Raw genomic sequence first — 125,961 nt, forward strand, 5'->3', positions numbered from 1 at the left:
TTGAAGATAAGGCAGGGATGGAGGCAGAAATGACGTGGGAAACCTTGGCCAAGAGGTTTCTGGGTTCGGACTTGGTAAGAGTTGATCTGGACACTCCCCGAAAAGTGGCTGAGGGCTTTAGTGTAGAGTTTGGAACCCTGAGAGGCCAGAAGTTGAGAAGGGGTTCCTACCTGGATGGCCTGGAACAGAAAGGGCCAGTGAGGTAAGTCAGAGGGCTTAGAGATAAGAGAGAGCCAGGAAAACCAAGACTGGGGTGGGTAGAAAGGACAGGTGTGGAGCCATACACAGTAGCCAATAATAAGGGAATGAGGAGTAGGAGCAAATGAATAATCTATCAAGAAGGGCCTCCGCCAGTTACTAAGAGTGGACTAAATTGGAGGTTCTCAATGTGTAATCCCTTGGCCAGCAGCATTGCATCTCCTGGGGATTTGGTCAAAGTAGGATTCCAACCAGTTTGGTCTGGCTCGATCCCCACCCCCCCCCGAGAATTTGCATTTCAATCTCAGCTACACTGAACCAGTATATACATTTTAACAAGAGCCCCACATTGTTATGTATATATAAGAATCATCTGTGGATATATAAGAATCAACTGGAGCTCTTCAGTTCGAAGCCCTGGGTCAAAGGAAAATAACTTGGAGGTCTGAAGATAGAGCCCAGGAACCTGTGTTTCAAAGCTCTCAAAGTGATTCTGACGCTCCTTGAAGTTTGAGAACCACCCCACTGAAGCACCCCCGACTTGCCTTTGATGGCTACTGAGCACAGAGTTGCTTGGTAGCAACCCAAAACCAAACCCGTTGCTGTACAACTCATAGGGACCCTACAGAACAGAGTGGAACTGGCTCATAGGGTTTCCAAGGAGTGGCTGGTAGGTTGGAACTGCCCACTTTTTTGGTTAGCTGGCATAGCTCTTAACCACTGTGCCACCAGGGCTTCAGGGATCCCTTAAAACCCAGGACATTCTGGACAGGTGGATAAAAAGATTCATCCAAGGGGAGCCATAAGAAGTCCAGTTCAGGTTTGACACAGGTGTTAGGCTGATGATGGCAGAGATTTTAAAGAAAATTACCCAGCTGAGAGAAGAGAGACAGGACTGGTTTAAACAAAAAGACTTTGGGAAGAATCACTGATACTCTCTCCCTATAGGAGAACTAAGCCTGGAAAACTACAGGCTTGGAATAGAGGAATTAATAAACCCAATCACAAAAAACAAGCACAGAAAGGACCCCATGATTTTCATATTGAGCAGGGCTCCATACAGATCAGAGGGCCCCAGGTAATCGGAAAGGAACACTTTCAGTTTGCAGAGATCGGGGAGTAAAGCAACAGGAAGATTCAGACATCAGGAACCAAAAAACATGCAGACAATCACTGAATGAGGTCAGGGCACTAATGGAGGGGACTGTAAATGACTGTAATTTTCAGAGCTGTGAAGCCATAAATTGAGCTGGGAGGGCTGCCTGCTATTAGTGTAGCACTCTCAGCTCTCAAGGTTAAGCAGATGGAGGCTGTGGAATTGGTTACGATGATTCCTGGAAAAAGAAAGAAAATTGTCCATGAAGGATAAGAGGTCTTCTGCCACCCATCCTAAGAGGTGGGGCCCACAGCCCTGGGTATCAGGGCCTGGACCATCTTCAGAGGTGGGACTTCCATGCTTCTACTTTCCAAGATGGAGTTTTGGCCACTAAAAACTCAAGAGCACTGAAAACAACCCTGCAACTGTTGCTACACTAAGCTTTTGGTTTTGCACAGAGGCAATAGAAGGACCCTGGCCTGTGGAGGTAGCAACCATACACAGGATGAAAGAGGGGACAAACACTGTGGCTCTGGAAACAGTCTTGCTTTGGAAATGACAGAAGGCAAACTAGGGAAATAGCAGGGGCTTAAATTTTTTTTTAAGGGAAGGCTGGAAAGACTCAATCCCCCCTTCAAGTCCTAACCCCATAAGCTGCTGATAGAGCAGTAGGAAATAAAAGCTAAGATAGGGAAGGAGCCCAAAGGAGGGCAGATGAAGGCACTAGGAAATCCAAGTATGAAGACTAGGTGAGTGGGCGAGCCAGAGATGGAGGACAGCCACAGGCCAAGTCCAGCTAAAGCCTGTTTTCAGTGCTTTCTCTCTCTCCCTCTTCCTTGGGGGTGTGGGGGGTGAAGAGAGAGAGGCTTGTTTTTAACAGCCTTATTGAAACAAAACTGATGTACAATAAACCACAAATATTTAAAGTACTGTATCATTTGATGAATGTTGATATATGTATATACCCCTGAAATCTTCATAATCAAGATAATGAACATATTCACCCACCCCTAAAAGTTTTCTCGTGCTCCTTTGGTAATCCATCTTTCTTCTCTTCCCCCTATCTTCTATGCTTCATCCCACTCCAAATCCTAGGCAATCACATGATCCAATTTCTGTCACTAGTTAGTTTGCCTTTTCTAGAATTTTATATAAATATACAGTAAAAAAAAAAAAAAAACCAGTATGTACTCTTTCATGATTGGCCTCTTTAACCCAACATAGCGATTTTGAGATTCAGTCATGCTGTTGTATGTATCGATAATTTGTTCCTTTTATTGCTGAGTAGCATTGCATCATGTGGAATCAACTATGTGGCATCAACTCTGTATGTATTCATTTATTCGTTTACCTATTTATGTGTTGATGGGCATTTGTATTGCTCCCAATCTCTGGCTACTATAAATAAAGCTGTCATGAAATTCGTGTGCAAAGCTTTGTGTGGACATATTTGTCTTAGGTAAATACTGATGATGTATTCGATTGGGGTTTGATTTGCTAAAACTTTGTTAAGACTTTTTGTGTCTACACTCATGAAAGATATTGGTGTCTGGTTTTCTTTTCTTTTAATGTCTTTGTCCGGTTCTGTTATCTAGGTAATGCTGGCTTAACAAGATGACTTGGGAGATATTTTTTCCTCTCCCATTTTCTGGAAATGTTTGCTTAGAATTGGTATTATTTCTCCCTTAAATGTTTGGTAGAATTTATCAGTAAAACTATCTTGGGTTAGAGAGATTATTTTTGGTTGTTTTGGCTGGGGTGGGGGGTGAATCTACAAAATTCAATTTCTTTAATAGATATAGAACTATTCAGGTTACCTATTTCTTCTTGAGTGAGATTTGGTAGTTTGTATCATTATCAAGTCTATTGGCGTTGGCATAAATGATAAATACCCTTTTAACGTCTGTAGGATCTATAGTGATATCCCCTCACTCATTTCTGATATTTCATGTCTTCTCTCTTCTCTCTCTGGTCAGTATAGGTAGAAGTTTTATCATTTGTATTGATGTTCACTAAGAACTAGCTCTTAAGCTTATTTCCAGGACCTTGAACCATTAATTAATCCTACAGGGTCAAACGAATGAATTTGCAGAGGTAACCACTGCAAATTTTCTGTTTTCAATTATACACTGGTTAAGGGTGCTCTCTGGTATATCTGTCTTCAAAGGGCCTCAATTACTGTCACAATTTAAGTCTGAAGTAGGGAGATACTAACAGTTCAAGATTGGTAGCCAGAAGTAGACATTTACAACTAGGATGATGCTCAGCAGAATATTTCCCTTATCACAAAAACATTCCAGACCATGTCTAATAGGACTCAGTGAGTCTCAGCCATTGATGCAACTAACGTAATTCAGGTTGGCAAGGAATTAACTTGAACATAAATTCCCCATCCATCTGGATACATGGGGCCCCAGTAGGATCAATAGGGCTGGCCTTCCTAATACCAAGAAACGAATTTTTCATTTAAAGTGAAAAAAAAAAAAAAAATCTTCAGTTGTTCTTCGACCAGTGTTTGAGCTCGCATACTACACAATTCTCTGGGAATGCCGGAACTCCCTAAAGGGCCCCCTCCCTGTTAAGAACCAAAGGTTACTAGCGCTAACCAAGACACAAATGCTGATATTACGAATAGAAGAAGAGATATCATTGCAATTCCACAGATACTAAAAGGATAATAAGGGAATGTTACAAAAAACTATACCCAAAAGTTCAAAAACTTGGATAAAATAGACTAATTCCTTGAAATATACAAATTACCAACCCTCACTACAGAAGGAATAGATAAGAATAGGCCTGATAGCCCTGTATCTATTACATAAATTGAATTTGTAGACACCACCACCCCCCCCCCCCACACACACACAATGATTGTGTATGTAGAAAATTCCACAGGATCTTAAGAAAGAAAGAAAGAAAAAAAAAACCTCCTGGAACTAATAAGTGAGTTTAGCAACTTTGTAAGACACGAAAGTCAGTTGTATTCTTTTATACCAGCAATGAACAATGAGGATATAAAATTAAATTAAAAAAAAATTGCTGTCAAGTTGATTCCGACTCATAGCAACCCTATAGGATGGAGCAGAACTTCCCCATAGGGTTTCCAAGGAGCAGCTGGCAGATTCAAACTGTCAACCTTTTGGTTAACAGCCCAGCTCTTAACCACTGTGCCACCAGGGCTCCCATTTACAATAGCATTACCAAAAACATACTTAGGTATATATCTAACAAAATATGTGCATGATCTCTATGTGGAAAACTAAAAAGCAGTGATGAAAGAAATAAAAGAACTAAATTAATGGAGAGATATACCAAGTTCATGGATTGAAGATTCAATATTGTTAAGATGTCAGTTCTACCAAATATGATGTATAGATTCAGAAAATCCCAGTCAAACTTTTTGTAGGTTTTGACAAGCTTGTTCTAAAATTCATATGGATAGGCAAAGGAATTAGAACAGCCAAATAATTCTGAAAAAGAACACATTACCTGACTTCAAAACTTACTGTTCTATAACCAGTAACCAGTTGTTGAGTCAACTCACTATTACTACAACACTACAGTAATCGTGACAGTGATTACAGATAGAGATCAACCAGGATGTTGCGGAGTTCCAGGATGGAATGTAAACCATGACAAACAAATTCAAAAACCAAAGCCATCGCCGTCAAGTCAATTTCAACTCATAGAGACCCTGTAGGACAAGGTGGAACTGCCCCATAGAGTTTTCAAGGCTACAATCTTTACAGAAGTAGACTGCCACATCTTTCTTCTGCAGAGCGGCTGGTAGGTTTGAACTGCCAACCTTTCGGTCATCAGATGGGTGTTTAACCACTGTGCTACTAGGGGAAAATTTGACTGTATTATGAATGTAGCTGCTGCAAAAAAAATAAATAAATAGAAGACCCCATTAAAATGTTAAACAAAGATGTCACTTTGAGGACTAAGGTGTGTCTGACCCAAGCTATGGTATTTTCATTTGCCTTATATGCATGCAAAAGCTGTACAATGAATAAGGAAGAGTGAAGAAGAATTGATGCCTTTGAATTAGGGTGTTGGCAAAAAATATTGACTATATCATGGACTGCCAGAACGACCTGTCTTGGAAGAACAGCCAGAATGCTCCTTAGAAGCAAGGATGGCAAAAAGCTGTCTTACATACTTTGAGCATGTTATCAGGAGGGACTAGTCTCTGGAGAAGGAAATCATGCTTGGTAAAGTAGAGGGTCAGCAAAAAAGAGGCAGACCCTCAACAAGATGGATTGACACAGTGGCTGCAACAATGGGCTCAAACATAGCAACAATTGTGAGGATGGTGCAGGACCAGGCAGTGTTCTGTTGTACATAGCATCACTATAAGTTGGATCCAACTTTATGGCACCTAACAGACAACATAAATATATGACATAGTCACACTTAAGGGGGTGAGGGAAAATAGAATTATGATTTGACTAAATGACTGGAATCTGTAAAACTAAAGACAAAAGAAGCTGTACATAAACACTGTATTTTAGTTGGTAAATTTGCTTCTCATGAGAGTACAAATTAACAGTTCTGAAATTGCTTTACATGTATTGAGGGGTTGAACAATTAAATCCATGGTTGGTAGACGGTGGGAGCCAAGGTTTCTCACTGTTGGAGAATGAAGTGACAGAGAAGCAAGAAAGGGAGGCTAGAATGAATCTGTTCCCATCTTAAGGTCAATAATGTCATATAATCCTGGGAGTAAAATCCGTCATATTCACACTTCTGGAGATCATGGTCTATAGGGCATGTACACCAAGAGTGCAGGAAATCTTGTGAACCATCTTAGGATTCTTCCCTCTACAGGGCACTTAATAATGATAAAATAAATTCATCTAGACATAACAAACCTAAATGTGTATGTACCTAATAGCAAAGCTCCAAAAACATGAAGCAAAAGCTAATGGAACAAATAGAATTAATGTCACTGAATTGTACATACGGAAAATGTTGAAATGGTAAATGTTTTGTTATAGACATATTTACAATTAGAAAAAAGAAAACCAATGGAACTAAAGAGAAATAGACAAATTCATAATTATAGTTAGATTTCGGCTTTACTTTCTCAGTAATTGATAGGTCAAATGGAAAAATTTAGTTACAATATAGAGGACGTGAACAACACTATTAACTAATTGACATTTGTAGAGCACTCTGAAAGGTTGGCCGTTCAAACCCACCCAGTGGCCCTGGGGGAGAAAGACCTGGTGATCTGCTTGCATAAAGATTATAGCCAAGAAAATGCTATGGAGCAGTTCTACTGTGTCACATGGGGTCGCTAAGAGTCAGAATCAGCTTAATGGCACCCAACAACAACTCCCAATGACTTCAGAATGCTCATTCTTTTCAAGCTCACATGGTACATTCACCACAATAAACCATCTGTTGAGCCATAAAACAAGTTTCAATAAATATTGAAGAAAGAATGGAAATCATAGTGTATTCTCTGACCAGAAAGTCCTTAAATTAGAACTCAATAAAACCCATTACAGCAACTCCACTGTGACATGCTGGAGACCCTCAAAGTTTATGTTCAAATGTCAACATGACAGTAATTCTTTGGTATGATCAAATAAAGTTGCACTGCTCACACAGGTGCAGAAATCCCATGGTGTGTGTGAGGCCATGGCTCTCTCTGGGAGAAAGTCCAGAACATGAGAAAAAGTCCAGAACAGAGAAAAAGTACATAGCAAATATGCAATGTTTTAAGAGAAAGTCCCGCCAGCACAAAATCTGAAGGATGTTCCATCCAACAGGAAATTTCAAAGAGGCAGCAAAATGACTCATGTGCTTGGGGGCTTGGAAGTGGGCAAGACTGAACTTTATCAGGATGCTGCAGGAGTTAACAAACACAGGTTTACGTATGTCAACGAGATTTAGTGGGCTTCACAACCCCAAACGCATGAAACAACAAACTTATAAATAACTCATGGATCAAAGAAAAAATCACAAGAGAAGTGAGAAAATGTTTTGAACTGGATGATAATGGAAATACAATATATTAAAATTTCCAGGATGCAGCTAAACCATTGCTTCTCGGGAAACTGATACCTCACAGAAAATGAGAAAGATCTGAAATCAATGATCTAAGCTTCTACCTTAAGAAACTAAAAAGAGAAGAGCATAATAAGCACAGGAGGAAGTCAGCACAACTGAACTAATCCAAAAGCTAAGAAGTTTCCTGAATACAGCCAAACACTTTGAGAGACAGAATAGCAGGGGCAGGGGCCTGGGGACCATGGTTTCAGGGGACATCTAAGTCAATTGGCATAACAAAGTGTATTAAGAAAACTGACTGCATTCCACTTTGGTGAGTGGCATCTGGGGTCTTAAAAGCTAGCAAACAGCCACCTAAAATACGTTAATTGGTCTTAACCCACGTGGAGCAAAGGAGAATGAAGAACACCAAAGACATAAGGAAAATGAGCCCAAGAAAAAGAAAGGGCCACATAAACCAGAAACTCCGTCAGCCTGAGACCAGAAGAGCTAGATGGTGCCTGACTACCATCAGATGACTGCTCTGACAGGGAACACAACAGAGAATACCTGATGGAGCAGGAGAAATGTGGGGTGCAGAACACAAATTCTATTAAAACTTAAGTCTCACTGAGACTGGAGGACCCCAGAAGTCATGGCCCCTGCGCTCTCAGTTAGCCCAAAACTATAACCATTCTCGAAGACAACTTTTCAGACAAAGATTAGGCTAGACTATAAGACATAAAATGATGCTGGCGAGGGGTGTGAGTCTTAGCTCAACTAGACACATGAGACGAAGTGGGGGCAGCTCCTGTCTGGAGGTGAGATGGGAAAGTGGAGGAGGACAGGAGCTGGTCGAATGGACACGGGAAATACAGGATGGAGAGGAGAAGTGTGCTGTTATACCACGGGGAGAGCAAATGGGGTCACATAACAATGTATGTATAAGTTTTTGTATGAGAAACTGACGTGAATTTTAAACTTTCACTTAAAGCACAATAAAAAAAAAAAAAGCCAGAATACATAAAAGGAAATGATAAAAATAAGAGCAGAAATTAACAAACTAGAAAACAGATACATAAAGGAGAAAATTAAAGCAAAAGGTGCTTCTTTGAAAGGATCAACAAAATTGACCAATCCCTGCCTAGACTGATCAAGAAAGAGAACACAGATCTGCTGTATCAAAAGTGAAAAGGGTAACTACCACAGATCCTACAGAGACTTAAAGGATAATAAAATAATATTAAGAAGAATTTTCACCCACAAATTTAACAACCTAGGTGAAATAAGTTTATTGAAAAATGCAACTTACAATAATTGATAGCAAAATAATAAAAATGCAAATACTCATAACACATAGATCAGAAAAAGAACTTGTATCCAGGATATATAAAGAAATCTTAAAACTCAGTAATAAGAAAACAACCTGTCAATTTAAAAATGGGCAAAGCATTTAAAGAGAGCTTCACAAGACACACAATTAGCCAATAAGCACATGAAAATATACACAACATTGTTAGTCATTAGGAAAATGCAAACTGAAACCACAATAATTTACTTCTATATACCCACTAGAATGACTACAATTTAAAAGACTGACAATGTTAAATGTTGGAGAAATGGGAAAAAATTGAACTCTTTTTCTTTTGGATGGGAATATAAAACGGTACAACCACTTTAGAAAACAGGCAATTCCTTATAAAGTTAAACATACGTTTATCATACCACTTGTCAGTTCTATTCCTGTTTACCCATGATAAATAAAAATAAATGTCTACACAAAGGTTTGTACAAGAATGTCCATAGCAGCTTAATTCGTAATAGCTGAAATCTAAAAACAGCTCAAATGTCAATTTAAAGGTGAATGGTACACAAATTGTGGCATACCCACACTCAGCAATAAAGAGGAACTACATACTGATACCTACAACAACATGGATAAATCTACATACATGATGAACAAGAAGAACCATAGCACATGAGTCCATATAAATGCAAATCTAACCTGTAGTAACGGAAAGCAGATCAGGGGTAGCCTGGGACCAGGGTAAATAGTATTGCCTGCAAAGGTGCCCAGGGGAACTTTCAAGGCTGGTGAAGTTGATTGCTAGTGTGGTTACACGGTTATATATATTTGTCAAAATTCATTGCACTGTATGCTTGAAATGGGTGAATTTTATTGTATGTAAATTATACCTTAATAAACTTGAGCATAAAAAAATCTACGCACAAAGAAAACTTCAGGACCAGATGATTTCACTGGTGATTTTTATCAAGGAAGAAATAATACCAATCTTACATAAACTCTTTCAGAATATAGGGGAGGAACACTTTCCAGTTCATTTTACAAGGTCAGTAACACCTGGATACCAAAACCAAACACATTACAATAAAACTACAGGCTAATATCCCTTGGGAACACAGGTACATAAACATAGACAAAATCTGAATAAATTCGATGCAGCAATATATAAAAATTATAATACATTATGACCGAGTGGGTTTATCTCAGAAACGGAAGATTGGCTTAACGTTAAAAAAAAAAAAAAAAAAAATCAGTTGACGTGATTCAATACATTTGCTGAAGAGAAAAATGACGCACAAGGCAGACACTTCTGCAGGCATTCTGAGAACACCTTTTAAATAAGTCTCCCTCCAGCTAAATCTAATTCAAGATGCGCTAATGTTACGTCAGGGGTTCGATCGCCAGCTCTTTTCTGAAACAGCTTTGTATCATCAGCATCTAAGCCCATACCTACTTCATTGCACCTGAGCACTGGAACAGGCTCTCAAGGGGCGGGCGGCATCATCCTTGCCTCCTGACTAGTTCATTCAAAAACTCCTGGTAGAAAAGTGTTTTCATTTCTGTGGTAACCACACCGGCTTCTGGGATTCAGTTGTTTTATTTTCTGTGAGCAACATCCCGGTGTTTGCCCCAGACAAGGAGAATTCCCCTCTGGGTGTTCCTCTCCTCCAAAATCTTAAGAAGCTACTTAACCCTTTCGTGACCCAATTATTTTCTGCTTTAAATTTTTTGTTGATACCCTGTGTTTTCATTAATGCAAGCATGCTGAATCATTGTGTCTGACTTTTTGGTAGGTAGTATGGATTATTTTTTGTTGCCCCCTCCTGTAAGCTTACCCTGAGTGTTCAGTGGTACGTATGAAGTACCATTAATTATATCCCAGGGTCCCCATCGGGGTCTATTGGTACATATGTGTACCAAATAAAATTTTTCAAACTTTCTGTTTTTCCTACCAAAAATTCAGACACCTCATACAATACCCTATAAAAACAGTCATTTGCAGCACACGCCCATTTGTTTGGTTTCAAACTGTCATAAAGGCCCCTGCCTTGTGGCAGTACCACCCTCAGCGTTACAGCAGCTTCCCTACAAACACCAAAGGCTGAAAAAGGTCATGGTTGCCATGTGTACAGCCAGGCATGAAGGGTTAAAAGTGCTGCTTCACCTCACACCAGAGAAGTCCAAAGACAGCTCTTCACCACAGCCAGATTCTGCATTGAACAGTCGCCCTGAATCCCGGAAGCCATTCTCACCAATCTCTAAGCAGCAGAACTCGGCTCCCCTGCCTCCAAACCTGTTCACTTACCTAGGTCCTCAAAGGCGAAGGGAATCTGTTTCCCTGCACATCCTAAGAAGCTTCAGCAGAGCTGCTAACGCCAGGAAGGCCACGATAGCAGGATTTCCTTCAACCAGAGAACTCAGCCCCACAACTCAAGCCATAACTTGGCCAAAGGAGGCCAGAGAGGGGCTTTTAAGAGGCTGCTCTCATGGTGATCAATGGGAAACGTTTGCAAGAGCTTGGAGGTGGGCCTGAATGCCCTGCTAGCCAAAGCAGGTGAGAAAAGGCTCCAGTGATTGCTTGTAACTAACTCAGGAGGAGTCAGCTTAAACCAAGAAGTCACCCAAGGTGGATGTCCAAGAGACTGTGGCTTTTCAACTGCTCATCCCAACTCTGTTTTTGGCAGCAGACTGGCTCCCATGTCTTCTGTTTTAGCAGCAGCCCCTGAGGCATATACTGACTTCCTCATCTCCTGCTGCTGCCAATTTGTTGTTGTTGTTTGCGGCCATCCAGCTAGCCCCTGACTTATGGCAGCCCCACACACAACAGAGCAAAACACTGCCCAGTCCTGTGCCATTCCCATGATTCGTTGCGGATAGGGATCATTGTGATCCATAGGGTTTCCACTGATTTTCGTAAGTAGATTGCCAGGCCTTTCTTCCTACTCTTTCTTAGTCTGGAAGCTCTGCTGAAACCTGTTCAGCATCATAACAACACACAAGCCTCCACTGATAAACGGGTACCAATAGTAGGGTGGCCACATAATTTATCTTCCAAACTCGGGCACTTCTGAGAGTGAAAAGTGGGTGCTATTGATTGTTATACTTCAACGACAGGTATAAACCAGGGTTGTCCCAGGAAAATCAGAACCTATGGTTCACGCTATCACTTAGCCCTTCATCCCAGAGAGTTCTGTCTCTCAAACCTAATTAGAGAGTCACAGACACTTCACCACTGCCTTTCCTTGCCATTTCCGCAAAAATGCAGACAGGCTTCTTATGTTAAAACTCCTATTTCTAGTCATTACAGGTAAATTGATAGCGATAACTGAAATAACCAGTAAGAGAAATTAAAAAAAATAGAATGTTCCTAGCATGTGGTCCCTGGTTCTGAGTAGGCAAAATCCAGTTAAGACGGCAACTAAAAGCCTCATGGGCTTTAGTTTAAGATTTTATTTCTCTTTCTTATATAAAAGGTCACATCGTTGTAGAGATCGTATGTGTATTGTAGAAACACGCTTATTGGGCATTTTATATATCTTTGGAGAAATTTGAATACGAATTTGAGAAAATTGAATATGGACTGAGAAATAGTTTGGATTTGTGAAATTTGAATCGAAATTTGAATATGCATTTGAAAAATTTGAATATGGATTGAGAAATAGTTAATTTAATACTCAATCCATATTCAAATCTACCCCCTTGTTTCAAAAATGTTCTTTACAGCTGGTTTGCCCAAATCAACATCCAATCTAGGACCATACATTATGTCTTGCTTTTACGTCCCTTAAGTCTCTTTGAAGCTAGCATAGTCCCTTTCCTATGACGCTACTTGGTGAAGAGGCCAGGCCAGTCATCCTGCCAAATATCCTATCCTCTGGATTAGTCTAGTTGCTTCCTCATAGTATTGTCCAGCTCGTTCCTCCGTGTTCTGTTTTCAGATAAAATAAAAGTTGTATCTCAATGGTACATTCTAGTTAAATGTATTTTGCTAAACCAGCCTGCTCCAACTCATGGCAATTCCATGTGTGTCAGAGCAGAACTCTGCTCCGCAGAATTTTCAATTGTTGATTTTTCAGAAGTAGATAGCCAGGACTTTCTCCCAAGGCATCTCTGGGTATACTCAAACTTCCAACCTTTTGGTTAGCAGCCGAGCTCATTAGCTGTTTGTACCACTCAGGGACCTCCATATTTGACTAGAACATAGGTTATATGGCACACTCCACATTGAATCACGTTGGAGGATACATATCTGGCTGACTGTCCATTAATAACAGGAAGAAGGACTCCTGCATCTGAAGTTCATGACAGCTTGACATCTTCATTGTACCATTTTGTTTTCCTCCTTGCCACTAGAAAGCTATCCAGCTTCCCGACAGCCATTCACCTAATGGTTTTTAAAAACCAGTTGAAACTCCTTGCCTGAATCAGTGATTTAATTAGGGTTTCCAAAATATTTTTTTTTCTTATTGTATAATTTCTTTTACATTTACTTTCTGGCATTCTTCTGTCAGAGCTTTTCTTTATCAACTTGGACAATTTGCTGACCCTGAATTACAAAATACAGTGCCTATTAGAAAAGGAGGATAGATGATTAATTCCATTCATTTAATTACAAATTTTCAGATATTTTTTCCCCCCTGAGAGTAGGTTTCACCAACTCCATCTTCCTTCCCGTTGCTTTCTGTGGATCTTGCTTGTAGCCTGAAATGTATTCAAAGCCTCCGTTCAGCCCAGCATTGATCCATTTTTGGCATCTCCTCATAGCTAACTTAGCTCCTAAACTTTTCCTAGAACTCATAGCAGCCCATTGGGACAAAGCTCTCCCCAGAACACCTGGGAGCCACTGGGGCTCCAGAACACCTATAAAACCAAACCCAGTGCTATCGAGTCAATTCCAACTCATAGAAATCCTACAGGACAGAGTAGAACCCCCCCCCACACACACACAGTTTCCAAGGAGCACCTGGCGGATTCGAACTGCCAACCCTTTGGTTAGCAGCCGTAAGCACTTAACCACTACGCCACTAGGGTTTCCAGAACACCTGTGAACACCTATACAACTACCTAAATCATTAGTTGAGGCCTTAGGCCCTACAGAAATTGTCCAAGCATCCACTCCAACAAGACTAACTCAACCAAATGGAGGCTGGTCTCCTTCTTCCATTCCAGCTGTGCCTAAGCCTTTGTCAGGATGAGTCTTCACCAGACTCGTCCAGTTCTAAACATGTTCTCTGTAAGTGTTTTCCTTAACCCCTAACCTTTGAAAATAATTACTAAGGGCATAAACATATAGGCAAAGAACCATGGTATGGGAAGATGAGAATTGTATCATGAGTGGAAGCCAGATATCTGAGAAAAGGAAAAGCCTAAGGAAAGACTTTGCATAGCAGTGCTAATTATGGGTTCACAGCCCTTTTCTTCCACAGGGAAGAGTTGGGACAGAAGCAAGGTGGGCTTGAGCCTGCAGTGGCTGTAGTAGACTCATGGTACTTTGTCCTCAGCCCATGCTAAATGGAGGGTGCAAACAAAGGGGAACATGACATTGCTGGAAGTCCTAGTGAGAGCTGGGAGAACAAGCACTTCTGCAGGCCCTGGTGTGTATAAACTGACTGATGTATAAACCAGAACCCGATGCATTCATATGCAAAGAGAACGCTGTTTGCCAAATAGACCAGATGTTCTTGTTGACTGGTCAGCGCATTCTCTCCTGGTGGAAAATCTACGTGGAAAGCCAAATTATAATCAAGAGATTGTTTGTGAGCATGAAATCAGAGCACAGGGAGTGAATTGGATGAGCTCGGTGACATCCATAGGGATATAGTGCGGACGGCATATTTGTGTCGAATGGTCAAAAAACAACTCTTTCCCTTGTCAGGGCTGGATGCAAAAATGACAAATGTTTGTTCTTTGGCTCCACTTTTCAGCACTCCCTGCAGACCACCCCCCTTCTGCTCACATAATCTTTCTTCAGCTGTTATGGCCATTGATTAGGTTACAGCTTTCTTTCACATTCCGTCACGCCTTGATTAGATTTCCAGGCGCAACTACATCCTGTTTCTCAGGATGACATTTGCAGACATTTATTCACGTCCATTGTGTGTGGATTTCACTAGTTTAACAATCAAAGGCTGATGTTAGATATCACTTTGAGAGAGAGTTCATCGTGCTCTATGTACTGACACACTGGACAGCTGAAAAAAATGATGAAAATGACCAGTTATAAAACTTCTCATGTTTTGGTCTCCCGAGTGCCTTCATTAGGACTGTCAGAGAATTTCATTCATTTGACAAATATTTATTAAGTTTCTGCCATATGCCAGGCAACATATCAGGCACTAGGAATTCAAAGAATGAGATATGGTGTCCCTGCCTTCAAGGAGCTGAGAGTCTCCACTTCCATTTCCTTCCTATCTTTTGCACTATTTTTTTTTAATTGTACTTTAGATGAAGGTTTACAGAACAAACTAGCTTCTCATTAAACAATTGGTACACATATTGTTTTGTGACATTGGTTACCAACTCCATGACATGTCAAAACTCTCCCCTTCTCGACCTTGGGTTCCCTATTAAACCAGCTTTTTTGTCCCCTCCTGCCTTCTAGTCCTTGCCCCTGGGCTGGTGTTCCCCTTTAGTCTTGTGTTGTTTTATGGGCCCATCTAATCTTTGGCTGAAGGGCGAACCTTGCTCCTTTGCTGTCACTCAATTTAATTGTATATATGTTATAAACCCCATGATACATGTTACTATTCGTTACCTTGTTGTTGTTGTTGTTGTTAGGTGCCTTCAGGCCAATTTTCGTCTCATGGAGACCTCATGTGACACAGGAGAACTGCCCCCAGTGGGGTCTTTCTCCAGCGGAGCTGCTGGGTGAGTTCTTAACTGTCGAACTTTTGGTTAACAGTCAAGCACTTAACCATTGTGCTACCAGGGCTCCTTAGGTAGTCGATTATCTTTTAAAGAGAATAAAAATAAAGGGAGAAATGTCTTTTACATTTACTCTCATTTTTACCATTTCTGGTGCTCTTCATTTCTTTGGCTAGTTCTACATTTCCCCTGGAGCTCGTTCTGCTTAAGGGCTTCCTTTAACATTTCTTGTAATACAGGTCTGTTGACAATGAATTCCTTTAGTTTTTGTTTGTCTGAAAAAGTCTATTTCGTCTATGTTTTTAGAGGACACTTAAACTGGATATAGAATTCTAGGCTGACTTTTTTTCTGTCTTTCAGCACTTGAAAAATATCCCTCCATTGTCTTCTGTCTTGTATAGCTATTATGAGGTTTGATATAATCTTATCTTCATTATTCTGTATGTAATGTTTCTTCTTTCCCTGGCTGCCTTTGAGATTTTATCTTTGGTATTCAGCAGTTTGACTGTGATGAGTCTAGGTATTTTTTATTTTTAATTTGCTTTGGTTTACTGTGGTTGTATTTACCCACTTTGGGCTTCTTGGATCCGCAGCTTGTTGTCTTTCATTAATTTTGTAAAATTCTTGACCACTATGTCTTTATATATTTCTTCTGCCCATTCTCTATCTTCTTCTTGATAGCATCACATAGTTTTTCAGTGCTCTGTTCTGTTCTCTGTGTTTTATTTTGGATAATTTCTATTGCACTAACATCAAATTTGTGGATTCTTTCATCAGCAGTGCCCAGTCAGCTCATGAATCTATTGCAGGAATTCTTCATCTCTAATATTGCTTTTTACTTCTCACATTGCCTTTTTAAAATAGTTTTATTTGCTGAAATTCCCCCATATATCCTTGCATGTGTTCTGCCTTTTCCACTAGATCTTTTAATATGTTAACCATAGTTATTTACAAGTCTCTACCTGATAAATCCCCATTGCTCAGATCTGGTTCTGTTGATTAGTTTATCCCTTGACAATAAGTTTCTTTCTTTCTTTCTTTTGTTGTTATAATTTTTATGGATATTATGTATAGATACTACTAGAGACTGAGATAAATCATATTTATACCTAGAAATGGGCACAGCTCTTATTCAGTTAGGCTGTTACTGTGGGAACTGAGTCAGTCTAGTTAGTAGTTGAGAGGGTTTGAGTTTTGTTGTTGCTATTAATATCCTCAGTGCATCAGAGTCTTCAAATTCTTCCCCCAATAGTATGCCTAGTGTGAGGAATGGATTGCCAGGGGAGTTTCTCAATATTCCTGCTCTACCATCAGGTTTCTGCAGTGCCTGCATACCTGCACCACTGAGCAAGGCTTTTCTCCAGTCTTACCCCCCCCCCAGCAACAGATTTTTGTGCTTGCTACTTGCTGCTAGGCTGTACTGGGCACAGGGTGTGGTTCTTGGTTCTCCTAGTCCAGCCTTAATCTTAGGCAGGGTTTGTGTACCTGGGCCTCGAGACGGAAACTTCTCAGCATTCCTACTCTCCTCGCCTCTTTCAGTGTTATCCACACTCTGCCTTGTGTGTTTGGTGGGCATTGGACAGGAGAGAGTTACCTGCCTCTCTCCTAGTGGTAGTGTACTTCTGTTTATAATGGTGTAGGTTCTTGGGCCCAAGAGGTTTTCATATCCTCCCTCCCCTAGGAGCAAACAACTTTTGCTTCTACTCTTTCCCTTGAAACAGTGGGTTTTTGCCAGGTCCCTGGGTGGAGGAAGGATATTTTTCTACCCTCCCCCAGATGCTGACAGATTTTGCTTCTACCCCTTCCCCAGTGACCCTGGGGGCAAGAGGTTTGCTGCTTCTCCCCTATCAATTTGCCAAAAATCCAAACCCGTTGCCGTTGAATCACCTTCGACTCATGGTGACCCCGTGTGTGACAGAGTAGGGCTGAGTTTCATAGGAATCTTAGTTATCTAGTACTGCTATAACAGAAATACCACAAGTATGGCTTTAACAAAGATAATTTTATTATTCTGTCACAGTCTAGGAGGCTAGAAGTCCAAATTCAGGGTGCCAGCTTTAGGGGAAGGCTTTCTGTCTCTGTCAGCTCTGGAGAAAGGCCCTTGTCATCAATCTTCCTCAGTCGAGGAGCTTCTCCATGCTGGGACCCTGGGCCCAGAGGTGACACTATTCTCCTGGCTCTTGTTTCTTGGTGGTATGAGGTCCCTGCATCTCTCTACTTGCTTCTCTCTTTTATATCTCAAAAGACATTGACTTAAAACATAACCTAATCTTGTAGATTAACATAACTGTCTTTAATCCTGCCTCATTAACATCATAGAGGTAGGATTTACAACACATAGGAAAATCACATCAGATGACAAAATGGTGGACAATTACACAATACTGGGAATCATGGCCTAGGCAAGTTGACACATATTTTGGGGGACACAATTCAGTCCACGACAATATGGTTTTCTTGGCTATAATCTTTACAGAAGCGGATCACTAGGCCTTTCTTCCAAGGTGCCACTGGGTGGGTTCAAACCACCAACCTTTACGTTCATTTGTACCACCCTGGGAGCATTTTGCTTTAATAAGGAAGGGTCAGAGAATGCAGGTGGTGTTTTGTGCATGTTCCCCAGCAGCAGCTGATCACCTCCTGCAAACCTACACTACGGGGGAGTCTCCATGGTTTCCTCTCCTATCCCCAATCTTACTTTTAAGCACCCAGTGGAGGTCCATGGAGGAGACCTCTCAAGTCAGTGCAAACTCCCCTTGTGTCTGGAGCTCCCAGTTATCCTAAACTGATACACTAGCCCACACTCAACCTTTAGGCATTACTAAAATTTTAGATGATTTCTTCTCACCCACTTCTATGGTAGCTCCCTTTTCATACAGTGCTCTGCCAAAAGTGACACTGTTTGTGTATCCTGTGTCACTTTCGAAATTCAGGTTGTTCTGTTGCCTTGTGACCTCAGCTCTCTGAAAAACTCAAGAAACCTTAGAGTTTTCTAAATCACTCTAACATTTCCTTTTTGGCAGGCCAGGAATGATGTTTCCTCTCAGCTTTCCACATCCTAAGCAGAAGGAGAAAGGTTGGTAATTTTTTAATTTTTAGCATGGGCATGATCTTGACTATTTAAAACCTACGAAGGGCAGAAGTTATACTTACAGAGTCTAGGGCAGGGGTCGTGAATTAGTGGCCCATAGAATTCACAGGTATACCTAGGTTTCTAGGTTATTTGGGGAAATGCGAACATCTGACATACTTGGCCCACATTTACCAGCCTTTTCATGGGGGCATTGAACTCTCCAGCTGTCCCCTGTGCCCAGAATTACCCAGGCACCTCCCAACACTGACTCCTTCTCCATATTCTTGGGGCAGACCATTCTGAGACCCAGAAGTGGCAAAGCATTGTTCAATGCAAATCCCAAGCCAGAAGCCACAATGTGGCCTGTGTGAGCTGATTGCTCCAGGCTCCATCACAGGTGATATAGGAAGCTTGGAATTCTGGTCCAGGGTGGAGGTGGGGGGTAGGGGGGTGGGGAGAGCACATCATACCTCCCTTGTACCACAGCTAGGAGTCCCATGTGGTTCTCAGAAGGGGCTGCAGAACTTTGCCCTCAGCTAAGTAACCAGGATGCCAATTTCTTAGGTTTACCAAAAAGCAGGGTAGCCTGTGGTGGTCCCAAAGAAACCCTGAAACCCGTTGCCGAGGATTTTAACTCATAGCGACCCTAGAGGACAGAGTAGAACTGCCCCATAGGGTTTCCAAGCAGTGGCTAGTGGGTTCAAACTGCTGGCCCTTTGGTTAGCAGCCATAGCTCTTAACCACTGTGCCACCAGGGCTCCAAAGAAACCCTGGGAGGCATGTATTTCTTCCCTGGGAGGGATTGCAGGGGTGGTTGAGCAATAACGGTTGGGTCCTCTGGCCTAAGCCAGAAGAGGGCAAGGGTCAGGTTTCCACTCAAAGGCTCCTCCCCCCAGCCTCATTCCACGAGGAGACAGAGGCTTAGGGAGGCGCCAGGGGAGGACACTTGCCCCTAGACGCAAGTCCAAGGGGGCACCAGACAAGGCCTGGAATGACATTCCAAGGCACCATAAATATGAAAGGCGACTGACTGAGACAGCCAGACAAGAGGGGGGAAGGCGTTTCTGCTGACATGTCACTGCTATCAACATCTATTCATCTTGAAATTGCTGGAGGGTTGCAATTTAGAGGCTGACCTTGGGCGCTGTTTCCTGGCTAGGCCCCTGCCAGGAGGTAGGATGACACCAAATTGTTACCTGAATGCAGGGACTCTACCACTAGGTGCAGCCTGCCCATCGGTGGGTTCACTGCTTCTGGGTGCTGTTCCATTTCTGGGGGCCAGAAGAAGGACCTCGGACTGGGCTGGATTGGGCTAAATTGTTTCCTTAAGCATCTGGAAGCATATGTACCTCAAGAAATGAGGGCAAATGCAGCCAAAGAAGGGAGCCAAGGCCCTTATCTGAGAGGCAACGTCGTGAGGCAGGTCTGAGGATAGGAAGTTGGGCTCTGACCGGGAAACTGGCTTGAGGCCTCAGGGTGAGAGGATTGAGACCTTATTGGAGGGTATAAGGCAGGACAAGAAAAGGGGTTCAGGATGTGGAGGGTTTGAAAAGTTTTAGGTCAAAGGAGGGCCACCCTTGTCTGACAAGGATTGACCATGAACATGAGTATCTAAAAAACAAGATTCCTTAAACCAAGCCACACTTACCTGTGCGGGGCTCCCACCCACGCTGCAGAAACTAAAAGCTTTTTTGAACACATACAGAGTTAAAAAGAAGACCTCAAACAAATGGAAGTTCATAAGAGCACTTCTAAGTTCACGAAAAATAAGATTAATCAGTGGAAGTAGGAACTTTTAAAGAGAAGAATCAGAACTTCTTCTTTTACAAACAAAGCTTAAAGCTCTTAGCAATCACGACCCTGATTGCAAAGATTTTACTCAAGTGCCTGGAGAGTCTTTTACTGCCAAGGAACGGGGGAGTAGCGGCACTTCAGATGGAGGAATTACAGGGAATTTAGCTCCGGTCTAAACCGGCCCAGACAAAGGCCACAGACAGTTTTCAGGCTGAATTTGGCATCAGGTCTTCTGTATCTGGAAGAAAAATTTTAATTTTCAAAGTATAAGTTTAATTCATATCCATTGAAGAAAATCCGCAAAATACACGAAAGTATAGAGAATAAAGCAAATACCCATCTCCCATTATTCAAAGACAGTTTAAATTAAAAAATTTTTTTTCCAGTTTTTCATATGAATAGACTCCTATATTTTTCTCCCTGAAAATCAGGGTTATATTGTATACAAAGTTGTTTCCTGCCCCTTTAATTTACTCTATCATGAATAGTTCTTCCTTGCCTTGATTATTCCTTGAAACTGTAATGGTTCTGTGATATCCTTTCTATAGGACTGACATAATTTATTTTAATCATTTGTTTATTCATAATCACTTAGGATGTTTCAATATTTTCTTATTACAAATAGGATTCCAGTAAACATCTGTGGATATAATCTTCGTGCATCTCTCTGATTATTTCCTTAGGAAGAATTTTTCAAAAATTAAGATCTGAGGGCTTCTTGACACTCACTCTCAACTTACTCTCCAAACGGTTTGTATTCAACAACAACAGCGTATGAGCACGTGTGTTTCCTGAATCATTAGGCACACTGAGCATTATGAAAAATAGAAACAACAGGAAGAAAAAAATATTTGCCCATTTATTAGCCAAAACATGGGATCTAGCTGTTTCATTTTGTATTTATTAGACATTTCTTCATATGTTTATCAAATTTTTCTTTCATGAATTATCATTTTGTGCCATTTACTAATTTCTCATATTAGGGACAAACACCTTGCTTTAATTTTGATCCAGTTCTGAGATGGCTAGCCCGAAAAGGAATCCTAAAGAGGAATTCATGATGTTAAAAGGATTCGCTTAAGGCAAAACGTGAAGGAAAGGGGTGACGGTTTTTCTAGAGCAGAGCCTGTCAAAGTGCTGCCCTTAGACAGTATCGGAATCAAGGAGAGGGGTATGTATTTAAATTACAGATTCCTAAACCCCCACCCCAGACACACAGAATTGACATCTCTGACCATTGGATCCAAGAACTCCAATTTCTAACAATCCCTCTACACGCTTCATACGCAGCCCAAATTTGACAACCACAGTGTCTTAGTTATCTAGTGCTTCTATAACAGAAATACCACAAGTGGGTGCCTTTAACAAACAGAAATTTATTTTCCCACAGGTTAAGAGGCTGCTGTTGTTGTTAGGTGCCATTGAGTTGGTTCTGACTCATGTACCACAGAATGAAACACTGCCCAGTCCTGCGCCATCCTTACAATCATTGTTATGCTTGAGCCTGTGGTTGTAGCCACTATGTCAATCCATCTCGTTGAGGGTCTTCCTCTTTCCGCTGACCCTGTACTTTACCAAGCATGATGTCCTTCTCCAGGGACTGATCCCTCCTGACAACATGTCCAAAGTATGTAAGATGCAGTCTCGTCATCCTTGCTTCTAAGGAGCATTCTGGTTGTACTTCTTCCAAGACAGAGTTGTTCGTCCTTTTGGCAGTCCATGGCATAGTCAATATTCTTCTCCAGCACCACAATTCAAAGGCGTCGATTCTTCTTCGGTCTTTCTTATTCATTGTCCAGCTTTCAAGAGCATATGATGTGATTGAAAATACCATGGCTTTGGTCAGGCGCACCTTAGTCTTCAAGGTGACGTCTTTGCTTTTCAACACTTTACAGAGGGCCTTTGCAGTGGATTTGCCCAATGCAAAGCATCTTTTGATTTCTTGACTGCTGCTTCCGTGGGTGTTGATTGTGGATCCGAGTAAAATGAAATCCTTGACAACTTCAGTCTTTTCTCCATTTATCATACGTGGCTTATTGGTCCAGCTGTGAGGATTTTTGTTTTCTTTATGTTGAGGTGCAATCAATACTGAAGGCTGTGGTCTTTGACCTTCATCAGCAAGTGCTTCAAGTCCTCTTCACTTTCAGCAAGCAAGGTTGTGTTATCTGCGTAACACAGGTTGTTAATGAGTTTTGCTCCAACCCTGATGCCCTGTTCTTCTTCATATAGTCCTGTTTCTCAGATTATTTGCTCAGTATACAGATTGCACAGGTATGGTGAAAGGATACAACCCTGACGCACACCCTTCCTGCCTTTAAACCACGCAGTATCCCCTTGTTCTGTCTGGACAACTTCCTCTTGATCTATGTATAGGTTTCTCATGAGCACAGTTAAGCATTCTGGAATTCTCATTCTTTGCAATGTTATCCATAATTTGTTAAGAGGCTAAAGGACCGAGTTTAGGGCGCCAGCTCTAAGGGAAGGCTTTCTCCCTCTGTTGGCTCTGGAGGAAAGTCCTTGTTTCTTTTTAGCCTCTGTTCCTTGGTCCCTTGGTGATCTTCATGTGGCTGGGCAACTATCTTCCCTCATCTATGCTTGCTTAATCTGCTCTTTTATATCTCAAAAGAGATTGTTTTAAGACAACCCTACACTAGTACTACCTCATTAACATAAGAAATCCCATTCTCAAATGGGATTTTAACCACAGGTATAGGGGTTAGGGTTTACAACACATATTTTGAAAGGACATAATTCAATCCATAGCATACAGTAACTATTTAGGCCAACAAACCTGATATTCCTATACCTTCTGGAATGAAAGGAAGACAACAATACAAAGAAGTGAGTCAAACATTGAAGAATGGATGTTGAATGGGCTGTTGGGTTTTCTTGTTACTATTCTTTTGATTTCTTGACCTCCATTGTGCTTTAACTAGATTAATGCATTATCATCCATCTATTCAGTCCCTCAAGTTAGAAAAATTATAGCTATCTTTAATGCCTTCCTATTCCTTACTCCCTCTCATGTATGTAATAACTTAATTTTATCTACAAAATGTTTTAAATCTTTCCTTTCCTCTATTCTTACCATCTCTTAGTTCAGTCACTTATTATCTCCCTCTCTTCTTTTTATTCTCCTACTTATTCTTCTCTCCTTTCTCCTGCTTATGGTATCTCCTCACCTCACCCTCAAGCTATACCAAGCAAGCATACAGTCTAAGTAATAAGTATCTATACAGGCTTCTGTTTGCTGTGCAAAAGCTTCTAGAGTAATCACCTCCCCACCACTCTCCTTCCAATTTTTTGCATCCCCTAAAAGTTTTCTAAGGGGTCATGCAATGGTTGAGTGCTCTACTGCTAACCAAAAGGTCAGTTCAAACCCACCAGCCACTCCACAGGAGAAAAGATTACAGCTTTGGAAACCCTATGGAGCAGCTCTGCTCTGTCCTATAGGGTCACTATGAGTTTGAATTAAGTCCATGGCAACGGGTTTGGGCTTTTTTTTTTTTTTTTTTTTTTTGGTAAACCTTTTCTTATTGAAATTCTGGTGGACGGGTGAGAGACTAGGAATTTTCCGTGAGTTAAAAGACTAAGGATCACTAGGGAAGTTAGGACAAGGATCAGGAGGCACAAGAGAATGCACGAAGTGCAAGAAACAGTGGTGGCCAGAATTCAAGATCCTGGAGGTCAAGCAGCTCTGAGTGACAACTGGATTCAAGGTGTGGCCTTAAGGGTGGGTTTCTGAAGTGTCTGAGAGGTGGAAGACTTGTGGGGTCAGAATGCTGAATGGGTCATCTGCATAGACCCTGAAGCAGCTCCCATGTGTGCTACCATTTACGAGAGCCAGAGGATATGAACAGCTCAGGGTAACCTTTTTCCGTTCATGAAAAAACAACTTAGAGCAAAGGACAAAGGGTTATTGTGTTGTTCCTCCCATGTAAAAAATAATAATAATTTTGACAGGTTTGGTGGGACATTTAGGAGCCAAGTCAAACTGTGTGCATAATTGTTTTGTAAAGGTGCTAGGACTTAATTTTCAGATCTGGAATAAGAACAGGTGGTGGCTGGTGGCAGGAGTCACAATGGTTTCCATGACGACAGGATTGGGTCTTAGTCATCCTCCCATCCTCCACAAAACCTACTGCAGCTTTTCTCATAACGTGCTTATTAAAATTTATCAAATGAATGATGAATCACAGAATGGTGTGTATGTGCTTTACAATTAAAACTGCCGTTCTTTGGCTTGCCTAAAAGCTTTTAAAGCAACAATAATTGCTGTATTTACAGGTGCAAAAAAAAAAAAAATTTTTTTTTTATTTTGCATAACTTGCATATTAACCTGAAAATTAGCTACACACTTCCATTCCTGCTAATAACCCTGTCCCACATCGTAGTCCCTATTGTGGAAGAAGTAGCCCAGATGTTTGGTTTACAAGGCTTTGAAGGGGGCAAGGGGTATACTGCGCCGTACCTGCGCTGCGCATTACCTGTGACCGTTCAGTTTTTGCTCTCCCCATCCCCCCCACCGCCCCCTGCTCGAGCTACGCGCAGCCGCCCCCGCGCAGGCGCCAGCCGCCCCTCCCCCTCCCCGCGCCCCTCTTCCCGCGCAAAGGCTGTGGTGGCTGCGGGCGGGGCCCGGAGCACAGAAGGCCAGGGCCGCAGGCGTCCCGCGTTGCCCTAGGCAACCATTGAGCCGAGGCTCACTCTTCCTCGACCCTGCAATCAGATAGTAAACGGCGCCGCCATTGGCCTGCCGGCGAGGTCAGGCCAATCGGAGGCGAGGTTCTAGGGAGGCGGCTGAGCGAGGTGGTGGGGGTAGGAAGCTAGGGTTAGAGGGAGCCGGTAAGGCTAGAACCCCGAGCGTGGTCGGTTGGAGAAAATATGTCTGTTCGGAGGCACATTGGCAATCCTGAGGTGAGGGCCAGCTCCGGACCGGAGCGCCGGCGGGGGCGGGCGGACCGGAAAAGGCGCCACGTGGGAGGGCAGAGCCGCCGGCGACTTCCGGGAAGGCGGGAAGCCGGGCGTGAGGAGGGGGCAGGCGGGCGGAGGCGGGGCGGCCGGACAGGGCTGGGGCCCTGGGCTCGGGGGCAGGCGTCCACTCCGCACCAAGTACCGCGCGCAGGAATTGCCGCCTCTTGGGGCGAAGCTCGAAGACACCGGCCCTTCCCTCAGAGAGCTTACAGTCTAGCAGTGCCCGTCACAAAACTGAAATGCAAATGAAGCGCAGAACACAGTAGAGCAAAATGAAGGGCAGCCGTGGTTCTGGTTGTGGGCATGTAGGACCAAGACATTCGACAGTGAGACATGATATGACATTAAAAATAGTTTTGCTAATTGGTAAGCTAATTAGTTCCCTCCAGGGCCTTTTACCCTTCTTGTATTTCACCCCTTGTGCCCATAGGCATTTGTGGCAATTTAATCTCAACAAATTTTATTGAACTTCTGCCATGCAGTAGGTTCTGGAAATACAAAGAGCATAAGACAAGGCCTCTGCCCTTTAATAAGTTTAGTCCAGTGAGAGAGACTCGTAAACAGAATTTGAGGACCATGTGATTGGGAGCTAGAGGTATGACAGCACAGAGAAGAGATAGGCTCAACTGAGGGGTGAGAGAAGGCTCCTGGAGGTGGCAGGAAATGGCAAGGCCATGAGCAAAGGGAAGAAGCATCCTAGGTAGAGAGAACAGCCTGAACAAAGGGAAGGAGGTGTGAAACATTGAGAGAGGTGAAATCCAAATAGTTCCCTGGGTTGTGTGCCAGGGTCCTTGGTGGTGCAGTGGTTATGAGCTCAGGCTGCTAACCACAAAGGTCGGCACCTGGAATCTGCCAGCCGGTCCTTGGAAACCCTTTGAGGCAGTTCTCTGTCCTATAGGGTTGCTATGAGTCAGAATCGACTCAATGGCAGGGTTTTTTGGCGCGGGGTGGGGGGGAGTTGTGTGCCATCGGCTAGATTCTGACACACAGTGACCCCATAGAACAGAGTTGAACGGCCACATAGGGCGTCCTAAGTTGTAATCTTTACAGGAGCAGATCACCAGGTCTTTCTCTTGGGGAGCTACTGGGTGGGTTTGAACCACCAACCTTTGGTTAGCAGCCTAAGAAGTCATTGCACCACCAGGGTTCCTTCAGTTCCCTGTATGAGTCTAGAAAGGCATTAGTAAAGTCTAGAAGCTTCTCTGTACCTTACTAAAGTTCTTAGCCTTTATATTGAACATGACTTACAAATTGTGTTTCATCTCATGGTGATGCCTTGAGTGCTGTGTCGAAAGTTTGTGAGGCTGAGTGTAGGCTGTGGGGGATAGTGCCATGATCAATTAGTAATGTCTTCTGTGGGGTGGGGGACTGGTGGTTGGGTGGTAGAATTCCCACCTTCAATGTGGGAGACCAAGGTTTAATTTTTTGGCCAATGCATCTCACGCATAGCCACCACCTGTTTGTTAGTGGAGCTTGTGTATTGCTGTGATGCTGAACAGGTTTCAGTGGAACTCCCAGACTAAAACAGATTAGGAGGAAATGCCTGGCACTCTACTTCTCAAAGTCAGCCAGTGAAAACCCTATCTATCATAACTGGTCTGATCCACAAGTGATCATGGGGATGGAACAGGACTTGGGTGCTTTTATTCCATTTTACGTAGGCTTGCCATGAGTCGGGGGGCCAACTCAGAGGTAGCTAACAACAACAAAACATGAGGGGTTTTAAGTGTGGAGGGTGACAGTTTTGACGGGCAGATGTTTATGTTGTCTGCTGGTCAGAAATTGAGAAGTTTGAAGGGTTTTAAGTAAAGGAGTGTCACGGTCAGATTTGCATTGTGGGCTGATGTCTGCAGCCACATTGTGGAGGGTGGGTTTGTGGAGACCGGGAGGTTGGTTAAGTGGTTATTATGATACAGACCTAAACTAAGGCTGTGACTAGAGACTGAATCAAGGAGAAATATTTTGGGGTAAAATCATCAAAAGGAGCCCTGGTGGCACATTGGTTAAGTGCACTGGTTAAGGTCAGTGGTTCAAATCTACTCAGTGGTTCTGTGAGAAGAAGACCTGGAGATCTGCTCCCATAAAGATTACAGACTAGAAAACCCTATCGGGCAATTCTACTCTGTCACATGGGGTTGCTATAGGGCAAAATCGACTCGATGGCACCTAACAACAACAACAGAATCATTAAGACTTGACAACTGGATTTGAGAGATGAGAATGCGATGGATGACTTAGGTTTCTGACTTGGGCTGTTCATTGGTGCTGGTGCCACTGAGATCTGCAAAACGAGAGAAAGAGAAGGTGTTAGGAGTGTAGGGGGAGAGGAGCAGGGATGCCCTGTGCGGTTCTAAGTTTATGCCCTGGACAAAGATGCCCAGCTTACTTCTTGTTTTGGTGGAACATAACTTCCAGTAACTTCTTGAGAAGGAGTACATAGGAAATAAATATATCTAAAATGTTAGACTTGTATAAAAATGTTTTTATTCTACCCACTTATTTGCCTTAGAGTTTGGCTAAGTATAGAATTCTTGGCTGGAAATCGTGAGCATATTGGAAACATTGCTTCGTTGACTTCGTTGACACAGCAACATCCAGTGTAAAATGGCACATCCAGTGTTGCTGTGGAGAAGTCCAAACCATCCTGTTCCTTTGGTTTTCTTTCCTCCAGAATTTGTTTCCACAAATCCACCCTCCACAATGTGGCTACAGCCATCTGCCCACGATGCAAATCTGACCACGCGACTGCCTTCCTTACAACCTTTCCAAAGCTTCGTGTAGAATCTCTGTCTCTCCATTGGTGTGACGTTTCACAAAGATATGCCTTGCTGTGGGTCCATTTTCACTCATGTGCTAGGCACTTGGTGGGCCCCAGAAACTCAAGTATTTTCATTTTGGAAAAATTTCTTGACTTGTTGATTTTCTCCATCCTAAAAACCCTGGTGGCATAGTGGTTAAGTGCTACGGCTGCTAACTAAGAGGTTGGTAGTTCAAATTTGCCTGGCGCTCCTTGGAAACTCTATGGGGCAGTTCTACTCTGTCCTATACAGTAGTATGAGTCGGGATCGACTCGACGGCAGTAGGTTTGGTGTCTTTCTTGAACTCATTATTCTGGTATTGTACCTATATGACTGGTCCTCCAAATTCCTCAACTTTTATCTCCTGTTTTCCACATCTTTGTCTTTTTGCTCTGTCTTCTGAGAAATATCTTCAACTTTTAGCTTTCAATTCTACTGAATTTTTAATTTCTGCTATCATGTTTTTTGATTTTTTAAGAGCTGTGTTTTGTACTTGTATGTCTTTTTTAAAAATCTGCATTTTGAAATAATTATAGATTCACTAGAATTTGCAAAAATAGTACAGAGAGGTCCTGTGTACCCTTCACCCAATAATTATATTTTATGTTACTATAGTGCAAAATCAAAACCAGAAAATTGCCATTTGTACAAGGTGTGTGTATAGTTTTATACTACTTTTTCACAAGTGTAGATGTGTGTAACCACCACTACAATCAAGATACAGAACCGGTCCATCACTACAAAGATCTCCGTGCTACCCTTTCTAGTCACACCCACTTCCCTTTCTTCACCATCCCCAACCCTGGCAATCACTAATGTGTTCTCCATCTGCATAATTTTGTCATTTCAAGAATATTGCATAACTCATACAGTATGTGACCTTTTGAGATTGTTTCTTTTCGCTCAGTATAATGCCCTTGAGATGCACCCAAGTTGTTGTATGTATCAGTAGTTCATTCCTTTTTATTGCTGAGTAGTATTCTATGGTATGAATATACTACAGTTTGCTTAACCAGTCACTCTCTGAAGGACATTTTGGGGCTGTTCCAATAAAAGTATGAACATTTGTGTACAGGTCTTTGCATAGGTGTGAATTTTCATTTCTCTGGGATAGATGTCCAAGAGTGCAATTGCTGGGTTGTATGGTAAGCATGTGTTTAGTTTTCTTAGAATCTGCTGCGCCGTTTTCCAGAATGGCTGCACCATTTCACACCCCAACCAGTATAGCCTCGTCTTAACTCGATCGCATCTGCAGTGGATGAGTGACCCAGTTTTTGCACATCCTTGGCAGCATTTGGTATTTTCGATATTTTTTATTTTAGTTGTTCTAATAGGTACATGGTGATATTTCATCATGGCCTTAATTTGTATTTCCCTAATAGATCGTGATGCTAAACATCTTTCCACGTGTTTATTTGCCGTCTGTGTATCCTCTTCTGCCGGTTTTCTAATTGGCCTGTTTGGTATTTTTACTGTTGAATTTTGAGAGCTCTTTATGTATTTTAGATTATGAATCCTTTGTCACATCTGTGGTTTTGCAAATGTTTTCTCCCAGTCTTTTACATTATCTCAACAGTGTCTTTTACAGAGCAAAAGGTTTTTGTTTTTGTAATATTGAGAAAATAATTCGTATACCACAAATCACCCATTTAAAGTATATAATTCAATGAATTTTAGTATATTCATGGGGTTGCAACTATCACTACAATCAATGTTTGAACATTTTCGTCACCCCAGAAGGAAATCCCATACTCCTTAGCTATCACCCTCAAAGCCACCCCAGCCCTGGCAACCACTAATCTACTTTACATCTCTATACACTTGCCTGTTCTGTACAGTTCATTTCAGCAGAATCATGCATTATATGTGGTCTTTTGAGTCTGGCTCCTTTCACTCAGCATAATGTTTTCAAGGTTCATCTTTGTTGTGTTATGTGTCAGTACTTCATTCCTTTTTATTGGTGAATAATATTCCATTGTATGGATGTACCACATTTTATTTATCCATTCATTAGTTGGTGGACATTTGGGTTGTTTCCAGTTGTTGGCTATTATGAATACTGCTTATATGCATATTTATGTACACGTTTTTATGTGGACATATGTTTTTATTTCTCTGATTGTTTTTTAAAATGGCCTTTCTCCCTGAATAGTCTCAGTTTCCTCCAAATTGCTGCTTTTCTTTTTGTTTTATTGGTGATGTTCTGAAACTTCTTTTAATTTTCGGTTGTTCACTATGTCTTCATGTGAGAAACTTAAAAAGATAATTAAGATTTTGTATATTTGGGAGGGATTTGCTGATGGTGGGCTTCATTATAGGATGATCTCACTGGACCGTGATTGGGGGGCCCTGTTTCCCTTATCTGTACCTCCAATGCTTTCCTCTCAGTCTGAACATTTTCCCCAGAGAACTTCCCCAGTCTCTCGAGAGTAAAAACATAGTTGAATTCATAGAGGAACAAGGGCTGGGAGCTAGTCTCAGCATTATTTTGCATCATTCACTTAATACCTTTATTTTCAGTAATGATACCCTCCTTTCTGCTGCCTATGAAGACCTCCCAGTCCAGAAACCTGTTCCAGGGAATCTATCTCTAGGTTTCTGCCATGGTGGAGAAGGGTAACCACCCCATGGCACAGTAGGAAAAAGGATTTAGAGATCCCCTGCTTCTTCAGTGCCTCACAGTCCGGATTTCAGCCATTCCTTTCCCCCCGTCCCCTACTTCTGGAGGCACCTGGGACTGTCCATTCCTCAACCTTTTAAGAATTGTTCTTGGCTTCCTCTGTCGCCCTTTTACGCTGCAGCTTTCTTGAGCCATCAAGGCATTTCTACTTGTTGATCTGCTTTCTAGCCTTTAGAAATCTGTTGCTGTCACTGCTCCCACTCCCTGCCTGTGGGGTTTTATGTGCTCAAAATATCCTTTTCCTGATGTTTTATTGAGGTTTTGGGAGGGAGTGAAATTAGATGCATTGTACAACATTCCATTTTTACCTACTAGACCATAATCTGTAATTATTTTGTTAGCATGTTTGTTTTCCGGCATTTGTGCAAGATCATCAGATAACGACATTGTCTGCATTGTCCCACTGCCTGATAGTTGTTCCATTAAAAAAAAAAAAAATCCATAAATATGTTAAATGAGAAAATGAACTTTCTATCTGAACTGTGGAGAAGTCAAGGCTAGAACTCACTATCTGGAAATCAGATGGGTACAAATGGAATTAAACCAAAGTGTTTGGTCCACTGTTGTTGTTAGGTGGCGTACAGATGATTCCGACTCATAGCAACCCCATGTGACAGAGTAGAACTGTCCCATAGGGTTTTCTAGGCTGTTATCCTTGCAGATTACAGAAGCAGATTGCCAGATCTTTCTCCCGTGCAGCTGCTGGGTGGATTCAAACCTCCAGCCTTTTGGTTAGCACCTGAGCTCTTAACTGTTGCTCCACCAGGGCTCCTTGTTTGGCTCATAGGGAGCCTGTAGATGGAGAGGATAGAATCCTGAGGAACTCAGTGTTTAAGTGGCTGATGGAAGAGTGATCTGAGTGTCATTGGAGAATCAGGGAGACAGAAACCAAGAGAGTAGAAATTGAAAAAGCGAGGCTATATAAAACAGTGTCAGATGGTACAGAAAGGTCATGTAAGCTATGGACTGAAAAGTGTTCCTTATATTTGGCAATTAGGAGGATCTCTGATGTCCTTAGCTGCCATAAGAACTGTAGTTAGAATGGTGGGGGCAGCAGCCATACTGCAACAGATTGAGGAGTAAGGTGCAGATTCCCAGTGTAGATTTTTTTTTTTTTTCTTTTTTAGAAGCTTAGATAAAAAGGAAAAAGGATGGGATGGTATTCCAATTATATATTGGTTTGTAATAAATCACCCCCAAATTTAGTGGCTTAAAACAATAGTGGTTTTATTATCTCTCATGGTTCTGGAGGTTGATTGGGCTAAGCTCAGAGGTTCTACCTGGGGACCTCTCGTATGGTTTTGTAGACAGGTAGTTACTGAGACTAAATTTATCTTGAAGGTTTCCTCATTTGCATGTCTGGCCATCGATGATGTCTATTGGCTGGGACTTCAGCTGGGCCTATCAGCCGTACCACCTACTCCTGGTCTTTTCCTTGTGGCTTGGTCCTCCTCACACATAGTTGCTGGATTCCACCTGAATTTAGAGACCATCTCGAGAATAGATTTGATGCATTGAACACCATGACTGAAGACCAGAGGTTTTGTGGAATGACATCAAGGACATCATACATAAAGAAAGCAAGAGGTCATTAAAAAGACAGGAAAGAAGAAGAAAAAAAAAAAAAACGGGTGTCAGAATAGATTCTGAAAGTTGTTCTTGAACGTAGAGTAGCTAAAGTGAACAGAAGAAATGATGAAGTAAAAGAGCTGAACAGAAGATTTCAAAGGGTGGCTTGAGAAGACAAAGTATTATAATGAAATATGCAAAGACCTGGAGATAGAAAACCAAAAGAAAGAACACGTTTGGCATTTCTCAGCCTGAAAGAAGAAGAAAATTTAAGCCCGGCATTGCAATATTGAGGGATTCTATGGGGGAAAATACCAAACGACGCAGGAAGCATCAACAGAAGATAGAAGGGATACACAGAGTCACTGTAACCAAAAGAATTGGTCAATGTTCAACCATTTTAGGAGGTAGCATATGATCAAGAACCGGTGGTAGGTCCAAGCTGCACTGAAGATATTGGTGAAAAACAAGGCTCCGGAAATTGACGAAATACCAATTAAGATGTTTCAACAAATGGATGCAATGCTGGAAGTGCTTGTTTGTCTATGCCAAGAAATTTGGAAGAGTTACCTGGCCAACCAGCTGGAAGAGATCCATATTTGTGCCCATTCCAAAGAAAGGTGAACTAACAGAGTGTGAAAATTATCAAACAATATCATTAATATGACACACAAGTAAAATTTTGCTGAAGATTATTCAAAAGCAGTTGCAGCAGTACATCGACAGGCAACTCCCAGATATTCAAGCCAGATTCAGAAGAGGACATGGAACAGAGGATATCATTGCTGATGTCAGATGAGTCTTGGCTGAAAGTGGAGAATACCAGAAAGATGTTTACTTGTGTTTTATTGACTATGCAAAGGCATTCGACTGCGTGGATCATAAATTATGGATAGCATTGTGAAGAATGGGAATTCCAGAACACTTAATTGTTCTCACAAACCTGTACGTAGACCAAGAAGGAGTTGTTCCAATAGAACAAGAGGATACTGTGAGGTTTAAAATCAAGAAAGGTGTTCATCAGGGTTGTATCCTTTCACCATACCTATTCAATCTGTATGTGACCAAATAATCCGAGAAGCTGGACTATGTAAAGAAGAATGGATCATCAAGGTTAGAGGAAGACTCTTTAACAACCTGCATTATGCGGATAACACAACCTTGTTTGCTGAAAGTGAAGAAGACTTGAGGCATTTACTGATGAAGATCAAAGACCACAGCCTTCAGCACGGATTGCACCTCAACATAAAGAAAACAAAAATTCTCACAACTGGACCAATGAGCAACATCATGATAAACAGAGAAAAGACCGAAGTTGTCAAGGATTTCATTTTGCTTGGATCCATAATCAATGCCCATGGAAGCAGCAGTTAGGAAATCAAATGACACATTGCATTGGGCAAATCTGCTGCAAAAGATCTCTTTGAAGTGTTAAAAAGCAATGATGGTTCTTTAGGACTAAGGTGCACCTGACCCAACCCGTGGTGTTTACAGTCGTCTCATGCATGTGAAAGCTGGACAATGAATAAGGAAGATTGAAGAAGAATTGATGCCTTTGAATTATGGTGTTGGTGAAGAATATTGAATATACCATGGACTACCCAAAGAACGAACAAATCTGTCTTGAAAGAAGTACAGCCAGAATGCTCATTAGAAGCAAGGATGACGAGACTTCTTCTCATATGCTTTGGACATGTTATCAGGAGGGACCAGTCCCTGGCAAAGGACATCATGCTTGGTAAAGTGGAGGGGCATTGAAAAACAGGAAGATCCTCAAGGAGATGGATTGACACAGTGGCTGCAACAATGGGCTCAAACATAACAATGAATTGCGAGGATGGCACAGGACTAGGCAGTGTTTCATTCTGTTGTACATAAGGTCGCTTTGAGTCAGAACTGACTCGACGGTCCTTAACAACTAATCCTTTATAACCTCATCTTAGTTTGATTACATCTCCAAAGATCGTATTTCCAAATAAGGTCACAGTCACAGGTACTGGGGAGTTAGGATTTCAACTTATCTTTTGGGGGGACAAAATTTCAACCTACTACAATGATATAGCCTCAGAAGTCATATAGCATCACTTCTGTCACAGACACCCCCAGATTCAATGGGAGGGAACTTTCAATGGGAGGAATGTCAACATCACAGTGAAAGTGGGATGGGAAATCTTATTGTGGCCATCTTGAAAAATACACCTTAGGCAGAGAAGAGATTTCCATTTGACTGGGGTCTTCAAGGAGCCCTGATGACACAGTGGTTAAGAACTCAGCTGTTAATCAAAAGGTTGGCAGTTCGAACCTACCAGCTGCTCCTTGGAAAGCCTATGGGGCAGTTCTACTGGGTCCTATAGGATCACTATGAGTTGGAATCGACTCTACAGCAACGAGTTTGGTTTGGTTTGGGGTCTTCAGAAGGAGCCCTGGTGGCGCAGTGGTTAAGTGCTTGGCTTTTCACCAAAAGGTTGGTGGTTTAAACCCACCAGTCGCTCCATGGGAGAAAGATGTGACAGTCTGCTTCTGTAAAGATTACAGCCTTGGAAACTTTATGGGGCAGTTCTTCTCTAGGGTTGCTATAAGTCAGAATTGACTTGACGGCTATGGGTTTGGTTGTTTTGGTTTTTGGGGTCTTCAGGGAAGCCTTAGAAGATATGTTTGTGCTGGGTCTTTAAAGCCAAATAGATAGGACTGGAATAGAGTGGGTATAGTGGGAAGGCATTATTTTTTGACTCTCTCTGGAGTGTTGAGCCCTCTCTTTGACATTTTTTGTTGCTGCCAGAGAGCCTGTACTAATACCACAAACATGAACTGTGTCAGCTTCCTGTGTCCTCATGATGAACTTCATCATGTCCATCTATCTCATCTCTTTATCTTAAATATATATTCAAAGCTGTATCTTCCGCCTGGGCCCTGGGCTTCATCCTCTTCCGTGTTCTCCTTTCTACACCCTCCTGCCCCGTTTTCGTCTTGCCTACTAGTCTATAAACATACTCAAGTTTCTCCTTTCTTTAAAACAACACCAACAGCAGATTGATCCCTTAGCAATGTGCTTATGGAAAGAAAAACATCCCCCAGAAACTCAACCTGTTGTTTGTTGCTTCAGCTCATCGATTCACTATAACCACTTTTAGCAGTGGTGTCAACAGTGTCTTGGTTTGCTAAATCCAAATTCACTTTTCTGCTGTTGTCATAACTTGACTGTTGGCAGCATTGGTCACTGCTGACCACTCCTTTTCTCTTGAAATTCTCTAATTTTCATGACCCACTTTCTTTTGTTTTTTTCCTGTCCTTTTTTTTTTTTTTTTTTTTTATTGTACTTTAGATGAAGGTTTACGGAACAAACTAGCTTCTCATTGAACAGGTAGTACATATTGTTTTATTACATTATTTAACAACTCTACAACACGTCAACACTGTCCCTTCTCAACCTTGGGTTTCCTATTACCAGCTTTCCTGTTCCCTCCTGCCTTCTAGTCCTTGGCCCTGGGCTGGTGTGCCCCTTTAGTCTCGTTTTGCTTTATGGGCCTGTCTAATCTTTGGATAAAGGGTGAGCCTCAGGAATGACTTCAGTACTGAGCTAAAAGTGTGTCTGGCGGCCATACTCTCTGGGTTTCTCCAGTCTCTGTCAGGCCAGTAAGTCTGGTCTTTTTTTGTTAGAATTTTGTTCTACGTTTTTCTCCAGCTCTGTCCAGGACCCTGTATTGTGATCCCTGTCAGAGCAGTCAGTGGTGATAGCTGGGTACTATCTAGTTGTACCGAACTCAGTCTGGTGGAGGCCATGGTGGATGTGGTCCATTAGTCCTTTGGACTAATCTTTCCCTTGTGTCTTTAGTTTTCTTCGTTCTGCCTTGCTCCCGAAGGGGTGAGACTAGTAGAGTGTCTTAGATGGCCGCTCATAGGCTTTTAAGACCCCAGATGCTACTCACCAAAGTAGAATGTAGAACATTTTCTTTATAAACTATGTTATACCAATTGAGCTAGATGTTCCCCAAGACCATGGTCCCCATTTGATGACCTACTTTCTTTTGCATTCTTTTGAGTCTCATCCTCAGGCTCCCCTCCTATACCTGGCCTTAAACGCTGGGGGTTTTCTTCCAGCCTATACACTCTCTCAGGGTTTCACCTACTGCCTGTATGCTGACAATTCTCCAATCTTGCTTTTTTCTAGCCCAGATCATGCTCCTGACCTCCTGACCCCAAGAGCCAGCTGAACGCTTCCATTTTGGATAACCCACAGCTATCTCATACTCAGCATGTCCAAAATTGAACTTACCATGTTTTCCAATATATGCTTCTTCCTGGAGTCCCTTTCTTTGGATTGGCATCACCTTCTTCCCCGTGACGGCACTGGGTTCTTCGCCATGTTACACCAGTCAATTTGAAATCATACTGACTTTACGGCTTAAAAGATTTCTTGAAATTGCCTCGTTCTCTTCCTCTCTGTGCCACTTCTTTAGTACCATAAATCACCTTAACCACAATAGCCTCCTAACTGATATTCCTGCTTCCATTCTTGAGTGCAATCCTATTTAAAAACAAAAAACAGTTTTCATCAAGTTGATTCCAACTCATAGCAACCGTATAGGATAAAGTAGAACTGCCTCATTGGGTTTCCAAGGCTGTAGTCTTTACAGAAGCAAACTACCACATCTTTCTCCCATGGGTGGTGGGTACAAACCGCTGACCTTTTGGTTAGCAGCTGAGCACTTAACCACGGCACCACCAGGGCTCCAATACAATCCTATTAGTTCTCCATATTGCTGCCAGAGTGGTCCGTCTAAAATGGAAATAACCTGTCGTTCCGCCTTAAGCCTTCTTCATTGACTCCTCATTGTCTGTTGCAGGGTTTCTCAACTTCAGCACTATTGACATTCTAGACCAGCTAATTCTTTGTTGGGGTACGAGGGGCCTATCATTTTAGGATGTTTAGCAGCATCCCTGGCCCCTATCCACTAAATGCTTGTAGTTGTGACAGCCAAAAACAGTCTAGTTGTGACAGCCAAAAATGTCTCCAGACATTGCCAAATGTCCCCTGGGAGCAAGGAAGGGATAAAATCACCCCTATTTGAGAATCATTGATTGATAGGATAAAATCCAACTTTCTTAGTGTGGATACAAGGCCGTTTGTGATCTACCCCTGCCCACCTCTTCAGCATCGTCTTCACTCCCTTGGCCCCATGTTGCGCCTTCTGCTCCAGGCTTACAGTTTTTTTCTGGTCTCTTGAAACTGCCCATGCTCTCCTAGTCTCCAGGCTTTGCCCATACCTTCCCCTCTGCCAGGAGCCCCGTAGCTTCCACCCACACTCTTTTCACTTGACCAACTTCCTCACCCCTCAGAATTCAGCTCAGAGTAACCCCTCAGGAAACAGTCCTTAACTCTTTCGGTATGGATTAGGTACCAATGGTCCAAGCCTAGCCAATTGTGGGGATGGCGCAGGACCGGGCAGCGTTTTGTTCCGTTGTGCATGGGGTCGCCATGAGCCAACACCAGGTGCCAGTCTTACATGCTCCGGCTGCACACCCCACTTCCCTCTCCTTGTTCATCGTGCAGTGCAGCATCTGTTTATTCCCTTGTCTTTCTTCCCAGCAGTCAGTGAGGACTGGGTGGCACAGCCTGGGTTTTGTCCCACTATGTCCCCAGCTGTGTGTCTGGCTCCTAGTAGGCACTTTGGAAATGTCCGCTGAATGGGTGCCTGGTGCTCAATAAGTCTTTGTGGAATGAATGAATAATTCTCCTTGAAACAGCTTCTTTTCCCAGCTCTTTCACTTTCCACCATTCCATCCTGTTTATGTAATTGAAACAAAGCCAGTTGGTCAGTAGGTCAAGAACAGTCCCCCCAAAGCAAGAGTTTTAAAGAAAAAAGTATGGCCGTTCATAAAACTTATGGCTTACTGGTTGCAGCAGATCACACATTGTTTTACATGGTGGTGGGTACTAGAAATGGGAACGTGGGGAAGAAACAAGGCATTTTTCTCGGGCAGCGTATGGATTTCTCATTAGTCCGTGTGAGGGAAAATCGGGGGCGGGAAGGCGCTGTGAATGCAGCCGTCCACACTGGCTCCCCTCCTTGTCCTGCTGCCACCACACCTGGTCTCCAGCGACACCCTCACGTCTCAGCTATTTTGGCTTAGGTATGGACAAATCCCCTTGGGTCAGCAGAGACAAGCCTGGAATTTTTCAAAAGGAGCTTTGCTAGGAAACTAGTAGGAAAAACAAAACAAAAGTAAAAACAGGGAATAAGAGTATAGAAATAATAAAAAGACAGAGTGCGAAAAAAAAGAAGTCCCTTAACCTAAGACTTAAGTCTGGTATTAGCTTTATTTGACTCAATTTACCAGGCACATGTTGCCCCCTGGTTTTTTGTTTGCTTTTTTGTTTTCTTTTGCCATTATACTGTCTCTCTCTGTCCTAAAGCCTAAAGCACCCCTTTTCAATCTTCGAATATTTTCCTTCTCTCACTTAAGAGTCTTCATCTTCTTCCAGGGAAAGAGTTGGAATTGGAGCTACAGTTACTTTTTCTTACAGACAGTGGGTTATTGATAGATGGAGAAAGGCTTCCCAACCTCCTCTAAGGATAAACTAGTGCGGTGGTGCCAAGCATACATCTGGAGACCAAGGCTAAACATCCATGAGAAGAATAGAGAAGATGTCCCAAGTCTTTACAGCATGCGGTGTATTCAATGCAAAGGACTGGCCTTTTTATTCTGGAATTTATTTTTCTTTCTTACTTTTTAGTACGAAAATAGTAGATGATAGTGGTGAGATTTTGTTTCTGTTTTTGTTTTTTATGCCCTTACCTGGTAAAATTAAAAGTTGATAATTCTCTGTAGGCGCCCCCAGTTTTTAAAAATTCTTCCTGGTTATCGAAATCCACAACTGGCCAACAAACATTTTAAAAGACTTTGAAATTCTTTATATTGTTTTTATGCTTTGTGGGTCATTTTAAAAGGTTTTTAATGTGTAAATTATTTATCTTTCAATTCTTCCAAGAGAGCATGCTATGGTTAATTATGTTTTGAAGGGCAAGTGATACAGTTTTTGTATGTTTGATGTTCTCTTCTGAGGAACCAGGTATTTGCAATAATATGATACAATTCATTCCCAATTCATTGTGAATCTTCTTATTTTTTAGTATCTGACAAAAAGGATACCACAAAACCCCAAGTATCAACATGTCAAGTCAAGACTGGACACTGGTGAGTAAAGATTAGAAAAAAAGAACTTTTTTTTTTTTTTTTAAGTCTGAGAGCTCATTATTGACAGAAGGTAGCCCATTATACCTGGTATAAGTCACAGCTAAAAGTGTCTCAGTATCTTGCTGATACCCTTCAGGTCTCAGGACTTTTCTTTGAAAGCTTGTAAAAAATTGCATTCACATAATTTAGCTTATTATTCCTTACCACAAAGATGATGGGAGATGAAGGGTAAGAAATAATATAAATTAAGACATTTAATTGGAAACATTGTTCAGTAAGTTATACGGCTGCGGCTGTAAAAATATTAGGAGGTCCACCTCTATTTTGGAACACATTCAGTATATTTCTTTCAGCTGGCAGGAATAGATGATACATACGCACATTAGTTCAATTTGGTATTTACGGAGTGTCGACTATGTGCAGTGTTATGGATGATGGCAGGTATAAAGATGAATGTGAATTGTGATTCTTGCAATCAGAGAGCTTTGATTCAAGTGCAGGCAGGCACACATAAGCCAAATGCCAGACAAAATTAAATCTGCGCTGCAATCCATGACATTTAAGAGTGCGCTACTGTTTATTTCCATGTTCTTAACATTTTTCAGTGTCGTGTAATAAAGACAGCTCCCCAGGTCCTAGTGGATGATGCCTTGTGAGGTCTTGGCTGTTTATTTGTTTAGTTCTTTTCAAGTGGAGTGCAGGACTGTAACCTTTAGCCATACAGAATTTTCCCTCAGTAGCCTCATTATGAGACAACTGAGAAAGTAAAAACTGGGGTGTTGACTCTTGAAATCTCATTCATTTTGTCTTTTGTTTTCTCCAGTCTCCTTCAGAATCATTATCTTCCATTATACGTATTTCCTCACATAAAATGGGCTTAAAACACTTGAAATGAGTCACATCTGCAGATACTGCTTCTGGGTCCCTTTCTTTCAAACGTTTCCCTGCTGTGCAGACACTTATCCTCACAAACATCCTGTCGGATGGGTAGGTGAAAAATATTCTCTCTGCTTTAGAGGAGGAGGAAATTGCGGCACAGAAATGATGTGATTTACTTGAAGTCCAACAAAGGAGCTAGAAGTAGGACTTGTGTGCAGGGCGAGGGCGTTAGTGCTGGTGGTCTGGTGCTGAGTCCAGTGTACTGTCTGTCTCAGGCCACACTGCCCTGTCTTTCCCCCTAGCCTGTTTCTTCTACCACCGGTACTTTCAGTTCTTCATCTCTACCTGTCCCCCCTTGAATTGCAACTGTGACCCACCTTTCCAGAATAAGCTCTCCTGTGAGGTAAGCACCTGGATTAAAAATGCCATATTTTCTCTGAGGATCCTAGCTATCGCTTTAAAGACTATTAGAGAGGAATGGGAGTCCCAGTGTGGCACAAATGGTTTATGCACTTGACTGCTAACCAAAGTGTTGTTGGTTCAAGTCCACCCAGAGGCACCTAGGGAGAAAGGCCTAGCAATCTACATCCAAAGAATCAGCCATTGAAAACCCCGTGGAGCACAGTTCTACTGTGACACACCTGGAGTCGCCACGAGTCAGTGTCAACTCCACAGCAGCAGGTGGGGAGAAATGAATTTCTTTTGGAACCTTTATACCTTCTTAAAGTCAAATATTTTAAGAACCGAGGTTTATTTCCCATGTACAGTTTTGTCTATACCTTCATAGGTTTGTTTCTTTTTTCTTCCCTCTAGGAAATTGAACTGGGATTTGTGAGTGGAAACGACCTTCTTTTTAGTTCCTTAGTTTGTACCCAAAATTTGATTCAATAATGGTGTCTGAAGTTAATTTCAGTTTTTGTGAAGTTAAGATACTTACATCTGCTTTTTGTAATACATAGCAAATACCTATATCCTCTTATAGCCTGGGATTTTTAAACTAATTTTTTTTTTGCTGTTAACTAAACTTTTTATTTTAAGGTAATTGTAGATTCATATGCAATTGGAAGAAATAATAGATTCCGTGTATCTCTCACCCAGCCCACAACTGTAACATCTTACAAAACTGTAGTGCAGTGTCACAACCAGGATATTGACATTGGTCACTACTGTCAAGATGCAGAACATTTCTATCACCACAAGGATCCCTATGTTGCCCTTTATAGCCCCCTCACTTCCCAGCCTAACCCCGCTTTCGCCCCTTGTAGCCACTAATCTGTTCCCCATTTCTATAATTTGTTATATCACAAATGCTATATAAATGGAATCCTTTTCTATTGGCTTTTTTTCCACTAGCATAATTCTCCGGAGATTCATCCAGGTTGTTGCATCTATCAGTAGTTTGTTCCTTTTCATTGCTGAGTAGTATTCTATGGTATGGATGTACCACGGTTTAACCATTTACCTGCTGGGACATCGAGGTTATTTCTAGTTTTGAGCTATCACAAACACAAGTGCTGTACACATTCATGTACAGATTTTTGTGCAAACGTAAGTCTTCGTTTATCGGGAATAATTGCCCAAGAGTACAATTGTTGGGACATACGGTAGTTGCATGGTAGTTTTTGAAAGAAGCTGCTCCAAATAGTTTTCCAGAGTTGCTGTACCATCTTATATTCCTACCAGCAATGTATGCACTCCCTCGCCAGCATTTGATGTTGTCACCGTTTTTTATTTTAATCATTCTTATAAGTGTGTAGTAGTATATCATTGTAGTTTTAATTTGCATTTCCATAGTGGCTAATGGTGTTGGAACATCCTTTCATGTGCTTATTTGCCATCTGCGTATCTTCTTCAGTAAAGTATCTGTTCATGTCTGTTGCCTATGTTCAAACAGGATTGTGTGCCTTTTTACTGTTGAGTTGAGAGTTCTTTATTCCAGATGCTAGTCCTTTTCTCAGTTATGTGGTTTGCAAATATTTTATCCCAGTCTGTAGCTTGTCTTTCCACTCTCTTTACAGGGTCTTTTGAAGAGCAAAAGTTTTTAGTTTTGATGAAGTCCAATTTATCAGTTTTTCCTCTATAGATAATGGTTTTGTTGTCAAGTCTAAGAACTCTTTGCCTAGCTCTACATCCCTAAGATTGTCTATCATGCTTTTTTCTAGACCTTTTGTAGTTTTGCTTTTTACATTGAAATTCATGATACGTTTTGAGGTAATTTCTGTATAAGGTTTGAGACTTAGGTCAGATTGATTTTTTTGCCTATGGATGTCTGATCGTTCGAGCATCATTTGTTAAAAGGGTTGTCTTTCCTCCACTGAACCACTTGTGCACCTTTGTCAAAAATAAGTTGGACACGTTTGTGTGGGTCTGTTTCTGGGTTCTCTATTCTGTTCCATTGATCTGCATGTCTATCCCTCCTCCAATACCAGTCTTGCTTATTGTAGCTGTGTAGTAAATTGGGTACTTGAAATCAGGTAGACTGACTCTGCCCACTTTATTTTTCTTTTTCAGAATTGTTCTAGCTCTTCTAATTCCTTTGCCTTCCTGCCTGTATAAATTTTAGAATAGCCTTGTTTACATTTACAAAAAAATATTGCTCAGGTTTACAGGAGTTGCGTTAAACCTGGATGTATATCTGCTTGGGGAAAATGGACATCTTTACCATGTTGAATCGTCCAGTTCATGAGCACAGCACTTCTCTCCATTTATTTGTGTCATTTTAGGCATACAAGTCCTATACGTGTTTTGTTAGATTTATACCTAAGTATTTGATTTTTTTAGCCATTATAAATGGTGTTGTATTTTTCACTTCAGTGTCCAAATGTTCATTGCTAGTATATAGAAATTTAGTAGTCCATGGTATAATGCAAAGTATTATATGTATTATCTGCTATGTATTACAAAAAGCAGTTTATTTTTGTATGTTTATCTTGTACTCGATGACCTTGAAACTCACGTATGAGGTAGGACCGTTTTTTGTGAATTTCTTGGAATTTTCTATGTAGCTAATCACGTCATCCACAAATAGGAATAGTTTAAATTTTTCTTTCCAATCTGTATGCCTTTTATTTCCCTTTTGCTTATTGCACTGGTTAGAACTTCCAGACTGTGCTGAATAAGAGTGGTGAGAGCAGGCATCCTTGTCTTGTTCCTGATCTCAGGGGGAAAGCTTCAGTCTTTCACCATTGAGTATAATGTTAGCTGTAGGGTTGTTTTTTATAGATACTTATTGTCAGGTTGAGGAAGGTTCCCTCTATTCCTTTTTTTTCCTGGGCACTTCTGTTATGAATGACTGTTGAATTTTATCAAATGCTTTTTCTAAATCAATTAATATACTCGTGTGATTTTTTTTCTTTAGCCTGTTAATATGGCAGATTGCATTAATTGATCTTTAAATATCATACCAGTTTACATCCTTGGAATAAACTCCTCTTGGAGCCCTGGTGGTGCAGTGGTTGTGGTTTGAATCCACCAAATGCCATTTGGAAATCTATGGGGCAGTTCTGCTGTGTCCTGTAGGGTCATTATGAGTTGGAATAGACTCAACAGCAACAGGTTTGGTTTTGGTATATAACTCTCTTTATAACATTTACACATATGTATATATGTAGCGGAATTCTACTTTCAAATAGTTTGTTAAAGATTTTTGTGCCTGTATTCATGAGGAATATTGGTCTATAGATTTGTTTTTTGGCACTATCTTTAGTATCAGGGTAATATTTGCGTTGTATAATGGGTTGGGAAGTATTTCTTCGCCTTCTGTTTTCTGGAAGAGATTAGACTTGTTAATTCTTTTTTAAATGTTTGGTAGAATTCTTCAGTGAAGCCATCTGGGCCCGGAATTTCTTTTTTGAAAGTTTTTAATTTTGAATTCAATTTTTTAATAGTTATACGGCTATACCAAGAAATTTGGAAGACAGCTACCTGGCCAACCAGTTGGAAAAGATCCATATTTATGCCTATTTGAAAGAAAGGTCATCTAACCGAATGCCGAAATTATAGAACAGTATCATTAGTATCACACACAAGCAAAATTTTGCTGAAGATCATTCAAAAACGGCTGCAGCAGTATATCGACAGGGAACTGCCAGAAATTCAGGCTGGTTTCAGAAGAGGACGTGGAACCAGGGATGTCATTGCTGATGTCAGATGGATCCTGGCTGAAAGCAGAGAATACCAGAAAGATGTTTACCTGTGTTTTATTGACTATGCAAAGGCATTCGTCTATGTGGATCATAATAAATTATGGATAACATTGCAAAGAATGGGAATTCCAGAACACTTAATTGTGCTCATGAGGAACCTTTACATAGATGAAGAGGCAATTGTTCAGACAGAACAAGGGCATACTGAGTGGTTGAAAGTCATAAAAGGTGTGCGTCAGGGTTGTATCCTTTCACCATACCTATTCAATCTGTATGTTGAGCAAATAATACAAGAAGCTGGACTGTATGAAGAAGAACAGGGCATCAGGATTGGAGGAAAACTCAATAACAACTTGCATTATGTATGCAGATGAGACAGGCTTGATGGCTGAAAGTGAAAAGGACTTGAAGCACTTACTAATGAAGATCAAAGACCACAGCCTTCAGTATGGATTGCACCTCAACATAAAGAAAACAAAAATCCTCACAACTGGACCAATGAGCAACATCATGATAAACGGAGAATAGATTGAAGTTGTCAAGGATTTCATTTTACTTGGATCCACAATCAACACCCACGGAAGCAGCAGTCAAGAAATCAAAGTATGCATTGCACTGGGCAAATCTGCTGCAAAGGGCCTCTTTAAAGTGTTGAAAAATAAAGTTGTTACCTTGAAAACTAAGGTGCCCCTGACTCAAGCCATGGTATTTTCAATCACCTCATATGCTTGTGAAAGCTGGACAATGAATAAGGAAGACCCAAGAAGAACTGACGCCTTTGCATTATACCATGGACTACTAAAAGAATGAACAAATCTGTCTTGGAAGAAGTACAACCAGAATGCTCCTTAGAAGCAAGGATGGTGAGACTGCATCTTACATACTTTGGACATGTTATCAGGAGAGATCAGTCCCTGTAGAGGGACATCATGCTTGGGAAAGTACAGGGTCAGTGAAAAAGAGGAAGACCCTCAACAAGGTGGATTGACACAGTGGCTGCAACAATGAGCTCAAGCATAACAATGATCGTGAGGATGGTGCTGGACTGGGCAGTGTTTCGTTCAGTCGTGCATAGGGTTGCTGTGAGTCAGAACCGACTCGACGGCACCTAACAGCAACACGGATTGCCAAAGAACAAACAAATCTGTCTCAGAAGTACAATCAGAATGTTCCTTAGAAGCAAGGATGGCAAGACTTTGTCTCACATACGTTGGACATGTTTTCAGGAGGGATTAGTTTCTGGAGAAGGACATCATGCTTTGTAGAGGGTCACTGAAAGAGACAGTGGCAGACAGTGGCTGCAATAATGGGGTCAACCTTAACAACGATTTTGAGGATGGCACAGGACTGGGCAGTGTTTCATTCTGTTGTTCATAGGGTCGCCATGAGTCGGAACTGACTTGATGGTGCCTAACAACAACAACCACAACAGGGCTATTCAAATTATCTGTTTCATACTGGGTGTGTTGTGGTAGTTGGTGTTTTTTTTTTTTTTATACTTGTGCTTTAAGTGAAAGTTTACAAGTCAGTCTCTAACATAAAAATTTATATACACCTTGCTACATACTCCCAATTACTCTCCCCCAATGAGAGAGCCCGCTCTCTCCCTCCACTCTCTCTTTTCGTGTCCATTTCACCAGCTTCTAACCCCCTCTACCCTCTCATCTGCCCTCCAGACAGGAGATGCCAACATAGTCTCAAGCGTCCACCTGATCCAAGAAGCTCACTCCTCACCAGCGTCCCTCTCCAACCCATTGTCCACTCCAATCCATGTCTGAAGAGTTGGCTTTGGGAATGGTTCCTGTCCTGGGCCAACAAAAGGTCTGGGAGCCATGACCACCAGGGTCCTTCCAGTCTCAGTCAGACCATTCAGTCTGGTCTTTTTGTGAGAATTTGGGGTCTGCATCCCACTGCTGTCCTACTCCCTCAGGGGTTTGCTGTTGTGTTCCCTGTCAGGGCAGTCATCGGTTGTAGCCGGGCACCATCTAGTTCTTCTGGTCTCAGGATGATGTAGTCTCTGTTTCATGTACCCCTTTCTGTCTCTTGGGCTCGTAATTACCTTGCGTCCTTGGTGTTCTTCATTCTGCTTTGATCCAGGTAGGTTGAGACCAATTAATGCGTCTCAGATGGCTGCTTGCTAGCGTTTAAGACCCCAGACGCCACTCTTCAAAGTGGGATGCAGAATGTTTTCTTAATAGATTTTATTATGCCAATTGACTTAGATGTCCCCTGAAATCATGGTCCCCAAGCCCCTGCCCCTGCTACACTGGCCTTCAAAGCATTCAGTTTATTCAGGAAACTTCTTTGCTTTTGGTTGAGTCCAATTGTGCTGACCTCCCCTGTATTGTGTGCCGTCTTTCCCTTCACCTTAAGTAGTTCTTATCTACCAACTAATTAGTGAATACCCCTCTCCCACCCTCCCACCCTCCCCCCTCTCGTAACCACAAAAGAATGTTTTCTTCTCAGTTTAAACTGTTTCTCAAGTTCTTATAATAGTGGTCTTATACAATATTTGTCCTTTTGCAACTGACTAATTTCACTGAGCATAATGCCTTCCAGGTTCCTCCAAGTTATGAAATGTTTCACAGATTCCTCACTGTTCTTTATCAATGCATAGTATTCCATTGTGTAATACACCATAATTTATTTATCCATTCATCCGTTGATGGGCACCTTGGTTGCGTCCATCTTTTTGCTATTGTAAACAGTGCTGCAATAAACATGGGTGTGCATGTATCTGTTCATGTAAAGGCTCTTATTTCTCTAGGATATATTCCAAGGAGTGGGATTGCTGGATCGTATGGTAGTTCTATTTCTAGCTTTTTAAGGAAGCGCCAAATCGACTTCCAAAGTGGTAGTACCATTGGACATGCCCACCAGCAGTGTATAAGTGTTCCAGTCTCTCCCACAGCCTCTCCAACATTTATTATTTTGTGTTTTTTGCATTAATGCCAGTCTTGTTGGAGTGAGATGAAATCTCATTGTAGTTTTGATCTGCATTTCTCTAATGGCTAATGAACGTGAATATTTCCTCATATATATGTTAGCTACCTGAATGTCTTCTTTAGTGAAATGTCTATTCATATCTTTTGCCCATTTTTTAATTGGGTTATTAGTCTTTTTGCAGTTTAGTTTTTGCAGTATCATGTAGATTTTAGAGATCAGGTGCTGATCGGAAATGTCATAGCTAAAAACTTTTTCCCAGTCTGTAGGTAGTCTTTTTACTCTTTTGGTGAAGTCTTTGGATGAGCATAAGTGTTTGATTTTTAGGAGCTCCCAGTTATCTAGTTTTTCTTCTGCATTCTTAATAACGTTTTGTATGCTGTTTATGCCATGTATTAGGGCTCCTAACGTTGTCCCTATTTTTTCTTCCATGATCTTCATCGTTTTAGATTTTATATTTAGGTCTTTGATCCATTTTGAGCTCGTTTTTGTGCATGGAGTGAGGTATGGGTCTTGTGTCATTTTTTTGCAGATGTATATCCAGTTATGCCAGCACCATTTGTTAAAAAGACTGCCTTTCCCCACTTAACTGTTTGGGGGCCTTTGTCAAATATCAGCTGCTCATATGTGGATGGATTTATGTCTGGATTCTCAATTCTGTTCCATTGGTCTATGTATCTGTTGTTCTACCAGTACCAGGCTGTTTTGACTACTGTGGTGGTATAATGGGTTCTAAAATCAGGTGAGGTAAGGCCTCCCACTTTGTTCTTCTTTTTCAGTAATGCCTTATTTATCCGGGGCCTCTTTCCCTTCCATATGAAGTTGGTGATTTGTTTCTCCATCTCATTAAAGAATGTCCTTCGGATTTGGATCGGAATTGCATTAAATGTATAGATCGCTTTTGGTAGAATAGACATTTTTGTAATGCTAAGTCTTCCTATCCATGAGCAAGGTATGTTTTTCCACTTATGTAAGTGTCTTTTGGTTTCTTGCAGAAGTGCAGTGTAGTTTTCTCTGTATAAGTCTTTTACATCTTTGGTAAGATTTATTCCTAAGTATTTTATCTTCTTCCTGGGGGCTAGTGTAAATGGCATTGATTTGGTGATTTCCTCTTCGATGTTCTTTTTGTTGGTATAGAGGAATCCAACTGATTTTTTTTTTTTTTAATTTTTATTGAGCTTCAAGTGAACGTTTACAAATCAAGTCAGTCTGTCACATATAAGTTTATATACACCTTACTCCATACTCCCACTTTCTCTCCCCCTAATGAGTCAGCCCTTCCAGTTTCTCCTTTCAACTGATTTTTGTATGTTTATCTTGTATCCTGATACTCTGCTGAACTCTTCTATTAGTTTCAGTAGTTTTTTGGAGGATTCCATAGGGTTTTCTGTGTATAAGATCGTGTCATCTGCAAACAGGGATACTTTTACTTCCTTGCCAGTCTGGATGCCCTTTATTTCCTTATCTAGCCTAATTGCTCTGGCTGGGACTTCCAGCACAATGTTGAATAAGAGCGGTGATAAAGGGCATCCTTGTCTGGTTCCCAGTCTCAATGGGAATGCTTTCAGGCTCTCTCCATTTAGGGTGATATTGGCTATTGGCTTTGTATAAATGCCCTTTATTATGTTGAGGAATTTCCCTTGTATTCCTTTTTCGCTGAGAGTTTTTATCATAAGTGGGTGTTGAACTTTGTCAAATGCCTTTTGCATCAATTGATAAAATCATACGATTCTTATCTTTTGTTTTATTTATGTGGTGGATTACATTATTTGTTTTTCTAATGTTGAACCATCCCTGCATCCCTGGTATGAATCCCACTTGGTCATGGTGAATTATTTTTTTGATATGTTGTTGAATTCTATGGCTAGAATTTTGTTGAGGATTTTTGCTTCAACGTTCATGAAGGATATAGGTTTATAATTTTCTTTTCTTGTGGTGTCTTTACCTGGTTTTGGTATCAGGGATATGGTGGCTTCATAGAATGAGTTTGGTAGTATTCCGTCCTTTTCTATGCTCTGAAATACCTTTAGTAGTAGTGGTGTTAACTCTTCTTTGAAAGTTTGGTAGAACTCTGCAGTGAAGCCTTCCAGACCAGGGCTATTTTTTGTTGGGAGTTTTTTGATTACCGTTTCAATCTCTTCTTTTGTTATGGGTCTATTTAGTTGTTCTCCCTCTGTTTGTGTTAGTTTAGGTAGGTAGTGTGTTTCTAGGAATTCATCCATTCTAGGTTTTCTAATTTGTTAGAGTACAATTTTTCATAGTAATCTGATATGTTTCTTTTAATTTCAGTTGGGCCTGTTGTAATATCGCCCCTCTCATTTCTTATTTGGGTTATTTGCTTCCTCTCCTCTTTTTCTTTTGTCAGTTTGGCCAGTGGTTTATGAATTTTGTTGAGTTTTTCCAAAAACCAGCTTTTGGTCTTGTTAATTCTTTCAATTGTTTTTCTGTTTTCTATTTCATTTAGTTCAGCTCTAATTTTTATTTGTTTTCTTCTGGTGCCTGTGGGTTTCTTTTGTTGCTCTCTTTCTATTTGTTCAAGTTGTAGGGATAATTCTTTGATTTTTGGCCCTTTCTTCTTTTTGTATGTATGCATTTATTGATATAAATTGGGTTCTGAGCACCCCTGTTGCTCTGCCCCAAAGGTTCTGATAGGAAGTGTTTTCATTCTCATTGGATTCTCTGAATTTCTTTTTCCATCTTTAATGTCTTCTATAATCCAGTCTTTTTTGAGCAGGGTATTGTTCAGTTTCCAAGTGTTTGATGTCTTTTCCCTGCTTTTCCTGTTACTGATTTCCACTTTTATGGCCTTATGGTCAGAGAAGATGCTTTGTAATATTTCAGTGTTTTGGATTCTGCTAAGGCTTGCTTGATGACCTAATACGTGGTGTATTCTAGAGAATGTTCCATGTGCACTAGAAAAGAAAGTATACTTGGTTGCTTTTGGATGGAATGTTCTATATATGTGTATGAGGTCAAGTTGGTTAATTTTGGCATTTACATCTTCCGTGTCTTTATTGAGCTTCTTTCTGGATGTCCTGTCCTTCACCGAAAGTGGTGTGTTGAAGTCTCCTACTATTAGTGTGGCACTCGTCTAGCTCCCTTTTCAGTGCTGATAGAGTTTGTTTTATGTATCTTGCAGCCCTGTCATTGGGTGCATAAATTTTTAATATGGTTATATCGTCTCGATGTATTGTCTCTTTAATCATTATATAGTGTCCTTCCTTATCCTTTCCCATGGATTTAACTTTAAAGTCTATTTTGTCAGAAATTAATATTGCCACTCCTGCTCTTTTTTGATTGTTGTTTGTTTGATATATTTTTTTCCATCCTTTGAGCTTTAGTTTGTTTTTGTCTCCAAGTCTCAGGTGTGTCTCTTGTAGGCAGCATATAGATGGATCTTGTTTTTTAATCCATTCTGCCACTCTCTCTTTATTGGCTCATTTAGTCCATTTACATTCAGGGTAATTATGGATAGGTATGAATTTAGTGCTATCATTTTGTTGTCTTGTTTTGTGTGTTTTTGACAGTTTCTTTTTCCCACTTAATTTTAAGTGCTGAGTAGCTTTGCTTTATATATTGTCCTTTCCTCATATTTGTTGTTCATTTTGTTTCTGCTGAGTCTCTATTTTTGTCTTGTATTTTATTTTGATGAGTAGGATAGTTTATCTCCTTTGTGGTTACCTTATTATCTACCCCTATTTTTCTAAATTTAAACCTAACTTTTATTCCTTTGTATCGCTGTATCTTCCTCTCCATATGGAAGGAGTATGATTACATTTCTTAGTTCCTCTTCATTATTCTAACGTTGTCTTCTTCTATATAATAACATTGCTATTAGCCTGTTTTGAGCTTTTTTTAAAAAAATAATCTTGCTTTTTTTTTTTTTTTGAATTTCCCTGTCTGGGTTGAGTTCTGGTTGCTCTGCCCAGTGTTCTAGTCTTGGGTTGATACCTGATATTACTGATTTTCTAACCAAAGAACTCCCTTTAGTACTTCTTGTTGTTTTGGTTTAGTTTTTACAAATTCCCTAAACTTGTGTTTATCTGGAAATGTCTTAATTTCACCTTCATATCTAAGAGACAGTTTTGCTGGATATATGATTCCTGGAAGGCAATTTTTTTCCTTCAGTTTTTTAAATATATCATCCCATTGCCTTCTTGCCTCCATGGTTTCTGCCGAGTAGTCTGAGCTTATTCTTATTGGCTCCCCTTTGTAGGTGACTTTTCATTTATCCCTCGCTGCTCTTATAATTCTCTCTTTAACATTGGTTTTGGCAATTTTGATTATAATATGTCTTGGTGACTTTCTTTTAGCATCTACCTTATGTGGAGTTCGATGAGCATCTTGGATAGATATCTTTTCATCTTTCACGATATTAGGGAAGTTTTCTGCCAATAAATCTTCAACAATTCTCTCTTTGTATTTTCTGTTACCCATCCCTGTTCTGGTACTCCAATCACTTGTAGGTTTTTTCTCTTGATAGAGTCCCACATGATTCTTAAGGCTTCTTCATTTTTTTAAATTCTTTTATCTGATTTTCCTTCAAATATATTAGTGCCGAGTGATTTATCTTCGAGTTTAGAAATTCTAGCTTCTACTTGCTCAATTCTGTTCCTCTGACTTTCTATTGAGTTATCTACTTCTGTAATTTTATTGTTAATCTTCTGAATTTCTCATTGCTACCCATCTATAGATTTTTCCAGCTTATTAAACTTTTCATTGTGTTCCTGAATAATCTTTCTAATTTCTTCAATTGCTTTATCTGTGTGTTCCTTGGCTCGTTTTGCATATTGTCTCATTTCCTTCCTGATGTCTTGAAGGGTTCTGTATATTAAAGTTTTGTATTCCACATGTGTTAATTCCAGGAATCCACTTTCATCTAGAAGATCCCTGGATTCTTTGTTTTGAGAGCCTGTTGAGGTGATCATGGTCTGTTTCTTTATGTGACTTGATACCAACTGTTGTCTCCAAGCCACGTATAAGTTATTGTATTAGTTTATGCTTGCTTAGTGTGTTGTAGCTGCTTGCTTTGTTTTGTTTTGGTACACCCCTATGGGTTGCTTGAGTGAGCTAGCTTGCTCAACAGTGCCTATCTCAGGCCCAGGGAATTCAGTTGCTGAAGCCAGTTTGCAGGTGAGGGTGCACGCTGAAATGTACGCAAGTACTTAGCTTTTGCCCAGAGCGCCATTCTCCTCAGGTTCCAGAGGTGTGAGTGGGCTGTGTGGCTGGCTGCTTCTCCGTGAGGAAACTGCGGCTGAACGCTAGTACCAGCCCACCGCCCCCGTTCCGGGAATGGTGCCTGAGGGCTCCCCGCGATTCAGGTCCAGTAACTCGTCTCCGCTCCTGAATGGTCTCTTCCTCCCCCTGCCCCTCAGCTCGTTTTCTAAGCTTGCCTTTGAAGCTCAGGGCTCCCAGCTTGTCACAAATATACTCGTTTCACTTGTTTTTTTCGGGTCTTTGTTGTAAAGAGGGCTCGCGGGAAGCATCTGTCTATTCTGCCATCTTGGCTCCGCCTCTCGGTAGTTAGTGTTTTTTGAGACATTGGTTCATTGCATTTAAAATGTCACGTTTATGTGTGTAGAGTTGTTAGTGATGTTCCCTCATAATGCTTCTGATGTCTGCAGGGTCTGTAGTGATATCTCCTACGTCATTTGTGATATTGGTAATTTGTATCCTCTCTTTTTTTTTTTGTCTCTTTTGCTAGAGATTTGCCTATTTTATTGATCTTTTCAAGGTACCAGCTTTTGGTTTTATCAATTTTCTCTACTGTTTTTCTCTTTTTAATTTTATCGATTTCTGCTCCTATTTTTATTATTTCCTTTCTTCTGCTTGCTTTGGGTTTATTTTGCTTTTCTTATTCTAGTTTTTTGAAGTGGGAGCTTGGATTATTGATTTGAAGCTTTGTCTCATTTTTAATTTATGCAGTTAGTGCTATAAATTTCTTTTTCAGCACTACTTTAGCTGTGTCCCACAAATTTTGATGTGCTGTATTTTCATTTCGATTCAGTTCAATGCATTTTTTATTTCCCCTGAGACTTCCTGTTTAACCTAAGAATTATTTACAAGTGTGTTTAGTATACAGGTGTTTGCAGATTTTACTGTTATCTTTTCGTTATTGGTTTTTAGTTTGATTCCGTTGTGGTTGAAGAACACACTCTATATGATTTCAGTTTTTAAAAAATTTGTTGATGTTCATTTCACTGCCCAGAATATGGTCTATCTTGATATATGTCCCGTGAGCATTTGAAAAGAATGTATATTCTATTTTTGTTGAGTAGACTGTTCTTTAAATATTGATGAGATCCTGTTGATTGATGGTGGTGTTGATTTCCTCTAAATCCTTGCTAAATTTTCTGTCTAGTCTTTGTATCAGCTCTTGATAGGGAAATGAAATCTCCGACTCTAATTATGGATTTGTCTATTTTTCCTTCTAGTTCTGTCAGTTTCTGCTTCACGTATTTTACAGCTCTGTTCTTTGGTGCATGTAAGTGCATAGAATTTGGTGCATAGCAGAGTGTCATGGATTGAATTGTGTCCCCCAGAAATATGTGTCAACTTGGTTAGGCCATGATTCCCAGTATTGTATGGTTGTCCTCCATTTTGTGACTGTAATTTTATGTTAAAGAGGATTAGGGTGGGATTATAACACCCTTATGCAGGTCATGTCCCTGATCCAATGTAAGGGGAATTTCCCTGGGGTGTGGCCTGCACCACCTTTTATCTCTCAAGAGAGATAAAAGGAAAGGGAAGCAAACAGAGAGAGAGGACCTCATACCACCAAGAAAGATGCACTGGGCACAGAGCGCATCCTTTAGACCCAGGGTTCCTACACGGAGAAGCTCCTAGTCCTGACGAGAAGGGCCTTTCTCTAGAGCCGACAGAGAGAGAAAGCCTTTCCCTGGAGCTGATGCCCTAAATGTAAACTTCTAGCCTACTAGACTGTGAGAAAATTAATTTCTCTTAGTTAAAACTATCCACTTGTAGCATTTCTGTTATAACAGCACTAGATGACTAAGACACAAAGCATTTAGGATTGCTATGTCCTCTTGGTGAATTGATCCTTTTATCATTATATAATGTCCCTTTCTGCCTCCGGTAATTTTTTTTGCTCAGAATTTTATCTGATGTTAATAAAGCTACACTTGCTTTCCTTTGATTAATGCTTGCATGATATATCTTTTTTCCATATCGTTATTTTCAGTCTCCCTATACTGTTATATGGGGGATACTATTATATTTGAAGTGAGGTTCTTGTAGATGGCATTCAGCTGGGTCATGTTTTTAATCCCCTGTGGCACAGTGGTAAAGAGCTCAGTTCCTAACCAAAAGATTGACAGTTCAAATCCACCAGCTGCTCCTTGGAAACCCTTTGAGGCAGTTCTACTTTTTCCTGTAGGGTCACTGTGAGTCAGAATTGACTTGACAGCAACAGGTTTGGTTTTTTGTGTGTGTGTGCTGATCTCTGTCTTTCAATTGGTGTGTAGACTATTTACATTTAATATCATTATTGATATGTTAGGTCTTAAGTCTATCATTTTATTTTTTGTTTTGTTTGCTCTTTCTGTTTTTTGTTTTTCTTTTTCCTGCCTTTCTGTGGGTTACATGAACTCTTTTTTAGAATCCGTTTTGATTTATCTATAGTGCTTTTTAGTGTATCTCTCTGTATAGTGTCTCTGGTGATTGCCCTAGGTATTGCATTTTATATGCATAACTTATCATAGTCTACTGGTGTCATCATTTACATTAGTCTGAGTGAAGTATAGAAACTTTACCTCCTTTCATGTCCTTTTACCCTTTTCCATTAATAATATAATTGTCTTAAATATTTCCTCCACATCACTTAGAACCACACTGGACAGCTTTATAATTTTTCCTTCAACTGTCAAACATTATTTTAAAAACTCAAGAGGAGAAGGAAAACATTGAATTTGCCCATATTTTTGCCTACTATATTCTTTCTCCTTTCCTGACATTCCAGGGTTCTTTCTTTTATCATTTCCGTTCTAATTGGAGAACTTCCTCTAGCCATTCTTTTAGGGTAGATCTGCTGGCAACAAACTATCTTCATCTGAGAATGTCTCGTTTTCTCTTCATTCCTGAAGGTTATTTTTCTCTGGTTATAGGATTCTGAGTTGACAGTTCTTTTCTTTCAGTACTTGAAAAATATTGTGCTGCTTCCTCCTGGCCTCCACGATTTGTGATGATAAATCCACTATCATTCAAACTGTGTTTCCCTTATTCCCTTTTTGGTAAGGTATCATTTAGTTTTGTCTGTAGTTTTCAGAAGTGTAATTATGATGTGTCTTGGTGTGGATCTCTTTGGGTTTAGCCTGTCTGGAGTTCATTCTTTATTGGTTTATGTCTCTTGCCAAATTTGGGAAGTATGCAACCATTAATTCTTTGAGTACTTTTTTTCAGCCCCACTTCTTTCTTCTCTCTTTCTGGGACTTTGGTGGCACAAGTAAAGATCTTTTGTTCAGTCTCACAGGTCTCCGAGGCTGTTTTGTTTTTTTCCTACTCTTTTTTTCTCTCTGTTTTTCAGATTGGGTAATTACTATTATTTTATCTTCCAGTTCCCTGATTCTTTCCTCTGTCCCTTCCATTCTGTTATTGAATACATCTGCTGAGCTTTTTATATCAGTTATATTTTTCAGTTCTAAAATTTCCATTTAGTTCCTCTTTATATCTCCTGTTTCTTTACTAAAGCTATTTTTTTTTAAATTTGTTTCCAGTGTATTTGTAATTGCTCAGCAAAGCATTTTTATATCTGCTTTAAAATCTTTGTCAGATAATTCTAACATCTCTGTTATCTTGGTGTTGCTATCTATTGATTGTCTTTTTTCATTCAGTTTGAAATCCTTCTGGTTCTTGATATGACGAATTATTTTTTGTTGAAACCTGGGCAATTTTTGTGTTATGCTGTGAGACTCTAGATCTTATTTGAATGTCCTGCTTTAGCTGGTTCCTTCTGACACTGCTTTGGCAGGGGAAGGGGGAACATCACCTCATTACTGCCAGATGGAGGTAGAAGTCCATGATACCCATTTGGCCTCTGTTGACACCAAAATTGGGAGTTCCTCCTTACTGCTGTGCTGAGGTGGGAGTTCTGACCCCACAAAAAATCTCCGCTGACACCAGGTGGGCGGCTCTTGTCACCAACCAGCCAGAGTTCTGGTTCCCTACTTGGCCGTCTCTGATACCACCTCTGTTGGGGCACCTCATCCCAGTGGTAAGGGTAAAAGTCTAGGCTCTCCTCTTGGCTTTTGCTGGCGTGGTTGGGAGTAGGGCCACATATTTTTCTGTGGTATTTGGCTAGAGTATTGTGGTTACAATCTAGAAGTTTTCTGTTTTACTAAACTGCCCCTTTCCTGGTCCTTTGGCTAGAGAGAAGAGGCTTTTGCTAGGGATCTTTTTGTCTGCATCTGTTGATGTTTCCAGGTTGCTGGCTTTTTCAGTTCCACGTCTGGGATATGTGAGGCCAAAAGAAAACCCAGGGAGCTCAACCATCAAGTCATTCCTAGCTGGTCTGTCTTTTTCTCTCCACCTATCAGAGCCTTGTTATGTTTGTTTTATATATACATAATGTCCAGGGTTTTTGTTTTGTTTTATTGCAGTCTTTTTTCTAATTAGTCTGTTACTTTTAAGAATTGAGACATAATTCATATACCATAAAATTTGCTCTCTTAAAGAACACAGTTTAGAGGTTTTTTAGTATAGTCACAGGCTGTGCAACCACCACCACTATCTAATTCGAGAACATTTTTATCACCCCGAAAAGAAAACCCGGACCCATTCTCAATACCTGGCAGCCACTAATCTACTTTTCTGTATCTATGGATTTGCCCGTTCGGGATGTTTCATATAAATGGAATCATGTACTATGTGGCCTTTTGTGTCTGAGTTCTTTGACTTAGCGTAATCTTTTTGAGGTTCATCCATGTTGTAGCATGTATCAGTACTTCATTTCTTTTTATTGCCAAGTTATATTCTGTTATATAGATACTCTACATTTTGTTTATCGGTTCATCAATTGATGGATATTTGGGTTGTTTCTGCTCTTTAGCTGTTGGGAATAATGTGGCTGTGGGCATTTGTAGGCAAGTTTTAGTGTGAAATGTGCTTTTAATTCTCTTATGTATATACCTAGGATTAGAACTGCTGGTTCATAGGGTAACTCTGGAGACCTGGTGGCACAATGGTTGAGAGCTGGGCTGCTAACCAAAAGAACGGCAGTTGAATCTACCAGCTGCTCCTTGGAAACTCCATGGGGCAGTTCTACTCTGCCCTGTAGGGTCAGGATGAGTCAGAATATACTCCATGGCTCCTAACAACAATAACATGGTAACTCTACGTTTAATTTTTTGAGGACCTGCCAGACTGTTTTCCAAAGCAGCTGCACCATTTTGCATTCTCACCAACAATGTAGGCGGGCTGTGTTTCCTACACGTCCTTACCAATATTTACTGTCCATTTTTTTGATTATAGCCAGCTTAGTGGGTGTGAAGTGGTGTCTCATTGTGGTTTTAATTTGCATGTCCCTGATGACTACTGATGTTGATTGAGTACCTTTTCATGTGTTTATCACCATTTGTATATCTTCTTGGAAATGTGTATTCAAATCATTTGCCTTTTTTTTTTTTTTTTTTTAATTGGGCTGTCTTTTTATCGTTGAGTTACAAGGGCTCTTTTATATAATCTGGACACTAGATGCTTCTCAGAAATATGATTTGCAAATATTTTTTTCCCATCCTGTGGGTTGTTGAGGCTCTTTATTGTTCTTAGCTGAAGGAATAGAGCAAATACATCTACCGCATCTTCCTGGAAGCGAAGTCCCCCTAGCTAGTTTTATAATAGCTGTTGCAGGGGCCAAGGCTTTCTATATTGCTTAAAATTCAAAGTATTTTAAAGTCGGTATGGGAGAGAAATCCTATTATGGTGTTTGATTTTTGTTGTTGTTTCAAATTTGAAAATTATTTTAAAGTCAATTGAGAGATTTTTTTTACTGTTGTTTTTCTGTGCATTTTTCTGACTTACCTCATTGTGTGTGGGGAGAACCTTCCATTTGGTGAGCAGGAGCCCCCCCCCCCCCCCGTTATGTGCCAAGATACAGACCCCTTCAGCCCTCTGGGTGGTCATCAGGGCCTGGGGCAGCCCAAACCAGAGCGTTTTGTCATTTATATGTGTGCCATGAAGTGCAAAGGGCTGAGGAGTCCTGGTTAAGAAAGCACAAGAGTGACCTTACCGCCCCAGTGAGCGGAAGGCGCTCCCATCTGTGGTATGCGTTTAAGCTCTGCAGTCAGAGGAGTGGAGACAGCACAGGAATGCATGAGCTTTTCTAGGCTGAATAGATGGGTCTTTAATCTTTTCTTACCAAACAGTGAGCAATTCAGAGTTAATCACAAGAAATCAAGAATTCCCGTGATATCATGATATCATCTGTCTTCATGAAAATCGCCTCCTATTGAGTTCCTCAAAGACTGGTATCTTTTTCCTGGGTAAAGATTATTTTTTTATTTCTATACTTCTGGCTTGACTTTTCTGATAAAGTCAAACTTTGATGTACAGCCATGGCTGGAAATCTTAGAATTATCTTGAGCTTCAAATATCTCTCTTGTTCCCTAGGTGCCTGAGAGTTTTTTCCTCACTCCCCAGCCTTGCCAGCCTGTGCCATGAGTGGATTCTGCCCTGATGAAGCCCCTGACAGCATTTTGCTCGGGCATCACCGCAGGCGTCTTGACTATTTCCCAAGCACCCACTCTGGGCTCCTGCTCTGAGGCCCTGCAGACTGATTAGGGACACTTTCCCAGCCACAGGCCCTCCCTTTTTTAGCCCCCCACAGTCTTGCCTTGCTGCCATTATTTTTGCATTTCAATCAACTTTCTAATTCTGTCCCAATTCCTTAGGCTTTCTCCACTCAGTCTTTCCTAGCCTTATTATTATTATTATTTTAATTTCCTTCCTCTTCTTATCTCCATACGAACTGATCCTTTCCTTTTTTCTTCTCTAGTCGTTACTTTTCCTGAATATTTGTTAATAGCCTTGATGTTATGCACTCAAACTCATCCCAGACCAATTACTCTGTTCATTTTTCTTTGGTATTTAATTCCGTTCCTTACATGAAATGAAGAAATGTAGGTGAGAGCCTTTCGTGAGCCAGAGAGCATTATATACACATATAACTTATTGAGATTAACAAAGAGCCACTGTGCTTCTTTTCATGCTCTCTGCTGCTTCTGAGCCAAAAGCACTTCTCTGCAGAGGAGGGAAATATTGAAGAAAAATAAAGCCATGGAGTTGTCTCTTAGCAACTGAGTTCGTGCCTTATAAATCCTACTCACTTTAGATTACTGCCACTCAAACCACTTGTTTTTCTTACTGGTTTAGTACAAATAATGTTATTAAATTATAGGGAAACAATGGAAGAGCTCTAATAAGTGAGTCACTCAGTTAATCAATTGTGCTTTATCTTTGCGTGGTACTGTGGGTGTAGATGTGTCATTTTTCACCCTTGATACTAGTTGTGAAACTTCTGTTACATCTTTTGTTACAACTTAAATTGTAGACAGAGTGGAAGCTAAACACCATCTTATACATTTCTAGGTTACTTGAGTCCTGAAAAAATATGGATCATACAAGTAGTGTATAAATCAAGCTATGCATAGTTTAAAGAAAATCAAGCATACGAAAGCTCAAAGCAAATTGGGGCGTGTTGATTTGCATTACAAAGGAATCCATAATAAGGATTCGTCAAATAGTAGATCTTCATAGTATGTTTCAGTTAGCAAATATTTTTGAGTACCTGAGATGCTGGACAGGAGCCCTGGTGGCACAATGAGTAAGAGCTCGGCAGGCTGCTAACCAAAAGGTCAACGGTTCAAACCCACCAGCCACTCTCTGGGAGGAAAGACTGGTAATCTGTCCCTGTAAAAAAATGACAGTTCAGGAAACCCTGTGGGGCAGTTCTGCTGTCACATGGGGTTGCTATAAGTCAGAATCAACTTAATGGCACACAACAACAACAACCTGTGCTGGGCAGTGGAAGGGATAAAGATATGTGTATGTGTGTAAATGGTTTTGGGCTTTCAGTATAACGAGGTAGATAATACAACTGGCACACAAATAAGGCAGTACACTCTGAATGCCTCGTGAGTGGTAAGCGGAGGTCTGTAGGAGTTGGGAGGAGGGAAATGTCACAAATACGTGGACAAGGTGACACGTTAGAGAGCTGAAAAGACTAATAATCTGTCAAGCTTAGTAATTAAGACGAGACTGAAGACGTAGGTAAATTGTCGGGCCTTCAGTGCCAGAGCAAGGAGTTTAAAATTTATTCCATAAGCACTAGGGAGCCGCTGACATTTTTTATCAAAGGCTTATCTGGGAAAATTTTTCTGGCACTAGTGTGTCATTTCAATTTTTTTTTAATTAATTTGATGATAGTCTTTTAGACATCTTGCTTATGTATAAAACGAAGATGTATGTCTTAGTTACCTAATGTTGCTATAACAGAGATACCACAAATGGATGGCTTCAACAAACAGAAGTTGATTCTCTCACAGTCTAGAAGTCTGAATTCAGGGCTCCAGCTCTAGGGGAAGCCCTTCTCTCTCTGTCGGCTCTGGAGGAAGGTCCTTGTCCTCAATCTTCCTCAGGTCTAGGAGCTTCTCAGTGCAGGCACCCCAGGTCTAAAGGACACACTCTGCTGCTGGTACTACTTTCTTGGTGGTATGAGGTCCCTCTCTGAAGATCGATCTTCAATATCATGAACACCATAGAGAGGAATTTGTGGTTTTCATAGAGGCGTCTGGCCAAATATATAAAAGCTTCATATGTCAGATACTCAATAACGTTTGTAATTCTCTTTTGAGATAGCAGAGATTTTTCAGATCTGGCCACGGATTATAAAACTATAAAATGAGTTATAAAATTGATTCATTTCTAGTCTTTTTAAAAGGGGTCTAAAACTCTTCAGATGAAATGAGATCTAGTAAGAGAAGCTGCTTAATTAAGATGCAAGCAGTATATGAAGTGGGACAAAATGCCATTTTGCAGGCTTTCTAGAATCGCTTTTAGGAACTTCCGTGTTGATTAGTCAGCCATGTCATGTCTCACCTCTCTGAAACAATGCAGAAATCTCCTACTTTCTTCTTACTCCCTGCTTGGATAGAAGGAATGACTGTAATGGAAAGAGCTTTCCATCCATAGCCCTCTTAGATTTCGTTTTTAATTTTGCCAAATATTTGTATCACTTTGCCAAAGACCGTTTCTTTGCCCTCTCCTGTCGTGGAAAAAAAACCAGTAGAAGTACACAGCCCACCTCACAGGGTCGTTGTGACAGTCTGCTGATACAATATAAAAACCAAAGCCAAACCAGTTGCCGTCAAGTCGATTCAACTCATAGCAACCATACAGGATAGAGTAGAACTGCCCCACACAGGGTTTCTAAGGAGTAGCTGGTGGATTCGAACTGCCACCTTTTTGGTTAGCAGCCATAGCTCTTAACCACTGTGCCACCAGGGATCCAGTACAATATAAAATGCTCTGTAAATACTCTGAAAATGTTGGTAACAGATAGAGAAATGGATTTTAAACACTTTGTTAGTAGAAACTGCTGTAAGCTGGAAATGCAATTTTTTAATAATAAAGACTATATAATAAGGTTGGCTCTTGTTTTCCATTCGTAGTAAACTCTAGGGAATTTAGAGCATAAAATGTTTCCCACTTGCTACTATTAAGGAAGTAATACTCCCTACATATTTATCTCACAGTTAAGTCATTTTTTTAAGACAGCACAACTAGAGAATCCTTCTGGGAAGTTAGGGATACTAGTCTTGGCTTAGTTACTAACTTGTTTTGTCATTGAACAAGTCAAGTCAGTAATCCTTTTTGTTTCCTGATTGTTGTTGTTGTTAGGTACCATTGAGTCAATTCTGACTCATAGTGACCCATGTGACAGAGTAGAACTGCCCCATGGGGTTTCCTACACTATAATCTTCATGGGAGGAGATCACCAGGTCTTTTCTCCTTCGGAGCGGCTGGGTGGATTTGAACTCCCAGCTTTTTGATTAGCAGTTAAATGCTTAACCATTGTACCACCAGGGCTCCTGCCTAAAGCTTACCTAGCCAAAAGAAAGTAACTGCAGCATTTTACAACATGCTGCTGTGGGAGACTCAGTAACATATAACCAAAAGCTACCATGGGAAATATTTTAATAGGATTGTGGGAAGGTGAACAGCATACAGCTTTGCCCTGTCTTCCTCCCCCATTGTACTGACCAGGCAAGTTCAAGCCCCAGTTCAGGAAGAACTTGTGGTTTCCTCTCTGGAGATCTGGTCACATCTCGGATCAATTCCAGTCTGAAGAACCTAGAAAAGATCATATTTGGTTCTAATCCTGTTCTTAAGTGATATTTGGGTCTCTTCTCATATATACTTGATGTGTCAGAATACTGGGCCTTGGGAGCAGCCTGGGCTGCCTTCATCGATGTCTGAGCTTTCGGGTATGGTATGATCTGGATCTAGGACTGCAGCGAATCCTTCTTTCGGGTCCTGATATAGAGAGCATAAGTCTTAAGAGGAATTTTAAAAAAACCAAAAAAAAAAAACCTCAGTGGAATTTTATTCCATGATGTATTCGTGGTAAAGATTTAATAGTAACAGGAATTAAGCTGTTCTTTGAAAATGTATTTTAAGTTTCTGAGCAAGGATTTTCTTTTTCTGCTTCTGACCTAAAAGCTCAGAACAGTCCTTGAACACATCAGTCCAGACCATGAATTGTAAGCATTTCTTTTATCTGAAGTTGGGGCTGAATTTGACTAGATCTTTTCAAGGCTTAAACAATTATGAGCACAATTTCACAAATGAGAAATTTTGAACGTTTTTCTTTTATTTTTCCTATATACCTCTTAGGTGCCAGATAGAGCTTGCTGGGTTGAATTGAATCATATTGAAGCATGCCCAGTAAAAAATAATAGCCCCTGGCTTGAGAGCTAGAATTCAGTTCATTTGGAAACCAGAATAATCCTGGCCCGGTTTTAATGTAGGAAAACTCTCCAAACCACCTTGGCCAGAACCTAGTGTTGTAGAACCAGACCATAAAGCATGAGGGCTGGGGACTCTCCACGTGGTGGGACTCTGCTGTTAATTTCTCAGGAAGTCAAACCCACGGTGGATACAAGTCTACAGACTGTGTGGTCTAGTTCAGGCGGCAGCATCAGCATCAGCACAAATGGAAAGGACCGAGTTCAGGAAAGAGCAGGAACCCACAAGGACAAAGGGAGAGGAAAGGCTTCCTTGAGTAGCCACAAAGGCACATTGTAGACATTCAAAGGACATTGCTTCTTTCTTTCTTTCTCCTCTATTGCATATGTTTCCCACAAAGAGATTACAGGGGCATGAAAAGAGAGGGAAACTTTGACTCAAAAGGAAAAAAAAAAAAAAAAATTAACATAAAACAACCAGCTGCACCTCTTAGAACTTCTAGATGTTTATGTGGTGTGCACCCAGCTTATATATATTTGACCAAAACATTTCCCTTGTCTCCTCGTCTGTCAATGACGCTGTATAACCCAAGAGACTGTTTACGTGGCCCATTTGTTTCATGTCCATAATCTCTATCCCAGAACAAGATAGGAAGGCTTGGGGAATACTTGTCTGTTTTCACAGGGTTATTTATTTTCTTCCATTAAAAACAAATCTAAAAATCCCTATTCTCTCTCTTCAAAAAAAAAAAAGAATTCAAGTGTTTATTGAGTGCCTGTTGTGTTGTAACCATTCTTTTATGTAACAGTTTTTCTATAAGTGATTTAATGGTGAGAGTTTGAAACCAAGGTCAAATCATCAGAAATAAATAACTCAAGAAAAATCTGGTTCTTCTCCTTTGTATATTGCAATATTTTGCCCATAAATATTGTTTTTAGTTTACCTTTTTAAAAAATTATGGTAAAAACATTTGTCATTTCAGCATTTTTTGCATGTACAATTCCACGACAGGTCCATCGGGTTGTGCGACCATCATCACCGTATCTGTTTCTTATTCTCTTTGTAGGTAACAGTATGACTAAATATACTGAGAAGCTAGAAGAGATAAAAAAAAGTGAGTAACACTATTGATGTTTTGGGAAAAATGGAACTCTGTGGCTGTTCTGTAAGTTGGATATTTATTAATAACTCTAATTATGCTCTGGGGCTAACACACACACTAGGTGCAGAGCCTGAGACCTACCTGACACTGTGGTGGGAGCTATGGGAGGTAGAGGAGCCTGGCAGGTACCCAGAAAGAGGTGGAAATACTGTGTACCATCCTTACCAGCTGCTAAGATTCTGGCCTGTGGGTCTGCATTCTGTCCACGAAAAAAAAAACCTTGTTGCCTTTGAGTCAATTGAAACTCATGGCGACCCTATGTGTGATAGAGTAGAACTGTTCCAGAAGGTTTTCTTGGCTGTAATCTTTACAGAAGCAGATCTCCAGGCATTTCTTTTGCAGTGCCTCTAGGTAAGTTTGAACCGCCAACCTTTAGGGTAGTAGTTGATCGAATGCAAACCATTTGCACCACCCAGGGACCTACCCCACGCCCCATAGATGTTAATGTTGGAATATAGAGTGAGGTGCGGTGGAATGGAGCCTGTCTTAGGTATTTAGTGCTGCTAGAATAGAAATACCACAAGTGGATGGCTTTAACAAAGAGAAATTTATTCTTTCACAGTCTAGGAGGCTAGAGGTGAAAATTCAGGGTGTCATCTGCAGGAGAAGGCTCTCTGTCTCTGTCAGCTCTGAGGTAACATTCTTGTCATCAATCTTCCCCCTTGTCTAGGAGCTTCTCAGCACAGGGACCCCAGGTCCAAAGGATGAGCTATTCTCTGGCTCTTGTTTCTTGGTGGTGTGAGGTCCCCCTGTCTCTCTGCTTGTTTTTCCCTTTTCTATCTCAAAAGAGATTGATTTAAGACACAACCTAATCTTGTAGATTGAGTCCTGCCTCATTAACATCACTGTCTCTAATCCTGCCTCATTAACACTTTAGGATTTATAACACATAGGAAAATCATATCAGATGACAAAATGGTGGACAGTCACACAACACTGGGAATCATGGCCTGGCCAAGTTACCAGATATTTTGAGGGGCACAATTCAATCCATAACAGAGCTCTAGCTAAGCAGCCAAACCACAAGCTTCTCGTCGGATTGCACTGTAGTCTTCATGGCCTTTTTCAAGGTTCTCAATCTTATTTTCTGTATACCTGAGATAGGGTTCTAATATCTTCATAGCATCCCTTTGAGTATAAATTAGAGAGTATTCATGAAAGACTTTGAAGTATGAGAAAGTGCTTATTCTTAAAGTGGTATGGATTATCAACTCACTGCAGTCTGATTTTCTTTTAATTAAAAATCATATTTTATGCCCATCCTTTTTTTAGACTAATCATATGCAAAAATATGCTCCTAGTCATTGAGTGCTTGGCCCTTGCACAATATCGTAATTGTTCTGTGTCCAAAACGGATGTAAACACTACCCCATGGAGAACAGAATTAAAGGAGGAGGACCATCTCTTTCTGAGATGGATCTGCTCATAGCTTAAGTAGGAGAACCTGGTGTTAGGAGAGTATTTAGCTAATGGTAGAAAAGAGGTACACCGTCTGGTAGCAGTTAGGACTCAGCTCTGATGACACTTTCTTGCAAGAGAATATTACAAATGTAGAATATGCTAGAACTTTCTTTTTTTTTTAACACAATAGACCTTTTAATTTAAAAGGATAACGTTTCTGTCCCTTTTGAATCGCTACCCAGTTGGGAAACCCTTGACAGTAGATGTGGATTCAGAAGGAGCTTTACGTCGAATCTGTTATTTTGGTCATTTTTAAGCTATGAGAAGTAATGCTATAGACTTTTTTTAATGTATAATATCACAGTACCCACTTTTCTTCTTATACATTTTATATTATGTACAAACATGTACTCCCAGGGACTCTTACATAATATATATATTACATTTTTATACTGTGAAGATAATCTTGTTTACTCACCTATGTTTCATTGTGGTCATCATTCAAGGCAGGCACATTCAGCTGGCCCACTTCTGTCTTGGTCTGTCATCTTACATCTCCCATCCTTTTGTAGCTGAGGTGGGCGCACACGTCCACACCAGAAACTTGTCCCATAAAAATGTCCTGTTCTGCTTATGTTGCCAAAACCCTGTTGGAGATGTTTCTTAAAATTGCAACGTGGTTACTTTAATATCTAAACTTTAAGTGGAGATTTTTTTCGCCAAAGCAACACCTATGGGATAGAGTTCTTGGAAATGCTCATTCCATCTCCCTCTTTAGAAGCCGTGGCTTCCTTTTTAGTCAGACAGGAGGTGCGTGTCACCTCGTTTCAGACACTTTGTGTTGAGTCCCTGACTATCATTACTTCAGATTCTAGTTTGCGATCTACATTTTGGAAGATGTTTCCCTCTCTTTTCCCATCTTCTGTTGTAGGTGTTCTTTTGGGTCGAAAGGGAGGAGAATATTGCCTTGTTTTCAGGACACTCTAGATCCATCCCTTGACTCGGGTTACCTGAGATGCCGTGTCTTTCTGTGAAATCACAAGCCTCGTTCTGTGACTTCCTTTGATTTGTCTTCCACTGTGAGCCCAACTTCCCTTTGCTAATAAGGTGTTTCAACAGAACTCTGAAAGCCCAGAGAAACTTTGTAATCTGAATATTCTTTGAACTTTGCCTGGGGAAAATAGATGCTCTGTGTCTTTTGACAGCTCACAAAGCCCATTCTTGGTTCCTGGTGGTTAGATGACACTAGTTGGACCGAGCGTGAAACATCCTGGATAGTCAGGTCTCTGTCCTTCCAGTAACTTGAGAGAGATAGACTTAGACCCCAGACTTACTGGAGAAGCAAAATTTGATAACGTAACTGAAGTGAGGAGTATTTGTCTTCACCACGGAGCTTGGGAGCAGCCACAGAAGCAGAAGCTCCATTCTTAAAGCTCTGTTCGCTTTTGCGAGGACAGACTAACAGCTTTCCAAGTCATCCTTTTTATAAAATTTCAAACTTACTGTAAAACGTTTAGTTTGATTGTTTATCTCTGAGTAATAATGTCAGAAAGTCCTAATGATGGCTGTCCTTCCAAACCAGAACCAGGTACGTGGGGTTCCGGCTTAAATGTGCAATGGGGTTTCTAGCACTTGGGCAGAGAATATTAAAAATGGCAATCACGAGAAAATAGCAAAGCCTGTTTCTGGTTTAAGGTGGTCTCTAACTTAGAGGGGGTTTTAACATGTATAATTTGTACTTAGAAGGCAGAGAGTTGGAGACAATGTGTTTCAAACTATGTAAACATACCAGAAGGATATCAATGGATAAATGTCCTGGTGCAAAGGACTTGAAAGCTGTTGATCGTTTTCATAGGCTGACTTACTGCCTTTTACTTGCATCAGTAACTTTGGGTGGGCGAGTTGATGTGGTTAGCTGGAATACTGTAGTTATTTAGTTACTCTTCCTAAAGCCTTGGCCAGGCCTAGTTGGAACTGCATCCAGTGTTTTAGAAGCTCCTTTATATACAAGTCTGTTACCTTGTTGTTTTCAGAAGAAGTGGCTCTAAGAATTTTCTGGTAGTAATGGTCAGTTCCTAGCTAAATTGCTCTAAGACATTTTAGAACACAGAAACTTTAATTCACTGTAAGAAGGGTCTTGATATATTTACAGAAGGCTAGCTTTTAAAGTAATAGAATTTCCCGACTTTGAGTCTTCAGGTGTTTGGTAAACCAAGCTCCCATTACCCTACGAAGTAACTAGTCGGTCTGTGGTGTTTTTTGTATTTTTTTTTTAGAAAATTCAGGGAAATGATTACTAATCCCAGGTAAATAATCTTAAATGCCTTTAATCCTTTCCTTTGTTGCTAGGAGTCTTGGTTTATGAGCTATTTGTGGTCTAAAGGCCATAGCAGTTGTCTAGCCAACCTTTAGTAATTTTGAAATCATGAGGCAATATTTAATGAGTCATGGTTGCCAGTGTGAAAACTTAGAAAAGAGGAGTCAGAGGTGAGAGTAGGCAGGGGTTCCAGGCTGGAGACTCTTCAGTGGGCAGCCATCTTCAGAAAGTTCTGAGGCAGCTAACATGCAGCTGTGGGGCAGTTACTAGGTAAAGGGGGATTGGCTCAATTTCAAAAACCTGTTTAATGTGATATGAAGATTTATAACACAAGTGCAGAAGTACCCCCATTGGCCTTCTGTCTCAGAACTGTAAAGGTAAAAACCTGTTGGCCTCGAATCCATCCTATTTATGGTGCCCTCACGTGTAAAGGTTATTGTTGTTGTTAGGTGCTGTCGAGTTGGTTCCGACTCATAGCGACCCCATGCACAACAGAATGAAACACTGCCCGGTCCTGCGCCATTCTTACAATCGTTGTTATGCTTGAGCTCATTGTTGCAGCCACTGTGTCAATCCACCTCGTTGAGGGTCTTCCTCTTTTCCGCTGACCCTGCACTCTGCCAAGCATGATGTACTTCTCCAGGGACTGATCCCTCCTGACAACACATCCAAAGTATGTAAGACGCAGTCTCACCACCCTTGCCTCTAAGGAGCATTCTGGCTGTACTTCTTCCAAGACAGATTGTTCGTTCTTTTGGCAGCCCATGGTATATTCAATATTCTTCGCCAACACCACAATTCAAAGGCGTCAGCTCTTCTTCGGTCTTCCTTATTCATTGTCCAGCTTTGACATGCATATGAGGCGATTGAAAATACCATGGCTTGGGTCAGGCGCACCTTAGTCTTCAGGGTAACATCTTTGCTCTTCAAGACTTCGAAGAGAGGTCCTTTGCAGTAGATTTGCCCAATGCAATGCATCTTTTGATTTCTCGACTGCTGCTTCCATGGCTGTTGATTGTGGACCCAAGTAAAATGAAATCCTTGGCAACTTCAGTCTATTCTCCGTTTATCATGATGTTGCTCATTGGTCCAGTTGTGAGGATTTTTGTTTTCTTTATGTTGAGGTGTAATCCATACTGAAGGCTGTGGTCTTTGATCTTCATTAGTAAGTGCTTCAAGTCCTCTTCACTTTCAGCAAGCAAGGTTGTGTTATCTGCATAACTCAGATTGTTAATGAGTCTTCCTCCAATCCTGATGCCCCATTCTTCTTCATATAGTCCAGCTTCTTGTATTATTTGTTCAGCATACAGATTAAATAGGTATGGTGAAAGAATACAACCCTGACGCACACCTTTCCTGACTTTAAACCAGGCAGTATCCCCTTGTTCTGTCCGAACAGAACAACCGCGTCTTGACCTACGTAAAGGTTCCTCATGAGCACAATTAAGTGTTCTGGAATTCCCATTCTTCGCAGTTATCCATAGTTTGTTATGATCCACACAGTCAAGGTAGCACTGAATAAATAGTGATGTTTTAGGTTGATTTTTATTGGAGTTGGAGAGAAGCCGATAGCAGGAGATTATCGAGATCAATCATAACTTTGTGCCCAGCTTTGTACCCTGGTGGGGTGGGGGGGAGGGAAGGAGGGGTACTCTTATTCTTCGTCTCTAGCATAGTATGTAACCTCAGGAAGAGTATTGCCCTTTTCAGGCTGGAATCAGAATGGTGCTGGTATAAACGTCCTGCCAGCAGTATGACCTGGGGCCTCTCAGCTTCTCTGGTCTCTTCGCATTTGCAAAACGCAGGCGTGTATTCCCTGTTTTGTTCCGAAAAAGTATTTGAGGCAGCTTACAAAAATGCATACAATGCAATATGGTAAAAGTAGAGACAGCAAAGGAAAAGGAAAATGGTAGACTAATAAAGTGAAGGCCAGGGGTCACGTCACTAGACACAAAAAGGTGGCTTGTAAATTCAACCTTAAGCTTCTTGATGGCCAAAGCAAAGGGAAAAATGAAGGTATGATAATAAAACCTGCCACACCTAACTTTTGAGGTTGCCCTGAAGATAAAACAAGATAGTATATGTAAAAGCAAATAAATAACTTGAAAAATATAGTATATAACTTGATGACTAGAAAGAATTAATTAATTACTAGCTCTAAGAAAACAAAATAAGCCTAGAAAAATATTTGTCCCATCCTGTTTTTCAGATTATAGATACAAAAAAGATGAGCTTTTCAAGAGACTGAAAGTTACAACTTTGGCCCAGCTGGTAAGTTTAATGAGCTTCCATCGGAGGAGAGAATGTCTCATTTGTGCTGCTTTATGTGAGTGTTTTGAATTCCACTCTAGAGGATGTTTGCTGGGGCCTTTCTTCTGATCTTGTATTTCATCCGTGGGAAGATGTGTGGTGTGTGTGTTCACACAAGGGTGGTATGAAACTTTTGTGTAAAGTGAAAGGGTATCCTACTTTTAATTAATCAAATTTATGGCTTCGGTTTTATTTTTCCTTGTGTAGTTAATTTAATATTGAGAATCTAGAATTCAGGGTCTGCATTGTTGGGCCTTTTTTCTTTGTGGAAACCAAATGATCTCCCTCCTACGACTGAGCTCCTTTCCAACTCATTCCACCATGGGCTGTTTTGTTACTTTGGGCAGGTCCCTTTTTTTTTATTTAAAATTGTGGACAAGGGTGTCTGGCCCCTTACATTGGTGTAACTCAATTTGGATCCTGGGTCTTGTGAGCTAAGTTATGAAAAGAGCTTTAAAAAGGAAAACTGTGTATAGATATAAGTAATGCTGTCGTCAGTATATTCATAATTACACTTATTTCTTTATTACATGAAGAATTGTTGATGTAATTCTGTGTTATTATTGTAGGTCAGAATTGCATTTTCAAGAAATAGCATGTTAAACGTGGACCAGAATACATACAAATGTAGATTTATACTCTTACTCATACTTCTTCTCCTAAATTGTTCTTTTGGACTTTTAAGTTAATTGTATAATCTTTTAAATTAATCTTTCCTTTTGAAATGATTATCTGCAGTGTGAGGGGACCTGAGATTCAGTCTCCAGTTAAGGACACCGGCAGCTTTTTCAAACAAGAGATCTTTGATGTTTCTTCGTCTTTTATAAAAGGCAGAATTGCCTCTGCTTAAACACACACACACACATCTACACATTTCACTGTTTTTTCTATCAGGTCATCCAAGTTGCTTCCCTGTCTGATCAAACACTGGAAGTGACAGCTGAGGGGATTCAAAGGCTAGAAGGTAATAAGAATGGTTATTGAGGGTGTGGGGAAAATAGAGTGGCCATTTGACTGAAGGATTCACCAGTACACATTTGTTGTGTTCGCCAGAACGTGGGACTTTGATGTGCCTACTTGTAATTAAGTTGTTGCTCTCAGAGAAATGCTCACTGCCGCTTTAATTGTTCGCTCTTATTCTCTGAAAAAGCCATCTGGCTTTTTGGCTCTAGCATTTGTAGTTTGGAATGTTTTAGACGTGTTGCATTTACTAATTACTTTTTTCAACAAGTATTTTTTAATGCCTTCTATTTTTTTTATATGTGTACAGGAGCCCTGGTGGCACATTGATTAAGAGCCCAGCTGCTAACCAAAAGGTTGGCAGTTCGAATCCACCAGCCATTCCTTGGAAACCCTGTGGGGCAGTTCTACCCTGTCCTATAGGGTCGCTATGAGTAGTAATCAACTCGATGGTAACAGGTTTTTTGGTTATATGTATACGAGGAGCCCAGGTCGCACAGTGGTTAAGTGCTCGGCAGCTAACGGAAAGGCTGGCAGTTCAAACCCATCAGCTGCTCCATGGGAGAAAGATATGGTAGCCTGCTTCTGTAAAGATTTATAGCCTTGGAAACCCGATGGGGCAGCTCTACTGCATCCTATAGGGTCGCTGTGAGTTGGAATTGACTCAACAGCAACAGGTTTGGTTTGATTTTATGTGTATACAAAGGAGCTCTTGTGGCACAATGGCTAAGCACTCGGCCAGCACTGAAAGGTCAGCGGTTCAAACCCACTAGCGGCTCTGTGGGAGAAAAGACCTGGAAATCTGCTTCTGTAAAGATTACAGCCTAGGAAACCCTGTGGGGCAGTTCTACTCTGTCCTGTAGGGTCGCTCTGAGTTGGAATTTATTTGAAGGCACACAACAACAACATATGTTCACAGTATTCGGTGCTATGAGACTACAAAGATGAGTAAAACACAGCTCTGTTCTTACGGTGTTTGTAGTCTGTGTGTGTGTGTGTTGGATGGGGAGAATGATGACAGGAACACAAAATTTCTAATGTGGTAGAATTTAAGCAGGGAGGTATGGAAGGAAACTGTCATTTGTTGAATACATTGCTAGATACCGCACATAGATTTTCTTATTTAATCTCAAAAACGGCAGAAGGAAGGTGTTAATGTCTGCACTTTACAGATGAGAAGCCTAAGTTTCAGAGTTAATTCCTCGCTAAAGGAGATGCAGCTGAAGGGCTGGGCCTGGCTACAGACCCAAAGCGTCTCCAGTAACAAAGCCCAGTGTCCTTCCACTGCTGGTCCTGTGTCCTTCAGGGATTCTGGAACATGCCCTCAGGGAGATGCAGGGTGCCCTGGGAGTCCAGAGGAAGGAAAGGAATGTCCTAGTTAGAAAGCCGAGGTAGGCTTCCTGGAGGACAGTGCTTTTGAGCTGGGCCTTGAAGGCGGGTAGAAACAGGTGCGAGTACAAGGTGTGGCCATTGCGGGCAGAGGTGAAAAGGCTTCAAACCTATTGGGGAATCCTGTAACCCAACCTGGCCATCTGTGGCCTAAGGAAGAAGTAGGGATTGGGTAGGAGATAAGGCTAGAAAGACTGGCAGGCTTCAGATTTCCTTTCTCAAATACCAAGTCGAAAATAAAACCCCTTACTTGTACTCTCTTGAAAAGACGACACGGAATTAAGCTCTATCTTACCTGAAGCGCCCAGCAATCAATGCGGGGCTGTTTATTGGCAGCAAATGTGTTTTGTCCAGGCCGATGTAGGCCAGGAGTTTGACTTCTGATTTCAAGACAAGTTTCTCAGGACGTTTGAACAGTGGGTTTGTGCAACTCGTCTGACGTTTCCCTGGGCTTGTTTTTGTCAGAGAGGATAAAGAGAATCTGAAAAGCCGGGAATTTCTCTTTGACAGATGCCTCTCACCGGCGAGAGAGGAGGGCTCTGTTTAACAGAGATAATGGAGTCCTCGTACAAGCACTCCTAGCTTTAACCTGGTTGCATAAGCACCTGCGCTTGCTCCTTTAATTCATTGTTCAGATTGCAGCATTGGAACATACGGGCACGTGGAATTTTCTCTTCCGAGATAAATGTGCGCAGCAAAGTGGGCATTTAGAAAGTAGGACGCCATAATGTGTGAGTAATATTAGTGTCTTTCTAGTGCTCTGTACAGAATGATAACTCACTCAGGAATGCTGCTCGGACAGATTGGCTCTGTGTGCATGCTGGCTATGTTTGAAAGAGTAAAACATCTCTTTTTGTAATCATTGTTTTTTCCTGATTCAAAAGCATGTTTAAATTGGTGAATTGGCATATGTTTTGTTATGTCTATTTTCACCACAAAAAAAGCTTAAAAAGTATATCGATAGAAAATTAGAAAAATGCAAAAAATATGGAAAAAGAAAATTAAAATAACTAATAATTACTGTTAACATGTGGTCCATTCCCCACCCCAATCAAATCCATCCTTTTGAATATAGTTTGCATCGTGCTTCTTTCAGTTAACATTTTTATCCTGCCTGTTTTCCTGTGCCGTTAAATAGACTTTAAAAGCATGGTTGTAAAGCGTGCCTTGTTGTAGTGTCTGTCCTTTGGATAGATAATAATTTAGCCAATGATGCACTGATTTTTGAGCATTATAGTTTTTTTCTCATTTTTTCACTTTTATCAAATAACACTGCAATGTATGTACATCAATTTTTGTTTGATTCTGATTAGTCCCTGAAGATAAATTGCTGCAGATGGTCAAAAGGTATAACCATTTTAAGGGCCTGATTGCTTGTTCTACGCTGCCCTCCAGCATGGTTGTACCTGTTTATACTCCACCAAGAGTGTGTGAGAATACCTGTTCCTCTCTCTTACAGCCAGCCGTGAACAATGATCTTTTCTGTAAATATTTGAGAATTTGATAGATGAAACATGCTATCCAACCATTTTTATTTGCATTTCTTTGATAGTGAGGTTGAGCCTTGTGTTGTGTGTGTTTGTTGGTCTTATAACCAAAAGCCAGACCCATTGCCTTCTAGTCGATTCCGACTCATAGTGACCCTATAGGACAGAGTAGAGCTGCCGCATAGGGCTACCAGGAAGCAGCTGGTGGATTCCAACTCCCCACTTCTTGGTTAACGGCCGTAGCTCTTAACCACTGTGCCAGCATTTTTTGTCTTTTGAGTAGTCTGCATGTCCTTTCCCATTTTTTAATAATGGGATATTCATCTTGGTCTTACTGATTTGTGGAAGCCCTGTAAAGTTATGACACTTTCATACAGTGGAAATGAATACAGCCTCGAAAAGGAATGAGAGAAATCTTTACTTGCTAATTTGGAATAATTTCTAAGCTACTTATGTTCTTAAGTAAAAATAAAAAAAAAACAAAAGAAAGTGTGAATGCCACGCTCCTGTATACGTAAAAAAGGGAGGAAGTAAAATACACACAGAAATATGTAGTCGTTTTATTTCTGGGTGGAGATACCAGTGTGTGAGCGTGGTTCCCTCGGGGGAAAAGGCCTGAGAGCCTTGGGTGTGAAGTAGGAAGACTTCCCTGCCATATGAGCAATTTTATCCTGTTTGTGTTTTTGCCTTGTGCACATGATCCTTTTTTAATTAAAGAGCTAGTTCATTAAAAAAAAACAAAAAAACTCTTTGTAAACTAAGTATATTAACATTTTCTCATTTATATATGTTACAGGTATTTTCCCTAATTTGTTGTTCACCTTTTAATTTTCTTCGTGTTGGCTTCTCTCTCTCGCTGTGTGTATATATATATGGTTTGCATTTTTACATAGTAAAATCTATTAGCCTTTACTGTTGTATTTTCTTCTATTGCTTTAGACTCAGAAAATCCAAAATAAGATGATTATTCACCTGTGTTGTTTTTTTTTTTTTCTCTTGGTTTGCTTTATTTTCACTACATTTAATCCATCTGTATACCTTTTGGTGTATGATGTGAGGTGATTGTCTAAATTAGATTTTTCCAGATAATTAAATTTTCCCCGTACCATTTATTGGATAGTTTTTCCTTTACCCACCGATTTGTGATACCATGTTTAAAATGCACTATATGTTGTAGTGTACTGTACTCCAGGGTTTTTTTTTTTTTAATGCTTTCTATCGTATTGCATCATTCTACATCATTCACCTTTTCCATGTATGTTATCCTTTGATAAACCAGATTCTCCAAAAATTTTATATAGTTACACACACACACACACACACACACACACATATATTTTTGTCTCTTCTCATCTTTAAAATTCCTTTAAGGTTTTTTTTTTTTAATTCGATTGGGATTAAAAATTAAATTTAAAAGGATTAACATGCGAATACAGTTGCCCTCTTTGGGTGTTCTTTAATGCTCCCAGGTAAAGTTGTTATAAATCACGTAAAGGACTTTACCAGGTTTTATAGGTCCTTTGCATTTCTCATTACGTTGTTTCTAGGAGAGTGTATTTTATATCTACAGTTGTCACTGTAAATGAGATTTGCTTCATGTTATTTTCTAATTGTCATATAGGAAGTTTGTTAGTATTTATTTTTTTTATCTAACCTTATATTCATTTTCCATATTCTAAAAGCAGTGTTCTCTTTAGGTTTCTAGCTATATTACCATTATATCTGCAAATTAAATTTTAATATCCTCTTTAATAGTTCAAAACCAAACCCATTTCCATCAAGGCAGTTCCAGGTCGTAGCTACCCTACAGGACAGAGTAAAACTGCTCCATAGGGTTTCCAAGGCTGTGATCTTTACGGAAGCAGAGTGCCACATCTTTCTCCCATGGAGTGGGCTCAAACTGCCAACGCTTTAGTTGTCAGCCGAGCACCTTAACCGCTGTACCACCATGGCACCCTTCTTTTAATAATTAGGCCTCTTACTTCTGTTTCTTCTCTCATTGTATTGACTAGAACATCAGTTCTCAAACTGTTTGGTCTTAGGATCCCTCCACACTCTTAAAAATTACTGAGGACCCCAAAGAGCTTTGGTTTATGTGTGGATTGTATCTATTAATATTTACTATTATATTAAAATTTTTAACTGAGAACTCAAAGATGTTTATTTACTATTTCACTTAAAAATAGCACTATTAAACCCATTACAAACATAAATATTTTTATGGAAAATCAGTGTATTTTCCAAAGCATAAAATTTACTCTGAAAAATCCGTTGTTTTACATTTTTGCAAATCTCTTTAATGTCTGTCTTAATAGGAGACAGCTGGATTCTTACTTGCTTCTGTATTCAGTCTCTTGCAATATGCTGTTTTGGTTGAAGTATATGAAGAAAACCCGGCCTCACACAGACCAGTAGTTGGACAAGGGTGGAGTATTTTAATAGCTCTTTCAGATAGTTGTGGATATTTTTCTTTGATACTACACCAAAACTCAGCTGCTAATTTCTTAAAAGTCACTTGCCATTTGGAATCTGAAACCATATCAGTGAACTTTCCGTTCTCGGTTACATGAACATCCATTGGTCTGCCATGTACTTCGAGTGGATCTTTTATCCTTCCATGATTTGTAACACCATGCATTCAGAAAACATTGGTTCACTGAGTTGTGCAGATCTTACAAATGATGATGGATTTCATTATCTAATAAAAAGCACATTCATTAATCTCACCATCTTGCTCATCAGAAAAGCCTTTTAAGTACTGGGAAGCGGTCACTCTCCTACTGGAAAATCAATTTCCCAAACTTCTGATTCTTGCTGGAAATTTTATCACCGGCAGCAAATACCACCATGTTTTCCTTGAAATGATAGGTTCATTCAGTTCATTTTTGAGAAAACGTCTGCCAGATACCTAAGTCTAAATAATCATAGTTTTTCTGTCCGTTTTTCTTCCAAGTAAAAACAGTGGTCACAAAAAAGTGGCCAGTTTGGCTTGCAACTCACAACACTAGTTTTTCCCTGAGACAACCATGATACTGTGGTCTACAGCAAACACTTTCTGTGTGGTGCTCCCCATTTCATCACACAAAATATTAAAAAGGTGTGTACTTGAGGGTGAGATTTAATAAATGATTAATTTTTACTGCTTCATTAGGGACCGTTTTAGTGAGACCAGCATATTTGTTTGCTGTGAGTACATGGGTGATGGGGGAAAATACATTGCATACTAATGCAGTTTGGTGACACTGCCCTGATTCTTGCTATGGGGCTAGCAGTTTTATCCACCATTTCTTTTGCATCATCAGTGCAAATATTAACATAGTAAACAAGACAGATAGCATCATAGTATTTCTACAAAAAATAGCTTTCACCTTGCAGACCCCCTGAAAGGGTCTAGGAGGATTCCCAGGGTTCACAAACTACTTTCTGAGAATGTCTAGGACAGTTTTATAATGGTGATAGGATTTTTTTCTCTTGACCTAATTTCAATGAAAATGCCCAATAACCAAAACCAAACCAGTTCCCATCGAATGAGACTCATGGCAACCCCATATGATGCGGAGTAGAACTGCGTTCCGTAGTGTTTTCAAGGTTGTGATCTTTCGGAAGCAGATTGCTAAGGCCTCTATTCCGAGGCGCCTCTAAGTGGGTTTGAACTACCAACCTTACAGTTGGTAGTTGAGCGCTTAACCATTTGTACCACCCAGGGACTCCTGGAATGGCCTGATAAGTGAATGAAGGTCCTGAGGTTACATTTAATTATTAATTTATTTGCAAACGTTAGACAACGATTCTGGGACTTCAGACCCTGACGCGGAAAGCACTGCCAGGACCAATGGGAAAGGGAGTCCTGGTGAGCAATCGCCTAGTCCCGTCCACTTCATAAACAACTCCGGAGCCGGGGACTCCAGTCGCTCAACGCTTCAGAGGTACTCTAACCTGATTTGTGTTTTCACTGCATTTTACCTCTGTGTTAATCTAGAGCACAATTTCAGTGACTTTGTTACCTCAGAAATAGAACTAGCAGTAGCAAAGCCCCCATTTTAATCCCAGCCTCTCTACTTTTTCTTTATATGAATGCCACCCCCTGAGTTCCCTCACAGCATTCTTAGTAGTTAATGGAAGAATATTAATAGGAGATTATTAATTTTCACTCCTCACTTCCACTCTTCTCAGCCTTCCTACGCGTAACTTTGCTATTAGGACTTAGCTTTACAACTACTATCTTCTGATTCAAAGGGTGTGTTTTTTTTTCTCCTTTCTGTCTGTTATAACTACAACTACCCTGTCTAGAATCAAAAAAATAGTTCCAGAGCCGTACATAGTACTCTGATACTGAACAGTGGGCGCAAAGGAGAGCGAAAGCAGCCAGCTGCTTCTGCCGTTGGCGGTAACAATGACACTGCACACGGGCTGGTCCTTCTTATTCCATGAACTGAGATGTAGCACCTTTTCACAAACAGTAACTGTGGATTATAAGACAGTGTGGATTTTCAGCACCACCCTTGCCTTCTACTGATAAAACACAGCCTAGGTTCTGCTAGAGAAAGAATTGCTATTATCCATACCACTGTTGTTATTTTTATAGCTACTTTTGTGAAAGAACTTTTTTAAAGTTGCATTCAATAAAGGATAGACCTCCACTGAGGACACAGTTTTATATCAAAGGGAGTTGCTTTTCCCTTGGTTCAACCAAATATGCATTTGTATAGCATATAGTTATAGTGTTTATCAGATTTGAATGCAGAATCTGATTTGCCGTGATGGGGGAAGGAACTGAACTGCCTGTTAGTCTGTGGTTTGGCATATGTGTCTTAATATTTGCCTACAAGAGAAAACATCATCCCATTCTAATTTAGGTACCTTTCTACGCGGCATTTCGTTCATGACACCTAGTCGTCTTATTCCTTTCATTCATGTTTTCACCACATTTTATGTATCATGTCAATGTGGCGACCAGTGTTAGTGATTGAATGACCTTAGAAACAGAACTGGAGGGATTTTCAGCCCCACGTCTTAATCCCAGCTCTCCCTCTCTCGGTACATGAGTGCCGCCAAATCAAAAATTCTCTCCAGCCTCAGCATCTTAACTTGTACCATGGAAGTGAGTACAGATAACTTTTGAAAACATTAAGGTTCACTATCCATATTGGATAGACGGTCGTATGTTGTTGTTGTTGTTGTTGTTAGGTGCTGTCAAGCCACTTCCAACTCATAGCAACCCTACATACAACAGAATGAAACACTGCCTAGTCCTGCTCCATCCTCATAATCGTTGCTATGTTTGAGCCCATCGTTATAGGCACTGTGTCAATCCATCTCATTAAGGGTCTTCTTTTTCGCTGACCCTCTACGACCATTGTATAAGTATATGAAATATATTAAAATGTTTCTGTTCCTTTATATTACATATAACGCACCTGTAAATGCCTTTTTCCTGTCTTATCAATTTTATTAAGGAGCCCTGGTGGTACAATGGTTAAGCACTCAACTGCTAACCAAAAGATTGGTGGTTCAAACCCACCAGCCACTTTGTGGGAGAAAGACCTGGCGATCTGCTCCCATAAAGATTACCAAAAACAAACAAACAAACCAACCTGTTGCCGTCAAGTTGATTCCCACCCGTAGCAACCCTATAGGACAGAGTAGAACTGTGCCGTAGAGTTTCCAAGAAGCACCTGATGGATTCGAACTGCCGATCTTTTGGTTGGCAGCCATAGCTCTTAACCACTATGCCACCAGGGTTTCCTCTTAATGATTATAGCCTAGGAAACCCTATGAGGCAGTTCTACTCTGTCCTATAGGTATGCTATGAGTCAGAATCGACTCAACAGCAATGGGGTTTTTATCAACCTCAGTCTCTCTCCTTTTGCTGTGCTTCCTTACACTCATCAGAGTTCCCTTGGATTAACAGCTCACCTCTTTCTTTCTCTGAGTGCTGCCCTTGTTGCTGGAGGCAGCATGTCCCCTACAGTTTCTGTCCCCTCTGCCATGCTAATGGCCTGACACACATTCCCCAAAGGGGAATTTGGGACCCAGTGTGATAGAATAGGAATCAGGCAGAACTCAGACACCATATCCATTTTCCGTTTTTCTTCGGAGGACTTGTCTCACTGCTCTGATGGAATGTGTTTGACCTATAAGCTGCCAACCCCTGACTGGTTTCTGCTGACCTACTTTTTTATTCGCAGCGTCATCAGTGGTGTTGGGGAGCTGGATGTAGACAAAGGGCTTGTGAAGAAAGCAGAGCCCAACACCAAAGACAAACCTTATCCCGACTGTCCCTTCCTGCTGCTAGATGTGCGAGATAGAGACTCTTACCAGCAGTGCCACATTGTTGGAGGTAAGAGAGAGAAGATCGGCTAGTGTTTCATTCCCAAGAGCAGAGCCTGTTCCTGAGTCCAACAGTTCAGGAAACCATGTGTTAGCTGGACCCATTATGGGGGCTATAGAGTTGGTTGTATGGTCCTGCTCTGAGAGAGGCTGGTGAGATTCATGGATGGCTCAGGGGCTCTATGCTAAAGATTGGAACAGTACCCTGCTAAAGATAAGAACAGTAATATAAGCTGCCTGTTTTGTTCGTAGTGTCCTTTTGTTTCAGAAAAGTAGTTTGGTTTATGGCTTGATGGTTTTGAAAATGTGTTCGTTTAGTTCTGCTTGGACCTTTTTAACTCCTAGTTAGACCTTCAATTAGCTGGAAATTGCGGCCAGGTTGTACTAAGGGTGCTACAGACTTCCTAAGCTTTTTCTTTTCTTTGCAGCTTACAGTTACCCAATTGCAACTCTGTCAAGAACAATGAACCCTTACTCAAATGATATTCTCGAATATGTATCCTTTGTTGTATTCTAAGGAGTTGGGTGGTGTGAGGACCGTGAGAATCAGACTTACCAGGAATCATACTCCTGGTAAGAAAACTCTGTGAAGCGCCTTTGATATTAATCAGCTTCACATATTTCAGAATTTGGATCCTTGGCTGTGGCTGAGAATTCTGACTCTATTAAGGCAGACACTTCCAAACCAATATTGCATTAGGCGAAAGGACATTCCATTAAAGACTGTGATCTGTTGAGAGCTAGTCCCAAGACTTTCCTTCCTAGAAAGCTGTCTCGAGTAAAACTTAAAAAGTAAATCTTTTTTTTTTCTTTTATTTAAAATTGTTTCTTTCTTAAAATTCTATTTTTTTTTTCCTGCTCATGAAAATTACACAAGTAGAAAATAATTTAAATACTAAAAAACATAAAAAAGGAAATTGGAATCTCCTATAACCTCACAGTTGGACAACTCCGATTAGATTTTCGGTATATTTTGTTCCAGTCCGCCTTCCGTGTGTTTTCTTAACGAACTTGAGACCATACTTATATATAATTTAGTATCTTGCTTTTTTCTACTTCATATTTCTACTTCATATTTCCCCATGCTAACCTAACAACAACATCTTTGTAAACTGCATTTTTGAAGCCGTGTAATATCTCATCTTCGGATTTACTACAATTTGCTAAACCATTCCTCTATATTAAATTTTTTGGTGGTTCCTTTTTTTTTTTTTTAACTATTATAAATAAGGCTGCAGTGGACACACTGGACGTTGGAGTTTTTCTATTTCCTCATCTGTAAAATGGGAGCTATAATAGGTACTTTCCAAGATTATAAGGATAAAAGAGCTAAAGGGTATAAAACATCTTAACTAGTGCTGTCTTGGATCATAGTAATACTAGTTTAAAAAAGAAAAGAATACCAGCTTGTGTATGGTTTCCAAGATAGGAAGCAACCCAATAGCTGCTGGTATGATGGCGGAGAGCAGTGTCATCCGACGTCCCGTGAACTCAGCCATTGTTCCTAGGGGGTTTCTTAGAGTCTAGGAGCACTAGCTCGGTGCTGTCGAACCTTAACTGATCTGACCCTTAGAAAAACGCCCACGGCAAGATCATCATTCTATACGATGATGACGAGAGACTGGCCAGCCAGGCGGCCACCACCATGTGTGAGCGGGGCTTCGAGAACCTCTTCATGCTTTCCGGAGGTAAGCCGGGTTTGATTCTTCTTGGGACATAACCGACAGATGTTTGGACTCCTGATCCTCTGATCCCACCTCCTTTTTCCTTTTTGTGCTCAGCATTTAGTGTTCTGGAAAGAGAGAAAACCACACAGCCTGAAAGGATCAGGATGTCAGGCGAGACGTCCGTTAGGTCCATCAGCACATTATTTAATTCCTAAAATAAGGATGTCGCTTTCGGGTTCCATAAGAAAGCCTTAGCATGAAAGACTTGAGCAAAAGGATTTTGTGGCATTCTCAGACTCCCACACAACTGACATTTTCTGGTGCAATTTACTTAATAGTGAAGCAGTCGAGAAAATGTCAGGTCCTCGTAATGTTGACCTCTACTTGGTGACCAGAGATTAGAAGAAAGTCAGGATTCTTTCCAGATTTTGGCTCGGCCCTACCATGCTAATGTGCCTTTTTCTGATGATCTGCACCTAGGTCTAAAAGTGTTAGCTCAGAAATTTCCAGAAGGACTGATCACTGGTTCCCTGCCAGCATCCTGCCAACAGGCCTTTCCTCCTGGTTCTGCCCGGAAAAGATCCAGCCCCAAAGTGCCGCCCCTACCAGCTGAGAACAAATGGAGATTGACCCCAGAAGACTTAAAAAAGATAGAATATTACCTGGAAGAGGCTCAGGGTCCTGCAGAAAATCCTAGTAAGATATTGTGACCTTCAGAGAGAATGTTTTCTTCGGAGCTTGAGATTTTCGACTTTGAACACCACCTCAGCACATCACATGAAAAGTTTGATCTCTTATAATATATTCAGATTCTTGGGGCACGTGTGTGTCGGGGGCGGGTGTAGGTGCTGTGGGGGTGGAGGCGATCCCCAATAGTGGCAAGTTTTAGGCATTGAGCACAGACATAGAAAGAGAAGAGAGTTCATCGGTCAAATACAGTGTGTATCTCAGGCACAGGTGAGAAGTTAAGCATGGCACCCCGGTTCCTTCTTGAAATGTTGTCGTTTCCCTCTGCTACTTCTGAGCACTTGTCAGCCACTGTGAAATGCCCTTGTGGTTTGTCTTCCCACCTGACTCTTCTCTTTCCTTTAATCTCCCTTTACCATTATCGTCTCCACCAGGGAACAAAGGGAGGAAAGACAGACAGGCTGGTTGGAGATAACGAAGAAGGAAAAATAAGCTATCTGGGTTACTTCAGGAGCCCTGGTGGTGCAGTGGTTAAGAGCTCGACTGCTAACCAAAAGGGTCAGCAGTTGGAATCCACCACCTGCTCCTTGGAAACCCTATGGGGCAATTCTACTCTGTCCCATAGGGTCACCATGAGTCAGAATGGACTTGATGGCAACGGGCTTGGTTTGGTTTTGGGTTTCCTTCTATCTCTGCCCTCCCCACCTTCAAGTTGATCTGAAGGATGAGGACTAAGTCATCATTAGCCTGAAAGTGGCTGTAGAATAAGACTTCATTAGCTTAAAAGTATACTTGGCAGATGGTGTCTGGAACGTTCCTGCAGCTCTGCCCCCTGCTTTCTTGCCCCCGCAGGCTGGCTGAACCAAGCTAACTCCTCTGCAAGAGACTCCAGGGGTGGAAGAGACTCCAAGGTTCCCGCTGGCCCCCCGAACACCCGCTCCCTCAGCAGCGGCCCCCCACGAGGCAAGCCCTGGAAGTAAAGACTCCGTCTCTCTTAGTCAAATAAATGTTTCCCTCCTTTCGGAAGCCCTGAGCACTTCCCAGGTTGGTCATTTTGAGAAACTGCTCAGAGGAAAGACCACGACCTACGGGTACGCTAGGCCCCGTCGTCTCCCCACCTCCACCTTCTCCCCACATCCACTCGGGAAGGATCTTGGCAAGTAACCACCAAACCCAGAGGCCTGCCAGGCTCCAGTACCATCCCCGTTGTTTACAGAATATTTACATCTTTGAAACCGAGTAGGAAAAAAAAAAAAAGGTGTACTTTTTTTAGGCTTTTATTTGGTTTAATACGGTCCAGCGTCTCTGGTCGCTACCGGATGTTGTTTTGTAAATATGTACGTCTGCTGGTTTGTTCTTCCCAACTCTCTTTTTCTCTCATTGCTCTGGTTTGACAAAGGGCTCCCAAGCAGGCTTTCATGACAATGACCTTGGAAGCTGTGCCAGCGCTGTGGACATTCTGAGGTCTAGGCAGCCCGTAGGCCCCACACCAGGTGTGGGCCCTTGCTCAGGAAATCTCTTCCAGCACACACTGAAGGCTTTGTCGGTGGCTGTGAGCATGGCTTGATTTTAAGATTCTGTAGAGTAACTCTCACCCTTCCTGAACCTTCCACCTCACTACATGTTTTCCTGGATCCAGTCAAGGTGATGATGTGCTTAGCTGCCCTAACACAGTTGAGGAGGGACCCTCCAGGAGAAGCCAGTCCTTTGTATCAGGGCTAAACCCACTTAGCGTCCCTCACTGCCGGGGGTTGCCCAGCTCGGGCTCATCCCTGTTAGCTGTGGAAACCGCACCCACTTGAAAACATCAGCCTCAGTGGGGCAATTGTGGGCACACTAGGTGAGGAGGGCTCCACAGCTCTTTGTCAGAGCAGACAACCCCTTAAACCCTTGCTTAAAAATACAGTATTAGTCTAATTGAGTAATTAGTGCAATTTTCTGCCTACTTTTCATTCTCACGACTGAGCTATGATTAGGAGGTTGTGATTATAGATTCTGATTTGGGCCGGAATTTTGAATCAGCGTTAATTGAATTGCTGGATGACTGACGTTCATTTCATTTAATTGGGGGAACAAAAGACTGCAGGTAAGGATGAGGAGCTCTGAAATCATAAGGACAGAGCCTTGTTAATTTTTATGGTCTGTGATCTGTAGCTGCGATAAAGGACTAAGGAGTAAATTGTGCTCTTTGTCATGGCAACCAACTTCTGAAAAGCCAACTGAAAATTGCCTGTCCTTAGGTGGTTACTGCTGCTGGATAAGATTTGCCTTAATGGTACTATTTTCTCGCCACTGGGGGAAAAAACATGCCACAGTATTTTAACATGGGGGGAGGAGGGCTGTGTTTGTTAGAGAAATAAAGGCAATAAAGATCTCGTAGAGACATATGGAAAAATAACACTCAGATTCAGCCCGGTTCTCTTTTAGGATATGTTTATTCTTCTCTTCTACTTGATTTCCAAAGTGCAACATTTTCCGATGCTTTAGAAATCACACAAACCAGGGACATTGTTCAGATGTCAAGCCGTGCCCAATTTTCCGCAAGATTCAAGAATCTTGTCGAGAATTTAGCCAACGTACACATAGCTTTAATGAGCAGCCTGTCATGTTTCCCCATAAATTTATTGCCTGAGAACTTAGTTCAGCCTTTCACTGATGCCAGAATGCTCTGGCGTTTTATTTTCTTTATAGTGTAGATAGAAAAATGCAAGCGTTTCCACACTCAGCCTTCCCCCAGCAGAGACAAGATTTTCAGTCATTTTGGACACATACACGTCTTTAAGAAAAACATATTTTCCTCTGTAACAAAATTCTGGTTACGCCATTTTAAAGTTGTCTGGTCAGGGCTTTAGACTTCCCCACCCAGTTCTAGTGTGAAAGTAAAATGGTGGCTCCTCTCTGGCCCTGTGCTGTGTTCCGTCTGCAAACACCACCAGGACGGTAGCAACGACTGTGTATGTGTAGAAAGGCAGTTTAGCCAACCCTGTTAGCACTGCCGCATATTAACCCCTGAACGGGCAAGTTGAAGATATTTATGTGTATTGCTCTGCAGTACTTTGCCGTGTTGGCAAGGATTTTAAAGAACCACTCCACAAGAGACCTGTTTCGACTCTGCACTTTGCGTGTTAAATGTTGCTAGCAGATGTTTTCTACATGCTCGAGGTATTGCTTTTAATGTTCGACTTCACTAGTTTCTTCATTAGATTAATTGACATGTATTATTTAAACGATCAGTGATATTTTGTGCAATTATGAATGTCGACGATTAAAGTACCCTGTAATTAATGTGTTGTTTGCCTTCGATATGCTGAAATCTACCAATTTCTCCCTTCCTCTCTGTTGAGATGATTTGGGGGAGCCAGGTGAGCCTGATGTGATTTGAGAACGCACCTCTTATTGCTGCAACTCCCAGGAAGGAATATGCATCCGGATCTAAGTGGACCGGGCAATAATGCCAGTTAGGGAGAGGGACCTCTGCTCTCCAGCCAGAAGACCTGAGGTTCTTTTCCTGCTCAGGCAGGGACCGTTGCCACCTTAAACAGATTGTACCGTGGCTTTCTGGTCAGTGTTTCTGGGGTTAACAAGTAGCCCCTGACTGGGAACTTGTGACCCCCCTGGATAGAAGGGGCTTTGTCGAGGCACAGTTCCAGTGCTACCTGCTCAACAGTGATGGCCAGGGTTTTGACTAACAAGTTAAATGCTTTAAAGGGGTATGTATGGAAAGGGAGGGAGGGAGGGAGGGAGGGAAAGAGAAAAAAAAGGAATGAAGAGGGGAAGGGGGAAGAAGAATATTACTCATTCAAAATCAAAAAGAACATTCTGGGCTGTCATAATGCCAGATTTAATCTACTGAAAGGCATAAAATGATTCAAATGGCCTAAAAGTGATTTTACTTTTTACCTGTAGTTTAAAACAAACAAAGCACAGAACCAACAGAATCGTATTGGACTTGGTATAAATCAGGATTAAAAGAGAACAAATAACGTCCATTAGTTGCTCAGGGATTCTTCCCGTGCTGCTCCTTAGATTATACAAAAATTATCAAGATTTTAGGCTACTCACCAAAAAAACAGAACAAAACAAAAACCTTCTTTTCTGTAGTTCCCTCTTGGAATATAAGTGAAATCAGAGTCCTAGGCTGGGAAGAAACACGTAGGTGATTTTTCTTGTGTTGTTTTTCTGTTGTGTTATATCTTGGTTGTAGATTCTGTCTTTTACGTTATCTGACTTTCTTAGGGGGTAAGTAATTTCTGTCCATGTGGGCTTACATCCACGACTCCCTACTCGCTCCACACTGGAGGCAGTCATTAACCTTTCTTTTCCCCAGTTCCAGAATATTCTCAGTGTCTTTAATATGAGTTTATTTTATTTTATTTTTTTCACAATTCTTTTAAAGATCTAACTCCCATAATACATTTTTTTTTTCCCCAAGAACCATCAGAAACGTGGGTTGTAATTCATCAGTTTGATTATGTGGGCATGTCGAGTGCATCTATCCAGTTCAATTAATTTTTTAATAAGCCAATTTATTTTTCCTACAAAGGCAGTAAATAAGACATGCTGTGCTTCCAATATTCAGAATACATTTGAGTAGTAATGCTTTTCTGGAATTGTAGTCATTATTGAAATTGTTATTACGGTGTCCTTAAATTGGTGCAGAGGTCAGTTATCGCATTAAATATGTACTGGGGGGGGAATTTGTCAGCCTTGAATTTTAACAGAACAAGATACAGTGCACGGTGTTACATGCATTTACAAAACTCTGCTTGTCACCCCACGATCCCTTTATGCCTCTCTCCCCATGCTGATTCTCTTTGTTCCGAATGCAGAAGCAAATTCGCTTCACCTGTGTGATGCCCTGCAGTACCTGGTAAAGGGCACGGCCAACAGAAGCCATTTATTAAATGCTATTGGCTGGTGGGCTACATTTCTTAGAGGATGTAAATGTGTCTCCCATTTGGAATCATTTTCACTGCGAGCTCCCAGGGGTGGAAATTGCCGACCCTGTTACAGTGGCGCTTGGCGAGTGTCTGTGAGGAAGTGAGTTGAACCTGGGACTCTCTTACTCATTCACTGAGATTGAAGTCCAGCCTGGGAGGCCCATTGTGGTCTCCGTTTCACACTGGCCAGCTTCTCCGGGGGTTGGGAAAGCGTGTTATCTTTTGTCCCCTGCTTCTGTAGCAGGGGCATTCATAGTCCTGAGAGCTTAAGGTCACCCTCTGCAGGAGGTACCCAGAGAGCTGTGGGGGCATTGTTAGCAGCCTGGCTTGTCTACAGTCCACCAGGCCTATTTTCACAGTGCCCTCAGGCTTGAAGTAGCCTTCAGAATTCAACAGATACAGGCTGCACACCAGTGCAACCTGAGACTGGATTATTTTTCTGTTTCAAATCTTGAAGCTTTCCAGACAATAATACTATCGAACATTTATGGAGCAGTGTTTACTGTGTGGAGTCCTGGTGGCACAGTGGTTAAGAGCTGTGGTGAGCTACGGCTGCTGACCAGAAGGTCGGCAGTTCAAACCCACCAGTCCCTCCTTGGAAACCTTACGGGTCAGTTCTACCCTGTCCTTTAAGGTCACTATGAGTCGGAATCAACTTGACAGCAGTGGGTTTGGTTTTTGTTTTATTGTGTGCTGGGCGGTGTTTGTAGAGGCTTTATTACATGTATCAACGTACTCTCAATTCTGTGAGGTAGGCACCCCCCAGTTTTAGGTGAGGAAACTGAGGTTCAGGTAGAAATGAGGTAACTCGCCCTGAGTCGCTGAGCTGGTGCAGCACAGAATTGTGGCTGCAGCCCGTGCTCTTTCAGCCGCTCTGCCCTTTGCTCCCCACTTGGGGCGGCCCCAGCCATGTTCTACCTTGGCAATGCCTCCAGTTGATGAACAGAAATGTAACTCTCCCATGGCGGTTGGCTCCCCTTCCCTCCTCGGCACCTGGGATTCCACTTAAAGCTTTCCTCCTTGGCCAGCACAAAAGGCGATGTAAACTCACTGATTGAAACATCTGTTCGTGGGAACATGTATTTCCACATTTCCGTTGTCTCTGTCCAGTGTCCAGTCTTGAAGGTGCTCCAGGGTTTCTGAGATCCGTTCTGTTTGTTAATGGACACCCAATGAGGTATAATTTAAGGAATGAGAGTTATAAACTTTTAATTAGAGTGTAGGGAAAAAAAAGGCTGACCTATTCATTCAATAAACCATATTGATATGATTCGTGCCTGATCTCTTATTTCCTCTGTGGTGATGTTTCTGATTTATGCTGAAACATAAATTGTGTGAATTGGCTGTGGCCACAGGCCCGCGTTTCATGGAAGGAAACAGGCAAACCTCTGTGCTTCAGTCCACGTTAGTGGTGCCCAAATCCCATCACAGTCTTTTAGAAATGTAGCTGAACACCCTTAACTGTGGCTAAGCAGAAGACTTTTAATTTTCTCCTTTTAGTTTGGCAGTAAACATTTGGCAGTCTCAGTCCCTGGGGCTGTTAAATGATGCTCACAGTTTGGCTGCCAAATCAATGCAGACCCTGAGAGCTTTGGAAGAATTCGTTGCCCTTTGACAGGTTTTCGGATCTGACGAGTGCTCTGTGCTTTTTCCAGAGCTCCTTCTTGATCTGGCCAATTTGAATGTTATGGTTGGTCATGTCAGCTTCCGCTAAGTAGCATCTAGGTCATGGTATGTTCGCTGAGTGCTGTTTCTGTAGTCCTTGGAGAAAGAGGCCCTGTGCAGCTTCCAGCCCACCTGGGCCCACTTGCCCGTGTAAAACAATTGCCACGATGACAAACAGCTCTGCACTGGATCACTGCCAGTGAGGTCATATCTGGATTGGATTCAGTGACATTTCAGTTTTAACTTCAGGCCAACACCAAACAGCTAGACACGCATATCTGAATGTTAACTCAAGAGACCACCCACAGGGCTCCCATGGACCACCGATGGCCCACAGGTCACTTTGAGAATGATGTAGGATGGTTTAAGGAAAAAAAAATAAAAGGAGTTCTTTTTAAAAACTAAAGATTTTTCTAAAGGCCCCAGAGAGTTGGCAATAGCACGGTCAGTTTCCAAGGTGGCTATGAAACGAATGAGAGTGGAAAGGATTCTTGAGGTTTTCATCTGAATTATAGCAGCGTGCTCACAGGGGAGTGGCTCCCAGATGGGGACAAGAGTAACCCCTGTCCTTGGCGGTAACGCTGCTGCTTCCAGCTCTCTCTGGAGTGTTAGTTTTTCTGAAGGTAAAGCAAACTGCATTCTTCTGGAGGAGATGGTGAGATACGATGCCATGATAGAAGACATGAGTTTAGACACGTTATAAAAAAGAATCTGGGCAAAAATTAAGATGGCCGTTTAGATGTCTGACATTGATAGTAAGTTGATTTTAAGTAACTTTCCACATGGGCTATCTGGTGTGTTTGAAATAGCTTTATTGTTTTTTTCTGATTATAAAAGTAATGTAGGCTTATTATAAGAAATTCAGGAAAGTATAAAGAGAAAAACTACCACTAGCCAAGGTAATCATAATTATTATTTGGGGATATATCCTTCTAGGCTGTGTGTTTGTGTGTTTTAAAACAAAAATGAAATTCATACTCAGCATACTATTTTGTGGCCAGTTTTTTTTTTTTTAAACAGCTGTATTGAGGTGTGTCACGTACCATAGAATTCACCCGTTGTAAACATACAATTTAGTGACTTTTAGTAAATTTACAGTTGTGTAAGCGTCACCACAATCCAATTTTAGAACATTTCCATCATGCAGCCAGCTTCTTTCACTTAGTATATTGTGAACATTTTTTCATGTTAACACAGACCTTAATAGCTTCATGATATTCCATTGTGTGAATGTGTCATAATTTAACCACTTCTAGACTGATATTCGGAAGCCCTGGTGGCGTAGTAGTTAAGAGCTATGGCCGTTAACCAAAAGGTCGGCAGTTCGAATCCACAATGTGCTCCTTGGAAACACTATGGGGCAGTTCTACCCTGTCCTGTAGGGTCACTGTGAGTCGGAATTGACTGCACTGGGTTTGATTTGGTTTGGTTTGGTTTTTATACTGATATTTAGGTATTTTCCGTTTTACTATTACAGTCTTGTACATAGGTATTTTTGAACTTGTCAAAATATTTCTATAAAATCTTGCAAGTGGATTTTCTGGGTCAGAGAAGCAATACGTTTAGAACGATTTATTTTGCCAAATCGCCCTCCAGAAAGGTGGTGAAAATTTCTGTTCCCACCAGCAGTGTATGACAGCGCTTATTTATTCACACCCTCGATAACACCGACTCACCAGTCTTTTTATTCTTTGCCAGTCTGATGGGAGAAAAATGATATATTTGTTTTTCTTTAATGTACGTGAAATCACTTTTCATACATTTGTTGACTTTCTGTGTTTCTTCTTTTGGCAATTGCCTGTTTTTCTTTTGAACTGTTGTTGTTAGGTACCACTGAGTTGGTTCCGACTCATAGTAACCCTACGTACGACAGAACAAAACACTGCCCAGTCCCGTGCCCTCCTCGGGATTGTGGTTACGCTTGAGTGCACTGTTGCAGCCATTATGCCAATCCATCTCATTGAGAGTCTTCCTCTTTTTTGCTGACCCTCTACTTTACAAAGCAGGGACTGGTCCCTCCTGATAACGTGTCCAAAGCATGTGAGATGAAGTCTCGCCATCCTCGTTTCTAAGGAGCATTCTGGCTGTACTTCTTCCAAGACAGATTTGTTAGTTCTTCTGGTAGTCCATGGTATCTTCAACACTCTGCCAACACCGTAATTCAAAGGCATCAATTCTTCAGTTTTCCTTTTCATTTTTTTTTTTTTTTGCATGCATATGAGGCGACTGAAAACACCATGGCTTGGATCAGGTGCACCTTAGTCCTTAAAGTGACATCTTTGCTTTTTAACACTTTAAAGAGACCTTTTGCAGCAGACTTGCCCAATACAATGTGCCCTTTGATTTCTAGACTGCTGCTTTCATGGGCGTTGATTGTGTATTCATGTAAAATGAAATCCTTGACAGCTTCAGTCTTTTCTCTGTATATCATGATGTTGCTTATTGGTCTAATTATAGGATTTTTCTGTTCTTTATGTTGAGGTGTAATCCATACTGAAGGCCATTTGAAATACTAGGCCTTTTTAAAACCCCGTTTATGTATAAGAGCTCTTTTCCCCTCAAGGTTACTAATACTTTTTCATATACGTTGCAGTATTATCCAAAATTATTGTTTGTCTTTTAGCGTTCTGTTTTTATTTATAAATTAAAAATTTTTGCCCATAAATATGTAAAATATATAACTGCAAACAAAACGGAAAGCCCTTCCCACACTTGAAAATGTCAAGATAATAATAAAATTATTAACAACTTCCATGTATCCATTTAGCAATCATTTAATAAATACCTACTACGTGCCAAGCATTTGACCAAGAAGTGGGGATTAATTGAACAAAACAACATAATCCCAGCCTTCATAGAATGTGCATTCTGGTGCTTCACGCCTGTCTTCAGCTTTCTTAAAACTGTTACTTGCTCAGAGCCTTATTTTCTGAACGTCATCTCCAGGAGTTCAAAATAACTTGCATGGGTATTTCCAGCAAGCCTGCAGTATACAGATTATAAAACTTATAAATTCATTAGGAAAAGTAGAGAGTATTCATTCAACAAATATTTGTTGGACCTCTATATGTCAAGGGGAAACCGTGGTGGCGTAGTGGTTAAGTGCTACAGCTACTAACCAAAGGGTGGGCAGTTTGAATCCGCCAGGTGCTCCTCGGAAACTCTATGGGGCAGTTCTACTCTGTCCTATAGGGTCGCTATGAGTCGGAATCGACTCGACGGCACTGGGTTGAGTTTTTATATCTCAAGGAGCCCTGGTGGCACAAATGATTAAGCTCTTGGCTGCTAACTGAAAGGTTGGCGGTTTGAGCCACCCAGAAACTCCGTGGGAGGAAGACCTGGTGATCTGCTGCAGTGACGAAAACCCTGTGGGGCAGTTCTGCCCATATCACATGGGGTCGCTACGAGTTGGAATCAACAGCACCCAACAACAACATCTGTCAGGTAGAGTAGATGGTTTTAGAGACTGAATGCCAAACAGAGTGGGCCCTGTGATCAGGGAGCACAGTTTATTTTCAATTAAGCAATTCTACTGCCGAGGTCTAGGTAATCCAATTTTGTAAAATTATATGTTGTCTTGCTAAATATTTTTCTCTTATCGGTCTTTATTAAACAAAAGATCAGATGATCAGCTCCCTACTGGCCCAAACAGAGCCGTTAAATTGGATTTATTCTGTCATCCCTTGTTACATAGATTTTGTTTCATGTTTTTCAAAAAAATAACTTGAAGGGAGTGTTTTAAATCTTTAGAACATCCTTCTGTAGTTAGAGATTAAAACACCGTCTTATCTTATCTCACACAGCTTACATATCTAGTTATATGTATGGTTTGCCTCATTCTTTTTCTTGAAATGTCTTGTAACAAAAACAATATTGAAATAAAACTTCAAGATGGAAATTCCCCAGGGCCCCTTAAAAAATAAAGCATTTTGACCGGAGGGCCATTTTATGTGGGAAAGACAAGATTCTTGTGTCAGTCAAAAACGTCGGGAAACCTGGCCTGGCTGGTACAGGGAGAGGCGGCCATCCTCACTCCTAGTGTCCCTGTTTGGGCAGCTACCAATCCGCCCCACCCACTTGACCTGTGACTCCTTTGGAAATAACTCTGCCCCACAGGCACAGCTTAGGAGATTTGGAACAAAAGAATAATACTGCGTTGCAGAAAGTTGGGATTCCCTACGTACTGTGACACTAGCCACCAAGTGTCGTATCACCAAGCCAAAGGAGGGAAGCCACATTCTAGGAGCTGTGGGGGGCGTTGATGAGAGGAGGCCCTTACACGTGAGAAATTCTGGGAATGGGAAGGAGTGGTGGTAGGTTGAAACAGGAGAGGCAGCAGAGATGGTAGTACAGAAGGTGCAGGAAGAGATGTGACAGATGGAAAGTCAATGACTTCCACCCCTAGAGGCAAAGCCTTTGTGATCTACTACGATTAATAGTGTCCTGGGATTGGCATTTGTTCTTAATCTTCAGTAAATGACTTAAACTCAATTGTTTTCTTCTAATTTTGTTCTGGAGTGGGAGACCATATTTTGTTTTTATAGACATTTGCTTTACTTAGTTGAAACATCTCTTTTGGACAGCAGTGGCCACCAGCCTTATTATATTTCATACTCTAGCTTATTGCCTTTATAGGTGAATGAACGCGACTAGCTAGACTATTGTGCGAGCTGAATTCTTCGCCACCACGGGGTGCCTGCCATTTGGTTAGCAGCTGTTGCTGCTACTTGCTACTAAGGTATGAACAAATCACCCCACTGAGGAGCTGTGCTCAGGGTGGTCTAATTATGACACACACTACTTGGATACAACTTCACAGGACCTTGAAATGCAGGGAAATTTAGGGGTCATCTCGTCCAACCACCCACACATTTCCAGCGAGGCTGCAGGAGCTCAGTCACTCCTGCCCCAGCTTGAAAAGGCAGACACACCACACATGTCCCACATGCAAACCCAAGATTCTGTTGCATGAATGTTCAGAATTTATTTGGTTTCCTGGGTGGGGCCAGAGAGGAAGAAGAGAGGCGGATTAAGGATCAGCTCAGTATGGGTGGCTCTGGGTGCAATCCATGATGACCCGAAGCGCCAGCCAGGTCTCCTGGGCGGTGGGGATGATCTGTGAGGCTGGCAGCAGGAAGCCATAGCGCCCAGTGTCCCGGAGCTCAAAGGTGAAGGAGTACTTGATACCCTGGTTATAGGTCCAGTCAACAGTGCTTCCACTGGCTTGATCTGGGGCAAGGACGAGAATAGGAGGAGCAAGAATCAGCCGCTTTGGAAACATTTACGTGAGCTGGTTAATGCTGAAAACCATGGAGCTCGTGTCTGCTAGGTGTCTGCTATTGACCTCCCAAGAAACTCCTGCTGAAGGGTCTAAGCCCAAGAGGTTCAAAAAGGCTGACCAGCAATGGTCTCCTACTCATTATGGGATGCAAGAAGGTTTCTGCCTCCATCCAACACCACTTCAGTTAAGCCTCTAAATCAAACCATGGTTTGTTCCTCTGTGGCTTGGGTCTTCAGGGCAAAGTGCAAAGGGCCAGAGTCAAAGCAAAATCCCCTTCAATAGCCAAAAGGTGGGAGCAACCCAAATGCCCGTCAACAGATGAATGGATATACAAAATGTGGCCTATCCATACAATGGAATATTACTCAACCATAAAGGGAAATGAAGTCCTGACGAATGCTACGACACAGATGAACCTTGAAAATATTATGCTGAGTGAAAGAAGCTAGACACAAAAGGACAGATATTCTATGATCTCACTTATATGAAATATCTAGAAAAGGCAAATGCATAGAGACAGAAAGTGGATTAATGATTGCCAGGGCCTGGGGGAAGAGAGAACGGGGAGAAAAAGCCCTTTCTCTTTCTTTAGACAGAAACTGCCCAGGTTTGCAGTTGAATTGGGCAGGTGAGAGAGACGGTGGACGTGAGCCAGGGTTTAACTTGAAACATTGTATGCAGCAACATCTTTGGACCCAGTGTAGAAAGCTGTTTCCAAAGAAGGCCTGGGGCCCAGAAGTGAGGCCATCCTCAGGTAAGGTGGCACTGTACCCCTACCACACCAGGGCACTGGGGTCAGGAGGTATGTGAGGGGTGTGTGCAGCCAGCCCCATGTCCCTGGAACCCCACTTCTACCTTCCGGTCCTCTCGCCTCCTGTTAGATGACGTACTTGCTCCTACCCCTCACGGCCTGCAGAATATGCCCCCACTTCCCCGTCTCCTACCACGACCCCTGCCCTCACTCCCTGCAGACCAACTGGGCTCCTTGCTGCCGCAGCACTCCAGCCGCTCACACAGTAAGGCCTTTGCACTAGCTGGTGCTCTGCCTGGGCAGCCCATCCCACCCTCATTCCCTCAACATGTACCCAGACTTCGCTTTCCAATGAGGCCTTACCTGCGGCCGGCCCGCCACCCCCAACCCTGTATTTCTGATCCCCTCACCCAACTCTCGTTCTTCTTTTCTCCTAGCACTCATCACCTAACCTATCCTTTAATTTCTTGTAATAACGTCAGCCTCCCTGGCTAGAACGTTAAGTTTCATGATCTTTGCTATTTCACGCACAGCTCTGTCCCAAGCATGCAAAACGGGGCCTGCTGCAGAGGAGGTGCTCAATAGACAGTTGTTGAGTTAATTCCACTCTGACGTAGTACGCCTCCCAGGACACTGCATTTCTAAGTAAGCTGGGAAATGATAGGGTATATTCTTTAATTACGGTGGCTGGGTGGTACAAGTCGTTAAGCGCTGGATTACTAGCCAAAAGATCGGCCCAAAGATTGGCCATTCGAACTCATCCAGAGGCACCCTGGAAGCAGGCCTGGGGATCTGCGTCCAAAAGGTCACAGCCTTGAAAACCCTATAAAGCACAGTTCTGCTCTGCACATATGGGATCACCATGACTTGGGATTGACTTGAGGCAGCTAACAACATTCTTTAATTGAAAGGCATCAAACCCATTGCCGTCAAGTTGAACTGCCCCGTAGAGTTTTGAAGGGCATCAGAGGAGGAGTATTTTTAAGTGGAATTTCCTGATGGTATACAGATCCCAGCAGAACTATCCACTCCATCCTTGCATGAAGCTAGACTTGACCCCAAAACGAGGGAGAGGAATTCTCAGAGAACTCATGTATTTGTCGGAGTGAAAGTACCAAGGAAGGCTGAGCCCACGTCAGGAAGAGCCACTGCCTAGCCTTCCAAACTGCTAAGCCACTGCCAGAGTCCCGTTTTCCTTGCCCACACTCACAGATCTGGGCACCCTTGGCTACTTCCTCCCAGGAGGGACACTCCCCTTGGGCAGGCAAAGCCAGCTGAGGTTCCTCCCCGGGCCACCAGGATAGACCACACAGCCACTTACAAATGGTTTGGATAATGCTGCCATACTCGTACTCGGTCCCATACAGAGAAGTCAGGGCAGTCACCGCAGACTTGGCCAGCTGATCCTGGAGAAAATGCCAAGCAAGGCCACTTGTCAGGACCAGGGATACTGGGGTCTGGTCACTGGCAGAGGGACCCAGAGCGTGAACCCTGCAGACAGCAAGCCCCAGCAGGGAGCACAGGGCCTTCTCTCCCTGCATGTGTCTGGCCAGCACTTCCCTGCTCCAAGGGCAGTCTAGCCCAGCCTCTTGCTTTTCAATGTGACAGCGTTGACTCAACCACTTTGTGCCTCAGTTTCCCAAATCACGGGAGAGAAGAGGGGTGCTCTGCACTCTCTAGGCACTTGTGTTGTAGGTGCCAGCGATCAGCAGGGCAATACCCACCAGCTCGCTCTGGTCAGGAGCTGGCTCTGTCTTGTAGCCATAGGGGTAGAGGAGCAGTTGGGAGTAGCTATGGATGGAAATGAAGGCCTTGATGTTCCCGTGGGCCTTCACGAAGTCCACAATGGACTTGACCTCCACTTCGGAATTAGCAGACTTGCCATGGTAGGTCTCTGAGCAGGGGTTGCTGCTGGCCCCGGCCACTGTGGGAGGGAGAGGGCTGTCAGCGTTCCCCACACCCTACGGCAACATCCATGTTTCCAGTTCCTGCTGTGGGGTTTGGATGGGTGAGATTCGGGGCGGGGGGGGGCTCCCCCTCTGAATTAAGAAGGCCAGAGGCCTCTTGTAACCTGGGGGCCTGCCTTCCTCTCTGCAGGGCTTGGGCATAGTGGATGGCCATGCCCAGAGAGGTGGGGTCAGCTCCTCAACCAAAAGGTTCTTGCAGCGAAGGGGCAGAGGAGGAGGGAGTTGACATTAAGCTAGAAAAACCCTAAGCTAGGCTTTCAGACAAGGAACCACTGCCTCTCAGAGGGCAGCTTCCATCCCCCAGAGCCCTTAGAGGTGGACCCGACATCTCACCCTCACTGCTGGGCCAGGAAGGGGCTAGGGTAAGAAGCTATTCTGGGTTGTCCCATATCTGCTCCCCAGATCACATGGGGCCTTACACCCGAAACCAGCATCCCAGTTCCTATTGGGGTCCACCCCCACACAGAAGGAGCCTGAAGTGCGGGATCGAGTCTTGCGCCACAAGCGATTCTGCAGAAGGAAAAATAATGAGTGTCAGGTACGCTTCCAGCACTGTGCTAGCCTGGGGCTTGGGTCTGCAGAGCACAGTGTGGGCTAGGAGAGGTCAGGAGGCACCTTACAGGAGGCCACAATCAACGCTAAGTGCCCAGATCTGGAGCTTGGAGGCTCACAGCATGGGATCAGAAACCACTGTCAACTGGTGGTGGGGGAGGAGGATTCCCAGAGGGGGCTCTCAGACTTAGGAGGGGAGAGAAGACAGTGGGATGGCATTGGGCCAGAGGGTCCACCCAGTGAAGTGAAAAGGGCATGAAGTGCCCCCCAATTTGAATGGTACGGTGGTATATTTATTCTCAAAATATAAGTAGTCCCAGGAAGGCAAGGTCTAGGACAGTGATTCTCTACCAGGGACAATTTTGCCCCTCTCCCAGGGACATCTGGCAATGTCTAAAGACATTTTTGATTGTCACCTGGGGGTGCTACTGTCATCTAGTGGGTAGAGGTCAGGATGCTGCTAAAAATCCTACAATGTACAGGATAGCCCCCACGACATGGAATTGTACAGTCCCAAATGCCAGAGATGGGAGGTTGAGAAGCCCTGGTCGAGGGGACAGGTCTATTTGTCATCCCCTTGACCTCTGGGAGTTGGGATTGGGGGTGGGTTGTTTGTGGGACTCTGAGAACAGGAAAAGGCCTGCACCTGGGTGTGGGTGAAGGCAAAACCATCAGGGTTCGTGACGATCTCCAGGAAGATGTCCACGTTGTTAAGAAAGGCTGTGAATGCTTCATCCTGGCCATAGTCCTGTGTGATCTGAGGGGTCCGAGGGACAGAGGATCAGGGTGGGCTAGGCGGGGTATCTGCCAAGCTAGGGCAATGGACACCACCCTGCGGCCCCTCTCTGTGATCACTGCTTCTGGGTGGGAAAGGAGAGGCCAGGGCTTCTGTGGGCCTTCAACGCCAATGCCCCCTAGGCCAGCATACTCCTCACCTCTCCAGACTTACCTTCTTTGCAAACCAGACCCCGCTCGCCTGGGTGACCCACTCCCGGGAATGGATGCCTGTGTCGATCCAGACAGAGGGACGGTTGCTTCCACCAGTGCTGAACTGGAGGGGAAGAGGCAGGGCAACGGTCAGCAAGGGCTTTGCTCTGATGACCAAAGGCAGCAAGATTCTGACACTGAGGGTGTTAAGTGATTTCCTAACAGGGATCAGTCCTGCCTCCACAGCCAGTGCCTCGCCTCCCCAAAGGGAACCCAACCTCAGGCAGGGGCACTTGCTCTCTGTGGATCTCAGGCAGAGACTACAAGTGGGGACCATCACTAGGGGGGACGTGGGACATGGGGCTGGGTCTGGACAGGTCCTGCAGAACTTGGCTGCCTGCCCTCAGCCTAACTTGAGACAAATATAGCTCCACCTGACTTTCAGGCCCCACCCTACCCCACTGCCCATACAGAGTTCTCTGTGGCAGGTCACTGTTAGGGATTGAATTTTGGCCCCCAAAAATATGTATTATAAATACTAACTCCTATGCTTCTTTAGGGAGCCCTGGTGATGCAGTGGTTGAGTGCTCAGCTGCTAACCAAAAGATCGATGGTTTGAACCCACCAGCTGCTCCGTGGGAGAAAGATGTGACAGTCTGCTTCTGTAAAAATTACAGCTTTGGAAACCCTGTGGGGCAGTTCTACTGTGTCCTATAGGGTCAGAGAGTTGGAATCGACTCAACAGCAGCAAATTTGGGGGTTTTTGGTATGCCTGTGTTTATAATCCCACTCATAAATGGAGTGGGTTTTCTTTGTTATGTTAATGAGGCAGTATTAGTGTAGGGTGTGTCTTAAGTCAACCTCTTCTGAGATATAAAAAGAGGTGACTGAGCAAGCAACAGAGCAAGCAAGCAGAGATGGGGAAAGATAGATGCTAATCCACATGAGGTCTCCAAGGAACCAAGAAACAGAAGCTGAAAGGAGACAAGGACCTTCCTCCAGAGCCAACATAGACAGAAAGCAGTCCCCTAGAGCCAGTGCCCTGAACTCAGACGTCTAACCTCCTAAACTGTGGGAAAATAAATTTGTTTGTTAAAGCCACCCACTTGTGGTATTTTTGTTATAGCAGCACTGGATTACTATGACAGTCACCAATACAACATTTTACCTGGACAACCCCACAATACCGTCCATAATGTGACACTCGATGGGAAATATTTGGGTTGCCTAAAAGTTTACATTGTGTGTGTGTGCATGCGTGCGTGCGTGCAGACACCTAGACCAGCATGGAAATTCAGACCTTCCCAAATGTCTGCACCAGCAGTCCATACAGTGCTGTGTCTCTATGATTTGGGCTTACCCATGGGAGCCTACACCCTTATGTGGGTGCACAGGTGGGTGTTCGCATGTTCCCAGGTTACCTTCAGCACATAAATGGGACGACCTTCGTAGGAGTTGCCAATCTGGATCTTGCTGACCAGCTGTGGGTTCTCAGCCACCAAGAGGTCTATGAAGTTGTAGATCTGAGACAGGAGAGGGGGGCAAGACAGCCTTAATGGCTCTGGAGATGCAGATGTCCCCCATCATCCCAGCCTGCTGTGGGCCCCGTGAGGCAGAGGTGCCATGACCTGCTCTTGCCGGGGTTCTGCCGGCCCCGCTCTTGCCGGGGTTCTGCCGGCCCTGCTCTTGCCGGGGTTCTGCCGGCCCTGCTCTTGCCGGGGTTCTGCTGGCCGTGAGGAGGAGCCTGATGCCTGGGAGCACGACCTGGGTGCCTCACCTCCTCCAGGGTGTGGTAGGTGGCATAGTTAAAGGAGTCAGTGGAGAGTGCCCGGCCCTGGAAGGCAAGCAGCTCCTCCTGCTCATTGTCTAGCAGGGACTGCACATCCTCGATCATGGCGAAGTACTGGATCCCATGGCTTTCCAGGAAGACCTTGACTGACTGCAGGCTGGGGAAGGGCACGCGGACGTCAATGGGGGAGGCAGGCTGCGCCGGGCCTCGCCAAAAGTCCAGCTGTGAAGACAGGGCCACTGTCACAGGGGAGCAGGGGGAGGGGCCAGCTCGGAGAGGATGATGCCAGAACGTCCCATATAACTGGGGTCGGGGTGGGGTATGGCATCAGGGGCAGAGAGGGGAAGGGACACTTGTGGATGGGACAGAGTCCTGTGTGGTCAGAGAAATGGCCAGGAAGCAGAGTGCAGGGCTATGGGATGGCAAGGGAGAGGGAGGTGCCAGAACAGGTCCTGGCACTTTGCTCAGATGCCGCAGGGCAGCAAGATTCTGGAACTGGGAGTTTAAGTCATGCCCTAATGGGGACCAGCTCCTTGTCTCCTTCCAGGGAAAGGTGGGGCCTGGGAGGGACCCCTGGCCTCAGAGGCCTTCTCCTCTTCCTTTACCTGCAAGTGCTCCAGCTCCTCCAGCTCCCTCACCTTCTGCACCTGGGCCTCATTGACTGCAGAGATTCGGAGCACCTGGTGCCTGGGAAGGGCGGGTGGGGACTGAGCTTCGGGCGGCCCCTGCCCAGCCACACCCTCCACAGTGGAGGACGGGAGGCAGGCAACCTAGAAACCAAGCTGAGTATCCGGCCTGGGGTCCCTCACCTCTTCTCTCTCCTCCGGGGAAGCCCTAGGGCACTGCCATCCCCATGCCAGTTTAGACTCTATTTCTCTCTCCAAAGCCAACCCAGGCCTCCTTCCTCCATGGCTCCTGAAACTTCCCCCTCAGAGCGTCAGATTTCTCCAGGACTCAGGACACTGCCCTGGAGGGATCTGGTCAGCCTGCCCCAGTGTAGTGCTTGTCCACACCTCCCTGGCTGCGTTCCTACACATCTGTCTGTCCGTTTGTCTCCCCAGACTCCCTGCTGGCTGAGTCCTCCCATCTCCTATCCGTGTGTCCCCTCCTCTCTGCATCCCTACCCCGCAAAGTCCTCTTTGGCAAAGACCGCCACCAACAGCACACTTAACACAAGCAGCCCCCGCATGCTGCAACTGGCAGAGGTCAGACTGAGGCTGGGCGAAGGTCCCGGGCCTTTTAAACCCTCCAGGGCTGAAGTCACCTCTGGGCCCAAGGCCTGTTGGTCTTCTTACACCTGCACCCTGTCCCACGGGGTGGAAGTTTGAGCTCTGATACCTTCTCATTGCCCCTGATAACGCTGCAGGGAACAGGGCAACTGGGAGATAAGCTAGCCAGGGGGGAAGCTGGGGTATGAGGCTACCCAGCTGTGATCCTGTAACCTACAGCCCCAGGCTGGTGGCTGCAGCTGAGCTCTGTTGTTTGCTGACCAGGCAATGCTGAAGGGCCAGGACAGGAAGCAGCCACACCAGCTGGGGCCCTAGCTGAGGCCACGTGCGAGGCATTCCCTTTCTCCATGTCCCTGAGTGCCAGCCCTTCGTTTCTGGGCCCTCTACCCCCATTCAGGAACCTGCGCTACACACCACAGGTCCTGCTCTGTGCACTGAAAAGGACTTCTCAGCCCCCTCCCACCTGGCCACAGTGGCTGTGGGAGCCCCCAGTGTCTCCTCAGATATCCTTCCACTCCCATGGCCGGCGGCCAGTTGTTTATGCCGTAGATCTCCTCCGGGATCAGGGTTGTCCTTGACAGGAATTGTAACCAGATTTCATCTGCATGGGAAGTGTGGTGGTGGGAACCAGACCCCTGTTGGGAATGCACATTATAGAGGAGAAACCGGAACTCCCAGAGGGGAATTCGCTGTGGCTCTGGACGCTGACCTCATTGCAGAGGTATCTAACAGGAATCCACAGGGCCCCAGGCTTCCCAGCACCGAGGGGCCGCACTGTGTCAGAGCTGTGGGCTTGGGCTTGGGCAACCATGGCAGGCCAGGCGGTGCTTTCTTGTTCTTATCTGTTCTCTCTGCCTCCCTACCCTGCCTCCTAACTATCTGGTCAGTGCTCCTGTGCAGGACAGAGACACCCATGATAAAAAAGCTCCTGTGCAGGACAGAGACACCCATGATATTTACCCACAACTCTCTCCTGAGTCTAACTCTCATACAAGTTTCCACAGTCTTCAGCGGATGCTGAACCTCTGTGAAGGCTCGTCCTCTCCACTCAGGTTTGCTCATTAGTTCAACCATTGTTCATTCATCTGGGCCAGGAACTTTGCTCCACACGGGGATGATGCTGCAGACAGACTCATTCCTATTGGTGAGAGCTCACAGTCTCATGGGAAAGACAGAAGCAATCAGCTAACTTGTGTTCCTCTAGGTCATCCAAGATGCTGTCACCCAGACAGGAGTAGACATCTGTCTTAGTCTTCTGGTGCTGCTGTAGCAGAAATGCCACAAGTAGGTGGCTTTAAAGAACAGAAATGTATTTTCTCACAGTCCTGAAGGCTAAAGTCCACATCAGGGTCTCAGCTGTGTTGATTTCTTCCTTGGGGGAGCCCCAGGCGGTCCTTGGTTGCTGGCTGATAGACAGACCTCACATGATATCTGATTTCCCCCTAAGTGTGCACACCTTAGAACCTATTTTGCCCTTTTTCTTTTTTTATTTTTATTGGGCTTTAAGTGAAAGTTTACAAATCAAGTCAGTCTCTCATACAAAAATTTATATACACCTTGCTATATACTCCTAATTGCTCTCCCCCTAATGAGACAGCACACTCCTTCCCTCCACTCTCTCTTTTTGTGTCCATTAGGCCAGCTTCTGACTCCCTCTGCCCTCTCATCTCCCCTCCAGACAGGAGATGCCAACATAGTAATCATGTGTCTACTTGATCCAAGAAGCTCATTCTTTACCAAAATCATTTTCTATCCCATTGTCTAATCCAATCCCTGTCTGAAGAGTTGGCCTTGGGAATGGTTCCTGTCTTGGGCTAACAGAAGGTCTGGGGACCATGACCACCGGGGTCCTTCTAGTCTCAGTCAGACCATTAAGTCTGATCTTTTTATGAGAATTTGGGGTCCACACCCCACTGCTCTCCTGCTCTCTCAGGGATTCTCTGCTATGTTCCCTGTCAGGGCAGTTATCGGTTGTAGCCAGGCACCATCTAGTTCTTCTGGTCTCAGGATGATGTAGTCTCTGGTTCATGTACCCCTTTCTGTCTCTCGGGCTCGTAATTACCTTGTGTCCTTGGTATTCTTCATTCTCCTTTGATCCAGGTGGGTTGAGACCAATTGATGCATCTTAGATGGAGGCTTGCTAGTATTTAAGACCCCAGACGCCACTCTTCAAAGTGGGATGCAGAATGTTTTCTTAATAGATTTTATTATGCCAGTTGACTTAGATGTCCCCCAAAACCGTGGTCCCCAAAGCCCCACCTCTGCTATGTTGGCCTTTGAAGTGTTCAGTTTATTCAGGAAACTTCTTTGCTTTTGGTTTAGTCTAGTTGTGCTGCCCTCTCCTGTACTGTGTGCTGTCTTTCCCTTCACCTAAAATAGTTCTTATCTACTATCTAATTAGCGAATACCCCTCTCACTTCTTCCCTCCCTCCCCCCTCGTAACCATCAAAGAATATTTTCTTCTCTGTTTAAACTATTTCTCAAGTTCTTATAATAATGGTCTTATATGATATTTGTCCTTTTGCAGCTGACTAATTTCACTCAGCATAATGCCTTCCAGATTCCTCCATGTTATGAAATGTTTCACAGATTCATCACTGTTGTTTATTGATGTGTAGTATTCCATTGTGTGAATATACCATAATTTATTTATCCATTCATCCATTGATGGGCGCCTTGGTTGCTTCCATCTTTTTGCTATTGTAAACAGTGCTGCAGTGAACATGGGTGTGCATACATCTGTTTGTGTAAAGTTTGCCCTTTTTCTAACTCGGAAGTGATTAGATTTAGAACCCACCCTACCGGGATATGATCTAAATAACATAACAAAGAAAACTCTATTTCCAAACAGGATGACATCCACAGGTATAGGGGTTAGGATTCCAACACATATTTTGGGGGACACAATTCTATCCATCATAATGTACAGGGATTGATGGGAAGAAATGCCTGTGTAGGCTGAAGGTGAGACAGCACGAGATGGCAGGAGTGCCTTCAAACCGTGGTGCAGGTCTGACACCTGTGAAGAAAGACAGGAAGGAAGCAGGATGGGGCAAGACAACCCCACACTGCAGCGCAGTTCTGAGAAAGTTCCAGCTAGGCTAATGTGGCACCTCCAAGCCCAAGCTTCAAGTCAGAGGAGCTCTGCATCCCCCAGGACAGCCATGCTTCAGCACTAGCTGGGAGTAGCCCATGGGAAGCGTGGTATCGTCATAAACATGGTGACCAGTCCGTGGGTCAGCCATGCTTATGCTGCTGGAGGTCTGAACAACATGTTTTCTACACTGTGGTGTGAAAAGTGCCACCAGGGCCATGGACACAGCTATCTGGGCACGTAAACAACATTTCAGGGAAACTGAGAAAGTGACATTTGTCCTGGATCTTAAAGACAGGATTGTGCCAGAAAGAAAAGGACAGGGCCGTCTATCACACTATTTAGTGCTGGAACACAAACTTCCGTTTGTTCCTCCTTCATTGTTCCTGGAGTGTGATTTCTGTCTCCTCAATGAGACCATAAATTTCCTCCATCAGGAGCCATGTCCTACACATTCCTGGTATCCCTCCTCAAGCCCTCACGCCCTGCAGTGTTCCAGCTTTTTTAATCTGCCCCCCACCAGGAAAGATTTTGTAAAGCTTTACTTTCTTTAGTTTGCATTATGAAAACAACATTTCTTTTTCTATTTCTGAATATCAAGCTGTCCTATAATTTTGAATATGTTTTGCTCACAACACACACATTGGGGGAGAGTGCCTGAGCCTTCTAAGATTCCTTCAAGAAAAGACAAGCCCAGCTGAAAAGGGGGAGGCGTGGGGGAGGCAAACAGCCTCGCTGAGGGAGCTTCTTTCTGCCTCCAGCCAGCAATCTAAGATGTCCAAGAGTCAGTTTATCCATTTTCTCACAAAGTTGGAACAGATGAACTCAATGTTGCAAGCTGAAATTAGGGCCAGGCAGGAAGCATAGTGGTAAAGGAATTGGGGCCTCAGAAGTATGCTGAGCCTAATCCTCTGGACCCTTCCAAAGCACCTCAGGAAGATGAAAATTACCTCTTTGTAAAAGAGCCATTTTCTAGAAGATAACCTGGGGTGGGGGCACAGTGGTTAAGCGCTCAGCTGCTAACTGAAAGGTCAGCAGTTCAAATCTGCCAGCCACTCCATGGGAGAAAGATATGGCAGTCTGCTTCCGTAAAGATTTACAGCCTTGGAAACCCTGTGGGGCAGTTGTACATTGTCCTATAGGGCTGCTATGAGTGGGAATCGACTCGACAGCAATGGGTTAACCTGAGGCAGAGTGCTGCTGCTCTAGCTTCCCACCCCAGGCGATCACTTCCTTGGCAAGAGCCAAGATGGAGGCCATTAGGCTGAAAGCTGGGGAGTGGGAGGAGCTCCAAAACCTGTTTCCACACAAAGGAAACCACTGGGCTAGGGTCTAGCTTCAGGGACTAGCCACCCGTAAGCACCTGAAAGCAAATATTGGGGAGGCCTGCTGTAGCCACACTGAATGCACTAACTGGACAACCATCCATGGCAGCCTTACTCCAGAGAAGCCCCAAGCATGCTAAACAAAGGCTCTAAGACAATCCTCAGAGACCCTCAAACTAACCTACAAAATGGGTTGTTAAAGAGGCGGAAGGACAACGAGACCCCAGTGTCCATTCTAGGGGTGAAGGGGGACAATGGACAAGGGAGATCCTGGCAGAGAGCATGAACGGGGGCAGTCAGGATGGCTGGATGCAGTAGCTGGACAAGACATCAGCTGTCTCCCTTGGCAAGTGTGTTTGGGGCCATAAGCAGTACAGTTGTGTGTTTGGAGAGAGTCTGTGAGAATTACGAGCAACCAAGTGGTGAGTTGTAGTGGACATCTCTCATTTTCCCTGCCCAGTAGCCTTCTCCTTCTGATAACTCATAGCTGTTGCCGTTGAGTCAATTCTGACTCATAGTGACCCTATAGGACAGAGTTGAACTGCCCCATAGGGTTTCCAAAGAGCAGCTGGTGAATTCGAACTGCCGACTTTTTGGTTAGCAGCCGCACTCTTAACCACTGTACCACGAGGGCTCCCTTCTGATGACAGCACCTCCATTTTCCCTCAGGGGCCACCCTTTCCCCACTCTGAGGCTGCGTGATTCAAGTGAGGCTAGTCACCCTACTCTTACCCCAGCTCCTAGGGATGGACCGACAAGTTCATTTTCTTTCTTGAGCTTTTTCAAGTTGGCTTTCTGTCACATGGGACTAAAAGCCATGACAGCAATACAAGATATTCCCTAACTTCAAACAAGAGCAAAATGAGACAGGGACTGCCTTCAAGGAGTAGGCAGACCGTCACAAACCTGTTCTGTGATTTTGGGCAGGTCACATCACATCTCTGGGCCTCAGGTTCCTCGTCTATAAAATGGGGGAGTTGGACAGAATGCTCTCTGGGTCCATTCAGCTGTGACATTTTACGATTCTAGGACATCTGGATTTTTTGCCCCCAAACAAGTCACAGTTGTGACGACAGCTCCCAGGGCAGGCAGCGGCTCACAAGCTCTGCGGGGAAATCAGAATAGAGCCCTGGAGGGACCAGGTGCCCGATGGACAGCGTCAGCTGAGAGGGGCCACACTCTGGGGAGGCTGCAGGACTGGGGTGTCCCTGAGCCTGGGAGAGGAGGTCCAGCCAGCAGCCTCTTCCAGGTGGGCTTTTGTACCTGAGTGCCCAGGAGATTCTGCATGTTTGCTTGCTTTGCTTTGACACTGCAGACCTGTCCATTTAAAGAGGCTAGTGGTGTTTGCCTCCAAAAGTGGAGGCAAAATTTTTCCTTGGAGGAAGAGACACCTGTAGAGAGAAGCATTCTAGTGAGTCTTTAGGAAATGTCAAGTCGGAGCCCAAATCCCAAAAGGAAGCATTTGGAAGAGAGAGGAACCAAGCAGGAATGTACCACAATGCAAATGGGAAAATGGGGGGCGGGGTGCTTCTTGGTGAGCCTGAGGGAGGAGTTGGGGAGCACTTGGAAGGGCACTCCTCCACCTGGGGGAACAGGCTGACCCCAGCAACATGGGGACAAGCAGGGGACCAAGCAGGAGAAGGCCTATGGGGCTACGCCATGAAGGAACACGAGCCACCAACTCTGGTAGCAATGACATCCACCATCCAGCTTGTTTTAATTTTCTACACTGTATTTCCTTCCTGTATTCCCAAATCTCCAGTAAAATTTTGTGAACTGTTACCCCCTGGTCTTAGCTATGTTTGGGGGATTGAGAGAGGTGGGGTGAGGGGGCCACAGAACTGGGTGAAGCTGGTTAGGAGCAAGCAGCCAACTGCAGACTCTGGGGCAAGTGGCTAGAGAGGGACAAGCCACATGGAACAGGTTACCATTCCCAAAGATTGCCAGAAATACTCTGGGAGGAAGCCTGAATGGGCCTGGAGCTGTCCTTCAGGAGACCCTCCAGAAGAACATTCCTGTCCCCAAGCTCCAGGCATGATCAGCCATGCTGGGGACAGGGCCGAAGGAGCCTGGCAGTGCAGTGCTGCATCCCAGGGCCCACAGCAACTGGGACAGTTGGCAGAGCCCAAGAACACATCCCAGGAAACCCCAGGATAGTCTTCTGACCAGGAGCACTCCAAGGAGCCCGCCTCAGCACACACCAGGACCGACCATTCCCCAGTCGGGAGGCAGCAGTGGCCAGGCTCAGTCCTCGGACATTAACAGAGGGAGAACAGCAGCAGCATGGTGGGATGCCACTGACCAGTCTGCGAAGCGCTGACTGGCTTGCTGCTCGCTGGACTTTCACAGCCCTTACTATGTGGCTCCCGGACCTACTTGTTTTTCTAAGGGGTTTTTTTTTTTTTTTTGGTAAAGCTGTTTTTCTCTCTGGCCCTGTCTGTCTTTGGAGGAGGGTGAAAGGAGTTAATGGCACCTCGCTGTTCTCCCTGGATCCCAGCGGTTTCATCAGCCCGGGGCCAAAATGTTGAGCACGTGGTCCCTGACCCTCGGCCTCGGCCCTGTGCTCACACCGACGTCTTTCACGTTCCACGATACCCACTGGTTTGTTTTTTTAAGAAAGCACTAACCGCAACACACTCACTGTGGTTCTTTATAGCTTTCCATATGTATAACTACTTCTCTCTTCGGTTTTTCCAACGTTTTTTTCTTTTAAATAAACGCTCATAAATTTTACTGGTGAAAAGGATAAAAAAATATACCTAAAAAAAGCACTTTGTTGGCGGGGGGAAGGGAAACAAACTCAAGCAGAATGCAAAAAAAAAAAAAAAAAATCAACTGAACTCCTATGGAGCTTTTTATACCTAAGAAAATGGGGGGAAGTTTCCAGTTTTACAAAAAAGAGATTATTCTGTCATATGCATATTACTTGCATATCTAAGTCTTCAGCTTTATTTATTATTATTATTGTGATAAGTATATAGGCCACAGACCATTTGTCATTTCTACATTCTTCACTGAGTTTTCATTTGATCAACTTGAATCCCCAGCCATCTCCCTGGGCTTACTAAGGTGACTGACTGGGTACCCCTCAGTTCTGGGGTTGGGAGGCTTTAGCTTTCTCTCAGCTATTAAGGCCATGTGAGGCCTTGCACAGCTCACATGACCCAGAAACCCTCAGTCTTTTTAACTGGAAAACGAGGCATTGGACTAGAGGCTTTTAAAGGGCCCTTTCATCTGGAAAGTTCTTTGGCTTCATGATTAAGTCAGTCACTTGATGAACTAGCGTAAAGAAACTGATTCTGAGGCCCCTTTAGACCCTCCCTCCCCCTCAGAGGAACTGCTGACTGCCTTCCCAATATCCATTCTCCCCTTCATCCTTACCAACAGAAATTTATCTTTATTGTTGGGTCAGCAATATGCCAGCTATAAAGTAATTTCATAGCCTCCCTTGCAGCTAGGTGTGGCCATGTGACACAGTTCCAACCAATGAGATGTAGGTTGAAGTCAATGGATGGGGCTTCTGGAAAGGCTCTTTAAGTGGGGCCCACTCAGCTGGCTCACAGTATTTGCCCCTTGACTGTCCTGCCTAGAATTCAGTTATATGACAGAGGTGGAACAGCCATCTTGTCACTGGAGGTCAAAATGATGCCTGAGTGGCAAAACAGAACAGGCCAGAGGGGTCTGGGTTCCCAACGCATCAAGTCACTGAGCTATCCCTATACTGGCTGTCGCCCAGCAAGGAAGCCCCTCACTGTGTGTCCTGGCAGATAATCCGAAGAACTGACACATAGCCCTTTCCAGATTCATACGTTCAAGGAAACTTAACTGACACGGGCAAGCAGCTGCTCTCCAGTGGCGGCCGGCTAGAGTGTTTTCCACAACCACCTAGCAAGGGACCCAAGCTTATATACCACTCCAGTTGGGACCAAGGCTCATTGTTTTTCTTCCACGCCCTTGGGTAGTCAGTGTTCCCAGGGACTTCACATCCTGGCCCAGAAGTTTTCCTTCTTGTTGCTAAGGCATTCTTTGGCCTTGGCCACTGGCCCAGTCATGACCCTCCCGGCCTTGTACCTTAGCCCGAGTCCAACCTGATTTCATCCCCAGCATGCTTCAGGAAGACCAAAGCTGATTCCATTAGGGAAGGGATACATATAGCTGAATAGCGTTACCCTACACTGGCCTACCTCAGAATTTCTTGTTACATAACAAACACCCCCTACCATAAGGTGAGTTTCTGTTATATCCAGCTACACCTGGTTTTAATTGGTACTGAGGCTGAGAAGGAAGAACATTCCTCCAACAAATATTGAGTACCTACTGTGTGCCTGATGTCACCAGGAACCGAGTGAGGGCAAACAGCCCAGACTTGGTCCTTGCCCTCCTACAACTCACAAACTAGCCGGGGAAACGAACAGCAACAAGTAGCCAGTTAATTATAAATTATCACTGCTATGAAGGAAATAAGGAAGGAGAATCCAGGAGAAGATCTACTTTCAGCGGGTGGTCCTAGAAGGACTTAGCGTTGCTGTTAGGTGCTGTGAAGTCAATTCTAACTCATGGCAGCCCCATGTGTGCAAAGTAGAACTGCCCCATAGGGTTTTCAAGTCTGTGACCTTTCAGAAGCAGATTACCAGGCCCGTCTTCCGAGGCGCTTCTGGGTGGGTTTGAACCACCAACTTTTCAGCTAGTAGTTCAGCACTTAACCCAGGGACTCCTCCTAGAAGGACTACAGAGAAAATTAAAGGAGTGGGCCATTTGAAGGATGAGTGGGAGGAAGAAATGTTGCTGACAGCAGGAACAACTAGAAGGCCTCTAGGTGAGAAGGAGATGTAGTGTTCAAGAAACTGAGAGGAAGCTGGTGAGGCTGGAGCTGGTGAACAAGGGGGGTTGAATTATAAAACAAATTGGAGAGGTAGGCAAAGAAGGTCTTAGGTGGGTTGGGAGGTGCCTTAGGTGGGATTTTATTTTGAGTACAAGGGGAAGTCATTGAAGAATTTTAAGAAGAATGTTACCTTTTAGGAAGACCCCATCTAGGTCCTAAAAGCTTGCAAGCAGCCATCCAAAGTGCAACACTTGGGCTCTATTAACCTAAAGCAACAGAAGAAGGAGAATCAGGAATAGAAAGAGGAAATGGGATGCATGGCTAATTCCCTCTAGGAAAAGCTGCCTCCTTTGCCACGAGACCAGAAGAACTGGGTGATGCCTGGCTACTATTACCGAACATTTTGATCACAGATTCTATAGAAGACTCCTGATCAAAAGGGGGGAAACGTAGAACAGAATTTCAAATCCTCATGGTGTCTTAGGCTGGGTTCTCTAGAGGAAAACAACCAGTGAGGCATGTATATAAATACATAGAGATTTATTTCAAGGCAATGGCGCATGCAGCTGTGGAGGCTGGCAAGTCCCAAATCCATGGGTCAAGTGGCAAGCTGAAGGCTTCTCCTGACTCATGTGGTTGCGGAGGCTGACAAACCCAAAATCTGCAGGTCAAGCAGCAGGCTGCTCACTCATGTGATTGCAGGAGCTGGTGAATCCAAAATCTACAGGTCGGGCAGCAGGCTGAAGGCTTCTCAAGTCACAAAAACCAGAAGTCAGAGGATGATGAGATAGATGAATACAAGATTAGAAAGATGGAGAGAGTTTTGCCAGAACATCCACACATATACTGGATGCAGGCCACACGCCCAAGGAGACTGTCCTTCCAACTGGTTGGCTGCTCACATCAGATGACAAAATGGAGGATGATTACATAATGTCTGCCAAACTACTGAGAATAATGGCCTAGCCAAGTTGACACATAACTTTAACCATCACACATGGAATCCAGATTTTCTGGAGCCACTAAGTCTGGATGAACTCCTGAAATTACTGCCCTGAGATAGTCTTTAAACCTTAAACCAAAAACAACCCCTGGAGAGGTCAGCACAACTGGACTAAACCAAAAGCAAAGAAGTTTCCTGAATAAACTGAGTGCTTCAAAGGCCAGTGTAGCAGGGACAGGGGTTTGGGGACCGTGACTTCAGGAGACATCTAAGTCAATTGGCATAATAAAATCTATTGAGAAAACATTCTGCATCCCACTTTGAAGAGTGGTGTCTGGGGTCTTAAACACTAGCAAGCAGACATCTAAGATGCATCAATTGGTCTCAGCCCACCTGGATCAAAGGAGAATGAAGAACAGCAAGGACACAAGGTAATTACGAGCCCAAGAGACAGAAAGGGCCACATGAACCAGAGACTACATCATCCTGAGACCAGAAGAACTAGATGGTGCCCGGCTCCAACCGATGACTGCCCTGACAGGGACCACAACAGAGAACCCCTGAGGGAGCAGGAGAACAGTGGGATGCAGACCCCAAATTCTCATAAAAAGACCAGACTGAATGGTCTGACTGAGACTGGAACGACCCTGGTGGGCATGGCCCCCAGACCTTTTGTTGGTCCAGGACAGGAACCATTCCTGAAGCCAACTCTTCAGACATGGATTGGGCTGGACAATGGGTTGGAGAGGGATGCTGGTGAGGAGTGAGCTTCTTGCATCAGGTGGACCCTTGAGACTATGTTGGCATCTCCTGCCTGGAGGGGAGATGAGAGGGTGGAGGGGGTTAGAAGCTGGCGAAATGGACACGAAAAGAGAGAATGGAGGGAGAGAGCGGGCTGTCTCATTAGGGGGAGAGTAATTGGGAGTATGTAGCAAGGTGCATATAAGTTTTTATGTGAGAGACTGACTTGATTTGTAAACTTTCACTTAAAGCACAATAAAAATTATTTATATATATATATAAAAAAAACCCTGGAGCCTTTTTTAACAGTGTAGAAAAAGTTTAGTTTAAATAGTAAAGGAGGTCCGCCATGAGCATTGTGCTCTTTTAAGAACTATCTATATGATATCAAACTGACAATAGCAGCTTGAAGATTATATAGGAAACATGGGGCAGGGAGTTTCTGTTAATGGGGGAGGAATAACTCAGAAAAGGAGGGTGAGAATGGCTGCACAACTTGAAGAATATAATCAATGTCACTCACTTGTACATGCAGAAATTACGGAATTGGTGTATGTTTTGCTGTCTATTAAAAAAAAAAAAAAAAAGACCTCGTTGGAAAGCAGTTCCATCTCTGCCTTTGTGGGCCTGCCTGTTGGCTGTATATAGATCTTGCCAACTTCGCTGTGAGAACAAATTCCTCCTCCTGGTCCAAGGGACTTCGGTGATGGGTTCCAGTTCTGGAGGAAGATGGCAGAAATACCAGTCCAGCTCTGTCCCTCAGTAGCTGGGTGCTCTTTAGTTGCCATTCTCTCTGAGCTTGAGCTTCCTCGTCTGGAAATAAGGATAGTCTATGGTACCTACCTCTGAGCTGGGAAGAGGTAGTGTGTTGACTTATGTGCGCTTGGAGCCGTGTCTGGCACATAGCAAGTGCCATAAAAGTTTTTTTTATTTTTGCTGTTACCGAAAAGCTTATCAGAGTCCAAATACTGCTGCCTCTAGGCCAGTGCTTCTCAAACTTGGCATCAGAATCACCCAGTCCTACCCCTGGAGATCCCGATTCAGTAGATCCGTCTGGAATGGCCTGAGAATTTGCATTTCAAACCAGCTCCCAGGTGGTGCTAACCCCTGAGGTCTGCAGACCAAGCAGCTTCAGGCAAGGGCTGGCACAGCCCCTCGGAAATATTTTGGACAATGATGGCTGGCCTCTCACTGTGGCAGCCACCTCTAGCTTAATGAGCAGTGGCAGAGGGAAGGAAATGAAAGCCCCAGTGTTCCCTGGAAAATTCCAAGTATTCATTCTTGTAGGCAGAAGAGTAAGGCTCAGTGGATCTCAACCTTTAGGATGCCCAGAGCTCCTTGAGCAGATGGTAAAAATGCAGATTTTGGGGGTCCACTCCCACAGATTGTGCTTCCACCTGGGGATGGGACTCAAGTACCTTCATGTTATCAACTCCGCACATGATTCTGCTGCAGGTGGGTCATGGGCCACCCTTGGACAAATGGGGACATAGAGGTTTTGGAGTTAGATAAACTTAAGTTCATATCTCCCTGAACAATCTTCTCTCTGTGTGGCCTTGAAAACCTCTCCAAATCTTGCTTCCTTATCTGAAAAGTGAGCTGCTTAACACCAGTAATACCCTCCCCATGAGGAAGAAATAACAATATTTGTGTAGAGACCATAAAAATTACCATCACTGATCAAAGGAGAATGAAGAATACCCAGGTCACACGATAACTATGAGCCCAAGAGACAGAAAGGGCCACATGAACCAGAGACTTACATCATCCTGAGACCAGAAGAACTAGATGGTGCCTGGCCACAACAGATGACTGCCCTGACAGGGAGCACAACAGAGAACCCCTAAGGGAGCAGGAGATCAGTGGGATGCAGACCCCAAATTCTCATAAAAAGACCAGACTTAATGGTCTGACTGAGACTGGAAGAATCCCGGCGGTCATGGTCCCCAAACCTTCTGCTGGCCCAGGACAGGAACCATTCCCAAAGACTACTCATCAGACGTGGAAGGGACTGGACAATGGGTTGGAGAGAGATGCTGATGAAGAGTGAGCTACTTGTATCAGGTGGACACTTGAGACTGTGTTGGCATCTCCTGTCTGGAGGGGAGATGGGAGGGTAGAGAGGGTTAGAAACTGGCAAAACCGTCATGAAAGGAGAGACTGGAAGGAGGGAGCGGGCTGACTCATTAGGGGGAGAGTAAGTGGGAGTATGGAATAAGGTGTATATAAGCTTATATGTGACAGACTGACTTGATTTGTAAACTTTCACTTAAAGCACAATAAAAATTATTTAAAAAAAATTACCATCACTGATGCCAGTGTGCAAAGGTATAACTCTCTTTGTTTATCTATTTTTTTTTTTTTTTTAACTTCGCCCATGACCTCTTATTTCTGCTAATAGCAGAAAATGTTAGTTTGGAAATTCTATTGCTGAGACCACATCAGTTAAAAAAAAAAAAAGGGGGGGCGGAGCCAAGATGGCGGACTAGGCAGACGCTACCTCGGATCCCTCTTACAACAAAGACACGGAAAAACAAGTGAATCGATCACATACATAACAATCTACGAACCCTGAACAACAAACACAGATTTAGAGACGGAGAACGAACTAATACGGGGAAGCAGCGATTGTTTCCAGAGCCTGGAGCCAGCGTACCAGTCAGGTACGGCACAAGCACAGAGACCTGCTCCACCCCCCTGAACTAACCCCGGGAGGGGGACCAGCCGGTTCCACGGGCGGCGTGGGACGCAGCCGGTAGGAGAAGTCCCCGGGAGGCAGTGACTGGTCTTGGAGCAGAAAGAGCAGCATCCGAGCCGGGGAACCGTCCCACAGGGATTTGGACTGGACGCAGCAGATTTTCTGGAAAAACTAGTTTCCCAGTGATGGCTCGGAGGCAACAATCCATATCAAATCACTTAAAGAAGCAGACCGTGACAGCTTCTCCAACCCCCCAAACAAAAGAATCAAAACCTTTCCCAAATGAAGATACAACCTTGGAATTATCAGATACAGAATATAAAAAACTAATTTACAGAATGCTTAATGATATCACAAATGAAATTAGGATAACTGCAGAAAAAGCCAAGGAACACACTGATAAAACTGTTGAACAACTCAAAAAGATTATTCAAGGACATACTGGAAAAATTAATAAGTTGCAAGAATCCATAGAGAGACAACATGTAGAAATCCAAAAGATTAACAATAAAATAACAGAATTAGACAACGCACTAGGAAGTCAGAAGAGCAGACTCGAGCAATTAGAATGCAGACTGGGACATCTGGAGGACCAGGGAATCAACACCAACATAGCTGAAAAAAAATCAGATAAAAGAATTAAAAAAAATGAAGAAACCCTAAGAATTATGTGGAACTCTATCAAGAAGGATAACCTGCGGGTGATTGGAGTCCCAGAACAGGGAGGGGGGACAGAAAACACAGAGAAAATAGTTGAAGAACTCCTGACAGAAAACTTCCCTGACATCATGAAAGACGAAAGGATAGCTATCCAAGATGCTCATCGAACCCCATTTAAGATTGATACAAAAAGAAAAACACCAAGACATATTATCATCAAACTCACCAAAACCAAAGATAAACAGAAAATTTTAAAAGCAGCCAGGGAGAAAAGAAAGGTTTCCTTCAAGGGAGAATCAATAAGAATATGTTCTGACTACTCAGCAGAAACCATGCAGGCAAGAAGGGAATGGGACGACATATACAGAACACTGAAGGAGAAAAACTGCCAGCCAAGGATCATATATCCAGCAAAACTCTCTCTGAAATATGAAGGCGAAATTAAGATATTTACAGACAAACACAAGTTTAGAGAATTTGCAAAAACCAAACCAAAGCTACAAGAAATACTAAAGGATATTGTTTGGTCAGAGAACCAATAATATCAGATATCAGCACAACACAAGGTCACAAAACAGAACATCCTGATATCAACTCAAATAGGGAAATCACAAAAACAAACAAATTAAGATTAATTAAAAAAAAAATACACATAACAGGGAATCATGGAAGTCAATAGGTAAAAGATCACAATAATCAAAAAGAGGGACTAAATACAGGAGGCATTGAACTGCCATATGGAGAGTGATACAAGGCGATATAGAACAATACAAGTTAGGTTTTTACTTAGAAAAATAGGGGTAGATAATAAGGTAACCACAAAAAGGTATAACAACTCTATAACTCAAGATAAAAACCAAGAAAAACGTAACGACTCAACTAACATAAAGTCAAGCACTATGAAAATGAGGATCTCACAATTTACTAAGAAAAACGCCTCAGCACAAAAAAGTATGTGGAAAAATGAAATTGTCAACAACACACATAAAAAGGCATCAAAATGACAGCACTAAAAACTTATTTATCTATAATTACCCTGAATGTAAATGGACTAAATGCACCAATAAAGAGACAGAGAGTCACACACTGGATAAAGAAACACGATCCATCTATATGCTGCCTACAAGAGACACACCTTAGACTTAGAGACACAAACAAACTAAAACTCAAAGGATGGAAAAAAGTATATCAAGCAAACAATAAGCAAAAAAGAAGAGGAGTAGCAATATTAATTTCTGACAAAATAGACTTTAGACTTAAATCCACCACAAAGGATAAAGAAGGACACTATATAATCATAAAAGGGACAATTGATGAGGAAGACATAACCATATTAAATATTTACACACCCAATGACAGGGCTGCAAGATACATAAATCAAATTTTAACAGAATTGAAAAGTGAGATAGATACCTCCACAATTATAGTAGGAGACTTCAACACACCACTTTCGGAGAAGGACAGGACATCCAGTAAGAAGCTCAACAGAGACACGAAAGATCTAATTACAACAATCAACCAACTTGACCTCATTGACTTATACAGAACTCTCCACCCAACTGCTGCAAAATATACTTTTTTTTCTAGCGCACATGGAACATTCTCTAGAATAGACCACATATTAGGTCATAAAACAAACCTTTGCAGAGTCCAAAACATCGAAATATTACAAAGCATCTTCTCAGACCACAAGGCAATAAAACTAGAAATCAATAACAGAAAAACTAGGGAAAAGAAATCAAATACTTGGAAAATGAACAATACCCTCCTGAAAAAAGACTGGGTTATAGAAGACATCAAGGAGGGAATAAGGAAATTCATAGAAAGCAACGAGAATGAAAATACTTCCTATCAAAACCTCTGGGACACAGCAAAAGCAGTGCTCAGAGGCCAATTTATATCAATAAATGCACACATACAAAAAGAAGAAAGAGCCAAAATCAGAGAACTGTCCCTACAACTTGAACAAATAGAAAGTGAGCAACAAAAGAATCCATCAGGCACCAGAAGAAAACAAATAATAAAAATTAGAGCTGAACTAAATGAATTAGAGAACAGAAAAACAATCGAAAGAATTAACAAAGCCAAAAGCTGGTTCTTTGAAAAAATTAACAAAATTGATAAACCATTGGCTAGACTGCCTAAAGAAATACAGGAAAGGAAACAAATAACCCGAATAAGAAATGAGAAGGACCACATCACAACAGAACCAAATGAAATTAAAAGAATCATTTCAGATTATTATGAAAAATTGTACTCTAACAAATTTGAAAACATAGAAGAAATGGATGAATTCCTGGAAAAACACTACCTACCTAAACTAACACATTCAGAAGTAGAACAACTAAATAGACCCATAACAAAAAAAGAGATTGAAACGGTAATCAAAAAACTCCCAACAAAAAAAAGCCCTGGCCCGGACGGCTTCACTGCAGAGTTCTACCAAACTTTCAGAGAAGAGTTAACACCACTACTACTAAAGGTATTCCAAAGCATAGAAAATGACGGAATACTACCCAACTCATTCTATGAAGCCACCATCTCCCTGATACCAAAACCAGGTAAAGACATTACAAAAAAAGAAAATTATAGACCTATATCCCTCATGAACATTGATGCAAAAATCCTCAACAAAATTCTAGCCAATAGAATCCAACAACACATCAAAAAAATAATTCACCCTGATCAAATGGGATTTATACCAGGTATGCAAGGCTGGTTTAATATCAGAAAAACCATTAATGTAATCCATCACATAAATAAAACAAAAGACAAAAACCACATGATCTTATCAATTGATGCAGAAAAGGCATTTGACAAAGTCCAACACCCATTCATGATAAAAACTCTTACCAAAACAGGAATTGAAGGAAAATTCCTCAACATAATAAAGGGCATCTATGCAAAGCCAACAGCCAATATCACTCTAAATGGAGAGAACCTGAAAGCATTTCCCTTGAGAACGGGAACCAGACAAGGATGCCCTTTATCACCGCTCTTATTCAACATCGTGTTGGAAGTCTTAGCCAGGGCAATTAGGCTAGACAAAGAAATAAAAGGTATCCGGATTGGCAAGGAAGAAGTAAAGTTATCACTATTTGCAGATGACATGATTATATACACAGAAAACCCTAAGGAATCCTCCAGAAAACTACTGAAACTAATAGAAGAGTTTGGCAGAGTCTCAGGTTATAAAATAAACATACAAAAATCACTTGGATTCCTCTACATCAACAAAAAGAACACCGAAGAGGAAATAACCAAATCAATACCATTCACAGTAGCCCCCAAGAAGATAAGATACTTAGAATAAATCTTACCAAGGATGTAAAAGGCCTATACAAAGAAAACTACAAAGCTCTACTACAAGAAATTCAAAAGGACATACTTAAGTGGAAAAACATACCTTGCTCATGGATAGGAAGACTTAACATAGTAAAAATGTCTATTCTACCAAAAGCCATCTATACATTTAACGCACTTCCGATCCAAATTCCGATGTCATATTTTAAGGGGATAGAGAAACAAATCACCAATTTCATATGGAAGGGAAAGAAGCCCCGGATAAGCAAAGCATTACTGAAAAAGAAGAAGAAAGTGGGAGGCCTCACCTTACCTGACTTCAGAACCTATTATACAGCCACAGTAGTCAAACAGCCTGGTATTGGTACAACAACAGACACACAGACCAATGGAACAGAATTGAGAGCCCAGACATAGATCCATCCACGTATGAGCAGCTGATATTTGACAAAGGACCAGTGTCAATTAACTGGGGAAAAGATAGCCTTTTTAACAAATGGTGCTGGCATAACTGGATATCCATTTGCAAAAAAATGAAACAGGACCCATACCTCACACCATGCACAAAAACTAACTGCAAGTGGATCAAAGACCTAAACATAAAGACTAAAACGATAAAGATCATGGAAGAAAAAATTGGGACAACCCTAGGAGCCCTAATACAAGGTATAAACAGAATACAAAACATTACCAAAAATGATGAAGAGAAACCCGATAACTGGGAGCTCCTAAAAATCAAACACCTATGCTCATCTAAAGACTTCACCAAAAGAGTAAAAAGACCACCTACAGACTGGGAAAGAATTTTCAGCTATGACATCTCCGACCAGCGCCTGATCTCTAAAATCTACATGATTCTGTCAAAACTCAACCACAAAAAGACAAACAACCCAATCAAGAAATGGGCAAAGGATATGAACACACATTTCACTAAAGAAGATATTCAGGCAGCCAACAGATACATGAGAAAATGCTCTCGATCATTAGCCATTAGAGAAATGCAAATTAAAACTACGATGAGATTCCATCTCACACCAGCAAGGCTGGCATTAATCCAAAAAACACAAAATAATAAATGTTGGAGAGGCTGCGGAGAGATTGGAACTCTCATACACTGCTGGTGGGAATGTAAAATGGTACAACCACTTTGGAAATCTATCTGGCGTTATCTTAAACAGTTAGAAATAGAACTACCATACAACCCAGAAATCCCACTCCTAGGAATATACCCTAGAGATACAACAGCCTTCATACAAACAGATATATGCACACCCATGTTTATTGCAGCTCTGTTTACAATAGCAAAAAGTTGGAAGCAACCAAGGTGTCCATCAACGGATGAATGGGTAAATAAATTGTGGTATATTCACACAATGGAATACTACGCGTCGATAAAGAACAGTGACGAATCTCTGAAACATTTCATAACATGGAGGAACCTGGAAGGCATTATGCTGAGCGAAATTAGTCAGAGGCAAAAGGACAAATATTGTATAAGACCACTATTATAAGATCTTGAGAAATAGTAAACCTGAGAAGAACACATACTTTTGTGGTTACGAGGTGGGGAGGGAGGGAGGGTGGGAGAGGGTTTTTTATTGATTAATCAGTAGATAAGAACTGCTTTAGGTGAAGGGAAAGACAACACTCAATACATGGAAGGTCAGCTCAATTGGACTGGACCAAAAGCAAAGAAGTTTCCGGGATAAAATGAAGGCTTCAAAGGTCAGCGGAGCAAGCGCGGGGGTCTGGGGAACATGGTTTGCAGGGACTTCTAAGTCAATTGGCAAAATAATTCTATTATGAAATCATTCTGCATCCCACTTTGAAATGTGGCGTCTGGGGTCTTAAATGCTAACAAGCGGCCATCTAAGATGCATCAATTGGTCTCAACCCACCTGGAGCAAAGGAAAATGAAGAACACCAAGGCCACACGACAACTAAGAGCCCAAGAGACAGAAAGGGCCACATGAACCAGAGACCTACATCATCCTGAGACCAGAAGAACTAGTTGGTGCCCGGCCACAATCGATGACTGCCCTGACAGGGAACACAACAGAGGACCCCTGAGGGAGCAGGAGATCAGTGGGATGCAGACCCCAAATTCTCATAAAAAGACCAAACTTAATGGTCTGACTGAGACTGGAGGAATCCCGGCGGCCATGCTACCCAGACCTTCTGTTGACACAGGACAGGAACCATCCCCGAAGACAACTCATCAGAAATGAAAGGGACTGGTCAGCGGGTGGGAGAGAGACGCTGATGAAGAGTGAGCTAATTGTATCAGGTGGACACTTGAGATTGTGTTGGCAACTCTTGTCTGGAGGGGGGATGGGAGGATAGAGAGAGAGGGAAGCAGGCAAAATTGTCAAGAAAGGAGAGACTGAAAGGGCTGACTCAAGAGGGGGAGAGTAAGTGGGAGTAGGGAGTGAGATGTATGTAAACTTATATGTGACAGACTGATTGGATTTGTAAACGTTCACTTGAAGCTTAATAAAAGTTATTAAAAAAATAATAAATAAATAAATAAATAAACCAGGAAAAAAAAAAAGAGGACAGACTCAGATTGTTCTGGTGCTGTCAGTGGCTGGACGGTTAGCTATTCCAGTTTTGGGCCAGTATTACAAAGCCCATTTGTTCATAGATATCATTTGAACTTTATCAATAGTAAAGGTGATTTTTGGTTTCCCATCTGCCTTACCTGTTGGCTGTATTTCCCAGTTAGTTCAAAGCTAGGTGGAGAAGGGGGTGTTATTATTAGACTTCTTTACAGTCTAATCATTCTTATATGAGCAGAGGAAGAATGAGTTTGAGAGTTTGAGTTTGCACATCAGAATCACCAGGAGAGCTTTTTGAAAGTAGATATGTCCTCCTCTTCCTCTCCTGTCTCCACCTGACCTTTCCACACTTCCGTGCCTATAGATATCCTCACTTAGAACTGGCCTAGACACTGGAAAAGCCCAGTTATAATTTTGCTTAGCTAGACTTGTATATCCCACATTTTATACTCTGTGACTACACCAAGGTGTCATTATAAGAAATGATGTCCTGTCTGTTGGCTAGGGTTTGAGTCAAACACTTTAGGATTATGTTTGGCAACGCCTCAATGCTTATCGTAGACATTGATCTGGGTAACTGGAATTACCCTTAACATATTCATGAATTCTAAATGCTATATTAATTTCTAGTAAGTGTACATTATTATAGAATGCTTAAAATACTTATTTTGGTAGTATTTAAAACCACCACTAACTAAAATGTTATTTTTATATTACAAATAGTATTGTTTAATATTAATTCAGCATCTATTAGTGAGGAGGTCAAAGCAAATAAAATAAGTGTGCTTGTTTTTGTGATGGTCATACATCTATGAGCAAAAGCCTAAAACACAAACAAAAAAATTAGATGGAATCTACCTTGTTTTATTTTTTAATTTAAGTGAGTAGGTTTTTTCCAATAAAAATATAAATAATACAGGTCTTTAATAAGCCCACAGATTGGAGAATCCATTCTGTGACTGCAATAATAATAATAATAAAGCAGCTAAACTATGGAGCACCTACTATGTAATGAATATAGAGCTAAGCCTTTAACATGTATCATCTTTTTTAATCCACACTCCACTGGAAGTGGGTACTATTATTATTAGCACGATTTTAACAGAAGAAGAAAGTAAGACAGAGGAGTTCCATTACTACTAAGCCTTTGGAAAGAAGAATCTCAACATCTTCTGATGTGGAATTGGGTGCTATCTGGGATACTTAAAAAAAATTGCTACCCTTCTTATTTATCTGTTTCTTCTTATTTTACTGTTTTAAAAATATGAATCAGCAGGGTTTTGATCTGATCAGGTTGTGTATTGAAACCCTCGCCCTTCCAGAAGGTTCTAAATTAAGAAGCTTGGCTTTTTTTTTTTTTTTTTTTTTACCTGTGACCATGTTTGAAAATCACTTCTAGTCAATCTGGATTCATGAAAGCATATTGTACCAGGATTAATGTATAGTTACTGTGTGAGCTAGCACAGTGAGTATGAAAATAAATTATAGGAATAAAAAAATATATATATATAGGAATAGGTACCTAAAAAGGCCAGTATTGGCTTATGATGAGCAGTCTTTCTCTTCTATGCTGAGTGGAAACATTGATTATTAAAAAAAAACCTATTTCTGTACAAAGCTAAGCAGTTTTTTAATGGGGAAAAATAAAACACTTTATCATAGCTTCTAAATAATATATGTGTGTGTGTGTGTACATATGTATATGTAAATTTCCTTCAGAATGAAATGAATTCTGTTGTCAATACCTCCAATAAAGTTATAGAAACTATATTTAACAAAACTCTAAATATAGCAAAGGTATTTTAAACCTGTTCATACCTGATGAAAGAAATTAAAAAATGTAATTTCAAACGAAAGCACCTGTAAGATATCCTAATAAATGCATAGAGGTTTATTTTTATTAAAAAAAAAAAAAAACTCAATCTGAAAAAAAATCATCACTGGACACTCTGCTTGGCCAAAGCCGGGGTCCTGTCCTCCTCCTTTGCTGGCTCTTCCCATGAAGACAATCGGGTTCTTCAGGGGCTAATTATGCTGACTCCTCTCCTGGTGCTTCCACACAGCATGACTGGTCCTGACACTGGCATCCCCAGCTGATGCCTGTGGTGCCACTGTGGTCACTAGGCTTGGCCTTCTGGCCTCTCCCCTAGGCCTCCTCACCTGCCTGCCCTCTTGTTTCTTTGCTCAGAACTCTCAACAGCTGCACCTCTGAGGCATTCCCAGCCCATGTGGCTGCACCGAATCATCTAGCCAGGCCCCTTCCCCAGCCGTGGTTGATGAGCTGCTTAGGTGCCATATCGAATATAGGTCTTACTTGGGTTTGATCACTGCTACTCCACTCTTCCACTAACTGGCCCAACCTCTATCTCCTTTTACCAGTTGGATGGAAGGAGGGTTCTGTTCTCACTTCACCCTGCTTTCTGCCCTCTCTCTGATTTGTAGGAAAACCCTGTGCTCTGTGCCCTCCAAGGGCAGGCTCACTGGTATCCATGATCCTATTCCCTCTCAACAAAGCCTGGTTCTTGTAAACAAAAGCCTGGCTTTCTGATGAGTGCTTCTGCATGAGACTTACACAAACCCATTCAGCACCTCAGTTAATTCTTGCTCGTAGTGTACATCTGCCCTTCCCTGAGGACAGGGCAAATAGGCCCACTACCCCTGCTCCCCAATGGCAGGGGAAAGCGATAGGTACAAAGAAGCTGGGGTGGTGGGGGAAGGCATCTCAAAATATTACCCCTGTATTTCAGCTATCATCCATCTGTCAGTTTGTCATACAGTGGTGGCTTGTGCTGCTATGATGCTGCAAGGTAGGCCACAAGCACTTCAAATACCAACACAGTCACCCACGGTGAACAGGTTACAGTGGAGCTTCCACATTAAGACAAAAAAGAAAGGCCTTGTGAGCTACTTCCAAAAATTAGCCAATGAAAACCCTATAAACAAGGGTGAGAATGGTTGTACAAGTCAAAGAATGTAATCAATGTCATTGAACTATACATGTAGAAACTGCTGAATTGGTGTGTTTTGCTATGTATATTCTCAACCATAACAACAAAATAAAAAGTTAACCTTATGGATCGCAACAGAACACTGGCCCATATACTGCTGAAAGATGAACCTTTTAGAGTGGAAAAACTCAAAATAACACAGTGGCCGCAAGAGTGGACTTGAGTGTGCCAACATGGGCGTGCCACAGGACCAGGCGACGTTTCCTTCTGTTGTACCTAGGGTCACCATGAGTCGGAGCCAACTTACAGCAACCAACAGCGTACCACCTCTCTTAAAGTACTTGCTTAGCGCATGCCTGGCCTAGAGTAATTGCTCAATAAAAACAGCTGAGATGGTTGTGACGAGGAAGAGGAAGCCTTATTCTCCCCAGATGTGAGGCTTTGTGGAAACCCTGGTGGTGTAGTGGTTAAGTGCTATGGCTGCTAACCAAGAGGTTGGCAGTTTGAATCCACCAGGCGCTCTTTGGAATCTCTACGGGGCAGTTTAGGGTTGCTATGAGTCAGAAT

The 125,961-nt window shown here is 42.4% G+C and overlaps 2 protein-coding genes across 2 annotated transcripts; one reads left to right on the forward strand and one right to left on the reverse strand.

Annotated features, from left to right (window-relative positions):
• Positions 1-25,134: 25,134 nt before the first annotated feature.
• Positions 25,135-86,486, forward strand: CEP41 (centrosomal protein 41). The gene is made up of 11 exons (XM_010587413.3): positions 25,135-25,245; positions 39,483-39,546; positions 64,558-64,605; positions 70,581-70,642; positions 71,576-71,645; positions 78,299-78,443; positions 80,706-80,857; positions 81,276-81,343; positions 82,421-82,535; positions 82,995-83,210; positions 84,054-86,486. The coding sequence occupies exons 1-11, from the start codon at positions 25,213-25,215 to the stop codon at positions 84,179-84,181; spliced, it is 1,101 nt and encodes a 366-aa protein (XP_010585715.1). The 5' UTR covers positions 25,135-25,212; the 3' UTR covers positions 84,182-86,486.
• Positions 86,487-94,847: 8,361 nt separating this feature from the next.
• On the reverse strand, positions 94,848-102,262 carry CPA1 (carboxypeptidase A1). The gene is made up of 10 exons (XM_064289733.1): positions 102,198-102,262; positions 101,679-101,760; positions 101,062-101,295; positions 100,706-100,807; positions 99,307-99,408; positions 99,004-99,114; positions 98,225-98,315; positions 97,563-97,762; positions 97,160-97,244; positions 94,848-95,035 (listed from the first exon to the last, which is right to left on the reverse strand). Exons 1-10 carry the CDS (start codon positions 102,260-102,262, stop codon positions 94,848-94,850), a joined length of 1,260 nt encoding a protein of 419 aa, XP_064145803.1.
• Positions 102,263-125,961: the final 23,699 nt, after the last annotated feature.

Source organism: Loxodonta africana, chromosome 8, assembly GCF_030014295.1.
Source record: "Loxodonta africana isolate mLoxAfr1 chromosome 8, mLoxAfr1.hap2, whole genome shotgun sequence".
NCBI lineage: Eukaryota > Metazoa > Chordata > Mammalia > Proboscidea > Elephantidae > Loxodonta > Loxodonta africana.

Excerpts from the sequence above, each read along its gene's own strand:
- CEP41 (XM_010587413.3), top strand. The coding sequence starts at position 25,213 with ATGTCTGTTCGGAGGCACATTGGCAATCCTGAG. Across the intron at positions 25,246-39,482 it reads GGCACATTGGCAATCCTGAG|TATCTGACAAAAAGGATACC; the intron begins GTGAGGGCCAGC and ends CTTATTTTTTAG. Across the intron at positions 78,444-80,705 it reads AGTCGCTCAACGCTTCAGAG|CGTCATCAGTGGTGTTGGGG; the intron begins GTACTCTAACCT and ends TTTTATTCGCAG.
- CPA1 (XM_064289733.1), bottom strand. The coding sequence starts at position 102,262 with ATGCGGGGGCTGCTTGTGTTAAGTGTGCTGTTGGTGGCGGTCTTTGCC. Across the intron at positions 99,409-100,705 it reads GTCCCATTTATGTGCTGAAG|TTCAGCACTGGTGGAAGCAA; the intron begins GTAACCTGGGAA and ends CTTCCCCTCCAG. Across the intron at positions 99,115-99,306 it reads GGGTCTGGTTTGCAAAGAAG|ATCACACAGGACTATGGCCA; the intron begins GTAAGTCTGGAG and ends CGGACCCCTCAG.